The sequence below is a fragment of the Eleutherodactylus coqui genome, chromosome 6 (genome assembly GCF_035609145.1).
Source record: "Eleutherodactylus coqui strain aEleCoq1 chromosome 6, aEleCoq1.hap1, whole genome shotgun sequence".
NCBI classification, from domain to species: Eukaryota; Metazoa; Chordata; class Amphibia; order Anura; family Eleutherodactylidae; genus Eleutherodactylus; species Eleutherodactylus coqui.
The window spans coordinates 16904788-17010345 of record NC_089842.1 but is presented as its reverse complement, the minus strand read 5'-3'; the positions used below and the strand labels follow the sequence as shown (position 1 = coordinate 17010345).

The following is a 105558-nucleotide window of genomic DNA, read 5'->3' as shown; positions in this document are numbered from 1 at the left end:
TTTTCTCTTTAAAAGAGGGGAAGGTTAATTAAAAAAAGTGTTATTCCGCCAGGCTCTAGAGGGGCGGGTAGAAGACACTAAGGTCGTGGCGATATAAGTGGGTACATGCTACGACCAGGTAATTGGACCAAACTCAGAAGAGGAGATGCAATGGAGAGACCATTGGTCCAGACGGAACAAATCTGTCCTACAGAAGGAATGCTGTCTATCAGAGTAGATAGTATATTCCGTAGTGGACTCGTATATTTCATAGTGACACGTATAGACATATAAATACATTAAATGGTTCCTTTTTTAGGGTGCTTTTAGATGGAATGGTAATCGTGAAATGAGCCAAAGTGAACGATATCGTAGAATTTTCGTTTGGTGATCATTTTTTGAAGACATAAAAATCACAGTTGGCTCACTTATCGATCCGGTTAACCAGCGCTAGTTCAGTCCTTCTCGAATGTGAAAGACTGAACGATTCGTGTTTCAATGAGCCAACGATGCATTTGCCCGAGTGAATGAACTAGCGGGGACGTCACTCACTCGTTCAAACGATAATCGGCTCGTCTAAAAGGACCCTTATGTAGCCAAGCTTAAGGAGTCTTGGGGCGGACTCTTCAAGCATTGTTCATGGTTGGTGTGGCCAGGAAACACATCTGCGCCAATAAGGGAACCGGCTGAGGGGTCTGTGAGGCTTTCATCATGGTGTCTGTCTAATGATCATAGAATCTGACGGGAACGTCTGAAGCAAATGTCAATAGAACTTTCAAGTCTAATTTTGTGTTCCTGCATATTATAAAATTGGAAAAACTATTCCTGATTTGTTAGCTTTCGGGGATTTCAGTGCCAAATGTTCGGGTTGAATTGACTCCTCTATGAAGTAAGTGATGTTGTGGGTAAAGGATCCAAGCACTGAGTTATGTCTGGGAGGAGCGGCAGGTTTAGTGAGAAGCTAAATGTGTCCAAATGGGTCAAGAAGTTCATGAGGGCATCCTGGGTATGGAAGACATTCAGCCATGCCATAACGTCCCTAGGAGCATCTAGTGGTAAAGTTTTGGGTCTTGGTAGACGTTGTGCCCTGTCTCTTAGGAGATCCCCTTCCTGACAAGAGGGAAGTAATGCTTGAAGTAGTTTCTGTAGACAGTTTGTTAGTTCATAGGGTCGGACCTCTCCAGGAATGGCCAGATGGTCCCATACATGTTCTATTGGTGATAAATCTGGTGACTGGGCAGCTATGGAAGTGTGACAATGTTGTAGGGGCTTCCTGTGACCCCTTGTGTGTGCGGCCGAGCATTATCCTGCTGGAAGCCGCCATGAGAGGAACACATGTGGCTGCAGGATGTCCTGAACATATCGCTGAGCTGTCATTGTCCCTCATACCACTACTAGGGGGGACCGACTGTCATATGCGATAGCCCCCCAGACCATCACACCAGCAGGGGGCAGTGTGCCGCGCCACAGCAAAGGCAGGATTTAGGTGCTCACCCCAAGGTCTCCAGACATGAACATGGCCGTCGTCAGCGCCCAAACTAAACCTGGATTCATCGCTGAAGACAACCCGGTTCCACTGCGTAGCATCCAGTTTCATCGTTCACAACATCACTGTAATGATGGCGCCCCCTGTGTCTGGAAGGTGGACAATGAAACAGTTGGAGCTGCTGGTGCTTGTTGGACAATCAGACGCTCCTCTCTACTGGTGGTCTGTAGAGGGCGTCCTGAGCCCGGTCACCTTGTGTGCCCTCACACATCCACTGGTCCCAACACCACCTAACAGTCTGGTCAGACGGTCCTCTCTACTGGTGGTCTGTAGAGGGCGTCCTGAGCTCAGCCACCTTGTGTGCCCTCACACATCCACTGGTCCCAACACCACCTAACAGTCTGGTCAGATAGTCCTCTCTACTGGTGGTCTGTCAGGGCGTCCTGAGCCCGGTTGCCTTGTGTGCCCTCACATATCCACTGGTCCCAACACCCCCTAACAGTCTGCTCAGACGCTCCTCTCTACTGGTGGTCTGTAGGGGAATCCTGAGCCCAGTCACCTTGTGTGCCATCACACATCCACTGGTCCCAACACCACCTAACAGTCTGGTCAGACGCTCCTCTCTACTGGTGGTCTGTAGGGGGTCCTGAGCCCGGTCACCTTGTGTGCCCTCACACATCCACTGGTCCCAACACCTCCTAACAGTCTGGTCAGACGCTCCTCTCTACTGGTGGTCTGTAGGGGGCGTTCTGAGCCCAGTCACCTTGTGTGCCCTCACACATCCACTGGTCCCAACACCTCCTAACAGTCTGGTCAGACACTCCTCTCTACTGGTGGTCTGTCTGGGGTCCTGAGCCCGGTCACGATGTGTGCCCTCACACATCCACTGGTCCCAACACCTCCTAACAGTCTGGTCAGACGCTCCTCTCTACTGGTGGTCTGTAGGGGGCGCCCTGAGTCCGGTCATCTTGTGTGCCCTCACACATCCACTGGTCCCAACACCTCCTAACAGTCTGGTCAGACGCTCCCTTCTACTGGTGGTCTGTCGGGGGTCCTGAGCACGGTCACCTTGTGTGCCCTCACACATCCACTGGTCCCAACACCTCCTAGCAGTCTGGTCAGAACAGCCCGGTGGGAAACAATTCATGGATATGACCATCCAGCTTCTCACACCCCAATAATGCGCCCCTCTCAGACTCTGGTAACGGGGTGAAATCTCTTCTCTGCACCGTAGAGGCGTCTAGTGGTTAACAAGCTCTACAAGCGGAAGAAGAGGTCACTACACACAAGGAGCCTCTTATAGGTCAAGGGGGAACCACAAGACCGTTCATTTTTTATTACAAAGTGTGTATATTCTGAAATATAGTGCCGCCATAATTATCATTTGCCCAGTAGTAATGGTATAAGAACTATAGAACAGGTGTTCCTGGGAAAAAAAGCCATATAATAGCAGCACCTCACATATAGTTTCCCATCTTCTGGGCATTATGTGATATGAAGCTTGTGGTGACTGCAGTTATGCCCCACAGGTATAATAACTATGTGAGAACCTTCAAACCCTGCGCCGTCACCAACATGGTGGAACACCGGCGCCACAAGCAAGATGGCGGTCAGCGGCGGATGTTACGTGACTTCCGCTCTCTGGTAAAGGGACGCGTCACTTCCGGTAGATGCTTAGTCACTGTCTGGGAGGAAGATGGCGTCGAGCGGTGGCAGCTCGGGCCCCGGCTGGGAGGTGGCCGTACGGCCGTTGCTATCCGCCTCCTACTCGGCCTTCGACATGAAGGAGCTGCCGCAGCTCCTGGCCTCCGTGATAGAGAGGTGAGGAGGGCCGGGGAGCGGGCTGCGGGCCGGGCAGGGAGAGAGCTGTGTCACTGCGGCCATGACAGGTGCAGGAGCGGCCCTGACAACCGAGGGCCCCGACACACCCCGACGGTTAGGGGTCCCGCTTCATCCCTGACACCCTCATCCTGCGCCTCACCGTCGTCATAGAAACTGACAGCCTGTAATGTCACCCGGCTACTGCTGACAACCGGACCGTCATCCCCCCCCCCCCCCGCTGACAACCGGACTGTCACTCTGGTCCCCTCCTCCTCTCCCCCTGACAACCGGACCGTCACCCTGGTCCCCTCCTCCTCTCCCCCTGACAACCGGACCGTCACCCTGGTCCCCTCCTCCCCTCCCCCTGGCAACCGGACCGTCACCCTGGTCCCCTCCCCCTCCTCCCCTCCCCCTGGCAACCGGACCGTCACCCTGGTCCCCTCCCCCTCCTCCCCTCCCCCTGGCAACCGGACCGTCACCCTTGTCCCCTCCTCCCCTCCCCCTGGCAACCGGACCGTCACCCTTGTCCCCTCCCCCTGACAACCGGACCGTCACCCTTGTCCCCTCCTCCCCTCCCCCTGACAACCGGACCGTCACCCTGGTCCCCTCCTCCTCTCCCCCTGACAACCGGACCGTCACCCTGGTCCCCTCCCCCTCCTTGTCTCCCCCTGACAACCGGACCGTCACCCTGGTCCCCTCCCCCTCCTTCTCTCCCCCTGACAACCGGACCGTCACCCTGGTCCCCTCCCCCTCCTTCTCTCCCCCTGACAACCGGACCGTCACCCTGGCCCCCTCCCCCGCTGACAACCGGACCGTCACCCTGGCCCCCTCCCCCGCTGACAACCGGACCGTCACCCTGGCCCCCTCCCCCGCTGACAACCGGACCGTCACCCTGGCCCCCTCCCCCGCTGACAACCGGACCGTCACCCTGGCCCCCTCCCCCGCTGACAACCGGACCGTCACCCTGGCCCCCTCCCCCGCTGACAACCGGACCGTCACCCTGGCCCCCTCCCCCGCTGACAACCGGACCGTCACCCTGGTCCCCTCCCCCTCCTCTCCCCCTGACAACCGGGCCGTCACCCTGGTCCCCTCCCCCTCCTCTCCCCCTGACAACCGGGCCGTCACCCTGGTCCCCTCCCCCTCCTCTCCCCCTGACAACCCGGCCGTCTCCTCTACGCTGCTGTTATATGCATTGTAGAATGCAGTGTATTATCCCAGCAGTCCAATAATCACATCTTCAAGTCCTTTTCAGGGACTAAAAAAGTTCAAGTAAAAAAAAAAAAAAAAAATCCTTTTAAAAGGATAAAATACTTGAAATGTTTTCAGAGCGCAGCAGATGATCGGCATTACTGCGTCTGTAACGGACGAGACGATGAAACAAGGTGTTACCTATCGTGTCACATGGTGAGCAGCCTGGCCAGAGGGTAAAAACTAACAGCAGACTAATAAAAAGTAACCAGAAGTCACATGACCCTCCGAGCGGCACTAATGAAAACTACCGCCCTCCCCGCGGACGCAGACCCTCCCCGCGGACGCAGACCCTCCCCGCGGACGCAGACCCTCCCCGCGGACGCAGACCCTCCCCGCGGACGCAGACCCTCCCCGCGGACACAGACCCCCCCCCCCCCCCCCCCGCTGCCGGGAAGATACAAGGGTCTCATTTTACCAAACATCTATTTGTTTTTCTCCGTTGTGCTAAAGTAGTAAAAATAATCTCTACAAGGGCTCCTGCCCGCGGGGGCCACGGGCGCGACAAGCCGAATACCACAGCAGAGTCCGTCATGGCGCCCCCCCCCCCCCCCCAAGACACCATACTCCCCTCCGGATCCGCTGCGTAGTTCCCGCGTGACACTGCCGTCACATGACGCGGTGGGCGGGGCGCGTATTCACACTATACTAACGATGTCTACAGTGCCCATATAGCGTGGCGGGCGGCTTCTATTGACTCCAATGGAAGCCGTCTGCGCATATTCCTGCGGTAGTAGGACATGCCGCCGGTGATTCCACCGCGGTGCACAGTGAGCTATGAGGGCATTAGCCCTAACAATGGGGGAATTTCTGGGTTATTTTTAACCCATGTGCGCCCCACGCCCAACCAAAAAAAGTGATAAGTTCTACAACACCTTGTATGTGCCCAGAGAGGTGCCAATAGAGAAAACAATATTAACTCATCCCAGCAGAAACAAGCCCTCTGACGGCGGCCCGCACGTTATGGCTCTGGGAATGCGGCCATGACAGTTACTTGGTCCTTAGCCCTAATGATGTGGCCCCTTCCCCCTCCCCCTTTATTTATCCATCGGCGTCGCTGTATGGGGGGGGTTGTTGTTTTTTGCGGGACGAGTTTTATCTTTTAATGGTGCTATTTGATGTACTAAAAAACGTACTATCACCGCGATATAAAACTTACGTAGTTTTTTTTTTCTTTACTACTTTTGTTTCTTTTGCAAAGGCACTTAATTTTTTTCCATTTTTCTGGCGCCATCTTCGCACACAATAACGTTTATTTTTCCGTTGCCGTAGTTGCGCGCGGGCTTGTTTTTTGCGGGACGTCCTGTAGTTTGTGATGGAAACATTTTGGAATACATACGACTTTTTGATCATTTTTTCGGGAGACGGAGTGACCAAAAAGGTGCATTTCAGGTGTTCATTTTTTTTTCTGACGACGTTCATCTTACGGGGTAAATAATGCGTTCTGATAGATCGGACTTTTATGGATGCGGCGATACCAAATATGTAGTTTTGTTTTATTTAGATTATTTTATTATAAATATGGCAAAAGGTTTTTTTTTTGTTTGTTTTTTTTTAATGTTTAGTAAAACTTTCTTCTTCTTTTTCTTTTGCCCCCCTGGGGGACCACAACATGCGCGGTTTGGTCGCTCCTGCAGTATGATGTAATGCCATAGTATTACATTATACCACAATCATCAAGATAGCCTTATGGCCTTTCAGAAAGCTCCCTGCTGCCATGACACCTGCAGGGTTAAAGGGTTAATAGTTCCGCTCAGCCGTGCGGCTGTATGCAGCTATTGCCCGCGGGTGTCAGATGTAATAAACAGCCGCAGCCCGCGCTATATGAAGAGAAGTCGCCTCGCCATCTCTCTTCATACCCCGACCCCACAGGACGTAACTGTACGTCCTATAGCAGGAAGGGGTTAAGGTACAAAATAGGCCGGCCATGAAGAAGTTAATATTTAATCATGGAGCCAGGGAGGGGTCTGACTCCTGCAGTTCAGACCGGGGGTCTCCCATCTGCTTGTTTCCTTGCCTGGTAGGTTGAGTCGCAGTGGTGATCGCTGCCTCCCACAGCCGGAGCCGTCTGAGCCGTCGTATACATGAACCCGTCCATCGGTTGTAACAGTCCTGATGTTTTTGGGATATCCGTGTGTGATGGTGCCTCTCCGCATGACCCTTGTAACAAGTAGGGGGATTGGGGCACCTCTGATCAGCAGTCGTATGTTTGATCCATCTTGCCCCGTGCCTCCTGAATCGACCCTTTACCAGGAAGATGGACAAGTGCCGGCCTCGTTATTAGGTGCGTTCACACAGCGACGTTCTCGTCCGCGGTCTGTCCGTGTCTGAGCCGCTCTCCTAGACGATGAACCCGTTAATTTGAATGCGTTCGTTAACGTGAGTGATATTTCTCATGTCCCGTACGTCCCGGAGCTCATGGACGGGGGTCCGTGTGTCGCGCCATGTAAGTTGTGCCCGAGAATCTGGAGCGCGGGTCTCAGCCGTGTGAACGAGCGCCAGCGGCAAGCAGTAACACTCACGTTTTCCTGACTATTGCCGGGCTGCAAGGGCAGATGAAGCCTTGTAGTTGGCGCTGTTACACGCTGTTAATGCCCGTGCCATAGTGCTGGTTACTGGGCTGCACTGCCAATTGTTGGGAACATGCTATCTCTAGGCACATGCCATTTTTCTTGAAAATCACACGTTTCAGTGGTATAAAAAAAAATCAGTCTCACGCTTGGATGTGGGTGCGATGCCAGTCTTTTGGGGTTTTTTTTTTGCTTCCCAAAGAAAATAATGGGCGAATTGCCCAAGAATAGGACCTGCTGTAATTTTCTATTGGTCCAAGTGAATTGTCACTCACGTTAAAAATTGTGTTATTTTCCCGACCGCGTTGTGTCCATATCGCTAGTGGATGGGATCGGAGTGTGCCACGTCCCCGCGATCACACAGCAGGCGGGTTCATCGCAGACCACACCAAAATCTGCCTGTAGACGGGATGTGGAGCTGAAATCCGCCGCAGCAGATTAACCTGCGTCTTCAGGGGCGGACTGCGGGAATGTTCCAGTCATGTGAAAGGTCTCTAAGGCTGACTTCACGCAGACGAGTGCGATATTGGGCCGGGATTCGCAGACCGCACCTGCCATCCTGTGAAGCGCCCGCGGATGCCAGGCGTTTTTATGTCAAAATGACCTCGCATCACAGCAGGGAAGTAGTGGTCCTCCGCCGGCGCGGTCAGTGAAACCGACATTAAAGGGGTTGTCCCGCGAAAGCAAGTGGGGTTCAGCACTTCTGTATGGCCATATTAATGCACTTTGTAATGTACATCGTGCATTAATTATGAGCCATACAGAAGTTATTCACTTACCTGCTCCGTTGCTAGCGTCCTCGTCTCCATGGTGCCGTCTAATTTCAGCGTCTAATCGCCCGATTAGACGCGCTTGCGCAGTCCGGTCTTCTGTCTTCTGAATGGGGCCGCTCGTGCCAGAGAGCGGCTCCTCGTAGCTCCGCCCTGTCACGTGTGCCGATTCCAGCCAATCAGGAGGCTGGAATCGGCAATGGACCGCACAGAAGACCTGCGGTCCACCGAGGGTGAAGATCCCGGCGGCCATCTTCACCAGGTAAGTCAGAAGTCACCGGAGCGCGGGGATTCGGGTAAGTACTGGACGGTTTGTTTTTTTTTATCCCTGCATCGGGTTTGTCTCGCGCCGAACGGGGGGGGGGGGGGGGGCTATTGAAAATAAAAAAAACCCGTTTCGGCGCGGGACAACCCCTTTAAGCTAATGTTATGCAGTGTGTGTAAAAAATTGTTTTTAAATATTGATTAAAAACACAAAACTCATCAGTTTTTAAAAAAAACAAAACAATAATTTTCCACATTTTTGAGAGTTTTTGAAAAGCAGACCAGCTGCTGTGTAACATGAGAGCGGTGGTCAGATCCACGTTGGGGTTTTCTGACCGTGTGACCCGCAGCAGACCTCCGAGCCGGAGCATTGGTGTATTACTGCACATTTAGTGCTCCCTCGGTGTGAACGAGGCCTTAGAGGCCGGTAACCAGCCGCGTCCCGGTCTGCGCCTGCAGTGTTTGCATAGCAGCTTCACAGCAGTTCTGCGCCCGGTACCCCAGGCTGATCGCTCTTACCCGCATGTAAGCCTTGTCACACGCCATCCGCTGTAGGAGCAGGGCCGGGGCACTATGTGTTTGGCCTACATTGGCGCTCATTTAATCCGTGACTCTTTTCATTTCAGTGAATCGGAGATTCTTCACCACGACAAGCAGTACGAACCCTTCTACTCGTCCTTCGTCGCGCTGTCCACACATTATATCACCACCGTGTGCAGCCAGAGTAAGTATCTCTGTTAAAGGGCAGTGCCAGCAGGTAACCAATGAGAAGAGGGGCTGCTGGTGCTTGTAGTTCCATACCAGTACATTATCTACACGGTTCTCTTTGTTCCCCCAGTTCCCAGGAACCAGTTACAGTCTGTAGCTGCTGCTTGTAAAGTCCTGCTTGAGTTCTGTCTGCTGCGGCTGGAGAGTCCTGATGAGGCCTGTGCGGTGTCTCAGGTGGGTGCAAGTTTACCTGTCGCGCTTCATCAGGTGATGTAGGGTCACCTGCCCTCTTAAGCTAAAAGCACTCGACAGTAATGCAAATAGTGGCCCACAAACTCGGCTACAAATCACATCGAACAGCACCCAGGCACCCGTATGCTGTCCAGTACGCACAGACAATATATGTATACAGGCCTTGCATGTCCTATTCTCATTCGTGAGAGTGGAATGGGATATGGCATGATTTTTTTTTTTCTCACGTGGATCATAAGTTCATGTGCACAGTCTCATAGGCTATAATGGGGCCATGTGCTGTGCGTGGCATTACGTGGATAAGCACACAGCCTGAAAATACAACCCTATACCATTAGCCTTGAGGTCCTCTCGCACATGAACGCGGCAAAGTGCTGCGATTTCAATCGCGGTGCTTTGCCCCAATTTTACTTTTGCTTTCGACAGCTCCCTGCGTCCAACAGTGCAGTTTTGCACACCACATCATTGTGAGGAGGTTCCCTAAAAAAAACAGAGCAGGCAGCACTCGAAAATCGTGGCACTAGAAAGCGCCGTCCAGCGCTGTGATCGAACACGTGTCATCGAGGCCCCATGGATTTCAATGGAAGTGTTATACTGCAGTTAAGGCGGCATTCAGAACACCGCGTTAATCGCCTGCGTGAGAGAGGCCTTAGGGTCCATTTAGACGGGACGTGTCAGGTAAACGATGCCCGGCACTCTTCCTCGCTCCCGTGCTGTCACATGGGAGCTGCTATCGCTGGCTCACTCATAGCGGCCATCAGGGTGGTGGGGTGGCTGCAGGAGATTTCTCTCCTCGCTCTCTCCCGCCCCTCTTCATTGACATAGCACAGCAGCGGTTCAATACTGAACGGCCGCTATTTACGGTGAGCGATCTGCTCATCGTCCATCGTTTATGCTGCATAACATCCTGGACGACGAGCGCTCAGTGTAAATGGCAGCCATTCAGTATTGAACGGCTGCTATGAAAAGTCAATGGAGGAGGCGGGGGAGAAAAAAATCTCCTGCAGCCTCCCCGCTGTGAGCCAGCGATACTAGCTCCCGTGCAGCAGCAGGAGAACGAGTCTGTGCGGGGACGAGTGTCGGGCATCGTTTGCTCGACATTTGCCCTGTCTAAAAGGGCCTTTAGGAACGACTGACAGTAGCTCAATTCTGGCATAAATTGGTTGCCCATAGAAGTCGACAGATTTAATTTGCAGCGCCGTTCTGTATCCCAACAAAAGGGGGGGAAGTTGAAGAAGGATGCCGGCGGCTGTAGGTGCTTACTGTATTCTACTTTGCACGGGTCACTGGCTTTCATTGTGTTGCAGACTGAGCAGCCCATTGGCTGTACGAAAGAATATCTTACTGACTACAACTCTCACTTATCACTTGTAGAAGCACCTGATTCTACTGATCAAAGGTCTGTGTACCGGCACCAGCCGCCTGGATCGCACCGAAATAATCACTTTTACTGCAATGATGAAATCTTCAAAATTGCCACAAACGATACAGACTCTTTCTGATGGTGAGTGTGAAGATCTACGGCCTGAGATTTACACACATGAATTTACATATAGAATTAATGTACCGAAAACATTAACTTTGTACATATATTACTTATCCTGTATTATACTCCAGAGCTGCACTCACTATTCTGCTGGTGGAGTCACTGTGTACATATATTACTTATCCTGCACTGATCCTGAGTTACATCCTGTATTATACTCCAGAGCTGCACTCACTATTCTGCTGGTGGAGTCACTGCGTACATACATTACTGTACTGTACTGACCCTGAGTTACATCCTGTATTATACTCCAGAGCTGCACTCCCTATTCTGCTGGTGGAGTCACTGTGTACATACATTATTTATCCTGTAGTGATCCTGCGTTACATCCTGTATTATACTCCAGAGCTGCACTCACTATTCTGCTGGTGGAGTCACTGTGTAGATACATTACTTATCCTGTATTATACTCCAGAGCTGCACTCACTATTCTGCTGGTGGAGTCACTGTGTACATACATTACTTATCCTGCACTGATCCTGAGTTAGACCCCCATTTACACTGACAGATGATCACTCAAAAGTTGCTCAAACAGATTGAGTGACAGTTTTGAGCGATCATATTTGCATACCTTATGGTAGTTAAGTAACTACTATACAGTTATGTAGCCGGAGCGGGACGAGGCCCTAATAGAACGATACAGCTATTTTTCATAAGCAAAAAGCTGTATTGTTTTGCACGCTTACGGCCCGTGTCCCGCTGTGAATTCCCAGCTGGACACAGGCACAGAGAATCTTATCAGCGCAGCTGGCTAACAGCCGATCGCTCAATGCAAGAAAACCTGCAGTGAGTGATTAACGACTCGTGTACAAAAACGGCACAATGTCAGTGCATTTAGACGCAACAAGAATCGCTCCAAAGATGGCTTTGAGCGATTCTCGTTGAGTCTAAATGGGCCATTACATCCTGTGTTATACTCCAGAGCTGTACTCACTATTCTGCCTTTAATTTGAAGCAACCAGCTTGTGAGCAGTAATTCCTAATATCTGAGCTGAGCTCCTATAACACAGGGGGGCGGTCAGTTTTCCCTACAGTAGATGACTGTACGCTGTGTGTAAAGATGACCGGTCACAGAATACAAGTCACCAGAGCAAACTCTGTGCATACGCTGAACAAGCAGTGAAAGCTAGGAGGATTTCAGCTCTGAATCCTGCAGCTTTGCTACGTAACAGTCAGTACAAGATAAGTGGTGCTCATAAAGTGGCTCACCTCCTCCTTACATAGATCACTTGTTTGCTCTTATCCAGTAGACTTGTATCGTAGCTTGCAGTGGTCAGTAGCTGGAGAGCTGCGGGTCGGAGACCCCTGACCTTCAGGCACACAGCATATGGTGTAGAAAAGTGTATGACGACTAAAGGCCCGTTTAGACACGATTATCGCTCACAATTCGCTCAAAAGCCATCTTTTGAGCGGTAATCGTTGTCTGAACGCGCGGCCCTCGTGCACTGTGCTTTCAGCGCTAAGTTTTAGCAAGCTAAAATTCAACGAGGACTCTTATCAGTGCCGCACGCCGAGTTCCCAGCGGGGTACCGCTGATACTATTCTTTCAGCTGGTAACCGGCTCGGAGCTCTCAGCGGGATACCAGCTGACAGCTCTGAGAACAAAGCAGCTGTCAGGGCTCCTGCTGCTCTCGGAGCTCTCAGCGATATCCCGCTCCGCCTTCATTTACGCAGTAATAACCTCTTAAGTAGCTAATCAGCTACCTAAGAGGTTATGCAAAGTGATCATCGTTCTGTGTAAATAGACCTTTATCCTCATCTTCTCTTCTGTCAACAGTGGAGGATCAGAAAGAAACCACTGTTCTTCTGAGTCCTGAACTGCGCCAAAAAGAGGTGAAAATGAACTTTCTGAACCAACTGATGTCCGTGTTTAACCCCCGAGGCTCCGCATCCTCATCCGCTGCTTCGCACACACAGGTCAGTTGTGTTCTAGTAGCATTAACCCTTGCATCTTCGTTATTTCAGGTGAAAGCCTTTTACCATGTTGTTTTCTGTGCATCCTTAAAGGGGTTGTCCGGCCATAAACATTAGGTCTCATTACTTCTGTTTGCCCATTTCCATGCACTTTGTAATATACATTGTGCATGGAAAATGAAGCAAACAGAAGTTTTGGACTTACCTGAAGGGGTGCCCCCCCCCCTGTGTTGCTCCTCCGTCGTCCCTGGTTACCACAAGAATCTTCTCCTCTTCTTGTCGGGCCGCAGCAGCTCTTGTCGGCGCGGGAACGAGCCCCTTCTCATCCGCGCATGCGCAGTTCTTCTCTCTGCAGCCGGGACCAATATACGATCTTCTTGTGTGCAGGGGGGGGGGGGGGGGGGGGGAGAGGATGGAAGAGCCTCAGAGCAGGACCTGAGCTCCCGCCCCCTCTCTGCCTCCTCTCCGCCCCTCTGCACTATTTGCAATGGGGAGAGCCGAGATGGGGCGGGGCTAATTCTCGGACCTTAGCCCCGCCTCTCCTCATTGAAAATAGTGCAGAGGGGCGGAGAGGAGGCAGAGAGGGGGCGGGAGCTCAGTTCCTGCTCTGAGGCTCTTCCATCCTGCCCCCCCCCCCCCCCCCCCCCCCGCACACAAGAAGATCGTATATCGGTCCCGGCTGCAGAGAGAAGAACTGCGCATGCGCGGATGAGAAGGGGCTCGTTCCCGCGCCGACAAGAGCTGCTGCGGCCCGACAAGAAGAGGAGAAGATTCTTGTGGTAACCAGGGACGACGGAGGAGCAACACAGGGGGGGGCATCCCTTCAGGTAAGTCCAAAACTTCTGTTTGCTTCATTTTCCATGCACAATGTATATTACAAAGTGCATGGAAATGGGCAAACAGAAGTAATGAGACCTAATGTTTATGGCCGGACAACCCCTTTAATCCTTGCGCAGATTTATTATTGTAAAATCACCAATTTTCTGGTGCAGATTGTGTCAAAAAAACCTATCTTGCTCAGTTTGCATCACGTTCATCGTACATTTCTTAGACACTTTCAGACCCTTTTTTTCAATGAGTCCAACAAAGGGGCGTGGCTTTTTTTTTGTAGAAGTATCCCTTTAATAAAAATTTGTGCGTCAAATTTTGGTGCAAAGTTTGGCGTAAACTCCTCTAACCAGTAGGGGGTATAAAGTTGGGGTCCTTTTTAGCGAATGTGTCAGCTGGAGCACAAAGTCCAAACTGCAGGCATTATGTTATAGGAGGAGCTGAGCAGATTGATACGGTAACAAGAGGGCATCGGCTACGTCTAGTGGAAAGCAGGTTTCATCACCAACACAGAAGGGGGTTCTTTACTGTAAGAGCAGTGAGACTGTGGAACTCTCTGCCTGAGGACGTGGTGATGGCAAAATCCATAGAGGAGTTTAAGAGGGACTAGATGTCTTTCTAGAGGGGAAGGATATTACAGGATATAGACATTAGGTGACCAGCAGGTTGTTGATCCGGGTCTTAGAGACAGGATGGAACTTTTAAATAATGGTCCAGGGATTATTCTGATTGCCATTATGGAGTTGGGAAGGAATTTTTTTCCCCCCCAAATGGGCTAAATTGGCTTCTGCTTCATTGGCTTTTTTTGCCTTCCTCTGGATCAACAAGAGGGGTTGACACAGGCTGAACTAGATGGACATTGTCCTCTTTAAGCCTAACATACGATGTTACACCTTCACAACTGCATAATTCTATGTCTGCAGGGAGGGGCTGCATTACCTGTAAGTGCTGGTTGTATTCATTCAATAGCCGACACCTACTGTCAATATCTGCGATTAAAGCTAGCTTTGGTTATATTGATTTAACCACTTGGATACTGTGGTCAATGCGGTCTGTGGCATCTTATCCATTACTGGGGGGGCGCTCCCTGGTCACTTCATAGACCCTTCTCCCTCCTGATTACAAGAGGTCATGGTAACCTGGGGCCTAATGAAGGCTGCCATGTGTGAATAGGCAGCAATAGAAAGTACATTATACTACAGGTCTGAAGGGCTGCAGTATATCAAACGATCACAAGTTCAAGTTCCCTAGCGGAACTACAAAAAGGGAAAACTGCCAAAATTTTTTAAAAAATATTACAATTTTAAAACTTCCTCTTTAATTTTTTACATAAAAAATCTAACCCCCCCCCCCCCTTCCTACAGCGGCCCCCGATGTCACCCAGTATCTCCAGCAGCTTCCAGGTTTCCTCTTACTGTCATTCCTCTATTGTTAAAATTATTTTTTGTTGTTAGGCGGAAACCGAAATGGAGGACGCGACATCCGATCAGGCGTCGGCAGCTGAAAACAAAGAGCATCTTCATAGCCCAGAATGTGGCAAGTCTTCAGGAACTGGGTAAGACGCACTACTAGCAGGGAGGATGGCGGGTGCCCATGAGGAGCACCTAGTCTGCATCATGAATGCTGTGCTATTGTGATGTGTGGTCGTTTCTATATGCCAGCAGTGTTCCTATCCAGCTATGCTGTTAGTTTGCATCGGTAAATAAGTGGCTTAGTATCATTGTGCCATGCAATGCAAGCGCTTTTTTTTTCACGTCAGTGGGGGGTGCAGCACCTTGGGTCTTGGCTGGACCGCGTGGAAGCAAATTGATTACAAAGCCTTGGTAAAATGAACTGATTTGCTGTATGTATACTTAATGAAGTCTTGATGAAGACTTCTGACATGATGTAACTGCCATCTGATAATTCTATTGTGGATATAATTGCGGTATATTTCCCTGTGCTGCAGGTGGATCAGAGAAGCTGCTGAGAGTCTGTCTGAACCTGCCTTACTTCTTGAGATACATTAACCGCTTCCAAGATGCTGTGTCTGCCAACTCATTCTTCATCATGCCTGCAACAGTTGGAGATGCCACAGCTGTTCGCAATGGGTAAGGAGTAGAGATGAGCGAGCACCAAAATGCTTGAGTGCTTGTTACTCGAGTCGAACTTCCCGCGATGCTCGAGGGTTCGTTTCGAGTAACGAACCCCATTAAAGTCAATGGGCGACCCGAGCATTTTTGTATATCGCCGATGCTCGCTAAGGTTTTCATTTGTGAAAATCTGGGAAATTCACGAAAGTGATGGGAACGACACAGAAACGGATAGGGCAGGCGAGGGGCTACATGTTGGGCTGCATCTCAAGTTCCCAGGTCCCACAATTTAGCCACAATAGCGGCAAGAGTGCCCCCCCCCCCCCCCCCCCCGCGCTGTCAGCGTAAAGATCGTTCTCCTCTGCAACAGCTGTGGCAGAGAAGAACGATGTTAGCCCATTGAATTCAATGGAGTCGGCAATACAGCCGACTCCATTGAAAGCAATGGGCTGCCGGTGAGCGCGGGAGGAATTTTCGGGAAGGGCTTAAAAAATATAAGCCCTTACCTGAAAATCATCCTAAAATGTGTGTTTAAAAAAAAAAATGTATACTCACCTTTCCGCTGCAGCCGGAGTTCAGCCGCGTCTGGCCGGCAGTTCTCCTGAACTGCTCTGAGTAGTATTCAGCAGCCGGGGATTTAAAATCCCCGCCTGCTGAATGAGCTGCCTTTGATTGGTCACAGCCTCACCAATCAGAGTCAGCTCTCACTCACACCCATTCATGAATTCATGAATGGGTGAGTGAGTGCTGCCTCTGATTGACAGCTGAGAGCTGCCCCTGATTGGTCCCTGCGCTGAGCCAATCAGAGGCAGCACTCACCCATTCATGAATTCATGAATGGGTGTGAGTGAGAGCTGCCTCTGATTGGTGAGGGCTGTGACCAATCAGAGGCAGCTCATTTAGCAGGCGGGGATTTTAAATCCCCGGCTGCTGAATACTACTCAGAGCAGTTCAGGAGAACTGCGGGTCGGCCGCGGCTGAACTCCGGCTGCAGCGGAAAGGTGAGTATACATTTTATTTATTTTTTTTTTTACACATTTTAGGATGATTTTCAGGTAAGGGCTTATATTTTTAAGCCCTTCCCGAAAATTCATCCTGAGATCGCCGGCAGCCCATTGCTTTCAGTGGAGCCAGCTGTATTGCCGGCTCCATTGAATTCAATGGTCAGTGCTGGTTTAATCGAGACGAGTACCGCGGGGTGCTCGTCTCAAGTAACGAGCATCTCCAGCACCCTAATACTCAAACGAGCATCAAGCTCGGACGAGTATGCTCGCTCATCTCTAGTAAGGAGGCTGCTTTGGAGCTTTGCATAATTTATCCAGGGGAGATAGTGATTCGGTGGTCCACAGAAAGCAGTATATTGCAGACCTGCTGATCCCACTCCCCATGTTTAAGGAGGAGTACACATTTAACAAACCCCATTTATTAACAGTGGAAGAAATCTGCATCGAAAAATAGAAATTCTGCAGATTTTCAAAACCGCAGCGAACTTTATCTGTTGTAAAAAAGATCTGGATTTATGAGCGAGGATTTCATTTATTGCAATGTAGTACCTGGGATCAGCAGTGAAAATCCACAACAAAGTTGTGCTAATTTTTACAATGTGGGATCTCACCCTTAGGGCTTATTTACACGAGCGTATATCGTCCGGCGTTTTCACGGCTGGCCGATATACGCTTCCATCTAAGCAGTTCCCTCCCCCTCACCGGCTATCTGCGCCTCTCCTCCACTCCGGCGTTTGCAATGGAAGGGGGCGGAGCTAAGCTCAGCTCTGTTCCGCCCACTCCCATTGCTGGCTATGGACAAAAGAAGGGGACCGGAGCTTAGCTCCGCCCACTCCCATTTCAACCTGCTCGGAGGGGGAGAAGAGAAGCAGAGAGCCGGTGAGGGAACTGCTCAGATGGAAGCGTATGCCAGCTGGCCGTGAAGACACCAGCCGATATACGCTTGTGTAAAATAAGCTGTTATAGTGTGATGCAAGGTCCTGTACCATTTGCTAGGAACTTAATGGAGAAATTGATTAGGCCTGACATTTCCGATGCTGGTCTTAGTATGATTTCTCCCAGCTCAAAATGCACCTAATACATGAAAAGGCGCACACCTCTTCATCTATTGAGCGCATCCTGGCACTTCCATTCGCCTACACAGAAATGTGCGCTAGGCCTGACCTGGCATGCAATTCTGGCATAATTAAGTTTCTGGCGTAAATTCTACATAAATGTTGGTCCAGGGCAGCCATGCCCACTTCATACTAAAGTAGTGAGACTTGTGCAGAAAAAGGAAAAGTCACACATTTTAGTGAAAATTTGAGTTTTTTTTAAATATCAGGAAGTAATCTAAAAGACTTGATAAATGTTCCCGAATGTCTACATAAGGTTTGACTCTGTCTTGACACTTTACAGGTTTCACTCACTTGTGATCGATGTGACCATGGCACTGGACACGCTCTCTCTGCCTGTCATGGAACCTTTGACCCCTCCTCGTCTTAAAGACGTCACACTCCTGGCCCTTAGCTGCTTATATGCAGGTAAATGTCACTTCTGTTCACGTATTTCCTCTGCATCGGTTTTCCTTACATAGTCATGACCGCTACTCTTCTACTTTGTGAAGGTGTCAGCGTTGCTACGTGCATGGCAATCCTCCATGTTGGCAGCACCCAGCAGGTGCGGACTGGGTCTACAAGTTGCAAGGAGGAAGACTATGAGAACGACGCTGCCACCATTGTGCAGAAATGTGTAAGTGTGCAGTTCTGCTGTCAGTCGTAGGTTCGTTGCATTACTAATAAGCGATCATTTATGCTGCTCTGCTTGTGTTATAGCTGGAAATCTATGAGATGATTGGACAAGCAATAAACAGTTCCAGAAGAGCCGGCGGAGAGGTGAGAAGAAGGATCATATTGCATGATCACAAGTTCATGTTCCATAGTGGGACTAAAAAAAAGTTTAATGTATTAGTTCTTTTAATTATTACCAATAAACAAGTGGCACCGCCTTCCCGTTTTTCAGGTAAAAAAAAAAAAGAAAACCGAAAAAAATGGTACCGTTTAGAAATATAACTTTTCCTGCCAAAAGCAAGGCGTCGTGGCCTGTTTAGTGAGGGGCTACGTTGTGCTCGTCCTTTATAATACTGAGTTATGTTTGTGTATTTTATGTTTTAGCATTACCAGAACTTCCAGCTACTAGGGGCCTGGTGCCTTGTGAACAGCTTGTACCTGATCCTTAACCTCAGCCCCACAGCCCTGGCAGACAAAGGGAAGGAGAAGGATCCACTGGCAGCACTCAGAGTCAGAGACATTGTCCGGGCGAAAGAAGGAGCCGGCTCCCCAAAACTGGGCCCTGGTAAAGGGTAAGTTGGCTGAGCTGGATGTACGGTCATTACTTATGTCACATGTTTTACATATTCGTTTAGAAGCCTTGAGGACCTTCTGATTGCAGCACAAACCTTTCAGGAAATGTGTGGGTCTAGCGGAGACCTCCACTGATCCTGAGAGTTGGGGGTCTTTTGTCCCCCTTTTGTTTGTCACTGCAGGGTTGCTGCACCCACCTGCTGTGATGTCAGATTGAAGAGAGCAGTGGTCGTACATGTGCGGTAACGTGCCATTCTTTTCAATGGGGCTTACAGAAATGGCTGAGCACAAGTGCTCGGCTACCGACTGCAGTCCCATTGAAAATGAATGAAGCTGCCCATGTGTGGCTGCCACTTGATTTAATCTCCTCCTCACTGTGGGTGATGCAGCGACCCCCGCAGTGAGGACGAGAGGGAGACACAGGACAATTGTTCTTGGGAGCGGAGGGGGGTCTCCGTGGCGAGACCCCCACCAATCAGACTTTTATGACCTGTCTTGTGAAGGGGTGATAAAGATCAGTTTAGTACCATCTTGTATTTGTAGATAGAATTTTCAGGCAATCCTTATTACCCAGTACACAAAATTTGATTGTATAGGTTCCATCATTTGGGCTCCACCCCAGTTCATTTGATTAAGATGGAGAAACAAGTCTGGCTTGTGGATGGGGTTAAAGTCGTCTGACATTTTTGGCAGGTTTGCCTGTTCGCCATGATACAATTTAAGGGGGTTGTACTGAAAACAACGTTTTCTTATTTTGTTTTTTGTTTCCTTTAGACACCAAGGATTTGGGGTCCTGTCAGTTGTGCTTGCAAACCACGCCATCAAGCTGCTCACCTCACTCTTCCAAGATCTGCAAGTGGAGACTTTGCACAAGGTGATTGTCTGCTGGCTTCTTTGTTAGCATAATTAGAACCTGGCACAATGACGCTCTTCTGAATCCAGTCTTAAAGGGGTTTTCTGTTTTTATGTCAAGATGTCATTGTATAATGAAAGGTCTGCCATTTGTTTCAGTTCCTCACTGTTTTCAAGACTTCTGCTTGCTATGAGTGAATAGAACCATTCTTACACATATGTTACTTTTAAGTAGTGCAGCAGAACAGCAGGCAGTCAGACAGATGTATAGCCTGTAAATATAAATAACTGCCTTCATTCACTGACAACAAGCAGATACCTTAAAATGATGTGGAATGGAAGCACAAAGGGAGAGATTTACTACGCCTGGACTTTGTGATTCCAGGCTTAGTACTATTTCTCCTGGTGCGCTGAGTACATAAAGCTGCGCACACCTCTTCGTGTATTGAGTGCATCCCCAGCAGCGCCGTGCACTCTCAGAAATATATGCCATTGTCTGGTGTAATTTATGCATAAATCTGTCTTTTTGGCGGCTATTCCCTCTCCTGAGAAGTGGGCCAGCGCAGAGAGAAAAAAAGCTGCAAGTTTTTTTTTTTTGCGAATACCCACTTAAGCAAATACGTGCAACTTGTTTTTACACCAGAAACTGGTGAAAAAGTTGCAGACTTATTTCACAAAAACTAGGATTTATGCACATAATCTGTAAGTTGTATTTTGCGGCCCATATTCTCACTCGACGTTTGTGCGTTGCGAGACGCATCAAACTCACACGGAAGTAGAAAACATTTAAATGGGTTTATTCACATGAGTGATTTTTCTCCTGCAGCAATCCTGCAAGATAGAATTGCAGCACCCAGCCAGTTGTTTGCTCCTTGCTAGCACTGGTGATGGTTTCTCAATAGTGATCCTCAATCTGGGCTGGTTTTTACCTGGAACTATTTGTTTTCTAGTTCTGTTTTGTATTGATCGACTTGGATGTGTTTTTACTCTATCCTACTGCTTATGTACAAACTGACTTGGCTCAGTGCTTGCAGAAGGGGGTATAAGCCAGTAGGAAGAACTAACTCTAACTTTGCTTGGTGCCCGCCTCCTTGTGGCAAGGTCTTGCTGTGTCCCCCAATGTATGTGACAAAAAAGTTATTTTACAGTAAGTAACTAAAATCCTGTGTTTTATCGATTTTTCTATGCAGCACGCCTGGGATACGGACGGCCCTCTGGCAGAGCTCAGCATCACAGCGCAGAGCACATCTATCCAGAGAATACAGAGACTCATCGATTCCATCCCGCTGACGAATCTGCTCTTCACGATTTTATCCACATCCTATCGCAAGGTGAGAGTTGTTGTTTTTTTGGTTTTTTTGTTTTAACCTGAAGTATATTTGTAAATTGTTCTGTGAACTTATTAGTTATTTTACTAGTTATTCCCCGCTTGGTGGAGTGCGGTTGTAGGCTTGTGGTTGAGGAGACTCCTTACTTGTAGACTTTGGTTCTATACTTTCCTCTTTATAATTACACAGGCCTGCGTCTTACAACGACAGAGGAAAGGCTCTATGAGTAGTGATGCCAGTGCGTCCACAGACTCGAACACGTACTACGAAGATGACTTCAGCAGCACAGAGGAAGACAGCAGCCAAGGTTATTTACATTTGTTGTTAGTTGTCGTGTACAACGAGTTTGGTTTTAGTAAAGCTCTCTAAAAACACTGCAAATCCTTTTTTTAAAATTTATTTATTTTTGTAATTTACATTTTTTTCCATATTTTTTCCGTTTATATCCAGAGCTGCTGGCAGTTTTGGAAATGGATCGCTTTTGTTCCAAGCTGTTGTCAGTGATGTGATCTAAAAACTATACTCTAAATTTTGACCCTTATTAACTGCCTCCCAGGACCTAAATGTATGTCTTGTCTGGGAAGGGCTTCCCACGAATGGACGCAAACTTATGTCTTATGGATGGTAAGGGTTCAGAATCTGAGCCTGTGACTTCCACATCGGGAGCCGCCTAGCATTGACAGCCTGCCTCCTGCTGCAACAGCAGAGATGAATGAGAACACTGATCCCCACTGTTAGCCCCTTATAAGCGGCAATCTATGCTGATTGTGGCATGTTAAGTGTCCACAGAGGGGCGGTGCTCCCTTTTATGACAACATCGACCTCAGCGATGTAATCATGAAAGACCATGGGGTTGCTATCGCAACTGGACGACAAACAATGGAAACCGGGTCTGCCATGGCCTACAATAGTTATGAAAAACGATCACACATTGCAGTACTGCAGTGTATTATCACTATGATCATGGCAAGGGACATAAAAAACATAGCAAGAGGAAAAAAAACAAGTATAAAAGGAAAAAATGTATGCGCCCTTACCACCTTTTAAAAAAAAAATAAAAAAATATTGACAAATGAAATCCATGTTTGGTATAGTCTCATCTTTAACTATCTGTACAAAAACACACTTTTTCTGGTGCATGTCATTCGGGGACACAGCTGAAGACTGCGGGTCTAGTCTTCCACGGGAGAGGTCCATTCATGGGGGAATGTTTGCCAGACACAAACTTCCTTTTTAAAAAAAAAAAAGTTTTAATTGAACAAAACTGGAAAAAAATAAAAAAAAACATGGCATTGTTATAATACCAACCTGCAGAAAAAAAGTTCTCATGTCATTTATACCGCATGATTATTAATGCTGTAAAAAAAAAAGCAGAATTGAGATGTTTTTTTTCTAACTGCCCTCCAAAAAGAAGGAAGTAAGAGTAAGTTAGCAATATAATATACCGTGTTTTACGCAAAAGTGAGATCTATCCGGAAATGAGTCTTAGCCTGATATTTTTGGGGGAGGCTTGAAATATAAGCCCTACCCTGAAAATAAACCCTTGTTTAAAAAATTAAAGCAATATATTACCTAGCAGGCTCGCCCAGGTCCCTCCTGTTGCTCACCAGAGCTCCGATGCTGTCCTGCACACCTTGCCCGCTCGTACAACATCGCTTCCCCGTTACGGGATTCATAAATCCCGCCTCCAGGAAGTGATGGCTGAAATTTGGTTCTTCAAGCGCTGCACATGGCTGTGATTGCTTCATTGATTGGTTGAGCAGCGCTCGAAGAACCAATAACAGCCATTGCATTGTGGAAGCGGGATTTATGAATTGGCCAAGCCACGGCCACAACGCAATGGCCGCGGCTCAGCCAATTGGTAAATCCCACCTCCACTATGCAAGGGCTGATTGATTGGCTGATCGGCGGTCGAAGAACCAGTCACAGCCATCTCTTCCTGGAAGCTTTATTTGTGAATCCCATAGCCAGGAAGCACTCACATGGCTATGATGGGGGGGGGGGGGGGGGGGGGGGGAGTTTGGGCTTTGGAACAGTGGAAATGAAATACCAAAAAATGTGTCCTTAGGTTCAAAATAGAAGTTAAAGGCATTATTCTGATATTTTGTGGTCCTGCAGACGATGACAGTGAACCTATCCTGGGACAATGGTTTGAAGAGACAATCTCCCCATCAAAAGAGAAGGTGCCCCCACCGCCCCCACCACCACCTCCGCTCGAGAGCTCTCCAAGAGCTAAAAGTCCAAGCAAACAGAACCCTGCAGGAAATGGCAACATCTTGGCCAGTCGCAAGGATCCAGAGCTGGTATGGATAATGATTGGCAGCTTCCTAAGGTTAGGTCTGGATGTGGTGGGTTTGCATTGTGGATTCTTTACTGCAAATCCACAGCAATTCACAGCACAAGCGGATGGAGTGTTTAAAACCCCATCCTCATGTGGCAGAAAAAAATCTGCATGTAAATCGGAGCATCCTGCGGATGTTCAAGTCTGCTGCAAGCTCATATTTATGCAGAAAAGTCACAGATTTTCACAATGCATTTCAGCCTTCGCGTCTCATATGGTGACATTTTCAGCCAGAACTGGAGTTGAATTTCGCCGCCACATCTGGACCTTCCCCAACTATTATTTGTTCCCCTTTTTATTCACAATAGCCTTTTCATCTGCTCATTATTTCTTCCGATCGCTGACCCAATCTCTGTTCTCCTCTAGTTCCTCAGCCTTGCTTCCAATACACTAAACTTTATCACCAGCTGCATGCTGAACTCCCGCAGCAACTTCATCCGGAACTACCTGAGTGTGTCACTGACTGAGCAGCATATGTCCACCCTGGCTTGTATCATCAAAGATGTAGACAAAGATGGACTGAAAGGTGCCGGATCTTTAACAATGGAGTTAACTTGCCTCACTGAGAGGAACTGGTTCTAATATGCTGTTTTCATCTGTTTTTAGGATCATCCGATGAGGATTTTGCTGTCGCTTTGTACCAGTTTAATCACTGTTTGGTGACATCTGATCTTCAGTCTCCCACACTACAGGTAAATCAGTCAAAGGATAGGATTCAAAAATCCCTGCCAGCGGCCATATTACTGATATAATAAAGAATACAAAGGCAGGTATAAGCGCCCCATCCCTCAGCAGGCAGACCGGCACATTCTACATGGAGGAGCATTGCACAGGTGTAATATACTGGGGAACAGCCATACCTGCCACGTGATGGGATGAAGTGCTGCTTAGTATTAGACTTGCACATAGATAAGGTAAACACTACAGGTAACCTACAACACTAGAATCTATGCAGCTCAGTTGTTTTTCCCCAAATAACGATGGGTATAGGTTGTATTGGATTTCAGTAAGTGTCCTGTTGCGCTTCCAATTGTTTTTTTGCTATACACTTGTACGATTTTTTTTATTCATTCTTTCTTCTCCCATTTTGAAGTGGAGTAAGTTTTGCCTCTTCTCTCTTGTTTGGCAGACCGCTCTTCTTCAGCACCTTGGGATAGCCCCTCTCAGTGAGGGCCCGTGGCCCCTGTACATTCATCCGCAGAGTCTCTCTGTTCTGTCCCGTCTGCTACTTCTGTGGCAGCACAAGGCTAGCGTGCAGGGGGAGCCCGACGTAGCAGAATGTCTCCGTGTGTGGGAGCGGTAAGTGCTTGCTATGCTGTACTTTACAATCACTATGGCTTCTGTAAACATACAGTGCACGACCGGTTCGGCTTTGTTTAGTGTTGGTCCAAATGGATAAATAACCGACTCATCTGCTGCGATTTTCACGGCTTTTTTCCTGTTACATTTTAACTTTAGCTCCGATTGTCACACTTCTTTTCCCTTTATGGTGCTTTGGTTTTCTGGCATCTTGTTTGCCCTGTTCTTATACATGCTTCATCTGTTTTATTCAGGTTTGTCGGCACCTTGAAGCAGAACGCCCTCCAGGGAGTGGTACCAGGAGATACCGAAGATGTCAATGTGGATCATCTTCAACTGTTGCTTCTGATCTTTCACAATCTATCAGATAGAGGGCGCCAGAGTATCCTGTTACTCTGTATACAGACGCTGCAGGACTTGGCCAGTAACCTGGAATCCCAGTTGCCAGCTGTCCCCCTCCTCCTTGCAAGGTTACTGCTAGTGTTTGATTACCTCTTGCATCAGTACTCCAAGCCACCGCTCTACCTCTTTGAGCAGGTACGTTTTTTTTAAGAATCCTAATTCACTTTCAGTATAATGTTGTGGCTCTTGTGTTTCATGACTGGTTGTTGACGTATATTTTTCCTGATGTGAAGTGTTTTACAATATTCTGTTTGTTTCATAGGTGCAATACAATCTGCTTACACCTCCCCTTAGCTCAGGGGTGTCACACGAGGGGACTGGGCGCACGTCAGCTTTGTATTACGGGTTCAAAGAAGTGGAAGAAAATTGGACTAAACACTGCACAACAGGTGAGAGAATAAACTGCTCAAAAAAAGAATTTTGGGTATACGTAAGCATCCCAGTATAATACTAAATCTGGATTATCAGTTGCATAGCTGTCTTCACGAAACGGTAATATGAAGAATTTCAGACCCATGTAACCAAGTATTGCTATGGGAGGCAATACACAGTGAGGAATAGTAACTCTCAATATCTCCCTATACATTACATGATCCTCAGTCGTATAGTAGGACATGGAGTAATACTTTCCCCCTTTGTTTTCCTTTATAAGTACGGATAGTCCCCTTCTTGCGAATGTTCGGGTTACGAACGGACAATCCGTCCTGCACAGTATGATGTAATGCTTTGGCATTACATCATACTGTGCAGGCACCGGACAGGCTTCTATTAAGCCTGATAGAAGCCTGTCCGGTCAGATCGTGGGACTCTGTGCGGTTGCTAAGCAGATGGGGGCCTTCTGAAGGGTCCTAGGGCTGCCTATGCAGAGCGCCTATCAAGCCGTGCTCTTTATAGGCACTCTGCATAGGCAGCCCTGGAGCATTTCAGAAGGCCCCTGGCTGCCTAGCAACCGCACAGTGTCCCGTGGTCTTATCGCAGGACACTGTACGGGCCCCCTGAACGTCGGCTCCGGCTGTTTCTTACAATGGACACCCGGCGGCAGCAGTTCCGACGAGCCCCGCGCCGCTCGTCAAAACTGTTCACACTTTAAATACCGCTGTCAGCGGTATGTAAAGTGTTAACAGTTCCGACAAGGGGCGGCTCGTCGGAACTGCTGCCGCCGGGTGTCTGCTGTAAGAACAGCCGGCACCCAACGTTGTATGGAGCGGGATCCACCCGCGATCCCCTCCATACAAGCATTTGTTCGTACATACGAACAAATGTACCTGCGAACAGGTTCCTGGAACGGAACCTGTTCACAACTAGGGAACATCTGTACTATATTTTTTGATCACATGTAATGTTTTTTGTTATAGATGCTGCTTTACAACCTCGATTCTACAGTATCCTGACCCAGGAGGCTTCTGAAGATGATCTGCATCGTCTTGATACTGAGGTAAGGCCTTGTCTTTTGTGTCACTTATGTGACCTGCTCCCTGAGGGCTTTATCATTTATTTTTGTCACTTTTCTGCAGGTGTGTGAAGTCCTCTTCTCTCGAGCACTGAAGTATGATGACCTGTACACTGCCCTCATCTCTTTGCTGGCTGCTGGATCACAGTTTGACACAGTCCGGAGGAATGAGAACAAAAGCATCACAGCCCTGGTGAGAGCTGTCAGCATGCGTTAGAGAGCCGGGCTCCCCTCTTCCATCTTGTAAGATTATGAAATGTCTTTCTTTCCTCTCTTAGGAGGCTTGTGCCCTTCAATATCACTTCCTTATACTGTGGAGGATTCTGGGAATTTTACCACCCTCCAAGCACTACATGAAGCAGCTGTCGCAAAATGTTTCTGGTCCTAGTGAATGCGAAATTCTTCACACCTTGCGTTGGGCATCTCGACTCCGAGTCCCATCATACCAGCTCTGGATAAAGGTGAGAGGCGAAGATGCTCTCCGAGACGTAATCTTAGATGGAAGGATTTTTTTAAAATTATCTTATGTTTTTATTTAGGATCATCTTGCAAAGCAAGGGATGAAAACGGAACAAGCGGCATCGTTAACCGAGCAAACGTCAGCCAAATGCAACTCTATTAAATATGATGTAGAGGTGGCAGAAGAGTACATCGCCCGGCAGGTGGGCTCAGTTATTGACACTTTATTATACAGCCATATGACTTGCTACAGTCCTAAGTAATACAATTGATACCCATCAACTTTTTTATTTTGCATCTTAGATCTCAACCTATTGCAGCTCTAATGGATACACATTTGAACAGCTTCGTATCGGGCCCAATCTGCAGTGTATTTACACTTTGGATGCAATGATTTGCAAGGTGCAAGTGTCTCTGGATGAACATTTCTCCAAGCTTTCTGCTGAGACTGACCCTCACAAGTCCTCTCAAGTGGCTAAGAATCTCCTGCCCGCTGCACTACAGCTCCTAGACATGTATGCCTCTCTCATTCGCTGTTACTTGTTGCGAAGCCTACCTGAAGAAGGTATAGAGGAGAAAAAGCTGCAGGGATACGCGGCGGTGCTTGCGATTGGATCGTCCCGTTGCAAAGCCAACACACTAGGTACGGAAGTCAGTAGCCTTGGTCTGCAAAAGTACAACCTGATTAATTAAACGTGCTAGAAACACAGGCTGGGTTCACATCCGCATTGGGGGCTCCCGTTTGGAGCCCCTGTAATTGAATACCGCTAAAATTCCATACAAAGTAGTGCAGCATGAAAATGTCAAACAGCGTGACAGAAGCTGAACAGCCCGTTATAACCAGTGAGGTCCGTTTAGCACCGTTCGTTTCCATCGTACATTGGATCTTTTTGGCCAGGGGATTTAGTTTTCCTGGTCCCATAATGGTGCAAGAAGACAAAAACCCCAATGCTGATGTGCACAAGTAAACCGGATCCATCAAGAACAATTTGTTGACTCCTCCTTCATTGCTAATTTTTTAAATTTTTTTTTTCTGCACTGCCTCAAGTAAAAAAAACAACAAAACCTAAAGATAGCAAAAACGTGCAGAAGATAACATTAAAATGCTGTATTTTACATTTGATTGTATAGCCAAGTGTGCTTGAAAGTGAGGTAGACTATAAAAACTGCATGCAGATGATCTAGGTGGAATTTGAAGCCAGGAGCCCAACACTGCAAGGCAACAGTCCTAACCACTGAGCCACCGTTTTACTCCTTGCTGTTCTGTTATTGCTGCTTCTGCTTGAACTGCTTATCCATTATGTATACCTCTAAGTAATTATTGTACCCTTCTGTTTGTGAGTAATGATTAATCTCTCCTCAGGCCCTGTCTTGATCCAGAACCTCCCTACCGCTGTGCAGACCTTATGCGAGTCGTGGAACAATGTTCACACCAATGAATTCCCCAGTATTGGATCATGGGTGAGTGGCTATTCATAAGTGTGACAGAAATTCGGTAATAACATATCTAATTGCCGATTCTATTGTACAATGGAATAACGCGCCACGGTCTTATTTTGCAGCGCAATGCCTTTGCCAATGATACTATTCCTTCCGAAAGCTACATTGGAGCAGTGCAGGCAGCTCACCTGGGCACATTGTGCAGCCCCAGCCTGTCCCTTGCTGCTTCCCTCAAGCATGTACTACTGTCCCTGGTCCGGCTGACGGGTGACCTCATAGTGTAAGTGATTCTGCACATTACAAAATGCAGTTTTATTCTCTTGATGATGATAAATAGATTATTGTTAATTCCTTATATACAGATGGTGCCCAGAAGATCTGAATTCTCACCAGTTAATCCAATCGCTGCTTCCGCTTCTTCTGGAGAGCAGCACGGAGAGTGTGGCTGAACTGTGCTGTACGTCATTGGAAAGAGTCCTTGGGCCTGCAGAGTCGGATGACTTCTTGTCTCGGGTGTATGAGAAACTGATCACTGGTTGTTACAATATCCTCGCTTACCACTCCGACCCAAGCAGGTAGGTTTCATTAAAGCCACACTCTGGTCATGAACAAGCCAAGATGGCTGCACCGCTTCTCTGACTACTTTATGATTTTGTAGTGCATTGGTAGTCTTAGAACTCTACATGTTGCTTTGTTTTCCAATGCTGTTCAGGAAATGACTTACGACTTCTAAATGATGACTTGCTCAGTACCCTGTCGGGGTCCATGTGTACACGAGCCAACAGTCGCCCATAATCGCTCATTGGAGCAATTATTTGGGCGACTATCGGCCTATTTAACGGTACTTTAATAAGATTTTGAAATAAGTTAATTGGCTTAAGTGCTGGGGAATATATTGGGGCCAACAAGATTACTATTAATACTTTTACTAGTTATTATGAGTGTGATTTGCTGTTACGACTGTTTCATGATTTTTGTCGTTCCGTCATCTTTAGCGGCCTGGATGAGTCTATCCTTGAAGAATGTTTGCAGTTCCTAGAGAAGCAGCTGGAGAGTAGCTTAGCTCGAAAAGCAATGGAGGAGTTCTTTACTGAGAGGTGAGTGAAGTGAATATATTCATTGTGTGGAATAGGAGAACCTTCATCTTAATGTGTTTTTTTTTATTTTTTTTTGTCCATGTAGAGGGGAACTGGTGCAGATAATGATGTCAACAGCTAATGAGGCTCTCTCCGCCAAGTTCTGTAACAGAGTCCTGAAGTTGTTCACAAAACTCTTCCAGCTTAGTGAGTAAAGTTCTTTGTTCTCTGTATTGATTACATTTGGAGCTCAGAAGATGCCAGCTATTGTCAAAAGAAGGAAATTATGTCAATGTACCCTCCTTATATACACGGGTGAGAGTTGGCTTTTATAAAGGCTGTCTGCACTGACTAACATATTAGGGATTCAGGCTAGATCCGGGCTTAAGGAAAGAATTCAAGAGGTTGTGTAAGTAGTTGGTAAAGTTAAGACGGGCCTCTAAATGCAAAATAAAAGGTCTGTGAGAGTTGTTGTCGGACATATTGTTGATACTTTACCATTGGCCAAAGAATGGAAAGGACCGACAGCTGGGCAAATGATAAGCAAAAGCGGACAGACATGTTTATACAAGCATATATATACTTGCTGATTGGCTTCACATCTCACCTTGTGAACGGAAAGATGTGCAGCCAGCCTGTAACGGCAGTATAGGGACGATCATATTAGCAATAGTTCATCCCTATACAGCAGAAATGCCTGTGTAAATATAACAAATGCAGACCAACACGCTCACTGGTCAGCGCTCGTTACACTGGCAAATTATCTGCCTTTTCAGAAGACCTCTAACAGTCTGTATTTGGTCAGAGATTTGTACCTTGTTGCATATCAACCAATACAAAATCAACCTACATTGGCAGTCCTATATCAGCCTGTTGAGTATTTGCTCTTTACACTCCACAGCTGAGAAAAATCCAAGCCCCAGTTTGCTGCATCTCTGTGGCACGTTGGCACAGCTTGCCTGTGTGGAGCCATCACAGCTACAATCCTGGCTAGTCCGTATGACAACTCCACCGCCCAAGGATTCCGACCAGACCGAGATAGTCCAGGAAAACAGACAGCTACTCCAGCTGCTCACTGCATACATTGTACGGGAAAACAGGTGCGGCTCACGTTCTCCATTGTCGGTTTTCTGTTCCTTCCTACTAATCATGTGTTGACTGGCATCTATTGTTTGTGTCCTGCAGCCAAGTTGGCGAGGGTGTCTGCACCGTGCTTCTCAGCACCCTGATCCCAATGGCCACAGATCTTTTGGCTAATGGGGACGGGTCTGGCTTTCCAGAGCTCATGGTTGTGATGGCCACTCTTGCAAGCTCAGGACAGGGTGCTGGACATCTGCAGCTGCACCGCGCAGCGATGGACTGGCTGGCAAGATGGTGAGTCTGATATTCTGTTTTCTTGAACGCTGTATCTTGACTGCCAAAACGACTTGTCATCAACCGCTTGTTTCTTCCAGTAAGAAATATCTGTCGCAGAAAAATGTTGTAGAAAAACTGAACAACAACGTGATGCAAGGAAAGGTGAGAATGGCCCTCACTGGTGTATATGGTGCACGTCTTATTGGAAAAGACTAATCGTAACTCCCGTTTTTTTCTTTAGCATGTTACTATTCTGGAATGCACGTGCCACATAGTGTCCTACTTGGCGGATGTCACTAATGCATTGAGTCACAGCGCAGGACAGGGTCACTGCCACCTGCCCGTGGATGGAGAAGAACGAGCAATAGAGGTAGACTCCGATTGGGTGGAAGAGCTGGCTGTCGAAGAGGACGATTCCCAGGCTGAAGATTCTGTAAGTCTTAGTGAATATAATTATGGGGTTGGTATTTCTTTTTCATTACTGCGCATTCCAAACTTCTTAAGCTGCTAAGTGCATATGGGAACATGACACGGACATCTTTGTGCAGGTATTAGCAGCACATTTCCAGAGGGGCTTTTGTAGCCTCTGTGGTCTATCAGTCACTTTTCTGTTACTGCTATGATGGTGTTTCTTAGATGCTGTCGCAAAAGTTTGCTGCGATTGGCTGTTATAGCAGTATGTCAGAGAAAGAATCTTGAGTCTTATTGGCTCAGTCATTATGCCAGTGTGTCATCTCATTGGCCACATGGTTGCTATTGAGCCCGCCCACCACCTCTTTACTATATCCTGTCAGAAGCCGGGCTTTAACTATAGCTCCTATACCCCTGATGACGCCAGAGTTCTGGTGAAACATGTTGGGGAGCTGGTCTTTTAGCACAGAGTCGCATGTAGTCTATCCTGTTAGTCTATCTGGCAGCGTCTTATCATACCTGCTTGCAGTCCATGCAGGGATCTAGCTTTATTATATAGCGGTGTATTGCTGTATGTTAGCGCACACCAATTGCACCGTTAACAGTTTTTGTTGTTGCCTTTAAAGCCCTGCTGCGGCTCCTGCAGTAGCCTCTAGGCTTCCATGCTAGTACATCAGCACCCCCGATCGCTGATGGGGTTCCCCCTGCTGACTATTTAGATGCGCTGTCAGCTTTGACCGCTCCATCTAAATAGAACTAACTCTGATGGCATCAGTTACAGGCGGCTGACAAACAGCTGATAGCCACCGGGTATGGAGCAGACTCGGCATCCGAGCCCATTCCATGCTATTTTCCGTGCAGTGTCTATGTACATTAAGTGGTTAAATGGGTTTTCTGAAACTGGTTAAAAAAAAATCACGGTATTTGAAATGTGTAAAATAAAGGAAAACACATTTTCCTTCTTCAGTATTGGAGCCCCCTTTTCCGCCTCTCGGAACCTTGAAGTAGTTGGCTAGTCGTCACCTGCCATTCATTCTGCATGTGACCGCTCAGCCAATCAGAGGCTTAAATAGGGATTCTCAGGCACCGATATTAAAAAAAAAAAAACGGGAATTTGGGGTCCTATAGACTCCAATGTATTGGGTACAAAAGTGAAAGCCTGTGTGTCCAGCTTGGCGATAAACTGGATATTATCTCAATATTTCACCCCACTGCGTTCTTATAAAAGTGTTCTTGATCACATGCAATTACTACCGAGGAATAAAATGTGATTACCTTGCAATTCTTCATGTTGGCTTTTGACCCAAGGCTTTAAAGCATTGTCCAGTTGTAATCTATGGCTTATCTTCAGAATAGGCCACAAATGGTAGATCAGCTGGCTTCAGCCCAGGACCCCGGCCTATCAGCTGTTCACCTGGCTTGTGCGGTCTAATTTCTGCAGGAAGCGGACAGCTCTGTTCCCACTACAGTGGCCAGGCTTGGTATAATGTACAAAGTTTCCATTGCAGTGAATGCTGGGCCACTGCAGAGGGAACAGAGTTGTCTTCATAAGCTCACAGACCTGGTGAACAACGGATCAGAGGGGGTCCCAAGTGGCGGACCCCCTGCCGATCTACTATTCATATCCTATCCTAATGTCCGTTAGTAGTTTGCAATTGGACAACCGCTTAAAGTGACAGAACTGCAGTGCTTCCTCAGTTGTAATTGTCTTGCAGTCTTCCAGTTGCTAAGTCTGTTCTGTGAGCAGCCCTTATGTGCGACCAGATAATGTATGTGTGTATATATGTATATAGTTGCACATCCCTTATTGTATATAATAATGGAAATTCCCTCCTGTTGGCCGTCTTATTCTTTCACATTCCTATATGGCGCAGCATGCATTGGTAAGATGACGCCTGTAACCTCTTGATGTATTTTATCACTTAGGATGAGGATTCGCTGTGTAACAAGCTCTGCACGTTCACCATCACTCAGAAAGAATTCATGAATCAGCACTGGTGAGTCTCAAACACTCCATAGATCGTGAACATTTGCCTGTTTATCGGCAGGCTTATTATGTTTCTGTGCTGGAAGTTTGCAGTTTTGTTGCAGAAGATTAGAATTGTGTAGTAAGCCGCTGTACTAATGCAGCGTTAACACTTCTCAGGTATCACTGTCACACCTGTAAGATGGTGGATGGGGTCGGGGTGTGCACCGTCTGCGCCAAGGTCTGCCACAAAGACCATGAAATTTCTTATGCAAAGTACGGCTCGTTTTTCTGCGACTGCGGTGCCAAGGAAGATGGCAGCTGCATGGTGAGTCTATGTCTCTAATATCCACTGCGTTGTCTGTGTCTTATTTGTATAGATGATACTTCCTGTGTTTTATGTTTTTGATTCTCTTCACTTAGAACCACCTGCCTGTGCCATCCTGTATGGCTTGTCCAGTCTATGTGCTGTGAGCCTGCAATGGGAAATGTCCTTTTAAAGGGGTTCTCCAGGACTTTTACTATTGATGACCTATCCTCAGGATAAATCCTCAGTAGTTGATTGGCCGGGGTCTGCCACTTGGGAGCCCTATCAATCAGCTAATCTCGACACCTCTGTCAGTACGGACCATGCTAGAAGCAGATAGCGCTGTCTGTATTGCAGTGTCACAGTTAGGTACTACAAGCCCTATTCTCTTGGAATTCATTGGGAACAGTGCCTGTAGTACCAAAGTGGGCGCACTGCAGTACGGACAACGCTATCTACTTCTAGTGCTATTCACAATGATAGTGGGCCTGGGGATCCTGTAGTAGTGTAAGCAGGCAGAACTCCAAACAGCGCAATTAATTGTAGTCAACAGACTTTATTATAGCCCATGGTAAAAAGCCCGGCCTGGGGATCCTGAGTGGCAGACTCCCACCAATCAACTATTGATGACCTATCCTAAGGATAGGCCATCAATAGTTAAAGTCCCAGAGAACCACTTTAACCCCTTCACAAACATATATGTTGTTGTGTGGTTTGTATTGACTGGTTTCGGGAACAGAGTTGGCACCCTACTTGGTCAGGTCTCAACTGTTTTCAAGAGCCGACATTTGTCAGCAACTTCTGAGATTGGGCTAGCTCTGATCATGGCCTTTTAACTGCTAAAATGTAGCTAGCCTTGAAAGGAGGTAGCAATAGTTTGGCATGGCAGCCTAGTGAAGGCTACCAGGGCTGCTGTGCATGGTTGCCTATTAAGCCCTGCCTGTGACAGCACTTAATAGGCAACACTGAAAACTAATACTACAGTCACAGTCTGCACCACAAATGCAGACTCAATTGAGTCACCATTCACATAAAACTAAACCCTGCTTTTCCCTCAGGCCTTGGTTAAGAGAACCCCAAGCAGTGGTATGGGATCCACTATGAAAGAATCTGCCTTTCAGAGTGAACCTCGTCTGCCAGAAAGTGCCATCCGACATCCTGGATCTACCCTCACCGACAAGGGAAAAGTGACAATCAGTGACGGCAAAGGGGATGATGAAAAGCCAAAAAGGAGCAGCTTGTGCCGTAACGTTGAAGGCTGCCGAGAAGAGCTGATGGGTCAGGTGAGCGGACTGGGACATGACTGGTCACATTGTTCCAGGCTGGAGGTTTTGCTGTCCTGCAGAATGAAGACATGGGGATCCTGTGTTCTCTATCACAAGTATGTCCTCTATCAAATCTCTCCTGCAGGCTAATGTTTCGTTTGCACCTTTGATTCTGGATATGTTGAACTTCTTGATGAGCGCCGTACGGAATAACTTTCAGCAGGCTTCAGCGGTGGGGAGCAGTAGTCGAGCTCAGCAGGCCCTGGACCAGCTCCACTCTTTGGAGAAAACTGTGGAAATGACCGACCAGCTAATGGTAAAAAAAAAAACAAAAACACTAAATAAAACCCAGAAGCCAAAATCGGCAGATTGACTTGACTGGAAGTAATTTGTGTACTGGTTATTGTTTACTGCAGGTTCCTACTTTGGGCTCCCAGGAAGGAGCTTTTGAGAATGTGAGAATGAATTATAGCGGCGATCAAGGCCAAACCATCCGGCAGCTGATCAGCGCTCATGTGCTGCGTAGAGTCGCAATGTGCGTGTTATCCTCTCCTCACGGAAGAAGGCAACATTTAGCAGTCAGCCATGAGAAGGGGAAGGTGAGTGTTGTATATAAATGGTGGCTGGAGATAAGTGGCTGGAGATCATGGAGACATAAAGGGCCATAAACTTAGTGTAAAGTTGTAGGTCTGGATGGGTGTCCTGTTGCTGTCATACAGTCCCTGTAGAACGTTGCAGACTTTGAGCTTCAGCTGATTCTTAGTCAATGAAGTGGATTCATTACTTTTTAATAAATTCCTCCTTTAATGTTTGTGGACTGATTTATATATTATATTTTCTACTGCAGATCACGGTATTGCAGCTTTCAGCTCTGCTGAAACAGGCCGATTCCAGCAAGAGGAAGCTCACCCTGACACGTCTAGCTTCTGCTCCAGTCCCGTTCACTGTTCTTAGCCTCACTGGCAACCCATGCAAAGAGGATTACCTGGCTGTATGTGGACTGAAGGTTGGTTTAATTGCACAGGTTATCACAGTAAGGCTCTGTTCACATGCACACGACATTGTTTCGTCCGGCAAAATTTCTTCCCGAGAGCCGGACTCGCTCCATTATAGTCAATGGGGTCTGTTCGGCACTGTCCAGACAAACTTTTGTTCTTTTTTTTCTGTTCAGCTCTAAGGATGGAAAAAAAAACGCTGGTGTGAAGTCAGCCTTATTGGCTCAATTGTTTTTTTGTTTCTTACCATTCCCTCCATCTTTCACTACTTCCTAGGACTGTCATGTTCTGACGTTCAGCGGCTCAGGATCTGTTTCTGATCATTTGGTCCTTCACCCACAACTTGCCACCGGCAACTTCATCATCAAAGCGGTTTGGCTACCCGGGTCCCAAACTGAACTGGCCATTGTTACTGCTGATTTTGTTAAGGTTAGTAGAGTATACAGAAACAGTACAGACTGCAAAATCTTCAGTTGTATCTGGGAGAAGTTAAATGACTCGCTGTGCTGAGGATTTGGTTAAAGGCCGTGTGCAATTGTAAACTATTAAATCAATAGTAGATCAGAGTTTCACAGGGACTCCCCCACCAATCAGCTATTTGCCAGGTAGGTACGCTGAGCCGATATCTGCAGGAAGCAGACATCAGCAGTGGCCATGCTTGGTATTGCAGGCCACGTTGCCACTGAAGTGAAGAAGTGAATGGTCTGTAATATCAAGCCTGACTACTGCACAATATACGGAGCTGTCTGCTGTGTGCAGAAATTGGCTCAGTGCACAAGCACACCAGTTCTGAGCGATGGACCCCCATGATCTACTATTGATGACCTATCTTGATGTTAGGCAATCAGTAGTTTACAACTGGGTAACCCCTTTAATGGATGTTATTATAAAGTGACTTCTCTTTTATTGTGTTCTTCCCAGGTCTATGATCTGTCGGCAGATGCTCTAAGTCCAACCTTCTACTTTCTGCTGCCCAGCTCAAAAATTAGGGATGTCACCTTCCTGTTTAATGAAGAAGGGAAGAACATTATTGTGATCATGTCATCTGCTGGCTACGTGTACACTCAGCTGATGGAGGAGTCTAGCAGTGCCATGCATGGCCCGTTTTATGTGACCAATGTTCTGGAAGTCTCTCATGAAGACTTGAAGGTTTGTAAATGGTATTCTGCATGCTGAACTCTAAACATCCCTTGCAAAGTATCATCGACGAGTCGTGTTGAGCTCATGTTTTGTTTTATCTTGTCCTGTCCTCTCTTGCAGGATAGTAACGGGCAGGTTGCTGGTGGAGGAGTGTCTGTCTATTATTCACATGTCCTCCAGATGCTTTTCTTTAGTTATTGCCAGGGAAAGTCCTTTGCTGCTACCATAAACCGATCTACACTGGAGATAATACTGCTTTTCCCCATCAACATAAAGAGGTGAGATGAGACCGTAGCTGTCCAGTATTTCTGGCTGTGGGAAGGCTCAGAAGGTTTACATTTCATCATTGTATCACTGCTCTGGTGTCACAGCTTGTCTCAAGCTTGGGGCAGATGGCTCTTGGGCAGTTATTGTCGGTGCAACATTTAGCTATGCGTAGCTTAGTCAGCAATGATAACTGAGGAGCTTTAATAAAAGGGGTTGTGCAAAGATGGAAAGCTGTCTGATCGGTGGGGGTCTGACTGCTGGAAACCCCACCGACACAAGAATAGGGGTCTCTTGTCCCACTAAGCGCATAGATTGGTGGCAGATTAATAGTGCTTGACTATGGGTAGTCCCACTGAAACTAATGGAGTGGCAGCGTACATGTTTGCCCGCCAATCCATTAATTTAGGGATATTTGGGACCCTCGTTCTCGTCGTCAGTTGTGGCCCCACTTGATCGGACCCCTACTGATCATATAGTGCTCTCCTATGCTATATTTCAATCTCGGCACAATCCCTTTCAAATTCATTCCTTATTTTATTCAACAGTTCCAATGGAGGAAGCAAAACTTCACCAGCGCTCTGTCAGTGGTCGGAAGTCATGAACCATCCTGGTTTAGTATGCTGCGTCCAGCAGACCACAGGAGTCCCCCTAGTGGTCATGGTCAAGCCAGACAGTTTTCTCATTCAGGAGATTAAGACACTGCCAGCAAAAGCAAAAGTAAGTATAATTTATAAGACTGCATCCGCACGGCTACAAAATCTCGCTACAAAACATCGCTCATGGGAAAAAACCCATTGGAAACCCTGAGCTTCACATACATGCGTTTTGTAGCGATGATTTTGTAGCCCGTGCGGATGCAGCCTCCGCCCTTTTTCACACGGGCTACAAAATAATCGCTACAAAACGCATGTTATGTGAAGCCCAGGGTTTCCAATGGGTTTTTTCTCATGAGATGTTTTGTAGCCTGAAAGAACTTATAAGTTTCACATATATGCATTTTTGTAGCTATGATTTTGTAGCCCGCGTGAAAGAGGCCATCCCATGTGCAAAACCTGCTTGCAATGAGACTATTAGAATGCACAACATGTATGTCCTGTATTGTCTAACGGTAGACCTGGACCGATGATGGCATAGTGTGCCGTCCAGTGTACCATTGACTGTGTCAATGCGTTCAAAGTGCATAATGGCTCTACTGCAAAAGTAGCATTCAGCTTGTGACTTCCCTGTGATCAAAGTGGCGCATGTTACATTTATAACTTCATTACTACAGTATATGATGCTGCCATAGTAGTGGCAGCTTCAACAGACTACTTTTTACACAGTAACCATTAAAGGGGTTGCCCAGTTGTAAATTATAGATGGCTTCCCTTTAGACTAGGCCATCAGTAGTAAATCGGCTGTGTTCTCCCATGTTTTGGTGCACTGGTTTTTGTAGGAAGCAGACAGCTTAGCTCCCACAGCAGATTGCCTGGCTTGGTGCTGAGACCATTCACTTCACTGGGAACTTTGCCTGTAATACCAAACCTGTCCAATGCAGTGGGAATGAAACTGTATCCTGCAGAAATCAGCTTGTTGCACCAGCCCACCAGTCTAGCAAACAGCTGATCGGCGGGGTACCTGGGTGGCAGACCCTCGCCAATCCTACAGATGGGTCATCAATAGTCTACAACTGGACAACCAACCCCTTTTAATACAGAGCCATCATAGCCACAGTGTATCACCTTTTTATGGATGGTTGAGAAACAACGTTATGACCGCACATGATACTATGTGACAACAGTCCATCTCAAGTCCCAGTTTAACTTAGGCTTTACTCAGAACTCTAGAACAGACTAAGTAGTTTTAGCTAATGATATAACTCTCATAGTAAGCATTATATAAAACTTTTATTGCAACCCCTTCAAGTAACAATCAGTCTGACAGCCAGACCCAAAGATTATGCTTCGTTTATGCTGTAAAGTCTTTTTTTTTTTTTCTTTCAGATTCAGGACATGGTGGCAATACGACACACAGCTAGTAATGACCAACAGAGGACAACCATGATTCTTCTGTGTGAGGATGGCAGCTTGCGAATCTATATGGCCAACGTGGAGAACACTTCATACTGGCTCCAGCCATCCTTGCAGCCCAGCAGCAGCATCAGCATCATGAAACCTGTCCGCAAGCGCAAGCCTGCGGCTGTCAGTGAGTAGCTTTTACTGCCGCCTCTGGATTGCCGTCCGTGTAGCATTTCTTTGATTGTAATGCAGTGATCTCTTTTCTTTCTGAAGTGACACGGGCGTCCAGTCAAGTGACTTTCCCCATTGATTTCTTTGAGCACAACCAGCAGCTTACAGACGTGGAATTTGGTGGAAACGATCTGCTGCAGTTATATAATGCACAGCAAATAAAGCATCGCCTTAATTCTAATGGGATGTACGTGGCGAACACTAAGGTACCCAAAATAAAATGCTGCACCCAGTTCACTGTCTGCAGACTAATCAATTACATCCACAGATCTAATTAATTACTGTCCCCTTCTGCTCAGCCTGGAGGATTTACAGTGGAAGTCACCAATAACAACAGCACTATGGTGATGACCGGCATGCGGCTTCAGATCGGCACACAGGCCATTGAGAGAGCCCCTTCTTACATTGAGATGTTTGGCCGCACAATGCAGCTCAATCTTAGCCGAGCGCGATGGTTCGATTTTCCATTTACACGAGAAGAAGCGTTACAAGCTGATAAAAAGCTGACAATATTCAGTAAGTAATATCGTTTTTTTTTTCCTTCCTTGTATTTTCTACTTTTTAATCTGTGGTGGGAAACCGCGACGTTATATTCTGGGTCCTACGAGCGAGAGGCGCGGTTTGTGAGTAACTCTGCACTTTGCCAAAACAGCTGAAGGTCCTGTGGGAGGGATCCCGCCAGTCATTGGCTCATAATTGAAAATGGTTTTATCTTAAGTCACTTAAAGGGGTTTTCATATATATTTTCACACCTGTACTAAAAATTCAGCGGTCCGCGTTCTCATGGCATGTCCCCAAATGCAGCACTAAGCTCTCCCACTACATGGGGCATATTTTCTAGCTCTCCTCAGGGAGACTTAGCCAACATTGCCCAGCAGATCGGTCAGGTGGGGAAGCTTCTTTAGATGCATCCGGGCTCTTGGCTCGCGCCGCAGCATGTTCTATCTTTGCCCTTTTTTGGGCCCTGCGTTGCCCATTGAAATGAATGAGCAGTTGTTTCAGCGCTGCCAAAAACACGGCACAACTTGGTGCCGCGGTTTTGTCAGCGCTAAACGCTTTAGCTATTCTACCTGAGGGGGAAAAAAAATCCACACTCCCTGCAGGTGCCTTTTGGGACTCTCTGGACATCCATGCAGGCTGCTGGGCACTTGTCAAACCGGCAGAGAATCTTTTGCTAGCAACGGAGATTAGAATCCTTGCCTCTAGCAAGAGATCGCTCTGATTGGCTGAGCAACGCTGAGTGACAGCCCGCTCAGCCAATCACAGCCAGTGCTGGATGCTCCAATGAATGGCTGTGATTGGCTGAGCGGGCTGTCATTCAGCGTTGCTCAGCCAATCAAAGCGATCTCTTGCTGGACCCGGGGATTTCTAATTAGCAAAACGTCCTCTGCCGGCTTGTGAAGTGCCCGTCAGTCTGCAAGGAGGTCTGGAGAGTCCCTAACGGCACCTGTCAGGTGAGTGTGGATTTTTTTCCCAGCATCCTTGACTGCGTTTTCAGCTGTGCTGAAAACGCAGCCAAAACAATGCTCAAACAAGGCTGAATCTGCAGGAAGGGCAGCATTGAAAAACGCTGTGTTTCTGCAAACGCCTGTGAGGGGAGGCCTTACTGCATAGTCTACCCCACAAACCTAATTTCCAGGCTTGTTTCCCTCCTTTATTTGCATGTTTCTGTTATTTCAGTTGGTGCCTCGGTGGATCCAGCTGGAGTCACTATGATAGATGCTATTAAAATATACGGAAAGACAAAGGAACAATTCGGCTGGCCGGATGAACCTCCGGAAGAGTTCCCCTCCGCCTCTGTGAGCAGTGTCTGCCCTTCGAACCTCAATCAAGGCAATGGATCCACAGAGAGCGAGACAGCAACACCGCCCTCTACTAACGGCACGGTTATTGAGAGGTAAGCACCAGTGCAGACCTCACATCGTGGTTTCCTCCGAGTCAGTGATGGGGCAGGGTTGGCACTGACTACTTACAATGTCTTATTCACCTTTGGGGTTCACCCTGAGTTTGAGCCCCATTTGGCTCTCTTGGCTTCACATGTTTTTATTTTTTTTCTTTGCTCCTCAAAAGTTCTGACCCAGAACCTTTAACGATCTTGGACCGGTTAGTAAGTCTTTCTTCCTCTGCACGAGTGAGTGTGCGCACAGTTCTCCGCTGGTGTACCTCTTGCGCTTGTTTTGAGTTAATGGCCCTAAGTGCATGGTGGTGTCTGGGAAACCCAATGGGTGTAGGCGACTCCAACCAGCCATTCTAGGTAACTGGCTGCTGTGTGATAGATAATGACTGGGGAGCTTCGGGCATGAGTCTGACAGCAAATTAACCTTCTACCAGTTTAGACTCAGACGGGCGCATTGTTTAGGTGCGATAAGTCACAGAGACAAGTTAACGTTCCTATGGACCACTGGAATGGCAAGGAACACTACCAAAATGCAATACAGTTTTGGCACAGGCCTGTGGCTTTGAGTGGTTTGGCTTGCACCCACTTTTATTTTTTGCATTAACCCTTCACCTTTGTGACTGTTCTACCTGATACGCCTTAACACAATGAAGCCATACTCCTTGTCCCAGGCTGTAAATGCAAAGTTATGCTGCAGGTCCCGCTTAGCTGATGTTGGCCAAATGTCTGTTGCATCCAGTGTTTTGTTCTCTGTACAGGCTGGTGGGAAGTTCTCTTGAAGCTCTGGAAAGCTGTTTTGCCTTCGGACCAGTGCCTGAGAAGGTAGGCTTTTAGTATCCTATAAACATATACTGATGGTCATTAGCGCACTAATTAACCTGTTTGTTTGGCTTAGGAGAAGAACAAAGCCTCAGCTCTGGAGCTGGCCACAGTCCTGCTCTCCATGCCAACCCCATCCAGCGTCCAGCTACAGACGAAGAGTCTCCTGGCCAGTCTGCACACAAGCCGCTCAGCGTACCATAACCACAAGGTAAAGACTTGGATTATCATATTTGAGTTCATATTCATTGGAACTGCTGACACTTTTTTTTAGGCCACTGTTGTGTGCAGAACACTGGTTAAAGGGGGTGAGAACGGGGGAGGGGGGGGAACAACAGTTGAATTATCAGGTATCCATATGATAAATCAGGTGGGTGTCTGACCCCTGAGAACCCCACCGATCCCAAGAACGGGGGTCCCATGTACCCCACTTTTCACTGTATCCCACACAGTGAGGACGAAATTGAAGGGAACAGTCGAGCATGTGCGGTAATGCTCCATTCATTTTCAGTGTGACTGCCTGAGATAGAGAAGTGCTTTTCCTTGGCTATTTACGTCAGCCCCGTTAAAATGAATAGAGCAACGTCGTGCCTCTGCAACCGCCACTACTTCCATGTCACTGTGGGTGGGTGCAGCCATGTCCCCCAATGACACATCCAAGAAAACGTAAAATCCCCTTCATGGCTATTCATTATGAGACACAGTACCCACCCATTGTTTCTGGGGGTTGTTCTCTGTTCTGCGCTTCCCTTTCACTACTTTGGTTGTATGTTCTAGTTCAGATGTTTAATCCTTTGCAATCCAATTTTGGATTCAGGATTTCCTAGGGGGCTTTTTCTTTCTGCCATTATGCAATGGCGCCGTCTTCTGGTTAGAGCCAGTACTGCGTTATGTGACATGCTGGAGAGGCCCCGACAACAGAGCGGCCAGTAATATACAGTGAGAATACCCTGCTGGACGTCTTCTGACATCGGAGCTGTACAGCCTTCAATGAAAATGTCTTGAGATGTCAGACAGTGGATTGGAAAGGGTTAATAAGCCGTAGGGCTCTTAAGGCCCATTTAGACGTACCGATTATCGTTGAAAAAAAATCATTATATTGAGTGAAGGTGCACGATAATCGTCACGTCTAAACATGAGCCATCGTGTACTTTTCATTCACTTTTCGTTTGTCCAGTTTCATTCAGAATAATAATCCCTGTTGGCTCGTTCACTTCTCATTCCGTTTAAATCTTCCCCACTTGTTGTTACACATTGAAAGTGAAGCACTGAACGAGAAGTGAACGATTCTCAACGATCTGCCTGTCTAAATGGGCTGCACGAGCCGAATGATCGTGAATGAGTTAGCGGTGATGTCAGTCGTGCAAACGAGAATCAACTTATGTAAAAGGGGCATTACTCCCCTACTGCTCGCATACAAGCGGATTCGGCTCGGGGTCCTTCTAGACGAGCCGATTTCTCATTTGAACGAACGTGTGACATCACTGCTTACTCCTTCACATTTGTGCAGCCTATTTAGGCAGGCAGATGCATCGTTGGCTCGTTCAAACGAGAACCGTTCCTATATAAGTGAATTAGAGGGACTGAACGAGGGCTGTTTAAACTAAATAATATGTTAACGAGCCAACGATGATTTTTATCCCTGCATAAAATGGAGGAAAAGCGAAGGATTCCCGTTTGTCGTTGACTCGCATTTAGACCGCACAATTATTATTCACTGTCTTGTTTGAATGATAATTGTTACGTCTAAAAGCACCCCTAGTGGCTGCAGGAGGGGTATAGCTGGTAGTTAACGTTCTTGGCTTAGTGTCGCCTCCTAGTGGCAGGAGCTATACTTTAGGTCTTCAGCTGTTCCCCCAATGAACAACTGAGAGAAGGATTTTATGTGAGTAACCAAAATCCTGTTTACTTCTCCATATCCTCTGTACAGGATCAAGCTCTGCTGAGCAACGCTGTGCAATGTCTGAACTCCTGCACTCATGATGGAAAGGACTTGGATCCAGAAGTATTTCAGAGATTGGTGATTACTGCTCGAACCATCGCCATCATGCGCCCAAACAACCTTGTCCATTATACAGACTCCAAGTTACTCTCAGGAGAGACAGGTGAGTGCCTAATGTAATGGCTATAGATCACACCAACAACCCATTTAAAGGGAACCTGTAGCATTAAATCCTTCGATCAGAGTTTTGAATCTGCAGACCCGCATTAAGGCCAGGACACACGTGTAATGCGGATGCATAAATACACTTGTCTGTCACTGGCTTCATACTGACTCCTTCAATCTGCTCCGCTCCTCCATCTCTGTAAAGAGCTGCCTGCAGTTTAGACCGCATGTTCAAGCTGGCAGGTTCCCTTTAAACATAAGTCACAAATTACATAAACCATTTTTCTGTTTTCAGATATTGACGAAGGCAAAGATGTTACGAAGCCCAGCGAAGGAGAAGAAGGCTATGCCTTCATTACTCAACTTGTCAACCAATTTTGGAAACTACATGCATCCAAACCCAAGAATGCCTTCCTGGCTCCTGCTTGTCTGCCGGGTATGTGATACAGTTTTCTACTCCGTACAACCCTCTTCTCCACCAAATATCCATCAGCTGTGGTAATATAGTATTTATCACCTGCAGGTCTTACCCATGTGGAAGCAACAGTCAATGCCTTGGTGGACATCATACATGGGTACTGCACATGTGAACTAGACTGCATCAACCTTGCATCAAAAATCTACATGCAGATGTTGCTCTGCCCGGTGAGTTACTGATCTGCTGGCCCCTTTGTTGTTCCTTGAGGACCGGAGATCATCTTAAACACGGAGTGCCAAAGACTGCAGTTAGTTTCTCAATTTTATACTTTATTTCCAGGATCCGTCTGTAAGCTTCTCCTGCAAACAGGCTCTGATTCGAGTTCTCCGTCCTCGGAATAAGCGCCGTCATGTGACACTTCCATCCTCTCCACGAAGCAATACACCCATGGGTAAGAGCACCCTTGTACTGTCAGCAAGGTTTAGAAGCGCTCACTCAGTCCTGCACCAGGTTCCCCTCTGCTTCTTGTGATGTGATTGCCGTCTTACTGTGCAGCTCTGTAGATTGTCAAATCCCACAAGTGTTTTTCCTCCTCTTGGTGTCACAACGGTGAGTTTTATGCCCTTGAATATTACCCATGGCAGCCGTGTTATTCTGGCTGAGAATACCCACTTCCTCCTTTTTACCTGGAGCATCTTGATAGACACACCCGTACATCATCATTTCAATTCCCTCTAGGTTGGAGAGCTTGGTTTCCTTCAGGTGTGGCTGTCATTAGGATGCCTCCGCCATACAAGGACCTCTTTAACCGTGAGCACTCGGGTTTCTATCACCCTTGGATAGGAAGGGTCTCCTTTCATTGTGGTGGTTTTAGTGGTGTCACATGCAGGCAGCCATGTTGTTTAGTTGGGTGCTAGAGAATTAGGTTTTGATCTCTGTTGTTTCTGACCCAGGAGATAAGGACGATGATGACGACGACGAAGCTGAAGACAAGATGCAGACTTCTGGAATGCCAAACGGAGAACACATCCGACAACAGAGTCAGGAGCAGAATGAGGTTGACCACGGAGACTTTGAGATGGTGGTGAGAATTGTGTGTACTGACAAAGCATCGCTTGTAACCTTACTCTTCATGACTTTACAAAGTTTGATAGGAAGAACTAAGTCCCGCTAACCCTTACTTTATCAGTCTGAATCCATGGTCCTTGAAAGTGCGGACAGCGTCAACAATGGCAACCCATCACCCTTAGAAGCTCTTCTAGCTGGAGCCGAGGGCTTTCCCCCAATGCTGGATATTCCACCGGATGCGGATGATGAGACCATGGTGGAGTTAGCCATCGCGCTTAGTCTGCAGCAGGATCAGCAAGGTAAATTAGCAATTAATGCAGCCTATTGTGCAGTTTAACCCATTGTCTGCTGACCTCACCTTTCTCTGTGGTGCATGGATGTCTTGCAGGAAGCAGCAGCAGCGCTCTCGGTCTTCAGAGTTTGGGATTGTCTGGACAAGCACCAAGCTCATCCTCTTTGGATGCTGGAACTTTATCGGACACCACTGCATCAGGTAACAGTAGTGCTATAGACCCCATGGGGTCCTGACTCTTGATTGTTCTACTGCTGCATGTAAATGTAAGGAAACGCAACTCTCCAACACCGCTGCGCTCGCTGGGGATTCAATGGATGCATTGGGTAATTTCAGGTAACCGCTTTGCCTTGATAAAGCTGCTCTATCTCTTGCGTTGTGGGGGGTAAGGGGGCCTGTGTTTTGCTGGCTCGGTAGTTAGAGACTGTGTTTTTACCTGTAACAGCTCTCCTCATGCTTATAGCTCCAGCATCAGACGACGAAGGCAGCACAGCCGCAACCGACGGTTCCACACTGCGCACCTCCCCAGCAGACCACGGAGGGAGCGTGGGCTCAGAGAGTGGCGGCAGTGCCGTGGATTCGGTGGCTGGTGAGCATAGTGGTACGTCTTGTCATGATTTAATACGATAGGTATGAGTAAGACTGATGAAGTGAAGGGGTTATGGACTATGATCTAATATGGCTTGATTTCTGTTTTTATTAAATGGGTATCCAACGACAAACTTTTTTTTTTTTCTTCTTCCTCAAGTCTGCTCAGCCTGCAGTAAAAAGTAAAAAAAACAAAACATACTAAACCCTTCTGATCTCCCAATGACGGCCCTGCTCCACTACTCTCCCCATTTGTCTATAGTGTGATGTCATCAACACGAGGGACATATGAGCCCTACAGTCAATCACTTAAGCCAGTGTTCAGCTGCAGCCATCACATGTTCCCGGTGGGCTCTCTGCAGCTGTCAAAGAGGCGGTAGAACGCTGCCTACAGCATTTTACCGTGTTTTTGAATGCAGCATTCTATACCACTGGGAGGGAAAGGGAAAGTGGTGATGTCATCGGCTTTCTTTGCCTACGCTAACAACGCAGGCGAACGCTGTATGAGCAGCTCTGCCATAGTAAACATACGCTGCCTTCTCACACTAGCGCCTGTATGAGAGCGGCCTTAGATTTTGTCCCTCTGCATGTATCCATTGGTGGGCCTGGCTTGCTGGTTTCAGAGGTTATGCATGCAATGAAGAGTTTTCTTGTAGCATCCCAGGAAGGATGCAGAGCCTAGACAGTTGGTGTTCGCTGTCTACTGATATAGGTAGATCTGAAGCTTTGCGGGACCGAAGGTGTTTAGGTAAAGTCTCATAAGAGCGTTTATTAAGTCTGAGAGTCGTGGGGAGCAGATCTTTAACATATGATTTATCAGAAGACGTGGGACACACAGAACTGCCACAAATCTTCCCATATCACATGAGGCCAGTGTGAGCGGCAAAGGAATATGTATGTGGCTTTTGTCTCCAGTTTCATATTAGATACAGGGCACTTGGCAACCACTCGGTCTCCTGCAGTTGTCATGTTTGGCCCTCACTGTGAAGAGCAGTACCTATGGGCCACTACAACGGGAACTTTTTACATAGGCCTAATATTTTTCTTTTTGTATATGGAACTGACTTCAAATACTTCATAGTGTGGGAAATTAGTAGATTACATGTCTGTCTTTTTTTTTAACATATTTTAACATCCGAATCTTTGCATTAAGTATACATCGCTCTCTTCTCTTTCAGTATCGGGTCGCAGCAGTGCATATGGGGACACAGCAGTTGAGGGTCAGCCTGCAGGACCTGGAAGTATAAGTTCTAGCACAGGGGCAATCAGCACTGCCACTGGACAGCACGAAGGTGAAGGTTCGGAAGGAGAAGGAGAGACGGAAGGTGATGCACATACCAGCAACAGGTCTGTATTGTCTTACAAAGCCAACCCTTATTGTGCCAATTGCTGGTCATCCGTATCGATGCCTCCAACTGAGCCAATGCTTGTTTTTTCTTTTAGACTTCACATGGTGCGTCTAATGCTGCTGGAGCGTCTTCTTCAGTCTATGCAAAGTCTCCGTACCGTAGGAGGCGTCCGGGCCATTCCGTACATGCAGGTATAAAGCCCTAATCATCTAGTAGTAGGGTCTAATTGACTCCTCCTCTTGGTGTAGCTGTTCAAACAGGGGTAATTGGCTTTTTTTTTCTCCAGGTGGTGTTGATGCTGACTGCAGATCTAGATGGAGAAGATGAGAAGGATAAAGGAGCCCTAGATAACCTCCTGTCGCAGCTCATCGCAGAACTAGGTTTAGATAAAAAGGTAACTATGCGATTTGTCTAAATGGTGGCGCTCTCACCCTGAGAACCCCACTAATCCCAAGAATGGGGTTCCGCCTCTTCTTGTCAAAGCGGGTTCGCTGCACAGACTTAAGAGTGACATCAGATTGAATGGAGCCGTAGTCGCAGATGCGCTTCATTCATTTCAGTGGGGAAGACGGAAATAACGGAGTACAAGCGTTCACCTGTTTCTGGCAGTCCCATTGAGAATGAGTTGAACAGCACTGCACATGCGTGACCATTCTGTTTAATCTCCTCCTCGGTGCAAGTTTGTGCAGCAAGCCCAAAGGGGAGAAGAAACAACACAGGACCCCTGGTCTCAAGATCGGTGGTGATCTCAGCAGTGAGACCTTCAGAATTTTACCGCCTATCCTATGAATAGGTGGTAAGTCAGTTGTTAGACAATCCCTTTAAAATCAAGTAGGTGGGTAAGATCTGACACTTGCTTTGCATTTGTAATGCTCCTCTCCATCATCACTTAGGATGTCTCTAAAAAGAATGAACGCACTCCCCTGAATGAGGTCCATCTTGTGGTCATGAGGCTTCTGAGCGTCTTCATGTCTAGAACAAAATCTGGTTCCAAATCGTCCATCTGTGAGGTGAGCAGGATGTCATCTGGCAGGTTTACGCGTCCAAGTGTAGTTTGTAATGCTAATATAATGAAAGCCAGCTAGAGTTACGATACCAAAATTTTGACTGTCCTAATTGTTCGACCCCGCAGAAGAAATTGTATTGTGTCATTTACGCTGCGTGATTAACGCTGTAAGAAAAAAACAATGGCAGAATTTGTGTTTTTTTCTGTCCTCAAAAAAAAAAATTTTACAATACATTATATGTACCCATGTAAACAACAAGCCCTCATTTGGCGATGTTGATGAAAAAATTATTAAAAAAAGCATAGCTTTCGAAACGCGGAGATGAAAATCCTCGAAAAATCGTTGCGTTCTTATGGGCAAAATAGGCTGCGTTATTAACTGGTTAAAAAGCGCAAACAAGAATATGATCACCGCGTCAGTGTGGTACCTTTATTTAATTTATTTGAATTGGAGGCACTTGGCTTATGAACATTGTGAAACCCTACCCTACAGCTTTTCTAGTTGGAGTTCACGTTAAACTTTTATTAAAGAGGTTGTCCAGGTCTAAACTGTTTAGGACTTCTCTTCAGGATAGGTCATCAATATTTAATGGGTTGGGGTCTGCCACTCAAACTCCAGCAATCACCTGTTTGCTGATCCTATGGCAGTGTGCGCTTAGTCAGATGCAGACGGCTCTGTACACATTGCAGCGCCCAGGTTGGTATTCTTGTTGAAATCTATGCAATACCCAACTACCCGCTGCATTGTGTGCAGACTTGTCAGTCTCCGCATCTGCATGCGTGGACAGCGGACTTGTCAGTCTCCGCCTCTGCGTGCATGGACAGCGGACTTGTCAGTCTCCGCCTCTGCGTGCGTGGACAGCGGACTTGTCAGTTTCCGCCTCTGCGTGCGTGGACAGCGGGCTTGTCAGTTTCCGCCTCTGCGTGCGTGGACAGCGGACTTGTCAGTTTCCGCCTCTGCGTGCGTGGACAGCGGGCTTGTCAGTTTCCGCCTCTGCGTGCGTGGACAGCGGGCTTGTCAGTCTCCGCCTCTGCGTGCGTGGACAGCGGGCTTGTCAGTCTCCGCCTCTGCGTGCGTGGACAGCGGGCTTGTCAGTCTCCGCCTCTGCGTGCGTGGACAGCGGGCCCGTCAGTCTCCGCCTCTGCGTGCGTGGACAGCGGGCCCGTCAGTCTCCGCCTCTGCGTGCGTGGACAGCGGGCCCGTCAGTCTCCGCCTCTGCGTGCGTGGACAGCGGGCCCGTCAGTCTCCGCCTCTGCGTGCGTGGACAGCGGGCCCGTCAGTCTCCGCCTCTGCGTGCGTGGACAGCGGGCCCGTCAGTCTCCGCCTCTGCGTGCGTGGACAGCGGGCCCGTCAGTCTCCGCCTCTGCGTGCGTGGACAGCGGGCCCGTCAGTCTCCGCCTCTGCGTGCGCGGACAGCGGGCCCGTCAGTCTCCGCCTCTGCGTGCGCGGACAGCGGGCCCGTCAGTCTCCGCCTCTGCGTGCGCGGACAGCGGGCCCGTCAGTCTCCGCCTCTGCGTGCGCGGACAGCGGGCCCGTCAGTCTCCGCCTCTGCGTGCGCGGACAGCGGGCCCGTCAGTCTCCGCCTCTGCGTGCGCGGACAGCGGGCCCGTCAGTCTCCGCCTCTGCGTGCGCGGACAGCGGGCCCGTCAGTCTCCGCCTCTGCGTGCGCGGACAGCGGGCCCGTCAGTCTCCGCCTCTGCGTGCGCGGACAGCGGGCCCGTCAGTCTCCGCCTCTGCGTGCGCGGACAGCAGCCTCTTGAACAGCTGATCGCCATAGATCTTGGATGGATGACCACCATGATCAGCGATTGAGAAGCTATCCTATGGATAGGTCATCAATAGTTCTGACCTGGACAACTCCTTTTAAGGTTAACTATTAAATTTAGATTGAATTAAATGAAACCCTGTCCCCCCCCCCACCTTCTTCTGTTCCAGTCTTCCTCTCTCATTTCCAGTGCGACAGCGACGGCTCTTCTAAGCTCAGGGGCCGTGGATTATTGTCTACATGTCCTGAAGTCTCTCCTGGACTACTGGAAGAGCCAGCAGAGTGATGAGGAGCCTGTAGCTGCCAGCCAACTCCTGAAACCTCACACCACGTCCTCTCCGCCCGATATGAGCCCTTTCTTCCTCCGCCAGTATGTCAAGGTAAATGAGCTGCAGGTGGTCTACAGTTCTAGGAAAGTTCCTCTATCTGCCTTTGTGTAAGATCTGGAGATTGCAAGCATTGAGGAGTAGGATTGTGCTGGGGTTTTGCATTTAATCCCCCTCTTGGTCTTCTCTATCAGGGTCACGCTGCAGACGTTTTCCAGGCCTACACTCAACTGCTGACAGAAATGGTTCTCCGACTACCTTACCAGATTAAGAAAATTGCCGACACCAATTCCAGAATCCCACCGCCTGTGTTTGATCATTCTTGGTTCTACTTTCTTTCTGAGGTCTGTAGATAGAAGTGAAACTTTAGAATAAAATTTCTAGTGCAGTTTTGTTCTTTCTGCTATATATTACAGCTCTGTCTGAGGGAAGCTGAAATGTTTTTAGAAATCTGAACAAACTTAATAGGTTTCCTAAGTAGGTATTTGAAATCTGTCATTTTTATTCTTCAGTACCTGATGATTCAACAGACCCCGTTTGTTCGCCGCCAAGTGCGGAAACTACTTCTGTTCATTTGTGGGTCAAAGGAAAAATACCGACAGCTCCGGGACCTTCACACGCTCGATTCCCACGTCCGAGGCATCAAGAAGTTGCTGGAGGAGCACGGCATCTTCTTACGTGCAAGCGTGGTGACTGCTAGCTCTGGGTCTGCTCTACAGTACGACACGCTGATCAATCTGGTAAGACGCAAGAAGACAAATGTGTCTCTCTAGGCTTCTAACTGATTGGTGCAAGGTCTTAACGAAGTTGTTTGTTTCAGATGGAACACCTAAAAGCCTGCGCTGAAATTGCGTCCCAACGAACTGTGAACTGGCAGAAATTCTGCATCAAAGATGACTGTAAGCTTCTCAGATGTTAGCTGTTTATTGGTAACATAGACAATGGATGTTAATGCATTTAGTGGGGAATATTAGTAGAAAGTTAAGTGACCCTCTACCCCAGGGATTAGAGGGGGGAGTTATATTACTTGGCCTTTTGTGCCTCAGATCTGCCTGTTCACAGGCTACATTTCTGTCTTCCAAGATGGCTGTCATAGTCATCAGACTACTTTTTGTACACTGTGCATTTGTAGGATACTAGATTCCAGTTGCATTACATCTGTCTGATTGGCCAGCTATACTCATTTAATTAGTACTTGCCAGTCAGATAGTAGTATGAAATCCGTTGGCATACTGATGCACACTAGTTAGGAGCTTGCGGCAGCCATCATAGAAGATGGCAGCGGGGAATTAGGAATCAGAAAATCAGAGGGACAACTGTAGAGAGGACAGACAGCAGGTAATATAACCCCTGTTGTCCCTGGATAGACTTTTAAGCATCATGTTGAACAATACCTGCAGACTGCGCACCATTCCCTATGATGGTACATTGCATGCCTAACCTCAAACAGCCCTCTGGCCATCACAGTGCTGGGGAAACACTTGGCATTTGTCTTTGTTTTAGCGCTGCACTTTCACAGACCTAATTGCCTTTGTGTCCTTCCAGCGGTCCTCTACTTCCTGCTTCAGGTCAGCTTCTTGGTGGATGAAGGAGTGTCTCCAGTCCTCCTGCAGTTGCTCTCTTGTGCTCTCTGTGGCAGTAAAGTCCTTTCCACATCCTCTGGTTCCTCTTCTGTTCCATCGTCAAGCTCGGGGCAGCCGGGATCTCAAAGTAAATCGTCAACTAAGAAGAGTAAAAAGGAAGACAAAGACAAGGACAAGGAGGGTAAGATAGTCCTGTAGATATAACGCCGCAGTCAATTAGTAGCTTATGACTGCACCACAGATTTTAGATTGTGTGAAGTATCTATGATGCTATCTTCCAGGTGAAGGGTCCAATTCTCAGGAGGAACAGCTCTGCACCGCACTCGTCAACCAGCTGAACAAATTTGCCGACAAAGAGACACTGATCCAGTTCCTGCGCTGCTTCCTTCTGGAGTCCAACGCATCGTCCGTCCGCTGGCAGGCTCATTGCTTGGCGCTGCACATCTACAGGTGAGGAGATCAATCCTAACTCTTTTTAGTCTTTTATTGTGCAAGCCAAAATATGATTATGCCAGAGGAAAGGTCACTGCGTCCAGCGTGGTGTTTACATATGCTGACATGCAAAAAGCCATGGGATAGTAGTATGTAAATTAATGACAGTGGCGTTATCTCAGGGAACGGCTTGGGAACGCTCACACTTGTGTAAGTTGTGAGGTGTCCTCTTGTGAGTCAAGTTGAACACCGGTCAGCGGGCTCATGGCCAGATGACATGAATTTTTGGAGTTCAAACGAGGCATGATAGCGCTGCCAGACAGATGGGGCACTCCGACATATGGGCAGTTAACATTCCTTAATCCACAGTATCACATACCAGTTGTTTTGGGTATTCCCATAGGGATAATGCATGGCGCCATCGGGCCCAAGTTGTCCAGAATTGTTTCAAGGAGCATTCTGGAGAGTTCCTATGATTGGTGCGGCTTGCACGTTTGCCTGACATGAGCCCCATCAAGTATTTATGGGATGTGGTGGAGAGGTCCATTTGCACCTGAGAACCTGCATCTACAAATGGTACGGCGCTGTAGGGGCTATCCATACAGATCAGCATCCTTCCAGGCATCTTTCGTCCACTTGTAGAATCAAAGCCACCTCAAATTATTGCACCCCACTGGACTAGAAGGGGTCCTACATGATATTAATTCCTGTGACTTTTGGCATGTCAGTGTATAACTCTTACAGTATTGGGGAGATGACTGTACATACAGAGCAATGTCACTACTAGGGATAGAGACTAGAGATGAGCGAACGTACTCGGATAAGCACTACTCCGAGTAATGTGCTTTATCCGAGTATCTCTCCGCTCGTCCTGAAAGATTCGGGGCGCTCCGCTGCTGACAGGTGAGTCGCAGCGGGGAGCGGGGCAGAGCGGGCGGGAGAGAAGGAGAGAAAGATCTCCCCTCCGTTCCTCCCCGCTCTCCCCTGCAGCTCCCCGCTCCGCAGCGCGTCCCGAATCTTTCAGGACGAGCAGAGAGGTACTCGGATAAGGCACATTACTCGGACAAGTAGTGCTTATCCGAGTACGTTCGCTCATCTCTAATAGTGACCACTGCCCATCAGACTATTGCATAATCAATTGGAAAACGCCTTTAACCACCTGCTGATAATCCAACCAGGAACTCTGGAAAGCTTTATTACTCTTATGGGATGCGTAATTCTGTGTCCATACTCTCCGTGTTTTCAAGGGACTGTTCTGATATTAAAAGTTTACTACTTGGAATATCATTCATCTGATTCATTCTCAATCCCATTATTTCTTCCTGATTTCTTTTCTTCCACCCAGGAACTCCAACAAGTCGCAGCAGGAGCTTCTCCTGGACCTCATGTGGTCAATCTGGCCAGAGCTCCCAGCTTACGGACGCAAAGCCGCTCAGTTTGTTGATCTCCTTGGCTACTTTTCCCTAAAGACACCTCAGACAGAAAAGAAGGTGAGTGCTTTAAGACAAGTAGATCCTTTCCTGCTGCTAGTATTGGCATCAACGGAGTAAATATTTTGCTCGTTCCTCAGTTCAAGGAATATTCCCAAAAGGCCGTTGAGATCCTGCGAACACAAAACCATATCCTGACCAATCATCCTAACTCCAACATCTACAAGTAAGCGATTGTCTTCCCATTCTGTCCCGCGCCTCATACTTTATGGTAATACAGGTTGGGTCTTTTGGAGGATGCCTCTCCTTTTATAGGATTGTTGAGTTAACACTTCTACACCATCATTCTGGTTGCCTCTTATTTTCCAGCACACTTTCTGGTTTGGTGGAGTTTGATGGATATTATCTTGAAAGTGACCCATGTCTAGTCTGCAACAACCCCGAAGTCCCATTGTGTGTAAGTACCGGGCTGTACGGTTATTTACAGCAACATGAAGTATGCAAGAAATGTTACGATTTTGTTTTTCATTTATTTTTACATTTTTGTCTTTTGACAGAACATCAAACTTTCATCCATTAAAGTGGACACTCGCTACACGACTACACAGCAAGTGGTCAAACTTATAGGAAGCCACACCATCAGCAAAGTAACTGTGAAGATCGGAGACCTGAAACGAACCAAAATGGTCCGAACCATTAATTTGTACTACAACAATCGCACCGTGCAAGCTATTGTGGAGCTGAAGAATAAGTAAGCACCTAAACAGTAACAGGGTAAAATATAAGGAATGGTCATTGTGCCTTCTACTGTTAAACTGGACGGAACCTAAATAAATAGAGAAGAGGAAAACGGATGTGCCGCCCTTATCAGTGAAAGTCCAGAGAGATCATGACCTGGAATGCCCAGTGTCAGAGTAGTTGCAACATAACCCACTTGGACAAAAGGTTTCCTACTGAAACTTTTGTATACAGCTAGCTGAAGAAAAACATAACTTCCCCCAGATACATTAATGAGATTCGGTATACTCTGAGGTTTGTTGTAGAGACGTCGGGTATTTATAGGATTTCTTATCCAGATCTTCTCAACCCTTAAGGTAGCATTACATGGGACGACTGTCGGGTACATAAGTGCCTGACAGTTGGCCCGTAGGCTACTGCCCGACTATTGCTCCTGTGCGTTACATTGGCACGATAGTTTTGAAGTGAATGGAGGTGGATTGGGCCGGGAATTATTCCAACTGCCTGCCTCCATTCACAGTAAATAGAAGTTGTTCAAAGTTTGAGCGGCTCCTCTTTACACGGGCTGACAGTCACTTGCTTTTTAGTTCTCCTAAAAACCAAATAACTCCTGACAGGTGAGCGATTTCTTGCTCCATGCTCTGTCGGCGGTCACATGTACACAGGACGATTATCGCCAAAATTCATTGTTTCCAGTGAGAGTTCAGGTGATTGCCCCATGTAAAAGTGAACCTTAAAGGGGTTGTCCCGCGGCAGCAAGTGGGTCTATACACTTCTGTATGGCCATATTAATGCACTTTGTAATGTACATTGTGCATTAATTATGAGCCATACAGAAGTTATAAAAAGTTTTTTACTTACCTGCTCCGTTGCTAGCGTCCTCGTTCCCATGGAGCCGACTAATTTTCGCCCTCCGATGGCCAAATTAGCCGCGCTTGCGCAGTCCGGGTCTTCTGCTCTCTTCAATGGAGCCGCTCGTGCAGAATGCCGTCTCCGTGTAGCTCCGCCCCGTCACGTGCCGATTCCACCCAATCAGGAGGCTGGAATCGGCAATGGACCGCACAGAAGAGCTGCGGTCCACGGAGGAAGAGGATCCCGGCGGCCATCTTCACCGGTAAGTATAGAAGTCACCGGAGCGCGGGGATTAAGGTAAGCGCTCCGGTAAGCTTTCTTTAGGTCCCTGCATCGGGGTTGTCTCGCGCCGAACGGGGGGGGTTGAAAAAAAAAAAAAAAAGCCCGTTTCGGCGCGGGACAACCCCTTTAAGGGTTGGTCTGGCGTGTGATTTGGAGCAGGATGTGATCAGTGGAGACACTCCAGCAGAGCTCCCATCTGTTAAGCTAGCTTGGTTCTCTTCCTACACGGTGTTTTTGACTCTGCTCTGCTGGCTGCCTTACTTGGTCCCTGGGCCTTTGGTTGTGCTGTACTGTGGTTACTGTTGTGGGGGAGCGGAGGAGCAGTTGTAGCTGTGGCTGGTTTGTTGTGGGGCCTGGCTGTCGTTTAACAGAGTTGTGATGATGAGGAGGAAAGAAGCCAGCGGCGCGCTTCATGATGATGGTCAGGCGCTGGCAGCTGTCGAGTACCATGAGGCTGCCTGCCTGACGTTACAGGCAAGATTGAACAGGATGATCATATGGAAGACTATGACCATACTGATCGCTTTATTGAGAAATGCTGTGATAGGGTGAACAGGTTCGCGGAATTGGCTCGTTTGACTCCTGCAACCCTGGAAAGAAATGCTCATGAAACATCTACAGTTGTATTTGCCTCCTCTGATGGGACTTTTAATACGGTATCTCACGGAGAAGGGTAAGCCTGGCCCTATTTTATATGCTTCATCTGCGAATACTGTTATGCCGCCCATTTCAGCACAAGCTAGTGGTGTGGATACACAAAATTAAATGCAGTATCTGCGCCATGTTTTTCTAGCTGTGACTAAAACTAATTGTGTTCTGGTTTCCCTCTCTGTTCAGGTTTGAAGCCTGAAAGAGGATCTTAGATTTAGAAAAGATTTGTAGAAAGTTACTGAAAGATTGTCTAAAGCAGAGACGCGTGAAATGGAAGAACAAATAGTTGCTATGCAGGATACAATTAGTAAATGGGAGCAGCCTAGCCGTACTTGGCAATAATGAAGCAGATGATCTGGAAAATAGACTTAAGTAATTTTGCGATTCGTGGGGGTTTAGGAAAAGCTAGAAGGATTGTATCCCAGAGAATTTTTTGAGGGATGGCTGAAATCAACTATTCGGGAAGATACTTTGTCAGCTTTTTTGCTGTGGAAAGGGGCTCCTAGAGTTCCTGCTAAACCCCCTCCACCGGGCGCCGAGAACGGTTCTGAAGATGGGGGCATTATTTAAAAAAAAGCAAGAATAATGAAAGGGTTAACTACAGGCGGTCGTCGTATCGCTGTCTTTCCAGATTATTCAGTGGACATAACATCTTGAAACTGCATTAGTTTCTTTTTTGTAAGAGAAGGTTTTGGGCTCTTCAGCTGCCTAGGGCCACTTTCACACACACCTTTGGTAAAAGCTCCACGTTTTACTGCGATTTTTGAATGTGTTCTGCAGCTTTTTTTTATGCACCCCATCATTGTAATGGGCGATGAGGGGCGCTAAATGCTTAAACGCACAAACATAGAGCAGATGGTGTTCGTAAATTGCGGTGTTAGAACGCTAGTCTGTGGAGCCCTATTGAAATCCATGGAGGTGTTGTACAGCATTTGAAGCACTGCTGTAAAAAATGTTGTGAGTGGAGAGTCGTGATGCCGGGGAGACTTTTTTTTTTATTTTTTTTTTTATACAATTCCCGGGATTCCTCCTGGATTGATCAACATTAAGAATGTTTGTTTAACAGTAATAAGTAGCCTTCTTATTAGTGGATTATTGGTAGAGTATTTGACCGCTTGAAATGAAATTTGTTAGCCCCATGTCCACTTGCACGCATGAATACCACTGCTGAGTTGGGCCTTAAGCGGGAGGACCCCGGGTACTCTTTGCATCTGGTCAGAGATTGTGTAAAGTTGTGTGAATTTCGGAATGGGGCACTAGAGATATATAAAGGTCAGAAGCGGAGTCTGTGAGGGGCCTGTGATGTGGGTCAGAAGCGAAACATCCCGAAACAGTCGGTAGATTCATGGTTTCTGGCTTGGTTTAAAAATCCCAATCATTGTGGACTTTTTTTTTTATAAGGTCACTTTGAATTGAAGGGGTGCTGCCATCCAATAGATGGCGCTGTCGAGGTATTTTTCAATCATTCTGATTTGCAGAGATGTATAAAAAATATATATATATATTTTGTTGATATTGGTCTAAATCCCAGAACTTGTATATTGGGCTTTGTTGATGGGCGCACTCTTCTGGAAATTCAGAGAGCGTTGTATGAAGTGTGGAATCTGATTAGTGCCATCGATACTCCCTCCTGTGTAACGGCACAGGAACGAGCGAGCTTCACCATAACGAGCTGCCAGGCATCGTCTGCCCAACCACTCGTCCCATGTAAACGGACCATAAGCCAGCATAAGACTAGAAGTCACATCAGATTACTGGGATTTCCAGTAACAAAATAGTTTTTTCCATTAACCGTTTTCTTCTTTCCTCTCTCCTCCAGACCCGCACGCTGGCATAAAGCTAAGAAGGTTCAGCTGACTCCAGGACAAACCGAGGTGAAGATCGACCTCCCGCTTCCCATTGTCGCCTCTAACTTAATGATTGAGTTTGCCGACTTCTATGAAAACTACCAGGCTTCTTCAGAAACTCTTCAATGTCCTCGTTGTAGCGCCTCCGTACCGGCCAACCCTGGCGTATGTGGGAACTGTGGTGAAAATGTGTACCAGTGCCACAAGTGCAGGTCAGAGCGGAGTCTGCGGTTACAACCGGCCCTAATGGTGGTGATTTATTTTTTTTATTTACATGAATGTTTTTTCCCATTAGATCCATTAACTATGATGAGAAGGACCCGTTCCTCTGCAATGCTTGCGGATTTTGCAAGTATGCTCGGTTTGATTTCATGCTGTATGCAAGACCTTGCTGTGCTGTAGATCCTATCGAGAATGAAGAGGATCGTAAGAAGGTGAGGCTGCAGGACTCCTATAAAAGGCTCATGAAGTTCTATTTAAGTAAAATTAGTTGTATTGAAAAAAAATCACATTTCTAGCATACTGGTACGTAAAGGTCATTGCTTATTGTTGGTTAACCCTTTGTTGTGACATTCATACATATCAGTCAGATGTGTGCAGGGTTTATATGGAGTGAGCTGTGAAGCCGAGCTGCAGGCAGCGGATGTCAGCTGTCTCTAGAACATAGCTGGGATCAGAGATAATGCCGGTCTTGAACTTTAATCATTAATGTTTCTTTTTATGTTTTTATTGAAGTTTTCATATAAACACACACATAGAACATTGAACAAGACAATAGGGCAATAAGGCAATTTTTTATGTCACATCGCTCAGGACTAAGGCATCGGGATTGGCGAGCCAAGATTAACAGAATTCAACACGCAGAACCAAAGTCAGCTCTTCTTTGCTATGGCCCTCCAAGCGTGGTCCGCTTGTGTCGACGTGTCCTGGAGTCTATTATGGTCACATGCCTTATTTGAATAACTCGATTTAAAGTTAATTGTGCTTATCATTGTGACAAAGCCCAGTTTGGCTATATAAAAAGTAACAAACAAGGTGTAATTAAGAAGGTTATATTGGGAGACATGTGGAAAAGAAAAGAGGAAAAAGGGGAAGAGTTTTAGGAAGGTCGGGATGTGTGAGGGTAAAAGGAGGAAAGGGAAGGAGGTGTATCCGCCCAGACTCACCACTAGTAACTCCAGTTGGTTTCGGACACGTTCCTTGGGGCCTTATATCTCTCTTCCCGGGTCACGCCACGTCACCAACCCACTGTTAATTGAAACTGTGGCGAATCTCGGTACGTATTCCACACTGCCCAAGCGTGGGTGCCATGTCTTGGTCCTTCGGCTCCCTCATCTCCCATTTCCTCCATATACATCAGTTGGTTTAGCTCCTGGACGAATTCCAGGATGGGAGGGGTTGATGTACTGCGCCAGTGGCGTGGAATGACCGCCCTTGCTGCAGTGAGGAAGTGCCGCAATAGCCCTGTTTTGATAGGGGCGTAGGGACCAGGGATAACTGACAGCAGCGCCATCTGCGGGGTGGCCTCCACAGTGGAGTGCGATGCGTCCTCGTAGAATTTGAAGACTTTGTTCCAAAAGGGTTTGATGAGTGGGCAACCCCACCAGATGTGTAGCATGGTACCACGTCCAGACCCACATCTCCAACACTCCTCGGGAACCGAGGGGAATATTTAGTGAATCATGTCTGGGCATCTGTACCACCTCGAGAGGAGTTTGAAATTTTTCTCCTGTGCTGCACAGGCTAGGGGTAATTTATGTGCGAATGTGAAGGCCCTTTCCCAATCGGAGTCCCTCAAGCTCTCGGACAGATCCCTGTCCCAGCTCTCCGTATATTTCGGTAGCCCTGGTGTGAGCCTATTCAAGATGATTCTGTAAAGTCGGGAGAGGACCCGAGCCGGAGGCTCAGATCTCAGGAATAGCTCTTCAATGGGCTCAGGGGGGCCCCCCCGTAGGTGCGCGAATCTAGCTGGGTTCTCCAAAATGAGGCTAACTGTAAATATTCCATCCAGTGTAATTTCTGGTTGGGACGAGCTATTTGGAGGTCATTGAAGGACGGGAGGCCCCCTGCCCCCATTACCTGGCAGCACCTGGTGTCCTCCTCTGCCTTCCACCCCAGGAAGCTTCGTCTCTCGCATTCCGGTGGGAATGCAGGGTTGTGGAATATCGGGGTCATGGCTCCTTTGCGGACTGTTATTTCCCCCTTGGCTGTTCGTTTATCCCATGTTTCTATGCAGTTCAAAGTCATAGGAAGGTGTGACAGGGTCGTAGGCCTGGCTTCCTTTTTTATCCAGGGTAGTAACCGCAGGTGGGGCCAAATCAGTGTTGCTTCCATGTCAACCCACTGTTTTGAAGCTGCATGATGGTGCCAATCTATCAGCCTGGTAAGAACTGCGGCTGAGTGGTACACTTTAAGATCTGGGAGCCCCACTCCTCCCCTGGATTTGGGGCATTAATGTCCCTTTTTATACGGAATGCTTGTTCAAAAAATCGCTCAGCCAAGCAAAAATGAACAAATCGTTCGGTGTAAACACAGCTAACGATCAAACAAGCGATAAATTGTTCGCTTTTCGTTCATCTTATGCGGCATCACCGTTGGCTCGTTCACTAATCGTTTGGTTTAAATGCTAATTGTTCGGTCGTTTTCCATCACAGCGAATCTGAGCGACTGAATAATCCAACGATGTATCTGCTGTATAAATAGGCTGAACGAGTGAAATCTGACAGCGTTCAAATGATATATTGTTTTGGTGTAAATGGGCCCTTAGATGCCGCTGCCAATTTTGACTACAGTGTTTAAATGGCCCCGGCAGAGTGAAGGCGCTCCCTTTGTTTCTGGACCGACTCACCTGCAATGAGAATGTGAGGTGCTGTTTGGGTCAAATGACAGCCTGGGCCTTTTTAAGGGATCCTAGGGCTGCCATGAATGCTTGTAGGAAATCTTATTAAGCTGTGCCTCTGGCTTAATAGAAGAGGTACAATATGCTGCAATAATGAAGTATTGCAGTATATTGTATAAGCTACGAAACGATCGCTAGTTCCCCTACGGTGACTAAAAATACATTTAAGATATTTAAATTATTAGAAAAATAAAATGAGTTTAATTACCCCTTTTCCATGTGTGTGTGTATGTATGTATGTATATATATATATATATATATATATATATATATATATATATATATATATATATATATATATATATATATATAAAAAATTGGTGTAGCCACGTCCATAAAGGTCTGATCGATCAAACATTAATTACCCCACAGTGAATGCAGCAGAAATAAAAACACAGCGCTAGACTTTTTTGATCACTGTCGCCAGAAAAAAAAAATTCATAAAAAGTGGTCAAAAAGTCACATGGACCCACAAGTGGTACGAATACAAACAGATCAGATGACAAGTAACGAGCCCCCTCACTGCCAGCAGTGGATGAATAAGTTGTGGTCAAATATATATACATTTGGTGACCCCATAACCGTACTGACACACAGAATAAAGCCGACGTCATTTTTGACACTGTGCCTTTTTTTCTTGTATCCCACTCATAATTTAGGTTTTGCAGTACGCTATATGGTACTTTAAGTGATACCTTTTGACAATTACAAAACGTCCTGCAAAAGACCAAGTCCTCGTGTAGCCGTGTCACCTAGAAAATAGTCGTTATTTTTGTCTTTTTTTTTTTTTTAAACCTGGAGGAGAACACAAATGAAAAAAAAAAACTAGTAATGGCCATGTACTCAAAGGTTAAAGGGGGAACATTCATTATTTCATTGGGGCTGATATGTCATGATGTCTTGCTGGTAGGGTTGCAGAGCTTCTTGCAGACCTCTTAAAATGAGTGATGCACCTGTACAGGTAGGATCTGGTCATGGAGGGACTTCACCCCCTGGAAGTAAACTACGAATGTTCACATTTCAGCAGAGAGGAATTGCAACAGATTTGAAAGTTTATCATCTTATCATAGATTGGCTAATGGCTTTAAATACATAAAACCTTAACCCTTCTCTCTGAGTGACAGCCGCTACGGGTTAAGGCTCCGGCTATTATGCAGCTGACACTAACTGAAAAGTGTTGGCTGTACATGCAGCACTGCTCCTCTGTGGGGCGCTATTAGGGCTCTCTATGGTTTCCTGTGCATCTACCTTTATGATATCAGAAAATGTCTTCAGGACTGTCCTACATTTAATCTATAGGCCGTCACCAACATCAACACTCTGCTGGATAAAGCGGACAGAGTCTATCACCAGCTTATGGGCCACAGACCACAGCTGGAAAACCTTCTCTGCAAAGTGAATGAAGCCGCCCCTGAGAAACCGCAGGTAAGTTCACCTCCATCCTCCCGTGGTAATCGACATTCTAAATGGTCTTCCATCATATAGCTTCACTTCATTTCTTCCTTTGTAGGATGATTCTGCCAATGCTGGAGGAATCAGCTCCACATCCGCCAGTGTGAATCGCTACATCCTGCAGTTGGCTCAGGAATACTGTGGCGACTGCAAGAACTCTTTTGACGAACTTTCCAAGATCATCCAGGTAATAGAATGTATTAAAGCACTAAGGCTCAGTTCACATTCCCACTCTAGTCTCACTCTTCTGTTCCATCATGGAAGAGAACGAAGAAAAAAAAACTGTGTGCTGGATCCATCAAATTAGGAGAACCCAGGGGTGCCCGATGGGGATCTACTGACTGAAACAGGTTCCTTCTGGTTTCAGTCATGCTTTCTATAATTTTACCAGAAAGAATAGCACAGCATGCTTTGCTATTTTAACATTTGTGAAGGAGTCAATGAAGGGAAGAGTTAAGAGCCTAAAGGCTGATTTACACGCAATGGTTATCGCTCAGAATTCATTCAAACGACTGCTTTTGAGCGATAGCCGTTGCGTGTAAATGTGTTCCCAGCGTACACTTACTGTGCACTCTTCGTCCATCGCTGAGTTCAACTGCGCATAAAAGCAGTCTTCCCTGATAAGAGGAACGGAATGCTATGTTCTCCGTGGGCAGCTCTGATAGCATTGTATACAGCTGGCAGCCCACAGGAGAACAAAATCGATGTATTTAGAGAACAGACCACCCGCTGTTCTCTAAATACACACAAATAAAGCTAGTTAGCTACTAATGGGCTGATTAGCCCCTTAATACCTAATGCAAAATGATTGCTCGAAACTTTCTGACACAGTTTCTGACAAATTTTGAGCGATCATCTTTGCATGTAAATGGACCTTAAATTCAATGCTTTCAGCTGTATAGTATGTAAATGAGCAATGGAATAATCCTCCACAGCGCCACCTGTTGGAACGTTGACTTCCCTAGGAGTCCATATCTGACCTTGTATCAGGCCTTGCAATATGACTAGAGAGCAATAACTCGGAAGCAGCTTGCATGGACATGGATATTCTTGTTTGCCTCACATAGTCATATTATTAGGCCTGTTTAAAAGGTCCAATATTGGCGTATAGGGAAGCTATCCCTCCAATAGGTTTCCATCACTCATTTGCATGGCTTTTTTACAGGGAGCATTGCCTGATGCATGTGAGACTCCTTACACCCTTGTAGCGCTCTTCCCCATCTTTCGACAGTTTCCTGAAGCGTCTAATATTTTTTTCAGAAAGTGTTTGCCTCCCGGAAGGAACTTTTGGAGTACGATCTGCAGCAAAGAGAAGCCGCCACGAGATCCTCCCGCACGACTGTGCAGCCCACATTCACTGCTAGCCAGTACAGAGCCTTATCGGTGCTCGGCTGTGGCCATACGTCCTCCACCAAGTGCTATGGCTGTGCTTCAGCTGTAACCGAGCACTGTATTACTCTGCTACGTGCCCTGGCCACCAACAGCACCATACGGCACATCCTGGTATCACAAGGACTCATCCGGGAACTGTTTGATTACAACCTGCGTCGCGGTCCTGCATCCATGAGAGACGAGGTGCGACAAGTCATGTGCCTGCTTACCAGGTAAGATCATATCATGGACTTACTTCATCCTCCTTTTTTTCCTGTATTGTATTATGTCATGCTTTGGTCTATTTTACAGGGACAATCCAGAAGCCACTCAGCAAATGAATGACTTAATTATTGGGAAAGTTTCGACGGCCCTTAAAGGACACTGGGCAAATCCAGATTTAGTAAGTCTGCCCTCTACTAATGTGTATTCTTTAGTCGTTTGCCATCAGACTGTGATACCTTTTACTAGCATCACTTACAGATCAGCGGTCTAATCAGTCGGACCCCCCACCAACACCTCAAATATGAGTCGGCCTCTTTGGTGGTTTTCCACAACTAGGCACACTGTGGAGTACAGCCCTATTCAATAAACGGATAGGAGTCTGTTATATTAATTATTGGGATTGTTTGTCCCAGGAGAGGGAGTAATATCACCTTCTGCTCTCCCTTTGTGGTGGTCTGTGGATTTACCGGGCCCCTGTACGGTCCTTCAAGGTGGCCACTCTGGTTCTCTGTCTCATGCAGAATGTGCATTGGTAAAGCAATCAACTACCGATTCACTGCAACTGCTCTCACATGAGCAGAACTGGCCAATCGGAAAGCAGCATTAAGTTCCTCAGGTTCCTGAATATGGAGTGTGCAAGAACTTGGAAGACCGAAGAGGGTGCGGGGGAGTAAGCCACAAAAGGAGAGTTGCAGGCGATATTGCTCAACCCTCCAACACCAGGGACGGCTTTTGTTCCAGGGACCCAAGTGTTTGACACCTAGTTCACACCAAGTTATCTCATGACCTGGATTATTACATAGTCATAGAAAAGTACGCTAAACTGACTCAGAGCCGCTGCTGTGACTTTACTTGAATCAGTGGATTATTTTCTATCATCCATCTTATGAAATTCTACATTATCGTGCGGTTATCTGTCGCAGTGCCTGATTAGAGGACCGTGCTAACCGTGTAAGCCGCTTCAGTAACTGTTAGGCTGCCTGTCCACGGGCAAGTTGTCATAGCGTTGTCTGCGGCGATAATCCAGCCGCGGGTAACGCAGTGAACGCTTTCCATAGGAGAACTATGGAGAGTGAAGCCTGACGTCCACGAGAGGAGAATCCTAGCGATTCTCTGCTCGTGGGATTCAAATCGCGGCATGCTGCGACTTTCCGTGGTGAGCCTGTCAGTTCTCCCCACTAGCGATATTCCACCTCGGCCGTGGACAGGGGGCCTTTGTCAATGGCTTCCATGTTTTGTTAAAGGTCTCCTCAGGAAATGTCTTGTTTTCCCAGCATGCAATTGACAGAGTGCCTCCTAGGGCAGATAATGTACTTACCAGTCACTTTATTGATGCGAGACCTACCTTGGTCTACCGTTGTCCCACATGAATTCCGGTATGACGGGTTGAATCCTCCAGTCTCTTCTGTATGGACTGGAAGTCTCTTTCTCGATTCGTTTGTATGAGAGTCGCAATGTGAGGCTCGAAGAAATGAATAGAGAAAGTGAGTTCTGGTCTGCTGTAGGATTCGCCTTGGCACCGTGCGGATCACTGCGGACCGGAATGGAGCTGATCTGGTCAGTAAAGCAGCTGGTAAATACATTATCTGTCCTGGGAGGCATTAAGTCTCAATTGTACCACGGGGAAATGCTGAAAAGTTTTCCCTTTACTGGCTCTTCACATGGCCCCCTAGCTTGATGTCTGTGTAATAGCAACTACATCAATGCACAGATGATATAGCAAACGTTTTAGGTCGTGTTCGTTTTTAATAATGCATGTGTCTATTCCAGGCCAGTAGTCTGCAGTATGAGATGCTGCTGCTTACAGACTCTATATCCAAGGAGGACAACTGCTGGGAGCTCCGTCTGCGCTGTGGTATGTATTAAACCGCAGTAAACCTTGTGTTTTGTGTCCCATTGTTCATGCGGAGCTTTAGGCTGACCATAATGATAAGCAGGTGATCGCTTTAAAGGGCAGCATTAATGTCATTTGAAGGGGTTTGGTCATTAGAAAAAAAACAAAAAACTATACTTGCCTATTCCTCCCCGGGCAGTCTTTTCACCACATCTTCTCCTCACCGATCTTCTCCTGGCTCCTCCAGTCCCCCGGGTCACCTCACCGCAAGCCGACATACACTGACCTTCAGGAAGAAGAATGCCACAAATGTACGCTACATCACAGGAAGTAGAAGAAACGGCCGGCTTGAGGTGAGGCGACCCGGGGGACTGGAGGAGCCAGGAGAAGATGCGGTATGAAGGCTCCCTGAGGAGGAAAGGTAAGTATAGAATTTTTTTTTTCTAATCACAGAACCCCTTTAAAGCGACACTCCGGCCCTGGGCAAACAAAGATGGCCGAACCGCTTCTCTGACTACCTGATGCACGTTGTTTATTAGTATGCTCCTGTAATCTAAGACTCAGTGCTAATCACATGGACAACACTGGCAGGTAAGAGCCGCATGTAGTGTCTTAGACGATTGATGCATGCTAGTGCACAGAGGGCATCGGGTAGTCAGGGAAGTCGATTGTCCACCGGAGGCTTATTTTAATATTAGATCAGCCCTTACATTGATTCCCTATAGCAGGATATAACACGATGCAATAAGTCCACTCAACTTCCCCACAATATCATAAGGGATTTGGATCTGTGTGTCCGATGCCTATAGTTCTGTGGTGTCCTATTGTCCTATATGTTTTGCCCTGTACTCTGTATATGTCATTAAACCTGTTCTCCATCTCTCACAGCGCTCAGTCTCTTCCTGATGGCTGTGAACATCAAGACCCCTGTTGTGGTGGAGAACATTACATTAATGTGCCTGAGAATTCTGCAGAAGCTTATTAAACCTCCGACACCAACTAGCAAGAAAAATAAGGTAAGACCTTTGCTTGTGCTCATCTTTCCTGGCTCTTTAACCTGCCCCTTTGTTGTAACAAAGTTTGGTCCATGCCCGGTACACGGGGCCCCCGCCTCCCAGTGCCCGGTATACGGGGCCCCCGCCTCCCAGTGCCCGGTATACGGGGCCCCCGCCTCCCAGTGCCCGGTATACGGGGCCCCCGCCTCCCAGTGCCCGGTATACGGGGCCCCCGCCTCCCAGTGCCCGGTATACGGGGCCCCCGCCTCCCAGTGCCCGGTATACGGGGCCCCCGCCTCCCAGTGCCCGGTATACGGGGCCCCCGCCTCCCAGTGCCCGGTATACGGGGCCCCCGCCTCCCAGTGCCCGGTATACGGGGCCCCCGCCTCCCAGTGCCCGGTATACGGGGCCCCCGCCTCCCAGTGCCCGGTATACGGGGCCCCTGCCTTTATCGCTTTGTCTGTGTTTTAGGATGTTCCAATAGAGACGTTAACCACAGTAAAGCCGTACAGCAATGAAATCCATGCGCAGGCCCAGCTCTGGCTGAAGAGGGATCATAAAGCATCATATGAAGCCTGGAAGAAATGTCTCCCAGCCCGAGGTAAGATGATCTGATGGCTTACATATATCCAGCCTCATGTCAGTAGACTTTCACACATTTTGCATATGGTTTTTATTAAAAGGGCTTTCTGGAACTGCTAATATTAATGACCTATCCTCGGGATTGATTATCAGTTCAGTGGGGGTCTGTTATCTGAAGTGAGTGCCACTGCCACATCTCTGCATACCAGGCACAGCGCCGTTCATTGTATTGTGGCTATGTGTGCTATAGCAGATCAGGCCCATTCACATGGATGGGTCTGAGCTACCCTAAGTCCAAGTGACCTAAGCGTGTGACGTCACAGACTAAGAGGCTGTGGCCTTTTCAGCTGATCGTCAGTAGCCTCGAGTGTTGGACCTCCACCCATCTTATTTTGATGTCCTGTTCTGAGAATAGGTGATCAGTATCTTAGACCTGGAAAACTCCTGAAATTGGTTGCCTCAGCGATGAGGTCATATTAGCTGTAAATGAGTCATTTGTAATATAATGGTACAGTTACTGTTTGGATTGTCACAAATGGTCAGTGAAATCCGTTGATTTACTGTACATCCATTTATATTGCATCGAACGTACGCAATTGGAAGACAGACGTTTTGAAAGAGTGAATGTGTCTTCTAGAGGATCTTATTATTATTGTGGGGTTTTGCCCTCCTCTACACATCAGGTATAGACAACAGTGGGAACACACCAAGTAAAGCTGAGCTCCGGCAGATGTACCTGCAAGAGAAGTACGTGTGGAAGTGGAAACAATTCTTGAGCAAGAAAGGCAAGAGGACGACCCCCCTCGATCTCAAACTGGGACATAACAACTGGCTAAGACAGGTGAGGGCGCCCTCTTCTAGCCCCCACTCCCTGCTGTTCAGTAATACTGCTGGACTCCATGTCTGTTTAGATCAGCATTTTCTCTCCTTCATCTTCAGTGTTAGAGAATCTGTCACCAAGCGCATGCTTTCTGCACCACCGGCAGCATGAACTCATGGCAGGAACCTTTATTGCATGCATTTCGGAAAACTCACACTTTGCAAATCCGCTTTTAATGGAGGGCTCAGAGTCCGGGCAGGGCCCCGCCAGCCTTATCCCACCTGGATCACCTAGATTGACAGGTCTCTCTCTATAGACTTACAGAGGACTCTGTCAAGACTACGTCAGTTTCCTAACTCCAACAGGTCATATTTTCAGAATATCCTATAGTAAGAACACCTGTGGCAATGTCTGAGGCACCGATAATAATTACATCAGCTGTGTGATACTAAGGAAATCCAGAACACATGACCTATTAGAGCGCCTTGAGGACTGGAGTTGGGAAACCCTGGTCTAGGTGATCTGGGCAGGGAGAGGCCAGCGAGGGCCCCAGTTGTGTGACTTCAAGCCCCATTCCAAGTGGGTTTTTGAAGTGTTTTTTACTGAATTGTCGCTACATCTTAGAATAGAACATACATGTTTGCAGTGTGAGTTCGAAGTTTTATTCTGAAATGTTGCAATATTTTAGAAGAAAAAAAAATGCTTTGAAAATCTGTGTGAAACGGGACCTGGAGTCACGGGGGGCAGCACCCCGCCGATCGCTCCCTGCTCGAATATATCGCAGCATTTCAGAATAAAACATGGATGTCTGCCGCATACATTCCTGTCCTGCGTTCGCGCTGCACGTGGTTCCGGACATCTTGAACCTGGTGACAGGTCTTCTTAAAGTATTTGGTATATAGCCTCTTGCCTTTCACACACAGGTGTTGTTCACCCCTGCCACACAAGCCGCCCGCCAGGCAGCATGCACCATTGTTGAGGCATTGGCAACTTTTCCGAGCCGCAGACAGCAGGTCTTGGATCTTCTCACCAGGTCAGTGTTGTAGGACAGACTCACATTTATAGGAGTTGTATTTGATGTGGCTCCTGTGCTGATATGAGGCTGCTTTCTTACAGCTATTTGGATGAACTGAGTGTTGCTGGAGAATGTGCGGCCGAATATCTAGCTTTGTATCAGAAGCTCATCAAGCCCGCTCACTGGAAGATCTATTTAGCAGCACGGGGCGTGCTACCATATGTTGGAAATCTCATCACTAAGGTAACAAACTTCATCCCTGCTTAAAGGCCTTGTGGCAAGATGGCATTACCTGTTCTTATGCCCTATTAGGTTGGGGTCCACCTTCTATGTCCTTTAACGTAGAGCGGCGCCCGCCCTGGGAGATCATCTGCTGTCCTGTTAGTACAGGATAGTCATTCTTATGAATGCCCATTGTATAATACATTGCCCCTACAACAGACTGTAGGGAAAATGCCAGCTGACTGTGGCTAAGATAAAGCATGAGATTCTTATTTATTATTTTGCTGACTCTCTTTTAGGAAATCGCCCGTCTGCTGGCTTTAGAAGAGGCGACTCTCAGTACAGATTTGCAGCAGGGATATGCTCTGAAGAGCCTCACAGGTAAGACCTTGTCATGCATGTCCTGCAGTGATATTCCTAATTTGTAAAGGGAGTTGCAAGTTTTGACAGCCCCTTTACTTTCTATAGCTATGTGAATGACTAGGGGGTCTCTGCTGGAACCCTCTATGGATAACCCTGATCTGCAGTCAAACTTAGAGCTTAGTGCTTACCACTTCATCCCATTGAAACCAGCAGGCTGCCCTATGAATTGCTGGGTCCCTTAGATTTCATTTTGCGGCTCCCTTTAGCTACGTTGAAATGACCTAGTAGGCAATTATCAATTGATATTGCAGCACTGATACTTGATACATCACGTTTCCCGGTTCTCAGGTCTCCTCTCTTCATTCGTGGAAGTGGAATCGATCAAGCGTCACTTCAAGAGCCGCCTGGTTGGCACTGTGCTTAATGGTTACCTTTGCCTCCGAAAGCTGGTGGTGCAGAGAACCAAGCTGATTGATGAGACCCAGGACATGTTACTGGAGATGCTGGAGGACATGACTACTGGTAACATCTCGGTTTTCTCGTTCTGTGTTTGCTAATGCATTGTGCTGGCGGCTGGTTTTGCGGGTTTAAAGATCCAGAAGTCCCCAGTTGTGGTCTGATGGTTCCTAACAAAGCTGCTGGTGATGTCTTGGTATAGGTTTGTTATTCATAGTCACTGAATGCAACGTGGGCCATTTCGTTTTTGCAGGTACTGAGTCTGAAACAAAGGCTTTCATGGCGGTTTGCATTGAGACAGCTAAGCGGTACAGCCTGGATGATTACCGAACGCCAGTGTTTATATTTGAGAGGCTGTGCAGCATTATATACCCGGTGAGTTGGTAATGGGCGTTACATGGTGGATTATTGTGTACATTCTGGGTTTATGGTTATGTCTTAGTTATCTGTTCCTCATTCAGTGATGAGTAAACTAAACATATATTGTATCCTCTCATCAGGAGGAGAATGAAGTGACAGAGTTCTTCGTGACCCTTGAGAAAGATCCCCAGCAAGAAGATTTCCTCCAGGGCCGAATGCCAGGGAACCCTTACAGTAGCAATGAGCCAGGTATCGGGCCTCTAATGAGAGACATCAAGAATAAGATCTGCCAGGATTGTGACCTTGTTGCCCTGCTGGAAGACGACAGTGGAATGGAGGTAAGTACATAAGTTGACAATTCCGCTATGTATAAGCTCGGCCTCAGGCTGGGTTCCCACAGGGTGGAATCCTGCCGGAAATCACTCGGTTTGGTCTCAGCGAAAAAAACGCAAGATTTTCCCTGGGAAAGCGCTGCTTCAAAATCCGCGGCACTTTGTCGCGTGTTTTGGAGCGGCTTGGCCACACACCTTTCCGTTGCGACCGGCCTTCCCTTAGGGAGAGCGCGGACGCAACGGGAAAAAAGTAATTGACATGGTGCAGCCAGGGAATCTGCGCCACAGTGCCGCGTTCTGCCAGCTTTGCCGCGACAGATTGGCCATCCCGTGTGGGCGAGATTTTTTTTTTTTTAATAAATCTCATCCACATGGCTGGCTAATCCTAGGATTAGCGTCCGCAGGCGGATTTGCCGCAGCGAAATTCCGGATGGAATTTCTGTGGCAAATCCACGCTGTATGAACCCAGCTTTAAAGTGTAATTGCGTTTTCTAAAAAGTTTTTAGACATGGCAAAAGTTAAGATCGCGGGGGATCCAGCTGCTGAGATCCTACACGAATTGCTAGAATGAGCCAGCCGAAGAGCTCATCCGAGTGTTATCACTGCTCACTAGCTGAAGACTGACCCATAGATTTACTGTCTAACCCATCCTCCGCTAACAAGGTGATGGCGCTTGAATGACTGCTTCACCTGGCTCCTTCTAGCAATGACTGGTGGTCTCGGCACCAGGACCTCCAGCGATCAAAGCTGTTGATGGTTTAGAAAGCGCAGTTGCATTAAACCATCTAGAATATCTACAGGGCAGCTGTATTTTTAGGAATATCTTGTTTAGTGTTTGGAAAGCTGCTTTAGGACATCAGAGAGAAATATTTACAGAATTAGAACTGTAGTAGAGCAGATTTGCCTGAGCTGACATATATTTGTATTAATCATTGTGTCTCATTCCAGCTTCTGGTGAATAACAAGATCATCAGTCTAGACTTGCCGGTGGCCGAGGTGTACAAGAAGGTCTGGTGCCCTACTAATGAGGTACGGCGTGTTCCCATCTGTGTACGGTGACATCCTTCAAAGCGCGTCCTGTTTATGTCCTTCCACAACAGAAGTCCCTCGTACAGCACACACAGACTCCTACAAAATCTGGGGCTTCTAAGATTTTAGTATTTTGGGTTTCTGGTTTATCAGATATTTTAGAGCAGTTAAATGATTTATTTTCCCTAGACTGCAGCATCTTACGTTGTCCATAATTAATACTTGGTCATGTAAACTATCTGGAAAGGGTTTTCAATGCTTTGTGTAGTCTTTTTGATACTCTTTATCAGCAATCTTCATCCTGTTGCTCTCAATCTATTGCAAAACTACAATTCCCAGCATGCCCTGATAGACATAGGCTTCTGCTAAGGGGATAGGACAGCACATCCAAAGTGAAAAAATCATGTATACACTGCTCAAAAATAATGGAACTCTTGAATTGCATATCAGATCTCGCTGATCCATGGCATCTCCAGACTCCATCACATGTAACATGCTGTCATTTAAGAGAATGTGGCTCCATAGAGCTGTATGGTATTGGGCTGTGGGCGCAGGTCCCACTACAGGACGTTCAGCCCTCATGGAGTTTGTGTATGCCAGTTTGGTCCGTAGCTGCTGGAAGTCATTTTGTGGGGCTCTGGCAGCTCCTCCTGTTTCTTCGGCCCTGATGCCAGGTTGATGCTCTTCTATAACCCTGTCCAGCTTTCCTCATGTAAGGGGCCCATGTCCTTGTATCTGCTCCATGCTCTTGTGCTAGGAGTCACAGCAAACCTTGCTCCGGCACGTATTAATGTGCCATCCTGAAGGAGCAGGACCACCTGATTTGGCCTGCAGGTGGCGCCTCATGTACCAGTAGTTACACCAGCAGAACGCTGAACTAGAGAAGAATCGGTCAGGAAGGAGCAGAGGAATTGTCTCCAGTCCATTTTTGGGAGGTCTTGCTGTTCCTCTTCGGCGCCCCTGTTGTCACTTTCATTTGCACCAAAGCAGGTGAAAATGATTCATAATCTCTTCTGCCGGCTAACCGGACACATTGCTGTCCCTGAAGTGTAAGTGACTTGGGGGTTATATTGGGATGATCAATTGTTCAAGATTTTCATGAACCGTGTAGATGGTCCGTACTTTTTAAAGTGGTTGAAATGCAAATGGAAACCGTATAAATGATGTAACGGCACAATAAAAGCTCCAAGGATGCCAGCAGGGAATACGGGAATTTTGAGCTTCATTACTGCTGAACTCGCTGTGTATACTATTGAAGTTCTTAGTGTTGATCAAATTGTGAGACCCCATCTGCCAGTGACAAGTCGACCTCCTTAGACCCTGCACTAACACACCTTTCTTTGTGTCTCTGGGCGCCAAATGAGTTACACAGGGATCTAAGCTTCTGATTAAAATCCGCCTTGGACAGATAGGGATGGAGAGCACATCCAAGATGGAGGCCGCCATACATGAAAGTTTACTATGCAAAAAGAATCGGACAGCACAGACTCGTGTCATCGTATGTTTGTTTGTTTGTTTTTTTTCTTTAGGGAGAACCAATGAGAATAATTTACAGAATGAGGGGTCTTCTAGGGGACGCAACCGAAGAATTCATTGAGTCTTTGGATTCAACCACAGGTAGCATTTAGGGGGGACAAAATGGTGCGATGTTACCATCTTTATAAGAGAAACTGAATTGCCTTATTGTGCATTTATTTACAGATGAGGAAGAAGATGAGGAGGAAGTGTACAAGATGGCGGGAGTAATGGCTCAATGCGGCGGACTGGAGTGTATGTTGAACCGTTTGGCTGGCATCAAGGACTTCAAGCAGGGTCGCCATCTCCTCACGGTGAGTCTAGATTGTCAGCTTAGACGCGGTCGCCATTTCTCCCATATAAGGATTGCCATGAGCATCTCTGGGTTTGTGCATTGAGTACGGCCTCTCGCTCCTTGTCTGCAGGTCCTGCTAAAGCTTTTCAGCTATTGTGTCAAAGTGAAGGTGAATCGTCAGCAGCTGGTGAAACCTGAAATGAACACTCTGAATGTAATGCTGGGCACCCTGAATTTGGTAAGTCTGGTACGGACTACCCAAATAGTATCTGGAGTCGTCTTTCTGGTGACTTATAGAGTCGTCTTCTTCTCCAGGCGCTGGTGGCAGAACAGGAGAGTAAAGACAGCGGCGGGGCCGCTGTAGCCGAGCAAGTGCTGATTATAATGGAGATCATACTGGACGAGTCCAATGCTGAGCCGCTGAGCGAGGACAAGGTGAGAGAAAAGCCTGTTGTACTAGAGGGATGAAAAGTAGCTGGGAGATGGCACAACCATCTGGAAAACTAGAAAAGGCTCACCCTGTAATCCCACTTCTTGTATGTCTATTTGTATCGACCACTGGTAAGCTGGATTTGGTATCATTGCCCCTCATTTTCCATGCTTCCATCGTCTTCCTCCTCCTCTGTGCTCCTTTGAATCACTTTTCGGAGCCCTGGATATTTAAAGTCAGGTAGCCCTGCTTTTCTGACTCGCCTCCATGGCATACCCCCTTTAGGACTAGAGAGTTGCTTCCCTCCGTGCCACTCTTGACTTCCTGGCCTAGAGAGTTGCTTCCCTCCGTGCCACCCTTGACTTCCTGGCCTAGAGAGTTGCTTCCCTCCGTGCCACCCTTGACTTCCTGGCCTAGAGAGTTGCTTCCCTCCGTGCCACCCTTGACTTCCTGGCCTAGAGAGTTGCTTCCCTCCGTGCCACTCTTGACTTCCTGGCCTAGAGAGTTGCTTCCCTCCGTGCCACCCGTGACTTCCTGGCCTAGAGAGTTGCTTCCCTCCGTGCCACCCGTGACTTCCTGGCCTAGAGAGTTGCTTCCCTCCGTGCCACCCTTGACTTCCTGGCCTAGAGAGTTGCTTCCCTCCGTGCCACCCTTGACTTCCTGGCCTAGAGAGTTGCTTCCCTCCGTGCCACCCTTGACTTCCTGGCCTAGAGAGTTGCTTCCCTCCGTGCCACCCTTGACTTCCTGGCCTAGAGAGTTGCTTCCCTCCGTGCCACCCTTGACTTCCTGGCCTAGAGAGTTGCTTCCCTCCGTGCCACCCTTGACTTCCTGGCCTCCTCTAGGGGTTTCTGACATTCTCTTGGCTGCACGCTCGATGTGGCAAGCTACCGGTCATGGTTCTTTCCTTCCCAGTCTCCTGCACGATGTACATTGTCGGCAGAGGGCACTCCTGGATTTCCTTTCTGTGCTGGGGTCGCATGCGACACATACAACCGGGGCTGCGCTGTTAATTTAGGCTCCGGCTCCACAGGCCTACATGGGCCAAAGCTGGGGGTAGAGGACAGAACTTCCTGTTTGCGCACTTACAGGGCTGGGACTTCCTCCCACACAGTGCCCTCTTCCTCCGATAGACTGAAGGCCATAAGTCCCTTGCACCGCTGCCCTGGGCTCCCGCCCCCCCCCACAATTCTGGGCCTGTACAGGCGGTCAGTGGGCAGAGCTTCAAGGGCGCTCACACTGGGGAGACGCTACTGCTCCTCGCTTCCAGCGTGCCTCTTTTAGAAGTGGTGGAGACCTCAGTGGAGTTTCTATCCACCTCCTCTACTTGCTCATCGTCACCACACACTAGTATAAACTCCATGGGTCCTCCAGCCTGCAGTTCTCGGCTTTTATATACTGCTTCACAAGTAAGGTGAGAAGCAGACACATGTGAAGCGCTCCAACCCGTGTCCTCTAACAATCAGCTAACTCCCCTCTGTGTATATACTGAGGAGACTCTACCTCACCTCTACGTGTATATACTGAGGAGAATCTATCTTACCTCTGTGTGGATATATGGAGGAGAATCTACCTCCCCTCCATGTGTATATATACTGAGGAGAATCTACCTCACCACTACGTGTATATACTGAGGAGAATCTGCCTCCCCTCTGTGTGTATATACTGAGGAGAATCTACCTTACCTCTATGTGTATATACTGAGGAGAATCTACCTCACCTCTGTGTATATACTGAGGCGAATCTACTTCACCTCTATGTGTATATACTGAGGAGAATCTACCTCACCTCTATGTGTATATACTGAGGAGAATCTACCTCACCTCTATGTGTATATACTGAGAAGAATCTACCTCACCTCTATGTGTATATACTGAGAAGAATCTACCTCACCTCTATGTGTATATACTGAGAAGAATCTACCTCACCTCTATGTGTATATACTGAGGAGAATCTACCTCACCTCTATGTGTATATACTGAGGAGAATCTACCTCACCTCCTATGTGTATATACTGAGGAGAATCTACCTCACCTCTATGTGTATATACTGAGGAGAATCTACCTCACCTCTATGTGTATATACTGAGGAGAATCTACTTCACCTCTATGTGTATATACTGAGGAGAATCTACTTCACCTCTATGTGTATATACTGAGGAGAATCTACTTCACCTCTGTGTATATACTGAGGAGAATCTACCTCACCTCTATGTGTATATACTGAGGAGAATCTACCTCACCTCTGTGTATATACTGAGGAGAATCTACCTCACCTCTATGTGTATATACTGAGAAGAATCTACTTCACCTCTGTGTGTATATACTGAGGAGAATCTACCTCACCTCTATGTGTATATACTGAGGAGAATCTACTTCACCTCTATGTGTATATACTGAGGAGTATCTACTTCACCTCTATGTGTATATACTGAGGAGAATCTACCTCACCTCTATGTGTATATACTGAGGAGAATCTACTTCACCTCTGTGTGTATATACTGAGGAGAATCTACTTCACCTCTGTGTGTATATACTGAGGAGAATCTACTTCACCTCTATGTGTATATACTGAGGAGAATCTACTTCACCTCTATGTGTATATACTGAGGAGAATCTACCTCACCTCTATGTGTGTATACTGAGAAGAATCTACCACACCTCTATGTGTGTATACTGAGAAGAATCTACCACACCTCTATGTGTATATACTGAGGAGAATCTACTTCACCTCTATGTGTATATACTCTGGAGAATCTCTCTCACCTCTATGTGTATATACTGAGGAGAATCTACCTCACCTCTATGTGTATATACTGAGGAGAATCTACCTCACCTCTATGTGTATATACTGAGGAGAATCTACTTCACCTCTATGTGTATATACTGAGGATAATCTACTTCACCTCTATGTGTATATACTGAGGAGAATCTACTTCACCTCTGTGTATATACTGAGGAGAATCTACCTCACCTCTATGTGTATATACTGAGGAGAATCTACCTCACCTCTATGTGTATATACTGAGGAGAATCTACCTCACCTCTATGTGTATATACTGAGGAGAATCTACTTCACCTCTGTGTATATACTGAGGAGAATCTACCTCACCTCTATGTGTATATACTGAGGAGAATCTACCTCACCTCTGTGTATATACTGAGGAGAATCTACCTCACCTCTATGTGTATATACTGAGAAGAATCTACTTCACCTCTATGTGTATATACTGAGGAGAATCTACCTCACCTCTATGTGTATATACTGAGGAGAATCTACCTCACCTCTATGTGTATATACTGAGGAGAATCTACCTCACCTCTGTGTATATACTGAGGAGAATCTACCTCACCTCTGTGTATATACTGAGGAGAATCTACCTCACCTCTATGTGTATATACTGAGAAGAATCTACTTCACCTCTGTGTGTATATACTGAGGAGAATCTACCTCACCTCTATGTGTATATACTGAGGAGAATCTACTTCACCTCTGTGTGTATATACTGAGGAGAATCTACTTCACCTCTGTGTGTATATACTGAGGAGAATCTACTTCACCTCTATGTGTATATACTGAGGAGAATCTACTTCACCTCTATGTGTATATACTGAGGAGAATCTACCTCACCTCTATGTGTGTATACTGAGAAGAATCTACCACACCTCTATGTGTATATACTGAGGAGAATCTACTTCACCTCTATGTGTATATACTCTGGAGAATCTCTCTCACCTCTATGTATATATACTGAGGACAATCTACTTCACCTCTATGTGTATATACTGAGGAGAATCTGCCTCCCCTCTGTGTGTATATACTGAGGAGAATCTACCTCACCTCTATGTGTATATACTGAGGAGAATCTACCTCACCTCTATGTGTATATACTGAGGAGAATCTACCTCACCTCTATGTGTATATACTGAGGAGAATCTACCTCACCTCTGTGAGTATATACTGAGGAGAATCTACCTCACCTCTATGTGTATATATACTGAGGAGAATCTACCTCCCCTCTGTGTGTGTATATACTGAGGAGAATCTACCTCCCCTCTATGTGTATATACTGAGGAGAATCTACCTCACCTCTGTGAGTATATACTGAGGAGAATCTACCTCACCTCTGTGAGTATATACTGAGGAGAATCTACCTCACCTCTATGTGTATATATACTGAGGAGAATCTACCTCCCCTCTATGTGTATATACTGAGGAGAATCTGCCTCCCCTCCATGTGAATATATACTGAGGAGAATCTACCTCCCCTCCATGTGTATAAATACTGAGGAGAATCTACCTCCCCTCTGTGTGTATATACTGAGGAGAATCTACCTCCCCTCTATGTGTGTATATACTGAGGAGAATCTACCTCCCCTCTATGTGTGTATATACTGAGGAGAATCTACCTCCCCTTTGTGTGTATATACTGAGGAGAATCTACCTCCCCTCTGTGTGTATATACTGAGGAGAATCTACCTCCCCTCTATGTGTGTATATACTGAGGAGAATCTACCTCCCCTCTATGTGTGTATATACTGAGGAGAATCTACCTCACCTGTATGTGTATATACGGAGGAGAATCTACCTCACCTCTGTGTGGATATACGGAGGAGAATCTACCTCACCTCTCTGTGTATATACTGAGGAGAATCTACCTCACCTCTCTGTGTATATACTGAGGAGAATCTACCTCACCTCTCTGTGTATATACTGAGGAGAATCTACCTCACCTCTCTGTGTATATACTGAGGAGAATCTACCTCACCTCTCTGTGTATATACTGAGGAGAATCTACCTCACCTCTGTGTGTATATACTGAGGAGAATCTACCTCACCTCTATGTGTGTATATACTGAGGAGAATCTACCTCACCTCTATGTGTGTATATACTGAGGAGAATCTACCTCCCCTCTGTGTATATATACGGAGGAGAATCTACCTCCCCTCTATGTGTATATATACGGAGGCGACTCTACCTCACCTCTATGTGTATATACAGAGGAGAATCTACCTCACCTCTGTGTGGATATACGGAGGAGAATCTACCTCACCTCTGTGTGTATATACTGAGGAGAATCTACCTCCCCTCTGTGTGTTTATACTGAGGAGAATCTACCTCACCTCTGTGTGGATATACGGAGGAGAATCTACCTCACCTCTCTGTGTATCTACTGAGGAGAATCTACCTCACCTCTCTGTGTATATACTGAGGAGAATCTACCTCACCTCTGTATTTATACGGAGGAGAATCTACCTCCCCTCTGTGTGTTTATACTGAGGAGAATCTACCTCCCCTCTGTGTGGATATACGGGGGAGAATCTACCTCACCTCTGTGTGTATATACTGAGGAGAATCTACCTCACCTCCTATGTGTATACACTGAGGAGAATCTACCTCACCTCTGTGTATATACTGAGGAGAATCTACCTCCCCTCTGTGTATGTACTGAGAAGAATCTACCTCCTCTCTGTGTGGATATACTGAAAGGCTGTAAAGTACATAAGGAAGTGGCCATGGACTGCAGCGATGGAGCCTTTAAGGCTAAAAAGGGGCAGCAACCTCCAGTCTGGGGGTAAATTTGAATAAAAAGGGGTTGTAACCTTTTAGGGTAAAAAGTGATGAGAATGGAGGGGTGGCACATTCTGCAGAGGGAGCATCGGTACATGCAGCCTGAGGAGAATCTAACGCTCCTATGTGTATATATATTTTATTTCTCGGTTCCTCTGAAGTAACCACGACTTCATGAAAATTTTCTGTGTAAACATTTGTACCAAGGTAACTCAGGCGGAGTTGTTGTTGAAATTGCTTTCTTTCACCGTTGTGGATAAAGTAAACCCGTATTGTCATGTTTGCTGATCTGTGCTCTTAGCTTTGTGGACAATATAGCAATATGAGAGTATGTAAACTTGACTGTCGCGTCCCAGAGAGATTAACTTGTTTCAGGTCACCTCAGGTGAAATGTTTCTGCACTGAAAGTGTCCATTCCTCCCACGGCCACTGGGTGGCAGCACCACCATAACGCATCCTCTCAGCTCGTACAGGGTGTATATGACAATAGTATAAAATACTCTACTCACATTACTAATAAGGAACTTGTTTTTTTCAGTTAATGACCTTTTTCTTCTTTGTTCTCCTCTCTGCAGGGGAACTTGCTGCTGACGGGGGACAAGGATCAGCTGGTAATGCTGCTAGATCAGATCAACAGTACGTTTGTACGATCGAATCCCAGCGTGCTGCAGGGGCTGCTGCGCATCATCCCGTACCTGTCGTTTGGGGAGATGGAAAAAATGCAGATTCTTGTGGATCGCTTCAAGCCGTACTGCACATTTGAGAAGTAAGCCTCGTTTTACCACTTTGTTTTGATCACTTAAAGGGGTTGTCCCGCGAAACAAAGTTGGGTTATACACTTCTGTATGGCCATATTAATGCACTTTGTAATGTACATTGTGCATTAATTATGAGCCATACAGAAGTTATTCACTTACCTGCTCCGTTGCTAGCGTCCTCGTCTCCATGGTGCCGTCTAATTTTCAGCGTCTAATCGCCGGATTAGACGCGCTTGCGCAGTCCGGTCTTCTTCTTTTCTGAATGGGGCCGCTCGTGCCGGAGAGCGGCTCCTCGTAGCGCCGCCCTGTCACGTGCCGATTCCAGCCAATCAGGAGGCTGGAATCGGCAATGGACCGCACAGAAGACCTGCGGTCCACCGAGGGTGAAGATCCCGGCGGCCATCTTCACAAGGTAAGTAAGAAGTCACTGGAGCGCGGGGATTCGGGTAAGTACTATCCGGTTTTCTTTTTTAACCCCTGCATCGGGTTTGTCTCGCGCCGAACGGGGGGGGCTATTGAAAAAAAAAAAAAAACGTTTCGGCGCGGGACAACCCCTTTAAAGCTCATTCACATCAAAGATGAAGTTCCATCGGGTCACTGATTTCTGCTTAACCCCTTAAGGGCCAGCCACTTTTTAGGGATTTTACCCATGTTGTGGTTTTATTGCCCCATTTTTCATTCTTCAGCTACCAAAATTAATTTTGCTGCGTGTTTTTTTTGCATTTTTCTTCACTGCCTTTTTGTTTTTTTTTAGTTTTTTGGGGGTAAAAAGTTTAACTTTTCATAGTTGTATTTTTAGAAATTAGTAAATTTACGCTAAAATAAACTATGGGAATGGGTTCCTCATTTTGTTCCGGACGTTTTGCTATATAACATGTATAGCTTTGAATTACATATTAAAAACCTGCTTCTCCCTTCTCCTCTGGGTTCTCAGCTGTGACTAACCGCTGAAAACCAAACCTGCTCCTGCTTGATTGCAGGAGCGGAGGCTTTAATCCTGCGCTGTACTTCTGCTGTTGGGCGGGATTAAAGTCCTGGACCGAGCGCCGTATATTTACTGCAATTGGTCCTTTTAAGGAGTTTTTTTTTAAAAAGACGAAATAGCGCAGCATGCGGTGCAAAATCTGGCAAATTGTCGAACAGAAACCAAACGAACCCCACTATGTTCAGCTGGCTTTGTATCACGGTGCTGCGTTCCATCATATGATCGATCCTTTCTGCCTGCGGCTGACATTGAACGGAGCAGGAAAACTGAAACCGCTATTGCTGATGTGAAGGAGCCATAAGATGAGTTAGTTCAGCCTGCACAGTCCTCTGGAGCCGTAGACCTTAGTGCCCACTTCTTCTTGGGATATAATCTTTCTCTTGTACGTCCTTTTTTCTTTCTCCATCTTTCCGGGCAATAACCCTTGTGTTGTCCATATACAATCTAACCACCTTAAGTGCCTTGGAGTAATAATGTACGTCTTCCAGGTATGACGACGAGCATTGCACAGACGACAAGGTGTTCCTGGACTGCTTCTGTAAGATCGCTGCCGGCATCAAGAATAACAGCAACGGGCACCAGCTTAAAGACCTTATCCTTCAGAAGGGCATCACACAGAACGCCCTGGACTACATGAAGAAGCACATCCCTAGTGCAAAAAAGTGAGACCTCCATAGTGACTACAGACATGAGCACAAGCTGCATTATATCCTGTAGGGAGAGGGAAGTCCGGCCTGCTGGCCATCACACTAGATGCAAACACAGCAGCTGAACCTTCCAGCTCACGAGAGGATTAGAGAATTCCTGTAGTAATGGGGTTATTCAGAGAGGGCAAAAATATGAGGGATTTGGGTTTTTAAAGGCTTAATGAAACCTTCAGCAGCTTTGTGTAAAGAGTCTTCACAATTTATAGTTTTCCAGCACTATGCTATTGATGATCTATCCTATAGGTCATCAATAGTTGATCCGCAGGGGTCCGCCACTCGAAATACCTGCTGATATACTAATTGAAGTGATAGTGGTGCTCGGGTAATCGACATGATGGCTTCAGTCCATAGCAAACACAGTGCCGTATATTGTATAGCAGCTCAGTCCCATTCCCTTGAGTAGGACTGAGCTGCTCTCTGGCCATGTGAACGATGAACGTACGTCACATGCCTGAGAAAGAGGCTGCAGCGCTCATCCAAATGTTGCAGTCTATTCCATTGGCTGATGGGTGACGGTTGTGAGCAGCAAACCCCCACTGATCTAATATTGAGGATAGATCACCAATATGCTCATGGCTGAAAACTAGTTGACATAAAACTTGAGAGTTTGCTTCAATGGGTCAGGGTCGTGTTATCAGTGAGCTAAATATATCAGACATACAGAGGATTGTCTATACTGGTTACAATTGTAACAAACCCTCAGCTGTGAGAAATATTAGGCCAGTATGGGTTTTCAGCCTTTGAACATGATGATTGTTCTCATTCAGCGACATTAAGCAAAGATCCGTAAAATGATGAGGATAATTTGTGTTTGTCTGCATCAGGTTGTTCTCTGTAGCCGCTTTACACGTCTTTCTCCTTTCAGTTTGGATGCCGACATCTGGAAGAAGTTTCTCTCCCGTCCTGCTCTCCCCTATATTTTGAGATTACTTAGAGGATTGGCCACGCAGCACCCCCCCACACAGGTAAGTGTCCAACCCCACGACTATACATGTGGCTGCACATCGGGTCCTGCTAGTTTACCGGTGCGATGTCCGTGTTCACACAACGACAGTCAGTAGAGACGGGTTTCTCTTCTTCTTTCACTTCTACACACAGCGGCTCTCGGCAGCCTTCCGTTTGTGCTGTAGAATAATGATCGGCGGCACATTTCCCCATGAAGATGTGCTGCTGACGATTATACTGCACTGAAGATGAGCATTAGTGATCATTTGTCTCCAGTACCGCCAGCATTGACCTATGATATGACCATCTAACCCCTCAACAGTTACATCATGTTACATCTCGCACCATATTCGGTGGGTGCCAGCTGTTTTTAACACCCATCTGCAACAGCTGCGATCAGCGTGAACGCTGATTGCAGCTGTTAACCCTTTAAATGCAGCTGTTCTGGAAGGGACTTTTAAATGTCCCAATCCATGTTTGGGGGTCCCAAGTAACCGCCCTGCGATGGGATTGTGAGGTGCTGTTTAGTTGCTATGTCAGCCTAGAGCCTTGTGAACATCCCCAGGGCCTAGGGCCTGTCGGAACGCATTATAGTACAATATCATTGTATTATACTGTATGAGCGATCGAAATGATCGTAAATTGAAGTTCCGTATGGTGACCCCCATTCCCATATAAATATGACCCCATCTTCAAGAAAAATGGAATAAAAAGTGATCAAAAAGTCATATGTTCTTCCAAAATAGTTCCAATAGAAACTACAGGATGTCCCGCAAAAAACAAGGCCGCACACAAATATGTCAACGGACAACAGTTCCCCTGCAGGTGCTGTTCGGCTGCATGTCTATTTGTATACATGGCGAGATGTGCAGCCGAGCCGCCAACATTTTTAAGTTTGCATAGAAGAACCAATCGGCCATGTCAGCTGGTTGTCGGTCCCTTTACATGGTCTGATTGTCGGGCGAAGGAGTGTTGGTAGAAACGCTCGGGCCCAATAAAAAGCCTGTTTAAAATGACCATAACATAGTAGAAGGAGCAGGATCCGATCCTCAGACTGTATTTCAGGTGACTCCTTTTCTGAATTGTTGCTTGGTCCCAGTTACGAGGAAGGATTAGGGTTTCTCAGCAACTTGAGGCTCGTTCATCCCCCTCTGTGTACCCTTCATGTTTGGCGATGTGTTACTTGTTCCCCTTATCTATTCCTTGTTTCAATATTTTAGCAGGCTCTTATTGGTACAGACTCCATCACAAACCTTCACAAGCTGGAACAAGTGTCCAGCGATGAGGGAATCGGAACCCTTGCAGAAAACCTCTTGGAAGCCCTTCGAGAACACCCTGATGTGAACAAGAAGATCGATGCCGCAAGAAAAGAAACACGAGCTGAGAAGAAACGTATGGCCATGGCGATGAGGCAGAAAGCACTGGGTACCCTGGGCATGACTGTAAGTGGATGGTACACTGCTGGTGGTTGGACAGGGTGCAACACGTTATACACAGAACATTCCCATTCTACATTGAGGTTCAAGCATATGGCCATCCTTTTCCATTCTACATATAGAACACCTCTATGTAAACCGTTGTATCTGCAGTTTGAATTTTGCTGGTCAGTGAAAACAAGCTTGTGGATGGTACATGGCTTGTACTGTCAATACTACAGAACTTTCTCTGCGATTCTGCAGCATTTACTGTGTGAAGACGGCCTAAGATTACCTGAGCTCCTATAATGCAGGGGGGCGGTAGGGTTTTCTTGCATCAGAACCTGATGACCTTTCCTCAAACCTAAATCGCTAGTGCAAACACCATATAAGCCAGAATCGTGGGAGATTTCAGCTCTGCAGGATTGTTGCAGCACGACCCAGAGCTATATGTGCATCGGCTGCCTTCAGATATGAACATTCCCTTTTTTTCCTCTTCTGCAGACTAATGAGAAGGGTCAGGTGGTGACTAAGACTGCACTTCTGAAGCAGATGGAAGAATTGATAGAAGAGCCGGGACTCACCTGCTGCATCTGCAGAGAAGGTTACAAGTTCCAGGTACTCCAATCTGTCATATTTCTTCTGGTGATTCTGTGTAATGGCTTTAAAGCCAGATATATGTGAAGGATGCTGATGATGATGCCGGTACTGACAGAAGGGGACTGGCCTTAATTATTAAAATGAGCCAAACAAGCCCACCCCTTAATAAAGTGATGGGTACAGAAAGAGGGTTCATACCACACGACCCAGCGTCTGAATGGGGTTGTAAGTGGAGGTTCCTACACCGCTGGTCCGTGTAAGTATTTAGCCTGCCTGGACAGCCCCTTGAAGTATATTATCCATCCCATATTCACATCCAAACTTGTGGCATTTCTAACAACCTAGCATGGCTGGGGTACGCATGATGCCAGATTATCCAGCTTGTCTCAGGTTGATATTTAGGCTGTTGCATGGCATAAAATCTCAGAGAAGTCCCACATCCCAAAAATTTGTGAGACTAGCTCTGGCTCTTAAAGGGAATTTGTCATGACCCCACAGCACCAACAACTAAGTGACAGCGAGCCTTATGAGATTTTTAAAATACACCCGCACCCTGGATCCAGCAGTGTTCCCCTTTGAAGATTACATCGGCACTGCAAATCTGACTTTTTTCACAGTGCTGTGCTCGCGCTTTCCCATAGACTTGTATAGGAGAGCACGCAACACTGTGAAAAGTCTACTTCAGAAATAGTCACATGCAATTTGCAACATAACACAATTAACAATTAGCTGCAACATTGAAGTGTCACATTGTGACTTTTGAGTCGTGGGACATGTCGCTGAGTGGTCTTAGCCTTGTATAGCCGGACTCCTTTATCCCCCACATGCCAGGTTCTGCAAATTGGGGGTAGCTAATGCAACATGTCGTCCCGTTAACGTGACTTTACGTAAGCGCCATCATTGCTTAGTGAATGGAGGTGGAGCGAGCCGGGGATCCGTTCCAGTCCGCCCAGCTCCATTCATAATAAACCGGCCGTCGTTCATAAGTGATAACTGCCTGTTTACACGAGCCGATCCGTTCAGTCTCCTGCATGCAGAAACTGAATGACAGACGAAAATCCAACTATTTCTCATTCGGCGTTCCGTCAGGGCATGCATTTACAATTGGCAATGATCATTCAGGTTTCAGCTGGATGCAGGAATCTCAGGGATTTATTAGCCCGTGTTAAAGGACCTGAACCGGTTACACTGATACATTGTAACAAACTATCAGGAGAGAATGGTGCTGCCAATTTATTTAGATTGTCTACACTGGATACATTGTAGCAAACCATAGGCTGAGAAAAGGTCTGTACTGGCTTCCAACCTCTGCACTGAACATGTTTGTTCTTGGTCATAGATGGCAAGCAGAGATTTTGAAAATGGCAAAAAAAAGCTGCAATATTTTTCATTCTGCAATGCTTTAGGTGTTTTTTTGTGTTTTTCAGCCAACCAAAGTACTTGGAATTTACACGTTTACAAAGAGAGTGTCGCTGGAGGAAGCGGAGAACAAGCCCCGCAAGCAGCAGGGATACAGCACCGTGTCTCACTTCAACATCGTACACTATGACTGTCACCTGGCGGCTGTGAGGTAATCTCATCATCACTTAGGGGGGCTTTGGGGTTGCTGTTGTCCCTCTTATACTAGGTGGGATTTTGGGGTAACCAGTGATCACTCATCGAGGTGCGCCTCCTGTGTGATGTTTACAGCTAAGGGTTGGGGTGCATCATCTATAGGTTCATCTTTCCCTTTACTCTCTCACACAGGTTAGCTCGTGGACGAGAAGAATGGGAGAGCGCTGCTCTGCAGAACGCCAATACAAAGTGTAATGGCCTCCTTCCTGTTTGGGGCCCTCATGTTCCGGAGTCGGCATTTGCTACGTGTTTGGCGAGGTGAGATGTTTGCATTTCTGTAGTCGCTGATACAATGTAACCACCCAACACAAACTAACACTACACAACTGTATCTCCGTCTCCTCTATAGGCACAATACTTACCTCCAGGAGTGTACGGGTCAACGGGAGCCCACCTACCAACTCAACATTCATGACCTGAAGCTGCTGTTCCTGAGATTTGCCAATGAGCAGTCATTCAGTGCAGATACCGGGGGAGGAGGAAGAGAAAGCAACATTCATCTTATCCCCTATATTGTACACACCGTGCTTTATGTGCTGAACACGTACGTACCCCCGCTGCACATACAGCAAGCCTTTATACTGGGACTTGGTTTTGATGGAGTTTACTAGTAGAGTAACCAGAGGCCACAAGTGTGCTGTTTAAAGGGTTGTCAAGGACCTTTCCTATTGATCACCTATCCTCAGTATAGGACATACTTTGGTAATCAGCAAGGGTCTGCCAATCAGTTGATCATCAGGCTCACTGTCAGTTTGGACATCATTGAAGCAGATAGGTTCTGGTTTGGTAGTACAGGCACAGCTGCCATTGAAGTCAATAGGAGACATGCCTGCAGTACCAAAGCAGGCTGCTGCAATACCTACAGCGCTATCTTCTTAAAGCACTGTCTGTATTGACAGCAGCCCCAGGAATCGGCTGATCGGGGGGGATCCTGAGTGGTTGATCCTCTCTTGCTGATCGACAACTGACGAAATATCCTTCCAATAGGTAAAGTCTCGGACAATTCATTTTAACCCTTTAGTGACTTGGGATGTACATAGGTCACTTACACAAGGGGAGTACATGGATCAGGAGCTAGGCTTACTTCATACATATCTGGTGTCACCTGTGGTGTTCAGTTAACACCCACCTGCAGCAGCCGAGATCAGAGAAATCCCTGCTCCTGTAGGTTTAACCCCTCGGATCTGAGCAGTTACAGGGAGGGGGGCTCGGCTGAATGAACAGAACAATTGGAAAGGGTTTTAGTTATCGGTCACTTCATTAACAATACACTGACTGTTGTTTTCTTCACTATTACAGGACCCGGGCCATATCCCGCGAGGAGAAAAATGTCCAGAATTTCCTAGAACAGCCCAAAGAAAAATGGTTAGAAAGTGCCTTTGAGGTGGACGGGCCCCATTACTTCACAGTCCTCGCACTACATCTCCATCCTACAGAGAAGTGGAAAACCATCCGCATAGAAGTGCTGCGGAGGCTGCTTGTCGTCAGCCATGTACGGGCAGTGGCACCCAGTGGCACAACCAGGTAACTGGCGGAAACTGCTCTGATAAATCCTGAGTCTTCGCAAAACGAAGATAACTTTTAGTATATACTGATTTGGGACGTGGAGAGACATCTTTTTTCCACTAATCTGCTTGCACACTGCCTATTGACATTGAGCTTACAAGACGTCTAAGGAGATTAAGGCATATCCCTGAGCGTCTGTGTTAGTTTTGGCCAGTAATGTTCACAGGTTGTGCAACCGCTGTTATTGGCCTGTGAAAGTTACTCACAAGACACGTGGTAATACCGGAGCACATCTGATAGCGACCCACGCAGGAGGGACATCCCTGAAATTCCAGTGCTGGGTGAGTCTGTCCTGGCCGATGGCAATGTCTGGAGGTGTATTACATCACAAACCAGACTAATTGTCTTTCTGGGGAAGGTGATGGATTGTTTTAATTACTTTCTTTTCACTTAACTTCATGAAACTGCAATTAATAAAGTCGTTATGGTAAATTAATATGGGAGTTGTCCTTTCACTGGGCGTTGAATCTGATGTCTCGTGTACACATGGCTCCAATATTAATGGGCCACTTGGTACAGATCTATTTTAGATCGGCCATTTTGTTTTACAGTATCTTTTATCATTAACAGGGCGCTGGTTGTTAAAGGGTCAAACACTGCAAAGTATTACAAATGTTTTCCATGAAGATTCTATTGATGACCAATCCCCAGGATAGGTCATCAATACTGATCAGCTGGGACTCGGGGCTCCAGCCAATCAGCTGATACTTGGGCCCACTGATAGCGCTGATATACACTGGGATCGGAGCAGAATCTGCTACTTCGACCCCTGTGTAGTGGCCGGTGCTTGCAACTGCAGTTGCCACGCTTATTGAAACTAAGGAGAGCTCCGCCTGTAATTACAAGTGCCGGCCACTACACAGGGCTCGGGGTGGCAGCTTCTGCTCGGACCCCTGTGTGTTTGCAGTGCTGTCAGCTGGGGTCTGATCAGCCAGGCTCCCAAGCAGCGGGCCCTGGCTAATCGACTATTGATGAACTCTCCTCGGGTATCGGCTGATAAGGGCAGAGTAAATGGCCTTTTACATGGCTGTATGAATGAGCCCTTAAGTGTAATTTACTGTCTTCATTGTACCTCTGTTCCCTCCGCAGGTTGACAGACAAAGCAGTGAAGGAGTATTCCGTGTATCGCTCCAGTCTTCTCTTCTGGGCCTTGGTGGACCTAATCTACAACATGTTCAAGGTAATGCTACATAATGGTGACTGTAGACTGGACTTATGCCGTGCACTTTAAAGTGATGCTCCACATTTACAGCTACATTAAAGGGGTTTAAAGGCACTACGCTATTGCTGACCTGTCCTCAGGATACCTCATCAATATTTGATCAGCGAGGGTCTGATGCTCAGAATCCCCCTGATCAGCTGATTGAAGTGACAGCACTATCTAGGTTGGCACTGCTGGCATTTCAGTCCGTACTTGGCCCAGTGCCATACATGGTACAGCAGCTGTGCTTGCTATTGAAGCTTGGTCCCATTCACTTGATTGGGACAGAGCTGCTCTTAAACCATAAGACCTATGTACATGATGTCACCGACCTGGGAGGAGGCATCAACGTGGTTCTCACAAACTTTTCAGGAGGTGAGTGAGGAGACTTGTAAGGCCATCCATGCTCCTCTGGGTAATATGCTGACCCACGTCACAGGCCTCTCGCTAGCCAAGCCAGGATCCTACTGCACACTGATGAGGGGCAAAAATCCTGAAATGGTTGTCTGTGAATGGATTTTGGCTTGGTTTTCAATTCCCAATCATTGCTTTAAAAGACCTGTATAAAGCAGGTGTCCCCAATTCCAGTCCTCAGGGACCGCCAACAGGTCGTGTTTTCAGGATATGCTATGGTAAGAACACCTGTGGCAATGTCTGAGGCACCGACAATAATTACATCACCTGTGCAATACTGAGGAAATCCAGAAAACATGACCTGTTGGCGGTCCCTGAGGACTGGAGTTGGGGAACACTAGTATAAAGGATCAAGCATTGATTTGAAGGAATGCTGCCCTCCAATAGGTGGCGCTGCAGAGGTATTCTATCTTCCTTCCAAAAACTTTTGACATGTCAGAAGTAATCGTTGGGGTCTGGATGGTCAGACCCCCACCAATTGCTAGAATAAAGCAGCAGAAGCACTTATTCTACATGTGCTTGGATTATTGGCCATTCCAGATTCTGGATGATCAGATGTTAAATGGTCACCGGAGGCGTCATGGGAATTGTATTTTGTTTTGCAGAAGGTACCAAACAGTAACACAGAGGGAGGCTGGTCCTACTCCCTGGCAGATTACATCCGGCTCAATGATATGCCAATCTACGAAGCTGCAGACAGAGCCCTGAAGACCTTCCAGGACGAGTTCATGCCTGTGGAGTCCTTCTCAGAGTTCCTGGATGTCGCTGGTTAGTAACTTAGTATGGGATTTGGGGGGGAGTATCTTCATTGAAGGGACCCCCTGATACTCCCATCTGCACAACAATCACTTTGAACCTTTGCAGACTTTTTCAGTCCCCTAATATATACATTTTACACAGGGTTTCCTATATAAACAGGCTCCAGATGTCAAACATTGTTGATCAATAGGCGATGGACGGTCCACCACCTGAAAACCCTATAGATCAGCTGTTTGCCAGGCCAGCTGTCAGATAGCTCTGTACATTGTAATGCCCTGGCGTGCTCACTAGTGGGAGCTGTGCCTGCAGTTGCATGTCAGGCCACTGCACAATACATGGAGCTGTCAGCTTCCTGCTCTGTGGAGGGTAATGGCTGGCCTGGCAAGCAGTTCAGTTGAAATATGAGGTGGTGACCAAACACTTCTTACTCCCCTCCCACATGCACGGGAGTGCATAGGTCATCAATTTCTAACAGCAAACCCCCTTTTGATGTCACATGGGGGACCCTCTTCATTCTTTCAACATGGCCACAGCGCTTCTATCGCTACACAAGGCACATTGTGCTTTGGTAGACACTGAATGTCACGTTTTGATTGGCTATCGCTGCTCATGTGGGTTTGCCTGTAAAGTTATAGACTATCCAAGCTCCACCAGGGCTAAGTGGTCAATGGGTAGTCTTAATAAAGAGTGGTCCCAGGAACGAGCGGATGGGCGTCAGCATGGAGAAAAAAAAGATGGCACCAGGTAATGCAACTGACCCCTTCTCCGGTCTCTGGACAAACTATGTATTGGAAGTGGAGTGTCACTTTAACAAATCTTAAAGGGGTCTCCAGGATTGGACAAACATGACTGTTCTCTTCCAGGAGCGGCATCGCACCTGACCATGGTTTGTGTCTGTTATTGCAGTTCCAGGCCATTCACTTTAATAGAGCTGAGCTGCAATACCACACGGAGCCTGCGGGCAGGCATGGCGCAGTTTCTGGAAGACAGTGGTCCTATTTTTCAAATCTGGACAACTCCGTCAATCCTCGTCCTTTTTTAAGATCTCTGCTTGTTGTTGGTTAATGGGGAACTTTCTTGTGTCAATCAGTGGGCTGATTTATGCAGACTATGCTGAACCTCTGTGAGAGTGTCTCTTCTGTGCTGGTGGCTCGTTACATTGTATCAGCCTCGAGTCAAGGCGGTTTACCTCAGAGAGGATTGTCTACTCTGATTCAACTGTAACAAACCCCCAGCTGTTAGAGGCTGAAAACGCTTCCTGACTTAATACTTCTGAGTGTAAATAAGAATATTTCTGTTCACTGAAAGCAAGCAGAGATCTTGACATTGATTGTAATTGTAGCAGAGCTGTTCGGCAGTTGCCGCTCTGCAGCCATTCAGCGATACAAGTCTCTATGGTGGTTGTGATCTTGCTTTTTTGTTCTCTTCCAGGGCTTTTATCTGAAATCAACGACCCTGACAGCTTCCTCAAGGATCTTTTGAACTCTATTCCATGAGCCCCTCGGGCGCTCCGTGTTCCTCCCCCCGGTTCTTGCAGTAATGTGTGTTTTTGGTTTTTTTCTTCCCCGGGGTGGGAGTGAAGCGCATTATCCTGTCACCCGCTGACGCCACGCAGTCTCTCCGGTTCACATATATTCTTTTACATCTTCAGTTTTAGAACCCACCACGTTCTCGGATCTCACTCGGCTGCTGGTATTTTTTTTTTTTTCCTTTTTCCATTTTTTGTGTGTTTTTGTGATTTCCAGTTTTGGATTATAGAGACTTAAAAGCCAAAGGGATTGCCGGATTTTGGGACTTTACTGCAGATGAGAATCCCAGGAGGAACTGGACCATCCCATTCCCGATGGCATGAATCGTTCGGTCCACCAAAGACACAAGAATTGCATGCAAAACAGCCCAGTGTCTCGTCATGTGACACCATGGGCGGAGCCTTAGGAGGGTGTAGATTGACCCCTCCGAGACTCTTCCCTGATTGTCCATGGAGACCCCAATCATTTCCACATGTGACTTTGACAATCTCTATTATGCGGTGCTGAGACGGTCAGCGGTGCTTCTGTAGACATTGTTGTGCTTGAGTGGCAATTCAGCACCTCCCTGCTGGAGGGTCTCCGCCGGCGCCGCGCTCACCGGTTCAACCACCGCAGCGATCATCAATTAACTTGTAACTAACTAGCCGTTGTCTGCTTGATACAATAAATCTCATCATAAAGCTTCTGTTTCTCGAGTTCCTAAATACATATTTTTCTTCTCTTGCTCACACAGCTGAGGTTTTGTTACAATTGTATCCAGTCTAATGGCCAGGCATCCAGAGTTTGTTGCGCCTCCATAACTGCATTATAATGAGCCTCATAGCACAATGATGTATGGAGACGCTTCTGCGGGAGGGATCCTGGTTAATACCAATCTGATATGGATAAATCTCCTTGTGGCAGCTCAGGCTGTCTATGCTTTCTCGCTGGAGAGAGACATCTGAACTGCCTCTCCCCCCTCACCACCGTGACCACCAGAGAGGTACGTCTGCACTGTGTCTCCCACCCCACCTCCCTCGACCACCACCAAAGGGGGACGTCTGCACTTCATCTCTACCTTCCCACACTTGACCTCCGGAGGGTGACGACTGCGCTGCGTCTATCTCGTCCCCCCGGACCACAGGAGGTAACTTCTGCACTCCCCCCTCCCGACCACCAGAGGGGTAGTCCGCACTCCGCCTCCTCTCCCCCTCAACCACTGAAGGTTGTTTGTGCTGCGTCTTTACCCCCTCGACCGCTTGAGTGGGGCGTCTGCGCTGCGCCCTCAATCACTGCCACTGAATGAAAGGAAGGGCAGAAGTCCCATGTAAATAAAATTGGACTGCATCCATCATGTTATGGAAAGTTCTACAACTTTCTTAAAGACTTTGCGTTTTAATTCTGTATCAATTTCAAAATCTCTGCTTGCTGTCAACAAGTAGGAACTTTTCTTTGTTGCATCCCGGGGGCTGAAAATGTGTCCTGATCTGATACGTCTCTCAGCTGAATGTCTGTTAGTTACCTCCAGTCTATGTAATGCTCTGTGGTACAAACAGCCTGGAGTGCAGACTGATACATTGTAATGAACTATCAGGATAGGAGAGACTTGTGCCGCTCATGTATCCAGTTTATAGAGGATTATCTAACCTGGATACAACTGGAACAAACCCTCAGCTGTGAGAAGGATCCGCTCAGGATGGGTTTTATATCTCTGAATGTAAACAAGAATATCTCCATTCACGGACGACGAGCGAGGATATTGAAAACGGGAGAAGAACCGAAGCATCCAGTCTATTAGAAAGTTGTAGAACTTCTCGTTATGTGATGATTAAGCTTAAATCCTTAATATATAATCCGTCTTGATCTAGTGCTGCTCACAGCTGAGGTGGTGTTACAATCGCATCCAGTCTAGACACTCTTGCATGAACTAAGCAGCACAGGCTGATACACAGGCTGATACACAGGCTGATACACAGGCTGATACACAGGCTGATACACAGGCTGATACACAGGCTGATACACAGGCTGATACACAGGCTGATACACAGGCTGATACACAGGCTGATACACAGGCTGATACACAGGCTGATACACAGGCTGATACACAGGCTGATACACAGGCTGATACACAGGCTGATACACAGGCTGATACATTGTAACAAATGACAAGAGGGACATTTGTGCTGCTAATGTGTTTACCACAAGGGTTGTGTAGACTGGATAGAATTGTAACCAACCCTCAGCTATGAGAACTGGATGAAGAAGGGTTCCAAGTCTCTGAAGATGGGGAAGAATTCACTGACAACAAGCAAAGCTCTTACAAATAGGGGAGGAATTGAAGTGAAAAGTCTCTTAGTAAATCACCAAGTCTACACTACACTGACAAGTACTGGACGCACAGAAGGTGATGAAATTGGATTTTAGTCCCATTTTTTCAATCCGGTTTTGGGCTGACCGCACAGGATTGGTGGGGGGCCAATACTTTTGTCAACGTAGCCCAGTACGACTTGCCGTGTATTTACGGCACTTGGTCCTGAAGGGGTTAAGTTATGGTTTAATATTTCTCTACCTCATTATTATGTTTTGACTCTATTAAGTCTCAGAACTTCTTGCTTTGTAATGATTAAGCTTTGGAAGTGATTAGCATGGAAATGAAGTAATTAGAGGCCGGCGCAGTCCTTGTGTGAGCCGACGGGCAGGAGTGTTCCGAAATCTGCTTCAAAGCTGCGGGAGGCTTCAGGGCTTTCCCGGTGCCAGGATAAACTTCACTTGTCAGACTGGTTGCCACTTCTATCTAATGCTGTTTACATCAAGCCTCCTCTGATTCAGTACAAGCAGATTTGGTTTCGGGATCTCCATATCTGAGCCTGGGAGAGAGGGGTCTGTAAAGAAGCAGAAGAGCGTCCGGCGGTCATGGTAACCCTGAGAGTAAATGGCGCGCGACTCTCGTCTTGTACGGTTGTGCGTGCGGTATAACACACTGTAATGCTTGACGGCTGCGGCGGCCGGAGTGTTGCGGACGCCTCTGTTGATAGTAGCAAGAGGATACGCGGCACTGCAGAAGCAAATCGATGCAGAGCCGGGGCTCAAGGAAAGCCGTAGATTAAATGGGCAGCATATCCTGGTATCGGAATAAGTAATTCAGGCCAAACGCGCGCCGGGAACACAGACCCAGCTTTGTACTGTGACGGGTTAGCAGCCCAGAAAAGGTCACTTGGTCCTAAGAAACCACTCTGTTATGCCAAAACCTTCACCCAATTTAACAAGATGGGATTTGGCCCACAGCCAGCAATGACATCCCACAGATGCTGCAGACCAATCTGACATCTGAACCAATAAGGTCCGTCGAGCTTCATTTTTGCCCTTTCCACAGTTTTACCATATTAGCTGGCTGAGTCTTGCCAGAAGGTAAGTAGCGGACGTGCTCAATGTGGCTTTCTCCTCTTCTATCCACATGGACCAGCACGATATCTGTCCCAGGAACTCAGCAGACTTTCCCCCTGTTAGTTTATCCTGTGATTGTAATGTTTTGCTAGAAAAACTCATTGTTAAAGATGCAATTTTCACGTAAAATCGAAATTTTTAAAAAATTGCTCTCATAGAAAACAATGTGTGATATCAGCTGAAGAACAGAACATGCAGGGATTTGTCTCTCGCACGGTGCAAACAATGGGGTGTATTTCCATGCCAGTTTTGAGCATCTCACAACGAACAAAACTTGTGCTAGAATAATCCAGCGGTGGAGACATGGTGTGTCAATACGTGGGGGAGGGCCCAGTGCTTCATCTGCCATAAACTGCATGAAAGAACCAATATTTATACATAAAATAACAAATCTTGACAGATCACAGCTAGATTTACACATCCGTGCCTCCATCTGACCTCGCCACAGCATTGATATTCAAGGGGTACGTCTGACACCTACAAAGGGCTGCCAACCGTTCTCGTAAAGATGCATAAAAACTAGAGATGAGCGAGTATACTTGCTAAGGCACATTACTCGAGCGCATAGTGCCTTAGCCGAGCATCTCCCCGCTCGTCTCTAAAGATTCGGGGGGCGGCGCGGGTGACAGGTGAGTTGCGGGGGGGGGAGAAGGAGAGAGAGATCTCCCCTCCGTTCCTCCCCGCTCTCTCCCGCCGGCCCCCGAATCTTTAGAGACGAGCGGGGAGATACTCAGCTAAGGCACGACTCGCTCGAGTAATGTGCCTTAGCGAGTATACTCACTCATCTCTAATAAAAACGAACCTCAGATGAGACCTAAAGAGCGAACAGGAGCGAGTCTAGACTGCTTGGAATTAACACAGTGTACAAATGTAATCAGCTAAGTATTAGGAAGAACACTGCGTCCGCAGCCCTACAGTCGTCCCAGCAATGATCGATCAGTTATTTTACACAGGGACGATCATTCCTAGTGAGTGGGGATCGTTACAACCCACCCGCTGCTATTCACAGTAAACAGGCAGTCTGTCACAGATGAACAACTGCCTCTTCACACGGTCGATCCGTCATTCTGTTTTCTGTGTGCAGAAACTGAACAACATTCTTGTTCGTCGTTCCGACAAGGCGTGTATTTACACAATAATTTAGATTCCCCCTGGGTGCAGGTATCTAAATTTATCAGACCATGTAAAAGGGCCTTAACTATGTGTCGTCGGGAAACACGGCACCAACCACTAACAGCATAAAGAAACGCCACATTAGTCCCATATAACTATGAGAAGACCTCGGGGGCATCAATTCACATTCAGCAAACATTCTATAGCTCACAAGTGTTGGGCCTAACTGATCAGAGAAGCATAAGAAAACATATCAATACAGCAAGGAGGCATAAGACGTGAAATGGGCTGCACCCACAGGGGAGGATGGCTGCACCCACAGGGGAGGATGGCTGCACCCTGTTTACCCTGTATGGGGGGCCGATAGAACATGCTAGCACTTGGCAATGACTTCTCTGGTCTAGTAGAGACATTCCGTAGGAATATATACTTCCCTTATGTCCCACAGCAGCACAATGATGGGGTTATTTCTGCCCATGTGGAATATGGAATATTCAATTGACCAAGTAATGAAGTCCTTCCTTCTCACCCTATAAAGGTTCGCTAACAGCTTAAGCCATTACGATTTATTTTGACCTGTGCAGGAGGACATTCTGCTGTTCGTAGCACAGACATCGTAGTTTGTGGCATATATATCTTTTCTTTTGTCTTTTTTTCCGGCTGCGAGAGGACTCGCTAGATACCCATCATTATTCTGCTGTGGGACATAAAGGAAGCGTCGATTATGATTGTTAATCTCGTCAGTCCTAACAGCAGCGCAAGCTTCTCCACCCATAGTTATATTTCTACTTCTTGTTAACACAATGGCTTGGCTTACCTTTATAGGGTGACGAGGCGTAGTAGGACTTGGTCACTTTACTCATTAAACATTCCATATGTCCTACCAACCCACAGGCGAGAACACACAGAAGGGCAGGAGATGTCCATTATGATTTGATGGGGAACCTGGAGCCGTATCCCAATCCTCGTCTGTCAGTACTCCCACCTTCCCCTCCTATTTGGCATGCTGGGAGTCTAAAGCAGATGTGGAGGTCCCAATACTTACCTTCTGGCAAGACTCAAACTACCAATGTGGTAAAATTATTGCAAGGGCGAAAAGGAGGACCGACGGACCTTTTTGGTTCAGGAGATGGTAGATTACTCTGTGCAGCAGTATCTATGGGATTTGGCCTGAGGAAGATATTCCGATACCGAAACACATTGCCTATTGATGTTACTATCTACCTTGAGCCTTGGTGCATCTTGACTTGTTTCAACAGTGCCTTGTATCCTCTCGATACTATCCTTACTGGGTGACAACCAACATGGCTGCCATTACCACTCCAGAATCTGTCAGCTAGCGCTCTCGGGCTCCTGTACCACCTATTGGCCCAGCACAGAAAATCACTTACAGAAGTTGGTATAGAAGTCGCCCAACTTTCTTGGACACTGACAGGGTCATGACTATTCCGCTTGTTGACAACATATATATACCATCTCTGAAAACAGGAAGCTCCGCACTGACTCTTGTGATCTGCAGCCAGAACCCGCAGCTTGTACCGAGGGAAGATCTAGAACATGTGCAGGCAGCCAGGACGCAGAAGACGCCTCAGGCGGCCAAATCCCACAGAGGGCTCCTCCAAACAGTGGCTGCTTGTTCTGTAGTGAAGAGACAACATGCAAACCTTGAAATCTTCACCATTGTGAGCCAAACAGTCAGATGAGACCCCCTCCCCTTCCCACTCCTTAAATTGGAGATTGAAAAGTGCTGCCCCTGCAGTCAAGGATTGGTACTGCATGGAGCAAAGTTCTATCAATGGTGCCTCCCTGTTTACTACATTTTTGCAACAGAGGCAACATCTATGAGTGTTTTAATAAGGACAGATTGTATATTATGGTACGGATCTTGATTTGTTCCAATTTACATTGTAGAAATGGATTATTAATGCAGTGGGAAGGTTGTGGCGTAATAATAGGCTCCTTCTCAGTCCTCAGATGGGGGCCAACCAGGGGCACTGGGGACAATGTGGTTACTACAGATCTGCTACCTGAAAACCCCCGGCAATGACAGGGTCTTACAATATCCAGTAACCAGGCTGTATAGGATGGATTCCTTTACCACTGACTGGCCCAGATTGGCACTATCCGTGCTTGTCTACCTTTATGGTGCTATTACACGAGCACTAGCAGCTGCCCCTGCCACTTTCATTTTCCCAACAATTGCTGGGCTGCAATTGCCAGTGCAGGTGCAGCCCAGCAATTAGCGCCGTTACACGAGTATTAATGGCGTGTAGTAGTGCAAATGTACAGACTTCACCTGCAGTGGCAGCCCAGGCAATTGTTGGGAGAACACGAGTGCCAGCGGTAGCTGCTAGCGATCATGTAATAGCAGCCTTAGGCGCTTTCACACAGCCATGAAAATTGTGCGAGAATATGAACCGCATTCTATTGAAAAAATCCTATCTTTGGGTGTTCCCTCGGAACGCATCACCCATTGTTTTCAATGGGACAACACATCAAGGTGCACGCAAGTGCAAGGCGAGGTTTCCCATTGAAAATAATGGGAAACTCTTGACGATCCTCCGACATGCCAGAGGATAGCAACCTCACCGAAGTGATGGGAGGCGTTCTTGTTTTTTTATCTTACAGAATAACACCTCATATCCACCAATACATTGCACGTGCACAGGCGCGATATCAGGCTGAGTTTCACGTCTATATCACTCTCGGCCGTGTGTAGGAAGCCTTAAGCCCCATTTACATGCCAAGATGATTGCTAAAAATCGGGAGAATGACAGTTTGAGCAATCATTTTGCATAAGCTGCTAATGGGCACTGATGCTCATTAGCAGCTTATTACCTTATTACCTTCATTTGCATGCAAATAAGCCTCCCTGAGCTGTATGCAGAGAACAGCAGGTGGCCTGTTTTCTGCATACAGACCCTTTGTTCTGCAGTGTGACTGCACCTGAATACAATCTTATCAGTGCTCCTGTGGAGAATCACAGTGTGTGGTCCCTGCTACCAGCTTTCTGCGTGACCGAATTATGGATTTTAAACTCAACTAAAAATCATTGTTCGGATGGTAGCATTTACACGCAACATTTATCACTCAAAAGACACTGTTTGAGTGAATTTTGAGCCCTAATTTTTGCATGTAAATGGGGCTTTAGAATCTTGCACTGGTGGACAAGTGCCAATCAACAAGGCTGGTGCTGATCTTCCAGGTCTTCACACAGGCCAATTCAGACTCTATGAGGGGACAAGCGATATAATTGTTTGTGCCCATACAGCTGTTATTCGCCGGCTGTACGTTTACCTGGGAAGATGTGCAAGCTAATGAATGGGGGATCACTTGTTCGGTGGCTGATCATTTGCACTTTGATTCGGGGGAACGTTCTTGCTTGATGATCGGGCCATGAAAAAAAGTTTTTAAAGGGGTTTTCTCAATAATGATATTTATCCCCTATCCACTGGGTAGGGTATAAATGTCAGATCATTGTGGGTCTGACCACTGAGACCCACAGCGATCCTGAGATCTGTGCATCCTGAATTCTTCACGAGAAACGAGTATTATTGCGCATGCGTGATCACTGCTCCATTCACTTCTACACTGAACGATCTCTGCATTAGGAACTCCTACTCAATAATGGGACTTTTAGACATCAAGGAACAGATTCCACAAGGTGGTGAACATCCTCCATAGTCCACTCGTCCACTCGCCCCGTGCCAGCTGCAGCAGCTCCATCAGTTGGTCCACATGTTGTGGATACGTGGGAGCGGATCTCACGGCCCTTTTCAGAATATCCCAAACATATCCAATAGGGTTGCAGTCAGGTGAGTTTGGGGGCCAAGGCAATGTAGAGAATTCATTGTGGTGTTCCTCCAACCACCCCCTGGTGATCCGAGCTCGATGATACAAAGAGTTGACCTCTTCAAAGATGGCACTGTGGTCTGGGAAGACTTACTCAAGATATGGGTGCAGATGGTCAGCTAACAGGTCCTTGTAGTGTTCACCATTCAAGGATTGTGGTATGATGATCAGTAGTTCTAGACCATGCCAGGATCTGACAACCCATATGATTCAGCAGGAAACAGAACTTGTCACTCCAAACGACCATCTGGTATGTGTCCAAGGTCCATTGACATCTCTCCTGGGCTCATACGAGGCATTGTCGTCAATGGCACAGGGTCATCATAGCACCCTTGTTGGTCTTCGGCTAATGATCCTCAGTCAACACAAAATACGCCGCATTATCATTGTGGACATTTGTCTGACATCCCCACTGTGGCACGTTGTTGCTGAGATACCCGACATGCCAGCTGACGCTCACCTCTAGGATCAACCACATGTGGCCTGCCGCTGTGTGATCTTCTGTCGGAAGTCTTCCATGGTTCAACCAGTCTTGGTTCAATCTTGATACTGCGGTTTGGGAACAGCCAACAAGTGCAACTGTTTCAGAAATCCTGGCATCACACCTCTGGGCGCCAACAATCTGCCCACGGTCAAAGCCACTAAAATCACCACGTTTACCCATCACTGCCAAATGTCTCCTTCTCAGAGGAGATGCGACCATCACAAGGTACCGCGTTTCTGATCACAAGGTGTCACATGCCATCATTCAGTGATTGTTCAGTGTACACGATGGAAGGAGATCGATGCGTTCAGCAATCTTCCTCCATCCCTCAGAAGTGAATGGTCACGTATGCGCACCACATTTCCATTCTTACTGAGGATTTGGACCGTGCAGATCTTCAGATCGCTGGGGGTTGCAGCAGTCGGACTCACACTGAACTAACATTGATCCTCCTATCCTGTGGCTAAGGGATAGTTATAATGGAAAAAACACTTTAAGGGCTCTTTCAGACGAGTGTAGTGATTTTTGGTCAGCCATGTCACAGCAACAGCGAGACCGAAAATCGTGTGAATGGACGCACAAATCTGCCGTTTGTGTGCCCGTTCAGATGTATATATGCCAAACCCGGAATGCCATCAGGCAGGGAGGGAGACAGTTTAGCTCTGCTAAACTGCCTCCCCCTTTCCACCCCCTCGCCAGCTCTCAGCAATGAGAGAGGAGGGGACAGGGCAGGAGCTTAGCACACTAGCTCCCGCCCCTCCCCTCCCATTGCAAACAGCCGGCAAGGGGCGGAGAGGAGGATGGAAGGGGGGAGGGGGGGAGTTTAGAGGACCTGCTGCTAATCTTCCCCCCACCTCACTTCTCTGGCAGCTACCATAGGCTCCCATAGGAGTCTATGGGAGACGTCGCTCTATTCTGGCCAGTAGATAGTTCTTGAACTATCTTTCCTGGCTGTCGTAAAACAACCCGGCCAAAATGCACGCCATACGCGCTATCTTGGTCGGCCAGGCGCTTTTACGTTGTGGGAATACGCCCATCTGAACTGATGCATTGTAAACCAATGCATCAGATGGGTAGCATATAGCGGCTGGCCGTGGAAGCGTGGCCGATATACGCTCATGTGAAAGAAGCCTAAGGGCGCCCACCCACTGGCGTTTGCGATTTTCGTGCGTGAAAAATGCAGCGTTTTCGCTGCATTTTTCGCAGCGTTTTTCGCGGCGTTTTCGCGGCTTTTCCATTAATTTCCATTGACATTCATGGGTGCATTAGGAGAAAAATAAGGACACATATGCAACTGACAGTTCCTATGTTAAAAAACGCAACGCAACGCAAAAAAAAACGCCAGTGGACAGGAGTACATTCAATTCTAATTGCTCTTGAGAAAAAACGCAAAACGCAAAGAAAAAAAAATCGCCAGTGGGTGGGCGATCTAAGGCTGTATTTACTCGGCCAATATTCTTACATGAGTATTTTGTGTTGCAAGACGCACAATACTCCCTCCAAAGTAGACCCTATTGTTTGCAATGGGACTATTTACATGTAGCGTTGCTGCAAGATGGAAACATCGCATGTCCTAGATGTGTGAGTCTGGCATGAGAATAGAACATGTAGCTGTGCGCTCTCCTGCACATCTTGCAGAACATGAATGCAGTGTCCGTGTTCTGTGCGATGCGAGCCACATCCGAGAACCTTGGGCTTGATTCACTATTGGCCGTGCAGGTACGACCTAACACCGCATTGTTTCTGTGCTGACAAAGGAAAAGTGGAGAATCAGCAGCTGCAGGTAAGGGGACGGTTCAATCATGTGATTTATTTTCCTGATTTCATTAAATATTCCATCTCTCCTGTCTACAAGGGGCAGAATACCCCATCACTGTGCTGCTGTGGGACGTAAGGGAATCAACTGCTCCTTAAGCTGCTGACCTCATCTGCTAGGGGTAAGGAGATCCGGTCCGGTCAGGATGCAGTTGTGATGCGTCCGCAAGTTGCAGAAATTCCATATTTTAATATTTAGCTAGTTTTGATGCGCAGCACAGATGGAGCTTGACTGATGTGTCGGCCGTGGATTATGCGTTTGGCGCGGGTTTCTCTCCGCCTGTTCAGGCGTTCTGTTGTGTTTTGTGCAGGAAACACATGTATCACATTAGGCAGATGCGATGCAAATGTAACTGATGTCAGGCTGAAGGATACATCATACCCGACAGCAGCGCTATCAATGTGCTCATTAAACGTGCAGCTACAACTGTAGCAAAACTGTGACTAAGTCCTCCTCCATCACCTGCATGCTGAGCAGACTCGTGTCCTCACCCTCATGTGTGAGGGCATCTCAATTATGCACCTGTCTCACACTTGGCTGAATCGCTCTGGTCTGCCCAAATCACCTAGAAGAAGAACAGGCGCTCCACCCTGCATTTCTCAATCGGTCTATTGAATAAATCCTGATGATGGTGGCAACAAATGGGCCTGCAAGTGCCCACACCTGGTGAAGTCACCCTCCCAATGAGGGGGTGCGACGTCTTTACAGCTGGAGGTGTTTGAGTCACTGACCTGACCATCAGGTCCAAGCACTCTATCACCTTTATTACCTTCTTTATGGGATGCCTAATATCCCTTACGTCCCATTAGCAGCACAGTTATGGAGTATTTGTGGCGCTGGGTATTGGTAGGACTGATGGAATTTTTAATGAGAAACTACTTAAATTAAATTAACTCTGCCCCCTCCCCTTTATAGGGCTAATTACCATTAACTACCTTTGTGGTGTTTTCTGTCCTGCGTGTGACTCGGGGACAGATGGAGTTGACATCTGCTGTCTTTGTTTTACAGAGTTTCCCATTATTTGGTTATTTTTCTTAATTCACTCTGTAAGAAAGTAGCACTTTTTTCAGCTCCTTTTTGGCTGCTTTTACATCTGCATTGGGGGGTTCCCTTTTCCTGCCCCATTCGGGGAGCAGGAAAGGGGAATCTCCTGGCCGAATGGATCTGTCTTATGACAGAACCAAACAACACCCGACAGACCCCATTGACTATAATGGGGTCCGTTCAGTTTTCGCTCAGCTGCCTGGCGTTTAACAGGAATAAAAAGTGCTGCGGCATCATTATGTTTTCTGGTATTTTGTGCCGGATCAGCATCAGAAGTTCCGAATGAGGCCTTCAGCGCAGATGTGAACCCGGCCGTTCTCCCTGTATCACGCTGGGGGTTAGCTTGCACCAGACCCCCCTGTACTTCAGTGGCCACTATGGAGCTACCTATCTGACTTCATAAGCAGCTAAGGGAACCATGATGCCGAGCCGGCGCCAGAGAACGTCAAAACACTTGACAGTGATATATGCTGGGATCTGTTCTATCAGCCGCTCCATCCAATTGGAGATGGGCTTCAAAAAATGGCGGTGCCCATGGTCTTCAGACAGAGTGGACTAGAAGTAATGCGAAATCACTTCCGGTGTGCGTCGTCACTCGGTCGGCCCTCGGAGAGACACGAATGCCTACAAATACTATCATTGTAGGGGCCGTTGCCCCAAGGGCCCAGTTGAAAAACTGTAAGAGGGTCATGTGAAGGCATGGGCCAATTGTTTAATCCCACAAGCGAACAT

The 105558-nt window shown here is 47.1% G+C and overlaps 1 protein-coding gene across 1 annotated transcript; it reads left to right on the top strand.

Annotated features, from left to right (window-relative positions):
• Positions 1–3149: 3149 nt before the first annotated feature.
• On the top strand, positions 3150–93775 carry UBR4 (ubiquitin protein ligase E3 component n-recognin 4). The gene is given in 106 exon segments (XM_066606353.1): positions 3150–3286; positions 8765–8862; positions 8977–9080; positions 10473–10602; positions 12422–12561; positions 14841–14885; positions 14887–14941; positions 15335–15476; positions 17861–17985; positions 18069–18193; positions 18277–18336; positions 18616–18803; positions 19579–19678; positions 20847–20987; positions 21174–21291; positions 23103–23287; positions 23692–23851; positions 23932–24017; positions 24455–24624; positions 24879–25161; positions 25289–25415; positions 26382–26461; positions 26541–26669; positions 26755–26937; positions 27016–27138; positions 27239–27578; positions 28299–28396; positions 28498–28655; positions 28738–28950; positions 29371–29472; positions 29558–29658; positions 30353–30551; positions 30637–30825; positions 30906–30969; positions 31049–31240; positions 33145–33215; positions 33365–33512; positions 34550–34774; positions 34902–35072; positions 35173–35355; positions 35604–35762; positions 36028–36180; positions 36673–36900; positions 37012–37169; positions 37704–37875; positions 39141–39342; positions 39429–39592; positions 39686–39902; positions 41067–41283; positions 42042–42105; positions 42179–42313; positions 44033–44207; positions 44505–44645; positions 44733–44854; positions 44967–45078; positions 45581–45711; positions 45817–45994; positions 46084–46188; positions 46451–46588; positions 47754–47922; positions 48019–48115; positions 48211–48318; positions 48818–48934; positions 50867–51076; positions 51217–51366; positions 51535–51762; positions 51843–51921; positions 52568–52786; positions 52887–53055; positions 54383–54527; positions 54608–54693; positions 54837–54924; positions 55025–55218; positions 58810–59049; positions 59133–59271; positions 63036–63161; positions 63247–63375; positions 64449–64792; positions 64872–64962; positions 66555–66639; positions 67507–67634; positions 68085–68214; positions 68879–69036; positions 69939–70048; positions 70132–70273; positions 70552–70633; positions 70964–71137; positions 71325–71446; positions 71572–71769; positions 72712–72792; positions 74322–74409; positions 74494–74621; positions 74733–74840; positions 74918–75037; positions 81177–81367; positions 82833–83006; positions 83917–84016; positions 85220–85438; positions 85916–86029; positions 87439–87581; positions 87758–87883; positions 87975–88169; positions 88925–89149; positions 90281–90371; positions 91412–91574; positions 92997–93775. Coding segments are annotated over 106 exon segments (15435 nt in total). The 5' UTR covers positions 3150–3161; the 3' UTR covers positions 93062–93775.
• The last annotated feature ends 11783 nt before the right edge of the window (positions 93776–105558 follow it).